Source organism: Cryptomeria japonica, chromosome 9, assembly GCF_030272615.1.
Source record: "Cryptomeria japonica chromosome 9, Sugi_1.0, whole genome shotgun sequence".
Taxonomy (NCBI): domain Eukaryota; kingdom Viridiplantae; phylum Streptophyta; class Pinopsida; order Cupressales; family Cupressaceae; genus Cryptomeria; species Cryptomeria japonica.
Window position 1 is genome coordinate 144,236,625 of NC_081413.1, and position 144,179 is coordinate 144,380,803.

The following is a 144,179-nucleotide window of genomic DNA, read 5'->3' on the forward strand; positions in this document are numbered from 1 at the left end:
ACTCCCATCTCAAAGTTAAGGGCAAGGATTAATGGGAAAAAGTCAAGCATTATTTAGCTGCTTCTTGTAGTTCCTGTGGTTTGACTTGAGATCAAGTGGTTATATTTTGCTACAAAATGATTGTAGTTTCCTTGTGAATAAGTAATTGGTTGTTGATTTGTTACAAATGTGTGGTTGTTGGTTTGTTACAGATGTGTGGTCTATTGTTGGTCATTTTGTTAAGGGTTTTGAAGTCCCTTTGAAACCTATTTTGCCTTTAATAAAAAAAAACAAAGAAGAGGCCTAAAAAACTGTTGGCTTAATATATTCATCACTTGTTGTCATTGATGAAATAGTCTCACACACACATATGATTACATTGACTACCGGTGTAACTTCATTGGTTTACATTGACAACCGGTATTTTTTTAGGTTCACCTCTAACCGGTACTCTGTATCAACGGGTATGTGCATAAGAGATAACCTATGGTTACATTAAGTCGGCATCAAAATAAAGATGAAGATGAATATGGAGATCAAGCAAGAGATTCTAGGACAACGATTCACATGTTTTGTTCCAACCGGTATTGACTGTTCTAACCGGTATCTGTTTTTGTGATGAGTTACCAGCACCGTTTTCTTGGCAATTATTTTTGTGATGAGTTATGTTTACTTGTCTAAATACACTGCACCTAGGAAATTGTGTCTTGATTTCCTATGGCCGACATAAAATTTGTATGTCTATTTAAAGACATCTTAGTGAATCATTTGAAACTGATAATTGATATAGAAGAGGAGATTATGTGAATACTGATATGCATAAAGAGTGAAAGCTTTTGTTGAAGAGCGATAAGTGTTAAGATGAAGAGCAATGTTGAATGTACTTTGAATGATCTGATCAAGCAAGTATTGTGCTACTCAAAACAGATCAAACCATTCTTGTTGTTTTCTAATCATTACAACAAAATCAAATCCCCTAACCGGGTAAACTCTAACAAGCTTCATTGTACAAATCCTCTAACAAGGTGATCCATTAGTTTGGATTCTCAAATCCTCTAGCGAGGTTACTCCTAACAAGGTAGTACTCTTAACAGGGTATAAGCTTCTAATCAAGTTTGGGATCTCTAACAAGATTCACTCCTAGCAGAGCACTTTGTAAGACCTTAACCACTCAGTTATCTATTACTACAAATAGTTAACTTGTGAATTCCATCTCACCGTGGTTTTTACCTATTTGGAGTTTCCACGTATAAACACTTGTGTTATGGTGGATGTTCTACTTTATGTGGATGTTGTTATTTCATTTTGGATAGCATGCATTTTGTTTAAATGCTTGGTTAAGTTCATCTACCGGTTAGCGTTTGAAGTTGTGATTGTTTTGGTTAGTGTTTGAAGTTGTGATTTAGGAGTTACTCTAACATCATTTGGTGCATTACCACACCTTCATTTTCAATTATCTTCTCTCCCCTTTTCATTAGTGAATGTTTTGAGTAAGATAGTATTAGACTAAACATCTAAAAGCATGTTTCAAATAGAGAACCAACTCTTCATCTTTAGGTTTGGAATCAAATTGGAAGGCCCCACACCTTGAAGTCATCCAAATGCTATCTCTGAACTGTTGAACTAGGTTCAACAAGGGTGCAGGTTCATGTGATAACACTTACCATAACCATAACCTAGGATTAGATTTGAAGCATAATAGCATTGTGTTAAAGGTAAGCTTGACAAATACTATTCTGTATTTAATCTACAGTTAATTAATTGGTGCTATTTGCTGAAGAATTATTCACATAAAAAAAAACCATTGGTTAAAAAAGGTCTCCAGATAATAATTTAGCTTGATTGATATTGACAAATATATTCAACTTTTACATAAATTAGATTAGTGTTCTTGTTATTAATATCATAAATGAGAAATCTCAAATTTTTAACATGTAATCTCTTAATAGTTTTGTGAAGACGTCGCATAGAGATTTATCTTATATTAAATACACTAAGTTAAAGAAGTATAAATGGTATATTATATGCCAAATCCCTCTTTTTTACACAATATCACATCTTCACCATAACTAGGAAAGTAAACAAACATTACAAGACTGTAATAGCATATAAATCACTCCTTGCCAAGTTTGTCTTATATCTTATACTTGGGTAGAGTAGCAGTTTTAACACCAATCAATTTGAAATTTCTAAAAAAACACAGCTCTACCTTTTCAAATCAAAACGCTATGATATATTGCTAATTAATATGCAGAAAAAGAGATGCTCAAGCCCAATAGTTAAAAAAACCCGCTAAAAATACAATATTCAAAATTTAGCACATGTTTCCATCCATGACGGACAAAAACAAAAAAAAAAAAAAAAACATTTTAACATATCAAATGAGCAGCTACGACTGTGCCCTCAAAAATAAACTTTCCAGCCTGCATTTTCTGTCACTAATCTTCATCCATTGGAACTTCTGGAACATCCCATCTATCTTCTTCGATTGTTTTATTGATAACAGAAACTGCAGATAGTAATGTTAGTCAAGGAACACTAAAAATAATTTTTAAAAATCAAAGAAAATAAAAGTGCACTAAATAAGGTCAAACACAAAATGCACAAAAATTATACATTTTATCAACATAAATTATATGTTAGCAACAATCCACCCCACGAAGTACAGCAAAATGAATTTGAATGCCAGGAGGACTACCTACAATACAACCATCTAAGAAACAGTTGAACGCAACACTGGCAATGACAAATCATGGCATGAGTTCAGGGAGTTACCATAGTGACTAGTATAGTAATTCAATTAAATGTAAGAGACGTGATGCAAGCATTAAGCTCTGAAGCTTCACCAGTTCAAAATATAAACAAATACATAAAAATTGACTGGAAACAGACTCGTCAAAGATATTAGGCTTGTAACGTAGTAATAGCGTCTCCTCGTTGGGGAATGATCCATTAATATTACTTATCAATGAAGAGCTGCAGCACAAGAGCACATGAGTCTACGATCGACTCATAGTAATTGAACAACATATACACCAAAGGAATTTATATTCAGATCAGGCATAATACGACAGACTGATATTATATCAGATCTGCCTTCATCAGCACTTTCCTCCTCACAATCAATTGTGGTATATATATACATGTTGCTTATGCATAATGGATAATGCTTTTGTGTATGATTATATGATAGAATATAAGATATGCCTAATTGTTTGAAACCCACCTTGTAGGAAGGGCTCTGGGTGTAAGAGGTGGGTGACAACAGGGCTACGTATGTAGGCCATCCTATCATTGACCATAGTGGCTCCTAGGACAAGAGGGCACTTTCATAGAAGAGCTAAGGAACCCCCTTACGACCTCCGCCCAACTTCGCAAGATAGGCACTTGTCTTTATGAAGATGAGACATTGATGGGGAAAGCCAGTACAAGCCGCTAAGCAAGCGAAGAGCGCTCTGGCAGACATCCACTCTTGGGCTTAGTGTAGAAATGGCTTCGGACGGACCTATCATGTCTCTTCCTCAAAAACCTAATATGCACATATAATAATATTATGGATAGTAGTTGAATGCAATGTGATCTTGTCTAACCCTTGTAATTAAATATACAAATATTTTATATGTTTCTTATGTTATGATTGCAAGATTCAAATTCAGAATCACATTATTTAAAGAGATATTTTACTTGGTAAGATGTAACCCTAACCCTAATTTGTTGTAATTACAATTCTAGGGCAAATTAGGAAGGGGACATTACACCAAATCACCATCAAATGCTCATCCAAAAATTACCACAGGTACTCAGAAGTCTGCTCCAGAAAACTGGGTGTAAGGAAAGCACGGGAGCAATTCACATGAATGATGAAAATCACTTCCCTTGACCATGAACCTGATACGACCTCCGCCAGATTGGTTTGGAAGGCTTAGACGCCTCAGTAAGAGATGATCATGCAGATCAAAAAGGCAGATTTGCCTCTTCTAACTCCTACATGCCAAAACCCCAAAATGGGCACTACCTTCCTAGGGGCAATTTCACTTGTACAATAAAATAAGCATCAAACAAAGCAAATGGCATATTGAACTGTATCCCCCAGCTGCTAAGAGTCAAAGGAATCAATCCCCATAAGCAGAAAATGACTCTTTCTTGACATATGTGCCAAAAGGTGATTCTCTGTGTACCTGATATAGTATGGTCAGCACTGGGAAAGTCTCCAAAACCTTGCCAAAACTCGAACAGCACTCCAAAAAGAAACTAAAGACACCAAAAACTGAAAACCCACATCAGAAAACTTCATATATCTTCATATTCAACAAATCCTTATCACCAGACTTCGAGCAAACACTTAAAACTCTATCTTAAAATCAACAACCAGCTAGGGTGGCTCTTGCATCACCGAAACCAAATCAACTCTAGAGGGCTTTCATCCTCAACAATCTTTGAAAGAACTCTCCAGGTTCATTTCAACAGCATCTCATTATGTGTGCACAAGCAAAATGAAAGAATGAGAGCCCAAACTCCAATTTATAGAGTTTGGGAGGAAAATTAGGGTATTCAAATTTAAAATATTTTATTTCCCTCAAAAGACCCCCATAATATCTTTTGAAAACATCTTATGTCGCCCCAGATTTAATTGTGAGTTTTTTGGAAAAATCTTGTAATTTATTTGCAAAAACCTGATGCTTTTTTCTCTCTTATTTTATACAGTTCTCAACAATTTTTAATTTCCTGATTTTTTTGCCAATTATTTGAAGAAGCACCTTATCTTTTCATTTGCCAAGTCAATCCCTGGAAAGGTTTTTGCTACATAGGAATGTAAATAGAAAATACCTCAGAGACATTTATAAATAAGCTTGAGCTTGTGCAGAGAGATCATCATAAATATTGATGTATGTTGTTGTAAAATTCGCATGCATGAATACTTGGACCTTTTCTCAATTCAAATACCATGGTTTTCCTGAGACACGGCAAACCTTATGAGTTTTGCCACACATTTCACAATGTAGGCAATACTAAAAATGACATTCTGCAACATTTTATATTTACCATACAAGCAGACTTACGTGTATGTCATTTGAAGAATTTGATACAAAGGTTAGTGTTATGGGATAGCAGAAAACTGGTCAAGTCACAAATATCAAAGAGATAAAAGTTTCACTCAGGCTTGTCCATGGAGACACAGATCATGAAATGCCTGAACCAGGGCATAGTTTATAAGTTCTTTGATATGGAAGTATTGATAATAGAGTTTGATTAATGTTCAGTTGGATGTATATTATTTTGATTCTATGGTAGGCCGTGGTTTCAGTGTGACTGAAACTCGGAGCATGTGGATTGAAGCCATCTTTAAATTAACTTGATCTTTTTGTAGATAATCAACACAAATGCTTAGGATTTGATGGACTAACGCACAATGTCAAGCAAAAGATAGCGATTATATAGAATCTGTTAAGTATTCTGTCTTATAGATTAAATGAGCCATTTGATTCAAAGATATTCATCAGTATTACTGTGCATAATGAACAAAAAAATTTAAATCAGATGTAACTTGAAAGAAGTTGAGATATTTTAGTCCCTCTGTAATTGCAAATCCTAGAGCATCTAATGATTTGCTGGATATCAAGTGCCACTGTTCTAACAGATTTTTAATTAAATCATAGAAATACCATTAAGCAAGAGAGATTCTAGGGGTTATACGGATTACTTTATATTTAATAAGGAAAGAAAGAGAGAATATTAATAATGACATAAATAACGCATTGCTAGCAGACTATTAGATCATGTAAAAGGATATCAGTTGACATGAGATTGCCTTCTTTCTCCCCTCGATTTCGACTGTTCCTCAATTCCCTCAGAATTTCAGGTGTCACCTGAACAGAAACGATTGTCAATATCAAAATTTATTTCATTCTCAGAGGCCATGTCATGCCTGAATCTGTTCAGCCATTCAAGAAAACCAGTGTACTTACTAAATAATGCTTCTGATGCCGAACCAAGCGCTCCAAGGAATCTTTTTGCTCCTTTGTCAACTCATTCTTATATCTGGAGTATTTTAGCAAATTTAGATTCAATCACCCAGAATTTAAGTTAATCTAGCTTTTGCATTTATGAAGCAAAATGATAAACAATAAACAAAGATGCCAAATTTAGTTTGATTTAATCAAGATAGCAATATTCACTAGTCACCAAGAATGACCAATGGGATTGACGGAAGTGCAATACTCCAAGATTAAATAACAATGTGTGCCTATTGAATCTCTAGTAGAGAGATATAAAGTGACATTGAAAAAAACTTTAAAAAAGAGGTAACCAAAAATGTTAAGGAGACAAAAAATTAACACAACATACCTTAAAGATGCTACTGACATAAATGTTAACTAATCAATCTTCAAAATGTCTTTTGGTTGTATACCCGTTTATGGCTCAAGCTATCCACCATTTGGACTTAAGAGGCAAGAAGCCCCAGAATTGGCAGTATGGGATGAACTCGTCTGAACCTATTCCTTTTATGCTGCCACATGTCGGATAAACAAGGCACTCAAGACTGAAAATCCATAAATAGGCGGCAATATCTCCCATGAATTTCATAGTAGATGGGACAACTGCAAATGGATTGTCTTTTAATTTTCAAACTCAAGCTCTAGAAAACAAAGTAAAATGTGCTTTCATCTGTTAAAATAATATTAATATCTTCTATAATGGTCATCTTCTATTCTTAGTGGTCATCTTAGTTGTCGACTTATTTAGCTTTTTAGCTTTTTAGTCGACTTATTTGGCTTTTTTAGTGCATTAAGTGAAACTATTGCTTCTTTATTAAAGACGCATAGTTAGCTTTATATTATTTAGCTTTTTAAGCTTTATTTAATATTTTAAGCTTTTTTTAGCTTTTTAGTTTTCACTTAAACAACTTGCTCTTAATTTAGAACGTTGTCTTGTAATTTCTATATATACGGTTGTATATCGTTGAATAGATTATCCGATTATTTTGAGCAATAGTTTTTCATGGTATCAGAGCGGGATGGGCTTTTTCAAAGTTTGGTGAATTTTTTAATAAAAAATTCGTAGCCTCTACCTGGAATTTATTTCCAGAAATTGTTAAGAAGTTTTAGAGATTAATTTTCGGCAACATAGGGTTTCTGGAAAATTCGTAAAGATGTTACCCGAAATTTATGCTTTTGTGCATCCTTGTCTGTTGTTTTTGCTGGGTTGTCTTTTGAAAAATTGCAGGTTCATGGTTTCAGTTCGACACAACTAGGGCACACATTTTTTTGGGTCTGAAAAGTGATGAATTTTGTTCCTTCCAATCACGTCTTTGGCCTTTCACGTGATTTCTGCAATTTTCGCGGACTTGTGTTTTCGCGTCATGTTTTTCCCGTCTGTGTCGCGATTTTCGTTGGGGTTTTTCTGTCATTTTTCCACCTGTCGTGACTTTTTATTGGGTGCAGTGTTCATGCACAGCGCGATTTTTGCCGGTATTTTCATTGGATTTCTGATGGAAGTTTTTCAGTGCCTTTTTCTCTGTATTTTGCGATTTTCGACACTGAGGAAGTTGTTTGCACGCGTGTTTTGGCAATTTTTGCGGTTTTCCTACGCTATTTGTGTCCACAATTTTTGGCAGTGAGGGTTTTCATGGGTTATGGCATGATTTTTGACCACGCATTTTTTCATGTTTTCCATGGAGAGGCACATGAGAGGGTTTTTTGCAGGGCGCTGAAGGTTTTGTGCCAAATCACGAATTTTCCTGTCTTGGTTCCACCATTTATGTTGCCTCTTGAATTTTTGCCGATTTGGATTATTATTTTCTGATTTTTTTTTCAGAATTTTTTTGGGGTTTTATTAATTTTTTCTAATTAATTTTTGGGTTTAAACCTTTAAATTCGTGCATTGGGATTTGTGCCTCGAATTCCACTCCAGATTCTTTGTGCAGCTGCTTCTATTCTGATTTTTAATAAGATTCTTTTGTCTCGTGCCTTCACTAGGTTGACCTCATTCAACCTCGGTTTCCGTGATGGCGTCTTTGACCAACATGATGTTGGAACACAGTCAAGTTGATTTAAGCCAGACCTCCTACAGGTCCCAAGGTTTTCATGATTTTTTCCTGAAAAATTGTTCGTTCTAGTTTTCTGATTTTTTTGGCCATAAAAATCATGGGAGGGTTTTAATAATTTTTCCTTAAAAATTATCTTTTGTAATCCGCAAAGCTTGTGTGGGATTTCTAGGATTTCACAATTTTTTCTTCAAAAATTGTTTGCTGGTTTTTACGATTTTTTCCTCGAAAATCATCTGTAATACGCGAAGTTCGTGTGGAATTTGTGATTCATGAAGTTCTCTGGTTTTGATCGATTTTTCTCCTAAGAAATTGTGCTTTGTTGCAGTCAATTTTGGGTCGCACTGTCAAGGCGAACATCTGCAACCATGGTATCTTGCAGTCTGTTTAGGAGTTGTTGGAGCAAACAGTGCTTGGTACTCTTCTGCAAAAGGGTTTGCTGATTTTTTCCTCAAAATCATGGCTTCAGGCTTCAGTAATTCGCGGGTGCCAGATCTCTAATTGACGTGTGAGGACTACATTAGCTTGGATGGCTTTTGGTACTCTTGGTCATTTGCATTCTACAAATCCTGGGAGGGTCTTCGTAGCAACAGAGTGTTTTTTGCATCTGTGATTATAACACCTGCAGTGTCTTCTATAGGGTATTGAGTACGATGACCATTAGGGAGGGTGATAAAATAATACTAATATCTTCTATAATGGTCATCTTCTATTCTTAGTGGTTATCTTAGTTGTCGACTTATTTAGCTTTGTTAGTGCGTTAAGTGAAACTATTGCTTCTTTATTAAAGACGAATAGTTAGCTTTATATTATTTAGCTTTTTAAGCTTTATTTAATATTTCAAGCTTTTTTTAGCTTTTTAGTTTCACTTAAACGACTTGTTCTAATTTTAGAACGTCGTCTTGTAATCTCTATATATACGGTTGTATATCGTTCAATAGATTATCCGATTATTTTGAGCAATAATTTTTCATCGTCATCATGTCATGAAATACGTTTCTGAAGAAGAATCCCAAAATTGTGCTAAACAGACTCTTGGGTAGCCACATAGCATCTTGTGAGAGCACTATGAAACCCGGATTTGACCATCTTAAAAGCACATGTTAAATTGGAAGTAGAGGATAATGTGATGTCCCAGCCTAAATGTTGGGGTGGTGCGGATTCCCATTGGGCATGTACCCAGGGTTGGGACCCACCCACGATCGGGCAGCCATGTGTCCATGAGGGGGCTGGCCTGCGCTGGCACTTTGGTGGGATAGAAACCCCACTCTTAACGCCACTGGGCACCATTCACCACCAGTCCGGGCTTTTGGCATAGTGGTGGCCTTGCTTGACTGTGGTATCCCTTGACTAATTTGACCTCAAGTTGCTGATTAAAGGCTCAAGGAATATTGTCAAACACTTTGCCAACAATCTGGTCTTGATGTTGATTGTTTGTTTTTTGGTTTTGAATGTGATTTGATATGCTGATATAACTTGAAAATATATTTGAGATGACCGGAAATAGATTGCAGATACTAAATGAACTTGAAGTGCAAGCATATGATTGAGAATGATAATGCATATGCAGCTACAGCACTAAGGCAATTCTACAAACATTTACCATGCATCCTAAGGACTACAATATTCATCTACAGCAAAGGGACATTATTACAAACACTTGGCATGCATATTCAAGACTGAAATCTTCGTCAACAGCAATGGGTAATTTGTCAAACAATTAAAATGCAACCTTTAATCTATTGATTATCTCTTTAAAGCCTTTACAATACCAAAGCATACCCAAAATTTAGAAGATAACAAGATTACCAAAATTCTGGAAATGAAACAGCAGAGTTGATGACTGATAATCCATTTGATCTGCTATACTTATTAATGTCTCTACCTGAATAATATAGCACAAGAAGACTCCCACGTGCCAATGTTGAAGCAAGCACAAACTAGCATTAAATGTATTCAATAAATATTTATCTTCAAACTTCTGATCTGCCAAGAATAAACTTCAAAACCCCTTGTGAAACAATTGATATTTCCTCCAATAAAGCTCGAATGTGACCTCCCTGTGAAGCCACCAGCACAATCGAAGAGAGGCTACGTTCTCCAAGATTGAATTTACAGTGAAACCCTAGGTTTCTTCTTCAAAGCCAAAGCTTCTCCAAAAAAGACAAATGTTGAATGATTCAAGAATAATGAATAAAATGAAATCCAAATCCCCTTTTATAATGTTTAATTTGCATTTGTCTTCATCTCCTTTAATTTACTTTAATTTCATTTCTTTTTTCCCTCATTTTGGTGCACAACATTAAAATATAAAGTATATTTTATCAAACACTTATATCTCCCCTTTAAATAACACTTTATCACTTATTATAAAGTATACTTTTAAAACATTTAAATCTCTCTTTTAAATTAAGTCCACTTAATTTATCAATGATATGCACTTAATAATTAAAGTATAACTTTAATAATAATTATAACATTATAACTCCATTAATCATTATTTCTCAATTCCAACTGAACCTGGGACTTAACCATTGTATCCACTGTGCATCCAACTGCCTTACTAAAAATAGTAAGGGCCCCTCTCTAACATCCACTGACTTACTATAAATAGTAAGTCCCTCAAAACGGAACCAGAAACCTCTGAATAGCCTAGCCTTAGACTATATCAACCATCTGGTGAGGAAAACACTGCCATCTATCACTTGAAAAGCTCCATAACACCCAAACTAGACCCTCCAATCCACCATACTAGCCTGCGAGGGTCAAATGATAGGCTAATCCTTTGAACTCTGATGCTCATGACAATGGGGACATTACAGATAAGCTTTGGTGTTAACAGCTCTCTGAAATCTATTTACATTGCCTTCACATAAGCTGATCTTATTTCGATCTGAGATTGGAAAACAACCTTGCATGTAGCAAAATGAAGATTGGCTTATTACCATTTGGTGCTTGTGGTACAGAAGCTTTATAGAAGAAGCATGCCATGAAAAGATAGAGCATGCAATTGGTGTGAAGAATATGTACTTTGTTGATATTATGTGAATATACAACAGTTTATAGAAGTGTTGGCAGAAACGCATGTTCCAGTGATTAGGTAGTGAGTAATGTGAACACCTAATTTGCCTAAGCACTCTAGAGTACAGCAAAACTAGTCTAAAACATGTGATATAGGCTTGATAATTGACAAACTACTAGAATAATGCCAGAAGACTAGTTTATATAATGTAGAATGATGTGTATTTAAATAATAAGTTGTCAACTAAGCTGTCTACAATTGTTGATGAGTTTCATGCATATATTATGTGATTCGCATTTTGCCAGAAGTTTACCATGTGTCAGATCCATATGGTGCTAGTTGGCTAACATGAACATGTGGAGGATATGTGGCTAGATGTCAGATGTGTATAAAGCCAAACATGTTTGTGCTACCCATGTGTAGATCTGCACAAGATGAAGATATCGCAAGAGTTGGCACTGTCAGCAAAGCTCAATTGCAGATACCTAATGCACTGAGTGACTAAGTATGCACACAACCATTTTTGCTCTGTCTTGCGCTATCTTGTGCAGAGCTGTTTTGAATCAATGCATGTGTAGATGTGTGTGGAGCCATTCAGATTGATGAATGTGCAGATATGCACAAAGTAATTTGACCAAGAGAATCTCCATGTGCAATTAACCTTGGCATGAACATGTGTGGTTAACCTTGGCATGATGTGTGTGTGCAAAGGGCATATTGCAGCATGAGGTCATATGGCAGTCATAATGAACCATTACGTAGTTGTGTCTAGATCACTTTGCCCTTTTCTGCAGATCACCAATCTCCATAGCCTCTCTAGTGCAAATGAAGAACTTAGATGATTTAGATATAGAAAACTCTTTGTTATGTTGAGCCATTGTACAATGATCCTCAGACCCTTCACACTTTCTTGCTGAACAGTTACAGCACAAGAAGTGAGAAAAACCCATGGATGCCAACACAAGAAGTGAATGTGTCGTGACCTTTCTTGGAGAGCTATGTCCTTGTTACACTGCAACGAATTGGGGGCCCAACACAGTCAAGTTTGGTGGTGCACATGCCTACTAATGCTTGCATGATATATAATTACCATTTGTAATCATATCTTCAAATTCCTCAGTTAGGTAAACAAACAAGTTTAAGCACTTGGCCAGGGATAGAACTACAAAAGTTGTGTGTGTTTCTGGAGTCAATCAAGACCATGATTTATTAATCAATAATATACTGTTGAATTTCAAATTTTGAAGTCATTGAATATCTATTATTGCCACAACTAGGATACTAGGTTGATCATTATCACCACCTTTTGGCTTTCAGTTGCTTTCATTATCACAAACTGTATAATTTCTTTCAGGTTAAAGGATTTTAAAAGTCCTTTTCCTTTGTTACCTCCTATTTTACTTAACTAATCTTACAGAAATGTGGGGGTTTATATCTGGTTCAATCCTGTTTAGGTTCTCTTTTCATAACATTTTATGGACAAAACCATAGAGCTTTATTTTGTTCACATTTTTTATGTTCCAATCTTCATGCTGTTGTAATTGTCTATAGTTGAATTAAAGGGTTTCTTCTCAAATTTCTAGTTTTTTATCTCCCTATGTAGGATTGAATTAAAAGTTCCAATAATATATCATACCACTAGCTGATAACACTTCCCATTTTGATGTATATTTATCTAAGTGACAAAATATTGGTCAGTTTACTAAAATAGTGAGTTTCAAGTGGCTAAAATATTTTAGAAATTCACTAAAATATCCATGCGAGTTTGTATAAATTCTCTTGTATTTTCACGCCACCATATAAACCATTTGAATGTTGTTCCTTCCAAATATAGGGCAGATTTTTTTCTCTCTTCGTCAGTTTTAACAAGATTTCACATTAGAAGAGTACATTAATAATCGCTGCACCAATCAACAGCTTCATCTAGGTTGGCACCACAGAAGCTTGTAAGGTCAATTTTGACATTCGTTTTACACATATATAACCATCAATGTTCATAATCAACTATGAATTTTATCCATTTTATCATCAAAATTTAGTGGTTGGGCACAAACATGACTTTGTGAGGACTTCTTGATTGCTTTTGGTCAATATTATTTGTCTGCACCAATTGTCTCCTCATCATTTGTACGTTATTTAGCAACTCCTCCATCCCTATGACTTTGATTTCTATACTAACCCCACACCCCATATTTGTGTTTATATTCTCAACATTGGTATTTGTTGTCCTTAACTCATTGGAAAAGATATGGCTATTACTTATTTTGATGTATTACACTAATATATATGGTCTGAATGTCCTTTTGCACCTGCCCAACTATGCTTTGAAGCCAAGTTACCACTGATGTGCATAAGGGGCTCGGATCAAGTTTCTTCCACATCCAGTCTGGGAACAATTAGACCAACTTTTTCAAAGAAATTAGTTTATATTCTCAACATTGGTATTTATGTCATTAATTCTTTAGAGAAAGTATGATTATTACTTATTTTGATGTATTACACTAATATCTATCTCATATGTCTGAATGTCCTTTTACACCATCCCAACTATGTTTTGAAGCCAAGTTACCACTTATGCGCATAAGGGCCTTGGATCAGGTTCGTTCCACACCTAGTCTGGGAACAACTAGGCCAACTTTTTCAAAGAAATTAGTTGAGCCATTAAAGGAAATGAAAGAATCGACCTTCTATTAACCCTGACAAAACTCTCATATGCCAAAATTCTTGGCTCTACTTTATAACTTGTTTTATTTTAAATATATGGAAATCACATAACCCTCTTACGAATATTGTTGTTTCCTTCAAAGTATGTCTAATTAGGTCAAGATAGTATTCTTCCTGTGTTTTTTATCATATGAGGACCAACGTACACTTTTTCCTCAACTCTATCCCAGCTCATAATTATTCTATGAGGTCAAGCATATAACGCCTCAATAGAAGAGATGCCTACTGCACTTAGATGAACATCATTATAATTTATAAGCAAATTGTATAAAGGCAACCACTCCTACAAGTAACTTTATTCTTCTATGGCATACATGTAATAATATCTTCTAAACCCACACATTTAAACCTCTCAACTGGTTCAATACTCTTAAGATGATAAGACAAACTGAAGTCCAGTTGTATCCCAGAGCACAGCATAAAAGCATTTTCAATACTAAAGTTGAATGGAAAACATATACAACATTGACTACAAAGAATATACAAAATGGAATTCACCTTGCTATAAAGGTTATCAAATTTTATTCAAATGCCATGTGATGTAAACACACAAATAAAGAAAATACAAAAAAAATTGTTTTTAATTCTTGGAAAATATACTATAAAAGGAAGAAAGAAAAATACCTTTGGACAAATGATAAAAGGGATTGGTGCCATATCACGGGCATGGCACGTGTTTCATCCAAAAATTTATTGAAATGATTGACAAGAGCATCGAGCACTCGATATGGTAGAGCATATTTTTTATCCAAAAGAAGTTTTATGAAGTAACTGCCAATATCAACCAAAATATTATTAATATTGAATCACAAAGAAGTTATATCTAATCCGAGGCAGTGCTACTGCTCACAAAAAAAAAGCACAAACAACTAAATGAGTTGTTTTTGTTTAGCATTTACAGTTATACCATGTCTTCTAAGTTTTTATTTATCAAGTGCATTTATTAATTTAAACATATAGCCCCTTCTTTAATTAGCATGCATACTGCTCAAGATATAAATCATAAATGACAACTGCATCATTATATTATGTATTCATTTCATAGATGAGAAAAATAAGTATGTGCCTTGCAATTTCATCAAAATGGAGGAAACTTTTTTAAAATGTCAACAATAAATATAATCATATGGTTGATATTAAGCATTTATAGCATGTCTTACAACTTTTATTTAGCGAATGCATTACTTAAACATACAGCCACATCTTCTATGAAGCATATAAATATTGCTCAAAGCCTCAAACTATTAATCCTACACAACAACTTCATAATTAAATTGTGCATTTGTACCATAGATGAGGACAATAACAATTTGAGATAAACTAGCAGTATATGCATCTCAAATTCATCAAAAAGTAAGGCTTTTTTATTAAGTGAAGGTTCAAGATAAAAATAATCATATGTGTAAAAGTATTGTAATTTCCAATTGAATGGGCAAGTTATATGCAGGGTGGTGACTTTTTATTTTATATTATGACTATGACACTAATATTGTTATCTGTCTTTTACTGCAGGTAAGGAGGATGAACATGTATCGATTTCAATGTCATCTCCTTTAATTTGAATGAAGTATAAGTAGTAAGATGGCCACGATCAAGTGGCGCCTTGATCGGACATGTCTTTTAGACATGTCCGACCAAGATGTCACTTGGTCGTGACTCCTACAACCATCAACCGATTCATAACTAACTGATGCTATAAACATATCCGATAATGAATCGGTATCATTGTTTAATGGTAACAGTGCTTATAAACATACCCAATAATGAATCGGTATCATTTGTTAATTGTAACAGATCTATAACATACCCGATAATGAATCGGTATCAAAGCATATGATAATGGATTAATATAATGTAAACAATAATAATAGCTGTTAGCATTATATGCAATCGGGTTAATACCCCGATAGCATTTAGATTGACGCTTAACATAGTTAAGCAGGTCGTCAATCTAATGTATCATTATCCAATATCAATATCATAATTATGACCAATGTTATAGTCTGATAAACATAAAGCATGAATGAGTAAACTAATAACAGAATATAGGAGATTAATGAGTTAGGAGAGTCTTATCTTGTAGAAGCTACTAATGCATTAACACTCCCTCTTAGCTTTTGGAAGATAAAGTAACCTGAATCACATTTCTTTTTGAAAAATGTCAGTCTCCAAGAATATATATCATCTATACATATGATATGAAGTACCATCAGAACATAGGATACAAATATAAAACATTACTCTAAGTATGTGACATAGAGTATCACCCAACCACGTGATATAAAAGATTCATCATTTTATTATGACAAGATATCACCTAAACACATGATATCAGTATTGCCTAAACATGCAATACTGAGGATAAACATATGAGGATGGTTAAATTCTCATCTTATCCAGGTTGTGATATGTGCACAAACATTTTATTCAAATGTTTTATCACAACACCATCATGGCACATCCATGACATACCAAAGATCCAACATGATAACTAGTTTGAGAATCATAAGATCGTCACCTTGTGATGTCTGCATACAAGAGTTCATAATCTGAGAGATCGTCACCTCTTAGATATGAACACAGGGGGTAAAAACCCAGAATGTCTCAACATGACAAAAGAAGTTTACATTTTCAACATCTTATTTACAAAGCAAATTACCTTTCTATCATACCTAAACCCTTTCTGAAGTGATCAACCTTCACTCTGGAAAGTGGTTTGGTCAGAATATCTACAGTCTGCTCTCCTGTACTAACAATTTCTAATTTGATCACATTTTTGTCTACCATGTCTCGTACATAATGGTATGGGATCTCAATATGTTTGGATCTATCATGGAACACTGGATTCATTGAAAGCTTTATGCAACTTTGATTGTCGCAATGGATGATAGTAGGTTTCATCGGATTACCAAACAATCCCACAAGCAACTTTCTAAGCCATACTGCTTCTCAGGCAGCCATGGAGGCTGCAATATATTCGGCCTCGGTGGAACTTTGCGCTACAGAAGACTGCTTTCTGCTGATCCAGGATATCATGGCTGATCCTAAACTGAAGCAGCACCCAGAGGTGCTTTTCCAGTCAGTCACACTTTCAGCCCAATCTGAATCTATGAATCAGTGTAGATTAAGATCAATTTTCTCATACTTGAGACCAAGATTTAAAGTGCCTTGTAAATATCTCATAATGTGTTTTACTGCTACCAGGTGTATCTCCTTTGGCTCACACATAAACTAACTCAAGGCATTCACTACATAGCAGATATCCGGTCTTGTATTTACCAGATACATAAGAGGTCCAATCATTTGCCTATATAGAGTGGGGTCAGTAGAAGGTGATTCAGTTGCTACTTCTTTAAGTTTATGAAGATTGGTTTTCATTGGAGCGGTCATAGGTCTGCAGTTTAGCATTCCAAATCTCTTCAGGATGTCTAATGTATACTTGCCTTGGTTTAGAACAATGTTATCAGAATTCTACCATACTTCCAATCCTAGGAAATAATGAAGGAATCCCAAGTCCTTCATATCAAATTCTTTGGATAGCTCTTTCTTGCATTGATCTATAAGGTGATCTTCTCCTGTGATTAATAAGTCATCAACATATAAAATCATTATTAGCATATCACCTTTATTCTGTTTGTAGTAGAGATTAGGATCTGCATCATTTTTAGAGAAGCCTAGTTTTGATAGATATGTGTCAATTCTTTCATACCAGGCCTTGGGAGCCTGTTTGAGCCCATATAGAGCTTTCTTAAGTTTGCACACATGAGATTCTGCATGATGGATCTCAAACCCTTCAGGTCGCTCTAGGTATACTTCTTCAGATATCTCTCCATTAAGAAAAGTTGTCTTTACATCCATTTGATGTACCTTCCATCCCTTTGTTGTTGCAATGGCTAGTACAGTCCTTACTGAGGTATATCTGGCTACAGGAGCAAATGTTTCTTCATAGTCTATTCCTTCCTTTTGAGAAAATCCTCTGGCCACAAATCTTGTCTTATACTTTTCAATGCTGCCATCTACTGCATGTTTGATCTTGAAAAGCCATTTAGAAGAAACAACAGATTTCTTAGTTGGCCTAGGAACAATTTCCCATACATCATTTTTCATTATGGATTGATACTCTTCAGACATAACATCCTTCCATACTTGATGTTTAAGGGCATCTGTTACATTGTCAGGTTCGTTTTTAGATAGATCATTCATAAGAGCAACATAGCTAGTAAATTTATTAGGTCTTTTGCTTTCTCTGAAGGTTCCAGAAGGAGCAGCAAACCTCTGAGCTTCTTCTACTGTTTTGGTGGCCCATAGTGGTCTTTTCTTGAGATTTCTAGGTGAGTGTTCATTTTCATTTTCAGTTTCATCTAGATTCTCCCTCTGAAACTCAGGGGCAGGATTTTCATCTAAGTTAAAGGTAGGTGCATAGATTTCAGGTTCTATGAAGTTCTGAGCTCTTTTGAAAGCCAGGTCCTCTTCAAAGATTACATCCCTACTTAGTTCAATATTCCTTTGACCAGGTACATAGATTCTGTAGGCTTTGGAGGTTTCACTATATCCTACAAGCAATCCTCTTTTTCCAGAAGGTTCTAGTTTTAATCTCTTTTCTTTAGGTATATGGATATAGACAGGACATCCAAATATCCTAAGGGGGCTAATATCAGGCTTAGTCTTAGTGAATACTTCCTCAGGAGTTTTGTCCTCAAGATGGGAGTGAGAGCATCTGTTCTGTATATATACAGCGTTGTTGGATGCTTCAGCCCAGAGACTTGTGTTAAGGTTTTGATCTAGGATCATGGCCTTGGCAGCTTCAACTGTAGTCCTATTTTTTCTTTCTGCTACCCCATTTTGTTGGGGGTTATAAGGTATAGTGAACTCCCTCTTAATCCCATTATCTCTACAAAATTCTTTAAATGAATCTGATGTGTATTCTCCCCCATTGTCGGTTCTTAGGGTTTTAACTTTGTTTCCTAAGTGCTTTTCAATTAGTGATTTAAATTCTTTAAACCTAGAGAGGATCTCTTCTGATTCTTTACTTTTCAGAAAGTAGATCCAAGTCTTCCTAGAGTAGTCATCAACAAATATTACATAATACAAGAATCCTCCTAGAGAGGATACGAACATAGGTCCGCATACATCAGAATGAACTAATTCTAGAATTTTACTAGTTTTCCTAGTACTATTTTGGAATGCACCTTTGGTATTTTTACCTAGGGCACATCCTTTGCATGCTCCTCAATGATCTTGCTTTAACTTGGGTAGACCTGTGACAAGGTTTCCCATTGAAGATAAAGCCCTAAAATTCAGATGGCCTAATCTTCTATGCCAAACTTCATTTGCATTAGTGGCTTCGTGGATTAGGGCTAGATTGGGTTCCGTGCACAGCTCATACAGATAGCCCCGTCTCTGTCCAATGGTCTTTGCCTTCTTGATGGAGGAGTTCTTTGGCCAAGCCAATACTTTGTTGTCCATGAATGTTACTCTATATCCGTTATCTTCCAATGCCGATATAGAGACTAGATTTCTTTTGATGTCGGGGACATATAGTACTCCTTCAAGCTGCAAGATTATGCTTGTCTTCAATTTGATGGTGTAGGTTCCTACTCCTCTGACTGGATGTGTGGAGTCATCTCCGATGGTTACGTCCTCATCACTCTCCTCTGTCATGGAATCCAGTACTTCTCTAAACCCAGTGATGTGCCTGGATGAACCTCTATCAATCACCCATGAGTTGATTTTGTTAGAAGCTTGACTTGTGAGTGCCGAGTAGAATACGTATTTCTCGGAGTCATCTTCCCCTATAGTCTTTCTCGCTTTGACAAATGTGGCATGTTTCTTGGTTCTTTCCGAGCATTTTGCAACAAAGTGTCCGAACTGATCACACCTGTAACATTGAATGTGAGATAAGTCCTTTGAAGTATTCTTGTCTTGACGACCTTTTCTCTTTCTAAACTACCTTTTCATTTCCCTCAATCCATACTGTTTTGTCAGGTTCATTTTCAGGTTGATCATTTTTAGTTTGGACGAACGAATCCACTTTGTTCTCCTTTAGGATCATTGAATTCTGAATTTCCAAGCTGAAAAATCATCGCCACCTCCAAGTTTGTCTTCGAATCTGATAGCACTGGCCATTTGAAGAAATGTGATGTACTATAAACTTGTTCTTAAATTTGTTTCACGAAATTAAATAGCCTCAAGTTCGATCAACTTGGCTCTGATACCATGTAAAAGTATTGTAATTTCCAATTGAATGGACAAGTTATATGCAGGGTGGTGTCTTTTTATTTTATATTATGACTATGACACTAATATTGTTATATGTCTTTTACTGCAGGTAAGGAGGATGAACATGTATCGATTTCAATGTCATCTCCTTTAATTTGAATGAAGTATAAGTAGTAAGATGGCCACGATCAAGTGGCACCTTGATCGGACATGTCTTTTAGACATGTCCGACCAAGATGTCACTTGGTCGTGACTCCTACAACCATCAACCGATTCATAACTAACTGATGCTATAAACATATCCGATAATGAATCAGTATCATTGTTTAATAGTAACAGTGCTTATAAACATACCCGATAATGAATCAGTATCATTTGTTAATTGTAACAGATCTTTAACATACCCGATAATGAATCGGTATCAAAGCATATGATAATGGATTAATATAACATAAACAATAATAATAGCTGTTAGCATTATATGCTATCGGGTTAATACCCCGATAGCATTTAGATTGACGCTTAACATAGTTAAGCAGGTCGTCAATCTAATCTATCATTATCCAATATCAATATCATAATTATGACCAATGTTATAGTCTGATAAACATAAAGCGTGAATGAGTAAACTAATAACACAATAGAGGAGATTAATGAGTTAGGAGAGTCTTATCTTGCAGAAGCTACTAATGCATTAACAATATGGTCTCAATCCAAAAACACAATAGGGGATATGTCATTCATTTAGCCATAGATTATGAGAACTTGTTGATGCAACGCCATTACTTCCAAAAGGTGGACACCTTTAAAGGGAATGTAACCAAGACAGCAAATAATCAAAACGAAGAGTATTCAAGACCCTAACTTATTAAGAAGAGGATTACTTCAGCACGTCAAGACATATTTTAGGTGGTAATAAATGGTATGAGGATTCCCTATCTCACAAGTTGTTCATTAGTTCCATAAAATTGCATATACATATACATGTCCAACCTAAAGATGACACAACAAAAGATTGAAATGGTGCGACAATGTTCCAGAGGATTAGAAAATAGGAAATTAAGAATGGTGATAAATTGTGCTAGCTCATCAATCAGTACTTCCCTCACTCTTTTCCCCAATACAGGATCTTATCTGTTGATTTTCCCAGGTTTTATTGGGATGTATTTTAATGTATATATCTGATTCAATCTGATACTTGCATTCTTGGAATTCTATGTGTTCTCAAATTGAATAACATTATACTATATATATTCCTTTGGAGAGGCATGTCCTTGAACGGACATGTCTCTTCTTTAATTATCATAATTTAATCAATATTATAATGTTTCATCAATCAATTATTAATTTAGAATAATATAATAGATTAATATTGAATATTAAATTTTATATGATTAATAATAATATAATAATATAACATAATAATATATTATTATTAATCAACATATATTATATGTATTCTAAATGATCATTCGACTGAAGCTACAAACATTAACACTCCCTCTTAGCTAGGGAGGATGATCAGACATAATGTGTAGTGATCTCCCATGTCAACACTTATGGCCCTCACCATAGCTACACAAAACATAATTAACACTCCCTCTTAGCTAGGGAAGATAAAATCAATGCAAATGCATTATGTCTAGATTAATTATGGAATAGAGAAAATATTATCTCACTATGATATCAAGAAATATGGTATAAACAAGAATATCAAGGCACATGATATTCACCATAACTCAAAAATATCATCTCATGATATTGGGAATATTTGCATCAACCATATGATGCTCATCACAGGGGACCATAGTCTCAAGGTGTGAATTTGCCTCCGTCAGCGATTCTATTCACAAGATCTTGCGTGGATTGCCTCTGTCGGCAATTCTATCCATAAGCTCTTGTGTGGATTACCTCAATTGGTGATTCTATCCATGAGCTCTCACGTGAATTGCCTCACTCGGCGATTCCATCCACAAGCTCTTACGTGGATTGCCTCAGTTGGCGATTCTATCCATGAGCTCTCACGTGGATTGCCTCAGTCGGCGATTCTATCTACAAGCTCTCATGTGGATTGCCTCAGTCGGCGATTCTATCCATGAGCTCTCATGTGGATTGCCTCAGTCGGCGATTCTATCCACAAGCTCTTATCAGTTTGCCTCTGTAGATGCGAAGACCAAGCAATTATATCTTCTACGTTCACCACATGTATCATATGTAATTTTATTCAACAAGGGTGGTGGATATATATCATTTGTCTTCATTGGATCGTGCCTCCACAGGGGGTCGCGATCCTATGTGGAACCAAGTGGTTCCACATAGGGTCGTGACCCCTGTGTGGAGCCACGATCCTTCTACACCGGCGAGATTACTTAAACCAAACATAACAATAACAAACTAGTATGTTAGTTTAATACTAAATTAAATCGCAAGTATAAAATCGAATTTTCTAGGCGCTAAAACAGATTACGATTTTAGAGTTACGACTGAGACTAAATTTAACACTCCCTCTTAGTCTTAGGAGTATAGACCTAAAACTTAATTTAGCTCAACACTAATCTCATGATAATTACATCACCTAGGTGTGAAGAATCAGCCTGCAATTCTAAGGATATACTCACTTTGATATCCATGTTTTAAGTATTAGCCTGTGATACTAAGGATATACTCACTTTGATATCCCTGTTATAAGTATCAGCCTGTGATACTAAGGATATACTCACTTTGATATCCCTGTTACAGTATGTGCACTGACATTAATCCACTTACATAATGTCTACTATAACTTATCATATTACTAATATTCAAATTGTCTGATTTTCAGTTTATATGATCTTCCAAACATTTATAAGATCGTCACCTTACAATGTTAAAATACAAGTGTTCATTAACTAAAGAATCATCATCCTTTAGGAATGAACACAGGGAAAGGATACATAATTCATATACTCAAGTATATGACCAAGAAGTTTACATAATTTTAGACATCAATTACATTTTAACCATACCAAGAGACCTCCTGAAGTGATCAATTTTCACTCTTACTAGGGGTTTGGTGAGAATGTCAGCTGTATGATCTCCTGTATTGACATATTCCAATCTTCTAACCTTTCTCTCTGTCATGTCTCTTACATAGTGATATGGAATCTCAATGTGCTTGGATCTATCATGGAAAACTGGATTCACTGAAATTTTAATGCAGCTCTGATTGTCACAATGAATGATAGTAGGCTTCAGACTTTCACCAAACAGTCCTACTATCAATTTCCTCAACCATACGGCTTCCTTAGCTGCCATGGATGTAACTATATATTCAGCTTCTGTGGAGCTCTAAGCTACGGATGATTGTTTTCTGCAGATCCAAGATACCATAGCTGATCCCAAGCTGAAACAGCATCCTCAAGTGCTCTTCCTGTCTATCACACTTCCAACCCAGTCTGAATCAGAGTATCCATGTAGGTTCAATGCAGTGTGTTCATAATGCAGTCCATAGTCCAAGGTACCTTGAAGATATCTCAATATATGCCTTACTGCAACCAAATGTATTTCTTTGGGTTCAACCATGTGTTGGCTGAGTGCATTTACTGCATAGCATATATCAGGTCTGGTATTGACTAGGTACATTAATGATCCAATAATCTGTCTGCATAATGTTGGATCTGCAAATTTGGAATCTACTATAGCTTCTTTTAGTTTATGTAGGTTTGTTTCCATAGGAGATGACATTGGCTTACAATTCATCATTCGAAATCTCTTCAGAATGTCAATGGTGTATTTACCTTGATTTAGATAAATACCATCTGGTTTTTGCCATACTTCTAATCCAAGGAAATAATGGAGTAGACCTAAATCCTTCATCTCAAACTCTGAAGCTAGTTCTTGTTTGCATTTTGCAATGAGATGATCTTCACCTGTAATTAATAAGTCATCTACATATAATATGAGTATCAACATTTCACCTTTGATTATTTTGAAATACAGATTTGGATCAACAATGTTCTTAGAGAAACCTATCTCTAATAAGTAACTGTCAATTCTTTCGTACCATGCTCTGGGAGCTTGTTTTAATCCATACAGTGCTTTCTCTAACTTGCATACATGTGTTTTAGCATTATTTATCTCATAAGTGTTTCACCTTCAATAGTGAAAATCCCTCTCAATCACTATGATCGAAATTGTCACAAGTTGACTGAACCATCTTCTCCCTCTGAAGCTCAAGTTCTTGTATCAACCTCTTGTCCTCTTTTGAAATGTCACTCCCTCTACATATGGTCTCAATCATCAATTTGTTTATAAGCATCAATTTATTTCTCCCTTTAATTCAATTTTATTGTGCTTTCGTCCTTAAGTTTAAAACATTTCCTTTCATAAGGTGAGCCCATATAAGAAATATCACGCATGAATCATCTCTCATCATAATTCCCTTTGAATGATGTAGAACATTTTCATAATTTTGATCAACACTTTCATTATGATCTGCCACACACAGTCGTTAATAACTTTTTCAATTTACCAAATTTATCCAATCTCTTCGGTGAGATGTTAGAAAAGCTAATTACAAACATTTCCTCCAAGTTATAGCTAGATCCAACGGTTAAAACAAAAGTTACGACATTTTTCCCAAAACTGCTAACCCTAGGTAGGGTTTCAAGTGACCTGCACTAAAGTTGTCATATCTTGCACAAAACTAAATCAAATTTGATGGGATAAACATATTTGAAAACTAGAAACACAGATCTTTCCATCCATATATTATAGTCCTCATTTTGAGGCCAACCAAGGGCCGTACAATGGCATATTTCAGACTGAAAATTCTAAAAAAACTGAATTCTCCAACCCTCTCCAACCTCAAATTAAACTTCACGGGCCTAAGGTCTGATACCATGTTGATTTTCCCAGGTTTTATTGGATGTATTTTAATGTATATATCTGATTCAATCTGATACTTGCATTCTTAGAATTCTATGTGTTCTCAAATTGAATAACATTATACTATATATATTCCTTTGGAGAGGCATGTCCTTGAACTGACATGTCTCTCCTTTAATTATAATAATTTAATCAATATTATAATGTTTCATCAATCAATTATTAATTTAGAATAATATAATAGATTAATATTGAATATTAAATTTTATATGATTAATAATAATATAATAATATAACATAATAATATATTATTATTAATCAACATATATTATATGTATTCTAAATGATCATTCGACTGAAGCTACAAACATTAACATTATCATTCACGTGATCTGTGTTACATGTTAGGAATAATTTCTGATTCTAAATTAACATTTTTGAGAACTGAACCAAATAGAGAGCTAAGAGGAAAAAAATAATATGAATTATGTAGGTCAAGGAATCCAACAAGTTGGGATTTGATTCCATTAAATGCACGTGTATGTCTAAATAATTTACCCAGTTAACATTTTGTGAAAATTTAAGAAAGATGTGCTATATATTATCTGTTCATACTAATAGCATCAAACTTGCAGGAACAAATAACACCAAATACACATGAAGCCACTATTTACTACACAAAACCTCTTCCAAGTTTACCTGTTTGTGCCACAGTACTCCATTTCTGCTATCTTCATCAATCCAGCACTGCAATATAAATATCAAAAGAAATCTTTAAGATAGCAGATAACATACTAATAATAGTACATTGTGCAGGACCACCACCTAATACAAAAGAATGAAGATCCTGACAAAAACTACAGTTTTGGAATTCACCTAGAATGAAGTGAAGGAATTGAGACCTTCTGAATGACACTTCCAATGATAAATGCTTCCCGCAGATTGCAAGTGCGTGACTGAAAATTAGAAAAAATATCCCAACTAAGATCCAAATACCATTTATTGAAATCAATCATATAGCATGTCATTGACTAATAAATATAAGAAAACAGATAGTAACAAAAAATGCCTAATTAACATGCTAAACTCTGAAAATTAAGGCCCAATATTTCATATTTTAAAAATCTCATTCAGCAAGAATAACAATACTAGGAATTCCCATTTTTCTTCTTCTCAATCAATCATGGGGCCACACCTATTAAAATTATTATGTAATATTTTTATAATGGTCATCTTAGTCATTTAGTTAGTATTTAGAAACTTTCTTTTATGTCTTTCATCTTTAGTTAGTTTTAGGAAGTTTCCTTTCTGCCTTTTGTGTTTCTATACTTGATCGTTTCTGTTATAGAAAGATTTTCTTGTAATCTCTATATAAGGAACCTCCATCTCCTTTGTAATTAATATAATGAATTATCATTTCATGCTATTGGAGTGGGGAAAGGTTTTTTTAATGAATTTTTTTAAAAAAATCATGGTGGGTTTTCTGATATTTTTCCAAAAAAATCATGATGGGTTTTTCGTTTTTTGCGCAATTTTTTTAATACAAAAATCGTGGATTTTCTCCAAATGTTTGAATTCATGAGTTTTTACCATTTTCCCACAAAACGAAGGTTTTGCCGATTTTTTCACAAAAACGTGTGTGATCTCAGCATCACATCAAACTTTTTGCCACCAATCATGAGCTGTTCCTGCTAAATGGAGCATAGTGAACTTAATAGCATTTTCTTCAGTCATAGGACTAAGTGATAGGTAGTGTTGATGTGCGTTTTGTGACCACACCCAGCACAGAATAAAGTTTTCCAACGGTCACTTTACCCTCTCTTCATCAAAATCTGATTATATGCTAAGATTGCGATAAGTTCAAACAACTGACTCCAAGGTTCCAATCATGCAATGAAAGTGAACTCAGTTGGCTCGATGTGAAATGCTAGTAATCCAAAGGGACTTACACACACTTAAAGAAGATTTTGCAATTTTGAATTTTCAAGGATATTCTCAAATGATTTGGCTATGAAGAGTTTAGAGAGCTATTCTGATCTAAGAACATAGGAGACAATGATTGCTTAAGTGAAATCAACCACACTTTGTTTTGCCAACTTCATACGACTACGCACAGGCGGTGCAATCTTCAAAGGTTGTGCAAGAGATTTTCATAACAACAATGAACACCATCAAAGAACAGTTTGCCCTCTCGGGTGAATAACTTAAGACATAAAGAACATAACGCAGAATAATGTCGTAACTAGCAAACAAAGTATATCGGATTTTCTATTCATCCATAAGTGTGTTTTACAAGTTACATTCCGAAGTATAAAAGGGTACCGAGGGGGTGCGAGCGCCAACCGTCGCACCACGACTTCCACCCCTCGGTTGCCAACTAACCAAAACAATTACACATAATTAACTAATGTTATTCCCGTGTACAATAATGCCGCCAACATCATCCCCCCCAAAAAGAAAAGTCGTCTCCAGGCGACTTACAAAAATGGAGATAATGCAACCTATACAATATATCTGAAAGACTAGGGAGGGGGCTGAGAAAGCGTCCCTGAAGCAGAAGTGTGAGATGTCGATGTCTGGTCCGCCAAGCGGGCGCGGAGCTCATACACCTGCTGAGTGCATGCACCTGATGAGTGCATGCAGCCACATCCCGTTCTGCCACTAGTACCTTCTCTAAAGCTGTCTTCACCATGTGTGCTGCTTCCAGCAACTCCTTCTCTTTTGTATCCACTGCCTCCGTCGCGCAGACCAAACGAGTCTGCTCGGCTGCCAGACGAGTCTCTACCTCGGCCTTCGCTGCCCGGGTCTCAATCGTCTCTGTGCGGGCCATCTCTACCTGTGCCAACAACTACACCCTCTCGGCTGCCCATGAGGCCTGCTGACTGGCCACCTCTCTCTCCAACGCTACTCGGGCAGCCTCCTTGACTGCAGACTCCTGTTGTGTACGCCTCAATGTATAATAGGCATCCCGGTAGACCTGCTCGATCTCGCGGACAATTGCCGTCACCCGACTCTCCACAACGGGTTGACGCAGTCTCCAAGCCTGGAGCATCTCCTCTGTCTCTGCAGTCGGCCACCCCTGAGACTCAAAGCAGGTAGCAAAGGCTGTCGGGCAGCCCACCCGCATAAACTGTAGGACCTGCTCCAGCTCCACCACCACCTGCTGCAATGCTTGCGTCTAGGCGGCGGCCACCACCCGCCTACCCCTCGTCACCATATCAGCCATGTCAGCGAGATAGGTCTCAACATCCTGTTATTCCAGTGTACAATAATGCCGCCAACAAGAACAATGTTCATCCGATGATCAAATGGCTCAGACTAACCTTACACTGCAAATAAAAATCATCTATTTGCAAAAGGTATGAGCAAAAGATTTCACTATAAACAATATCATCAATCCCATTCATCTAAATGCTTAAAATAAATCTACTTTAAGTGAGGAAAGCAAATCCATGCAAGCTAAGAAATAACACAAGTGTACACCATCAGAGAACAATGTATCACATACTATCACTTCATTAGCTTATCGCAACAATTTCAAACAATCTCTCCCTCTACAAATGAAAGGGGTCACCCCCTTATATAGGCCTCCAACCTTGATTACATGCAAACCCTCATTAGGGCTTGACCCAAAAGATTCCACACACATGTAGCAACAAGGTGGGAATAAACATTAATAACCCATCATGCCCTTTATAAATTTATTACATTCCTGCCAAAAATGGCATCCACAGTGCATTAAATGCACCATTATCTACCAAGCTCGCCCAATGTGAAATAAATGCTCCAACATGAAAGAATCACCCAAAATGTCATAAATGTTCCATCATGCAAAAGTTGCCCATAATGTTATAAATCCTCCACCATCTCAACATGCGTTGACTCGGTCGCCACTTGGTCAAATATTCCAACCATGAATACGCCACTATGTCATGTAGTCAAAAGATTCTCGTCCAAAATGGACAACCACAATCTTGCTCATTAATGGCATATGCAATGAATCTGGCAATGATGGCCTCCAACTCTTCTACAGAGACACTTGGCACGTTCTCCATCTTGAATTCCTGCAAGGAAATTTCTTCTTCGCACTTGGAGAATAGCTTCTCCCAACTTGCTGCCATTTCCTAAGGTTTCCGAATTGTACTGGAGAACAAGGAAACATTTTCCAGATGTGCCTTGGAATATGATTCCACAAAGAAATATTTGTGTAATTGGTCCCTCAAGAAATCCACTGTCAACTCCACCCTGATCAACCTTCTAGCAAATAATGTGTCAACTGTGTTGAGGACTTCCTCCTGTACCATCCTAATTGAGTCCTTCAAAGACATAGATTCCATGTTGAATCTTTCAAAAGATTCCTTTCTAGTGCAAACGACATAAAACCATTGCGAGAAGTCATAAATTTCGTTCTCTTGGACAACCTTCCCCTCAATCAATGTTTTCCTAGGAACTTTCATTAATGCTCTGAGTCATAGGATCATCAAGTCTTGGTAAATGTGCACATCCTCCCATGAACAATCTACAACTTCCAAATGTTCAGGATTGCAAAAATTTTAGAGTGAAGGCAAGCCAAGTCCTCAATGAACTCTCCAGTTGAAGCGAAAACACTTTCCACCCACTCCTTAGAGCATTGAGCTCTCTTCCTTATTTCTGGAAGAGAGGGAAGTACAAAGAATGGATCTTATTCCCTGAGTGGATGCTTGAAACTCCGCATATATTCACACAGGGCCTTATTTTCACCCTTCAGCCTCTTAATCTTTTCTTTCATCTTTTCCACTTATTCTTTCATTGCCAAGGAAGATTCATCAAAATTTTCCACCACCTGCGTCATGGAAGCACACCCCAAATTGACTTCTCTAATCGCATATTTATCGAGCGCGATCTCTCATCTATCTTTGTCCACTATAGGTTCAACCAAATGTAATGTTCTAGATCCAAACTCGTCCCTTGTAATCTTTGAGAACTTCCTGGCTGCCTTCTTCTCTACTAGTTTATCCATTCTGCTCAGAAGTTTCTCCAATTCCTGTGCGAGATCCATTTCGTCCTCTGGTTCTCTTTTCATCCTTTATTTTAGCCAATCTGGAGCAGCTGTTTTGTTTGATCCTGAACTTCCATGAGTACTTGCTCCTACGAAACTTCATGTCTTTGAGAATTGTTTCGATGAAACCATCCTGGTCTTGCTCTTTTGGATTGGGAGGAAGTTCTTGCCTTCGAACTACCAGCTGAACGGGTTTGTGAGAAGCACTGAAGCTGAGCACATCTTGCGCTTGAATATTATCAAGAACATCATCTTGAGGCAAATTCCCTGGAACTTCTTGTGCGAACATCTCCACTTCTCGCACACCGGAGGAACTAGTTGGTGATTGTGCCTCTTCCGCCCTTGCCCTTTTTTGTTATGGCTCTTCCGGTTGGACTTTCGGCTGGCCTTCTTTCCTCTTCCTTATTCACGACTTCTTTGGAGCATTCTTTCCTCTACTTTGTTTGGCTCCTCCTTGTCGCATTTCTCTTTCCTTGGCTTGGGCTTGTGATGACCCCGATGTGTCTTCATTATGGGAATCCATATTTCCCATTAATTGGTAGCTTAGGCGAACATTTCCTTCCTTCAGCGTCCTGATGTGTCAATCAATCCACTGCCTAGTGTATTTTTAAATTGGTCTAGCCAAGACATCCAAATCATCACCAATTTGGAGTCTGGATAGGCCTATCCTTCAACTTTTCAAATTCTAGTTGAACCACATCCAAATCTTCCTTCTCCTAATCTGGCACCTGAATAATTTCACCAATTCCAATCATGTCAAGGGGCAATCTGGAAAACATTCTTTCTTAATCTCAAGATCATCCTTGGCATTAGCCCAAAAGTCTTACAAGTGAAATTTGTGCCTGAACTTCATTCCAATGACCATCCTAATTTTGTTATATGGATCAAAGTACAATCTGGTCATATGGAACGTCAAGTGATAAAATGACACCTCTTCAATGGACTTTTCAGCCACCGACAATCTCAGACACATTTCCACAATCGCCTAGGACAATAGGGACTCAATAGACAGCTTCCTCTTCTTCTGAATCTTGTCGTAGGTGGTCAACTGCTTGGTGAGCTCCAGCAATACCATTTTGTCTGTTGGATACCTTAATAGTTGTGTAGCTGAAAGGAAAACCCTTGGATCCAAATGTAAGTAAACTTTGGAAATTGAATGTACCAAGCTCCAAATTTCTATATCAGCATTCTGGTTTATGGCGACAATCTCATGTGGAGTTCACCTTGCAATAATTTGGTTAACTACATCGTGAAAGTATCATTTACCAGCTTGAAAGAATCAGTGTTGTACAGGTGCAATTGGGGATAGCATTCGTGGACTTTCAACTACCCCAGTCCACATCCCATGGGCCCTTTTCTTGGCAAGCCGTTGAAGTTACCCATCCTTGCCAGCAAATAAATCACATACAAAGCTCATGTAAAAGGATTGGGTTTGCTTCTGCTTCAAATACTTCAATTGTTCATTCAAGTAGTAGCTGATCAATCTTGCCCAATCTACCATCCTGTTGGCATTCATAACTTCGCCGATGAAGAAGAACATCCAGGTTTCAAATGTGAAGGCATGTGGACATCTCATAATCCTATTCAACATCATCATGAGGTCGGCATATTCTTACTTGAAGTCAAAACTCGTGATCTGCTTGAGCATTTTTGCAATATGAGGATTTGACTTCACCATCTAGGTTTTGTTAATAATCCCAACACATTTTTCAGCACCAACTTCATATATTGTTGCTGCCCTATCCTTGGTTTTGTATGTCATAGAATGATACGCCAGAATTCCAAATGTCTCACCAATTGCTTCGGCGGTCAGGTTGGCTAGAAGCTTGTCGTCTGATGTTAAAATTGCCCTTCTTTCGGGATTATAATGTTTTGCACATTCTAAGATCAGTTCTGGGCATTGGACGGCTCAAGGGAAACCACCGGTTGAGACATTTCTGCTCTTCAGAAATTTGACAGCAGTGGGTGATGGAGCACGTCCAACTATTCCAAAAATATTGTTCCGGAAAGCTCCCAATTGGAAAGTTCCCAAGTTGGTATCGCTGATTTCCTTCCACTTAGAAATAATCTTGGATTCTGGAAGGAATCCTTTCATCTCGTTCTTAATCTACGCCTACCGGGAAGTGTTTGCAGCCTTGCTAGATTCCGCCATTACTACAAAACAAAATAAATTTTACATTAAAATCATTGTAGGGAATTAAATAAAATGATGGAGAAGAAATTCCAGCATGTAAATTCCCAATGTGGAATAAAATAGAACCTCTGCAAACAAGAACTTCTTAGAAATAAATAAATTCTTCAAATCTAATTTTTCTCCACCTCTCTCCGACTTCAAATTTCTCCAAAAACCTACGTGAGAAATGAATTTTGATTCATCGTTTAAATAGAATTTCCCCACCAAGTTGCTAAATTGGCGAGAAGTTAAACTTAGCAGCTACATTCAAAATGCATCATACTTTCCTTAATAACTTGCCATGCAAACGGGTCCTGTCATTAAGGTTGAGTTTGAAAATGAAAATTTCCATAATGTCTCAAGTTACGTGTCATAAATGCGGAATATTCCCTTTGCATGTCGCCAACTCACTGATTGTGAAAATCTTTCCATTTTGACTTCAAAAGGAGATTTTAAAAGATTTTCTTTTCCACCTAGAATTTTGACAACTTTATCCACTTGGAAAGAAATCTTGTTCATCTGGATTTTTGGAGAGAGAAAATTCCTAGAGATAAAATTTTATCCTGGAAGAATTTTTTCATGTTTTTGAATTTGCCTTGTCCCGAAGGAGATTTTTTTATCAATGTCACTTTTCCTACTTTTTAGGAATTTTTCACTTTTAAGCTCTGGACTTTCATTAGAGAAAATTCTCTCTTAGCCAATTTTTCCTTGCCTTGAAATTTCTTCACCAACGATGATGTATGCAGATCTGAAGTTGCTGCTTCTAATGTGAATATATATACTTGCGACGGAATAAAGACTACTGCTCCAGATATATCAATTGATGTATGCAGCTTCTGGGTGCCTTTCCCAATATATGTCTTGCTCCTTATGCAACCGATGGGGTGCCTTAATGACAAACTGCTCTTAAAGAGCAAATCCAGATGGATATAGAAAAGAGGTATATCTCCTTCGATGTCTGCTTGGATTTGTTTGAACCTGCCTTTAAACCTTGAAAACCAAAAGGTTTGCATCCCTTGAGTTTGATGAGTCAAGTCTCTTCTTGATCGATCTCCTCATGACCATTAGTTTATTTAAATCAATTGTCTTATGGTTTATGTAATCGCTGATACTACAAATCACTATCGTTTTTTATTATTAATGATACGATTAAAGGGTGTTGATTATGTAAGTCGTGGTCTTAACAATTGCTGACTAATCACTTGATTAGTCTCTTCTCCTTAGATTGATCTTTATCATTAACCGATGCTTGTTATCATATCCTATGTACAGATTATATCATCCTTGATAAAAGGAATCTCTATTTATTATTGGTCTTACTTATCATTGATGTAATTGCTCTTTCTTATCCTCTGTCGATTGTTACTTTCAGATACTGTCAGATTACATGACTGGTGATGATGCCAATAATTGGTCTTCATTACACTTGATGATGGTCTCTATAGATGTTATCCAACTTAATCGATCTTCTAGACCTTGTTCATCATTATTTTCTCATAAATCTTACTGCCCGAGTACTAATCAATGGAATTGTATTCATGAGCCTTCACATATGTATGATGATTGATGCGCACTATTCAACAGCCGCTTCCCATTGCTGCTTTATGAAGATGTTTAATACTAGAAAATCATGAAGTCTTATTAATAAGACGATTTTCTGAGCATGGATTTCCCTTTTCATTCTTCTTTCCAGATGGGGGTATGACAAAAAGGGAGAAGAATTCATTTGAAAGATTGAAGAAAATACCAAAGTCGTGTTGAAATAATAGCTAGTTCGGATCAAATCTAAGTATTACTTGTACTGGGTTGGACCCAAACGCATTATGTAACTTGTAATTTGGTTTGGCCCGATAATGGGCGATGTAACTTGTGAATAGGGCTAACCCTATAATGACTAATGTAACTTGTAAATGAGTCCAACCCTATAATGGGCATTGTAACTTGTATATGGAAATAGGGCAGACCCTATCACATGTAACTCGGAATTTATATTGGTCCGACCCTATAGTTGTAACTTGTAATTTAACTCTATGTTTTGGCGCCAAGTTGAAAGGGCCGACCTGAGTTGTCTAGGTGAATTGGACACATATATATTTGAAGTCTTTTGCAAGTATCAAATGCATCTGTTCAACAATCAGTGACTACTATCTTGTAATCAGCAAATTGGTTCCTCTGCATCAGCGACTTCATTCAAGATTGAAGACTGCATTATCTAGGGCAACAAATGCATGTATAGGGGTAGCGAACTTCTCCTTGAGGCTGCGATTGATCAGCTTCATTGATCAGCAAACCTGGAGCAGCATTCTTGGTTAGCAAATTCTTTCTGCAAGTAGTGATCTTATACCTTCAACAAGTGACCTGATCCAAGGACAGCGAACTCTCTCTCAGGGATAGCGAATGTGTCTTTTGATGCAATAAATCATCTTCATGTCTAGCGAATCACCATAGCAATCTGTCCTCCTGCCAAGCGAAGGATCTGCACTTCTCTGTCTGATCAGCAATCACCTACAGCAGGAATCCTTCAGATAAGTCTGAGTGTTGTTCATCTCACTGTGTGCTGTAATTCAGATTATTATCTGTTGATTATATTGCTTCAAGTGTGTAGCAAAGTTGTAAGACTTCTACCGATTTTGACATAATACAAACTGAGAATTTGTTGCTGGGTTTTTCACCTCCAAGAGGGAGGTTTTCCCAAGGTACCCTTGTGCTTTCTGTGTTCTTTGTGTTGATTTTTTGTCATTGCTATCTAAATTTAACAGTTTGATCCTAAAATTAACATGGTATCAGAGCAGGTTCCTTCTATAAAGCCTAACAGCTTGAAGGTAGATCTTGTATTACTTCTTTTGCAGGACTAGGGCTAGCATGAATCAGCAACAAATCTGGACAATATACCTCTTGGAAAATTGAGGGCATCGATGGGATGATAGCAAGAATAAGATTTCAGTTGTAGGGTCCACTTGGTTTGGAGATTTGCATCTGATTGCCTTATTGTTATTGGTGTCTTATCTAGTGCACAAAGTTCTCTTGCTTGTTAACTACTTCATCTGAAGGTGCTTTCATATGTCGGTTTGTGCACTTGTTTTCAGATCTTAGTATTGCATAACTTTCTTCCTAGGGTTTGTAACAATCACCCTAGTTCGAGCTTTGTTCTTGTTCTAATCCAGTTTGAAGTATTGAAGTTAGTTATGTCGTACTCTCTATTTTGAGTATGTTTATCTCTCAGCCTATTTGATGTGGTTTGCTATGAATATGTAATGATCCAAATTGATGCATTGATCTAAATACATCCTTGGCACTTAAGACTTCAGCATGTGTATTCAGATATAAATCTAGGAGTATTATGATGGATATATCAGCAAGCACTAATAGGAAGATGAATAAATTTATAGGAGATTCAGAGACATGGAACCTTAGTCATTGGTGTGGTAGGCATGTAAAGGTAAGATGTCTTAGTCATCCTATTTAGTATCTATGCCCAATGATGACCTTACTATCTTCATATTATGATCTGATCCTTAATGATAATTGTTGCATAGTTTTGATGCACCATATTCTATCTAAGTATTGAAATGCTCAATAGTCTTGCGGATCTGGAATTATATACTCTTATGGTGTGTCTCTTGATTTGCATCAAATCTTTTTATGGGCTGTATTTTCTGTTCTCTGAGTGTTTTATGTTTGGATAAGGTTGTCATGTAGGGTTGTGACTGTGCAACTCTTGGTTCTCATCAGCTCTTCGTAAAGCTCTCATGATCCTTGTTATACTTTTATTATAACCTTGCTCTGCTCCTCTTGTGTAGAGGATTCCCTTTAGCTCTAATGCATTTTTGTCATGGCTTTCACCATCCTCACACAATATTCATTGTGATATTATCTCTTCAATTTGAGCATACTGCCTATTACATTCTTTGAAGTAAGTATTCTCTTGATGATGAAACCTAAGATGAATGAGGTATCTAACTTATTGAAGTTGGCTTTTGAGCATACACTTGTGCTCAACTACAATGTGTATCTTTTTGAGTGGTTGATACTCATATCTGATTTTACGCATTAGCTGGAAAGACAATTTGGCTTATATACCTTGCTTATGGATTTTGTAAAATGTTTTCTGAAGTCATACACTTACCTTAGTTTTCTGATATAGCTAACTCTCTGTTATTCAACTATGGAAAACAATTTTAGAATGTTGTATAGCTTTACACTATCGTTGAAGTTGATTATAGATTTTGGAATGTCAAAACTGCTGTGACAGATTTCTCTGTGATCAGCACTGAGTTTCCAATCGTAGCCCTTGATCCCTAATGAGTATGTGATTCTTATTAAATATATATTTGAATGGCTGAATGGTTGCACCCTTTTGTTTGGTGATGGATACAACCTTTCCTTGATCACACCTTTCTCTTTACTCTTTAGACAAATCGTCCCTCTTGATTAATGTGCTGACTAACAATTAATATTTTAACATTCACATCGCTGCTGTTAATTATCGAACTTAGTAATCGCTATTCATTAATAGGCATCCCCTTGTAAATTACTTGTTCAATCTGTAATGGTCATTGCTGCATATATCAGTAATCTATTTAATTGTTGCAAAGGCAGACAGATCTAATGCAGACATGTCTGCCACTACTAATACCTATTTAATAATGACACAATTAATCCAACTTACCATTCAAACAGTTGATTTAAAAGAAATATTAAATGCTACTGTTGTCAATTGGTATATACATTATCACCTCAGGATGTGTATGGTTTTGTTTTATTAATCTAGTTTATTAATACAAAATTGGGGGCATGACAATATATAACAGATAGTGTGATATGAATATAATGCATTATCAAATAATTCAGTTAACTATTAATGAGAATGTATGATTAATATGGAGAAGATTCCTTCAAAGCTTCATCCAATTTGTTGTCCCTTTATGGAGAGGAGATATGGGCATATAACGAAAGCAAGTAGCCAGATTCCATTCGGGTTAAGTTAGGAGGCCGAATGACGGATGTACTTCCGTGCCCCTGAACTTGATGTATAGGCTTAAGGTGCCTTGTATGATCTCCCGTGGGCTTCATAGCGTGGATGGGTCATTGGGTTAAGCTTGAAGGGAATCCACATGCACATTATGTAAACTACAATGATGATTAAGATAATGTTCCTAACCCTAGTAGGAAAGATTGATCTTATATCGAACACGGTTAAGGGGCCTCAATCGGAATCTAATAGGTAAAGTTATACCTCTAGCCATCTTACATATCTTATTTGAAAGGAATTTGTGATTTTAGGGCATTTACAAAAGGGGATATTACACTTCAAGTGCATACAAAAAGGCAAAATAATTGGAATAAGTACACTTATATATGCATGTGCAAGTTTGTGTGTAGTTATCTATTAATTTATAATTACTGTACATATATACATGCATTACATAAATTAATGCATACTAAATAATACAAATACTGAAATACATATACTGAATATGTACATATGTCTGTATATGCATATATAAATGTATGTAGTATGTACCTATGAAAATCATGTGTGCATATGCACCTATTAAAAACATTTACACAGACGAACAATCTCACTTTTATGTAGGCGCATGTGTATTATAAATGTCTACCCACAAGCACGCATAAAGCCAAACTGCACAAATACATGGTAAATATGTAATACTTAACTTTAATTAATAAAAAAACTAGTTAGTAATATACCAGGCACGTCAACAAAAGGATAGAAGTGATAGGAAACAAGGATATACATATGAGTCAAAAAGCATGTACCACAGGTCATGTCTCTTGATAGCGTCTCTCAAAGGCTAACTCTATTAATTTGATTCATGACACACCCTCCAATGTTCAAAAAGCTTTTACCTTGACATATAATTAGAATACAATAAAAAAAAGTATTTTCTAGCCTTCCATGATAGAGATGCATAGAATCTGTATCAATCCATCCTAGATGAATCTTAGAAGGCTTCAAATAGCATCATATATTAACACCCATATTGAAACAATTGGTAGTTTTTGACATCTGAATAGAATCATCTATTGATAGTCAGGAGGCCAAGATGGCTTAATCTAAGGTTCTATTAGACTTGCTGACTAATACACTTAATCTTTGCCACAGTTCGATTATGGGACGAGGTGACCAGTGCTTGTTCTCACAGTTGCACTTTAAAAAAAAGGATCAAAACCAACGAAGCCAACATATTGGAGGAATTTACTTTTAGAAGTGGCCAAATACCAATGGAATCCAACCTCCAATAGGCTTATAGATTAAATTAAATTTTGATGAAGCTACTAAGAATAACCCTAGTCTTTTAGGTGGGAGAGCTCTCCTTGGAAATGACAAAATAGAAGTGCTACCCTCTGTGCTTAATTCACAAAAAATTAAAACTAACAATCTCACAAAAGCTGAAGGGATAGTGATTGGGCTTTAACTAGGAGTTTAAACTCAAGTTTGCAATCTCATTATGAAAGGGCATTCAAAACCTATTACTAATGGTTTGAAAGGCAGATATATTACTCATTGGAGACCCTAAAATTTTCTCTCGAAGGCTAAGTTTCTTCTTCAATGTTTGAAAGCCTTTTGTCTTTTATGATCAAGAAAGGAAGAAAACAATGCCTGTAATTGATTGGCTAAACTTAATCCTAAGGAAGGTTTCCATTCCTTTATCTCTAGACAGAAGTAATATCATTAAGGAATCAGCTTTCAGTGATTTTAATAAAATCACTAACATTATTGGAAAGGAGGCTTCTTGTCCCTTTTAGCTCCTTTACTTTGGTTTCTAAAATTTCAATTCTAGATTTTCATTGAATCTGAGCTATATTTCCATTTCATCCCCACCTATTCTCATGCCTTTTGCCCTTAGCAAAATGTGGCTCTTTCTATTTATGCCCCTCCTTCCCTTTTTTCTCTACCCTTGCATGGCATTTTCATCCTTATCCTTCTTGTTAGTGGGTTTCTCTTTCACTTGGTCTGTGCCTTTCTATGATGGGAGCTTTGAATGCCTTTTCCATCTTATCAATAGTGTTTTTGGCAGTCTCTATTAATCTTCTCCCTGCAGCACTAGTTATATATTTGTGTGATGCGCACTAAGGGTGGATATCCTCATGTTTTCCTATCTTTTATTCACCACAACAAGACTCATACCTTGTTTCCATGGCTTCCTTTTGTATGGCTCATGGGTTTATTCTTTTGTTTCTCTAGACAACTCTCAATAAGGTTAGCAAAGACCTTTGGAGGATCTTCAACCATTTGGCACCCCCTTTTCTACTTATTTTGCTCGCTCAAGCTATGTTTTTTCTCTCCCACACTTTTCTTGCAATCTTTGATGATCTTCATGAGATGTCACATAACACCAATGTGTGGTAGCTATGAAGGCTTCTCCCTCATCCATTTTGCTGATCACTATATCTTGGGCCAATGCACTATCTCCAAGCTCTACTTAGTGTCATAACCTCACTACTAATGGTGGATGCACTATCACCAAGTGCCATGAACAGCCTTCTCTCTCTCTTCATTTGGTTGATGATGATCATGAACCCTCATGACAATCTAGTTCGAAAGCAAAATGCAAAATACTTTTCTCAAATCCTTCAAGAAGTAAACATCCTCATGCTTCCAAGGAACCGATCATGGTCTCAACAGAAGCTCACACTAATGTTTCTCAGCTGGCCTGCACAACATGGTGATAAATTTCTTCTAAGAAACCAGCAATGAAAGAATAAGCTTTCAAGAACTATATTCATCAATCTAGGACCTCTGGGGCAATAATAACAGTCACCTTTTTCAAACTCTAATGGATGCAAACTGCAAGACGCTTGCACTAATGTCTCTCGGCTGGCCTACACAACATGGGGATAAATTTCTCCCAAGAATCTACCATTGAATGAGTTTTCAAGAACTAAATTCATCAATCTAGGACCTCTTGGAAAATAATAACAGCCACCTTGTAATGTTCCCTACTAGGCTGAGACATGTTTTAACCATAATCAATCTATTTCAATGTACTTATGACTCAAACTAAATATATTAGTTGACATTTCCACCTTAACATGAATCCAATCAGCAATATTCCATAATTCAATCAATTAATTTATTAATAAGTAATTTGTTCATCCCTTATATATCCATAATAAGTTTATAGATCCAAGCCCTTACCTATCTTGGGACCATGCCCTCAAGGTTTATGGGTCGCTGATCCCTACTGTGTCTTGGGACTCATCCTATTAATTGGATTTAGACCGCCCCTCTTTGGAAAATCTCAATTCTCAACTTCTTGAATACTGACAGCAGTAGCGAGGATCATATACAAGCATATTCTTCTTACTGTTTATTATCTTATGAGCTCTTTCTGATTTACAATCTAATATTTTTTTCTTGTCTGATTAAAGCCCTATATATATATAATGGGTCGCTGATCCCAACCGTGTCTTGGGACTCATCCTATTAATTGGATTTAGACCGCCCCTCTTTGGAAAATCTCAATTCCCAACTTTTTGAATACTGACAGCAGTAGCGAGGATTATATACAAACATATTCTTCTTACTGTTTATTATCTTATGAGCTCTTTCTGATTTACAATCTAATATTTTTTTCTTGTCTGATTAAAGCCCTGTATATATATATATATTATGGGTTGCTGATCCCTACCGTGTCTTGGGACCCTACAACTCATTTCACTGGTGGTCATGAAAAAACTCTTTTTTTTATTATAAAAAGAATACTCTAAACATGTTGTGAACATTGTATGCTTTATGAGGTTTTTCAAAACTCTATGCTAGGAAAGATTATTACATGCCATCAAGAATATATTAATATGGTTTCAAACCAAAGACAACTATCTCACAAACAATTTTGGTCATACCTGACAAAGAGGCATGAGAATGCCTTTGAAGAAGGCTGGTGGCTTGTACAATGATTTTTTCAAGGCTTGGTACAATGCAAAATGAAGTCGTTTAGTTTTATTAATGTCTTCCCTGACACGTGGAAGTAAGACAAGGTTACAGAACCGCTGGGCCATCTTTGCATTTAGATTTGACACAAAAATTCGGGTTGCTTGGTACACTGCATTTGCTGACCATTTCTCCGGCTCTGTGATATATAGTACCTCCTCCCAAAGGGAGAGTGATGGTACAACCTTGAATGCCTTTGGAATCTTACCAGTAGTGTAGCGGCTCAGCAATTTACCCACTCTGTCAGATTATAAAAAATTATATATATCATTGTTGATCAAATAGTAATTGAATAAAGGAACAAGATACATGTGGAAAATTTCATGTCTAAAGAGATAATGTCCAAAGAACACAAACATGTTATACTTTGGTCAGAGGCAAAAGGAAGAGTACCCTTTATAGACATCAATGATTCTATTATCCAGAGGTGGAATTGGCCGTTCTTCTGAATGGTAGCAACAACAAAAAAATCAATAAATAAGTAACAGAAAGTCTTCCTACACCCTAATCAACATTTATTACAGTAAGCAAGAATGCAAAGGTTGAATGTTAAGCAACCCTATTTATTCAAATGCAAATTCAAAGATTATTTTCAAGCATGGTCATAATATAGCCACATTTCTTATTATTTTCAAATAAAAACACTTTTGAACTACAAATGCGTATCGCATAATAAAATATCCAACTTACAAAATATCTCCAAGAATTAGAAAATACAATCAACACCAACCATTATTTTCAAAAGCCTCAACCTTTTCTATTCTCAAAATTGAATTCGCCTTCTATTTGCACCTCTAACGCCCATTTTTTTCTGTCTGTGAAACTTTTTGAATGCCCCCTATCTGATGATAGAATCTTGACCATACAAGCCCTGTTTGAACTTCCCACTAATTTCAGTCATTTTCTCTGACCCCATAAATCTTATAGCTCCTATGCTAAGTTATATTTTTCAAAAAAAAATTAGTTCAATAATTGCTTTGGAACTTGAGTAAATAATTTTCTATGCTATTTTATAATAATTTTCTATAAGTGTCCCAAAAGCATTGCTGAAAACTTTAGCAATTCTAAATTTCATAAACCTCAGTTCTTAAAAACTAATAAATATAACTATGTATTCAAACTACTAAAAGCTAAATCAGCTCACCACCTGAGAAAGTTTCTTTTATTGTATTTGATGATTTGCCAGATAAGTTAAACAAAATAAGATCTCAGGTCAGGATACCATCAAATCAAAATCAGGGATGAGAATGTTCCAAAATTGCCTTCAAAACACATAAAGGTCCTTATAGATTTTTGGTTATGCCCTTCGTCTGATCTGACCAATGCTCATACATTTCAAACGCTTAAGAATTCTATATTGAATCCATTTTTGTATACATTTGCAACTTTGAATTGATGTTCTTTGATGATATGCTCATCTACAACAAAATGTGGAAAGATGATCTCATCATGTTGATCAACTTCTACAACTTCCCAACTAGCATCAACTTCACATTAATCCTTCCAAGTATGCTTTATGAGTTCAAGAAGTCAAGTACCTTGGTCACATTCTCTTGCATTAAGAAGGGGAGATGGTGTAATAGGCTGCCCTTTTAGCTATGTTTCCCTTGTCACGCTTGCTGAAGATATTTCATCAAACAGTTGGCAGACTGTCATTAAAAGACTGATTTTTTCCCTTCTTGTAATATGAATGTGGTTTAGTTGTTCCCTGTTGCGTTTGAGGTTTTCTTCTTGAAGTATTCATGACATTTCAAGATGCACACATATAGCAGCAAATACACATAACTAATTTCAATGCAATGGCACATGTCTATTCTAGAACATTAATATTAAATTTGTTTCCAACTATCACAAACTGAACAACACAACTCCAAATGAGTATTCAATAGTCCACTTACAAAATTCAATTAAAACCTGTCATGATACCACTGTGATGGGAAATTCTGAAGTTTAAGGTTATGTGAACCTGTACATTCGCTGGAGACTCAACCAGTCAGCTCTATACCCCATCATGTCCCAGCTTCACACTAACTGCCCAACTATCACTTCACCTGAGATCCTAACACCACTGCTTGTAGCTGCAAACCACACCACATGACACAAAAATGGGCAATTAACTCAGTCAAGTCATTTTCTGTCTGTAGTTAGCAGCAGCTTATCCACAATAGACCTGTGTTTTTGCTTATTGGCAGACCACACCTCCATTTCAGCTCTCTGCTGGACCATGCACTAGTACCACTCATTCCTGCGCTGTGTAGAATGACCAAACTCACAAGGAAGCTGCGATTATTCACTGCAACTACCTCCACTAAGGCTGCAATATGCTACACTAAACACAATATGAGCAACGTGCATCATATCCAGTGTTGAAAATGAATAAAATACCTGCTATGAACTTCGATTTCTTCTCAGCTGGGACTCTCAGAAATTCTGAAAATGCAATGCCCTTCTATCCATCCAAAACCAATTTGATTTTTAAAAAATAACTCCCCAAACCTGGTCTTTCACAGGCAAGAGAAGCGCCACACGTGAGGGATTTCATCCCCAAATGCCAAGACTCCTGAAAATTCTCCAGAAATCACCAATTTCAAAATATCACCATTTCCAAGATAACTCCTTCAGCATTAAATGCTCTTATTTATGACTTCCTTTGGGCACACTTTCCAAGACACCACAAATGTGGGATAAACTACGTTACCCGGGGACGCATCCCCGGATTTTTTTCCAAGCGTCCCCATCCCGGGGACAGGTGACTCCTAGGGGACGTCCCCATAAATTCTGCATATAGACAGTGAATTTTGACAATGAATTCTATAAGCAATTTGACTTTGACTCTCAATTTAACACAAATTTGCCATAAGAACTCTGCTAGTTCTTATATGTTAAGGTTCTATAATGTATATGTGCATGTTTTATCCATGTTTCGTATGAATATTTTAATTTTCCCTATTTTTATATAGCCATCCCCTAGCCGCCCCCAAAATTGGCAAAAAAAATCACCATCCCGGAAATGCATACCCCCATCCCCTATCGTCCCCGTCCCAGAAACTTAGGGTAACATAGGGGATAAATGAATGATATAATAAAATATTATTATCCCCTTATGTTCCACAAAGAAAGGGTACTTTTAATTTTTCCCCTTTAACATTAGCCTCAACATTAAATAAATCACTAAAGTTAAATATTTAAATTTAACTTTAGGAACTTTCGATTTTTTGCCCAATTAATTAATGGCCCATTAAATTTGCAATCCAAGTGAAGAATTAAATGCAACAAACTAGTGACAACCAAAATTGCTTCAAAAAATACCAATCACTGAGCCATAACTAACTTACTATAAATAGTAAGTATCTGGAAACCCCGTCAAAACACCTCCGATTGGCCTGAAACTGAAATTGCTTAGGCCAAGTCCTTCACCGATCCTTGTAAAGTCTTGGTTAGCCCTCGGGACCAATGCAAGATGGGCTAACGACATATCATCTCATAACTGCTAAAAAGGGGACATTATAGTCCGCCCCCCTTGAAATTGCTTGTCCTCAAGCAATCTCAACTTTGGATGTTGCAAAACATGCTCGCCCTTCCAAGTAGCATCCTCTATCGACAAGTTCATCTATTTCACCAAATACTTCATGATGACCGTCTCCTAAGGTACGCTCCCTAGTATCAAGAATGGCCTCACGAACCAGGATAAGCTTCCCCTCATCATTAAGAGGAGGTAACTTTGTTGAAGGTGCCACATTATGACCCAATGCCTTTTTAAGGCGAGATACATGAAACACATTATGTACCTTACTGTCTGTCGTCAACTCAAGCTCATAAGCCACCTCACCAACCTTCATAATAACTCTGAAAGGCCCATAATAGCGTGACTTCAACTTCTCTGCACCACTCCTTTTGAGAGTGGACTGTCGGTAAGGTTGCAACATAAGGTAAACCATGTCACCTACCTCAAAAGATCTCTCCACTTTGCGCTGGTCTGCATATTGTTTTTGTTGGTTCTGAGCCTTTTGCATGTTTTCCTTCAAGGACCTCATATTATCTTGACTCTCCTATAAGAGATCCTTAGCCTTGGGTACTCTGCTATCACCAAACAACAAATCCAAGAAGCTCGGAGCGTCGTAACCATAGAGAGCCATAAAGGGTGACATCTAGATAGACATATGATAAGTGGTGTTATAAAAGTACTCTCCTAAATGCAACCACTTCACCCATGCCTTATACTCACCTGCAATATAATTTCGGAGGTATCCTTCCACCCACTTATTCACAATCTCTGACTGCCCATCAATCTGCAGGTGATACCTAGTGCTCAATGTAAGCTTTGTCCCACACAACCTGAAGAGCTCCTGCCAAAAGTTGCTCATGAACCTGTGGATGAAATAGCAAAGAAATGCACAAACTTGGTCAACTGGTCCACCACAACATAAATGCAATCCCTGCTTTGGACCTTAGGTAGGCCCATGATAAAATTCATCGACACACTATCCCACTTCATCTCAGGAATGGGTAGAGGTTGCAATAATCCACCTGGGAAAGAGTGCTCATACTTATTTTGCTGACACACAAGCCACTCTCTCACATATTGTAATACCTCTGTCTAGAGCCCCTTCCAAGTAAAGCGCTCTCTCACCTACCTGTAAGTTTTGAAATAACCTGGGTGTCCTGCTAACGGTGAGTCATGGAAAGCTCTCAAGATCTTCTGCTTCATTGCAGATCCTAGTACTAAGAAGATCCTCTCCTTGTAAATGATCAAGTTATTTACCACTATGTATCTGTCATCCTGGATAGTGCCATCAATAATCCCAATAGCCCACTTGTCCTTCGCATACTCTACCAAAATCAACTCCCCTCCAATCATCCTACAACACTCCCAAAGCACACAAGTGAGATCTCTTGGATAAAGCATCAGCAACTATGTTTTTCTTGCCCTTGACAAAAACTATATCAAAATCATAAGCCAGCAGTTTGCTGACCCACTTTTGTTGCCTATCATTAAGATCCTTCTACCAAGGAAATGCCTCAAACTATTGTGATCTGTCTTGACTGTAAACTTGCTCCCAACCAAGTACTGTCTGAATTTAGCCAAGGCGTGCATTATCGCTAACATTTCCTTGTCAAAAATGTTGTAAATCCTCTCAATCCCCCTCAACTTCCTGCTCTCAAATGCAATGGGGTGTCCATCCTGCATCAAAACCACACCTATGCCTTCACCTGAGGCATCACAACGCAACTCAAAAGGTCTGCTAAAATCACTAATAGCCAAAACTGGGCAAGTGCTCATCAATTCCTTAAACTTGTCGAAATACTATTGAGCTCTATCTAACCACTCCAATGCATCCTTCTGAGTCAAATCTGTAAGGGGAGCAGCAGTCTGAGAAAAAACCCTCACAAAACAGCAATAGAATCCACACAAACCAAGGAATCCCTTCAGTTGAGAAATATTCTTCGATGACAGCCAATCCATAACAACCCTGATCTTATATGGATCTACACAAACACCCTCAGCACTGATGATGTGCCCCAAATACAACAACTCTGTCATCCCAAAAGCACATTTAGACATCTTCGCATACAAGGATTCACGGTCAAGTATACTTAACACAATGTCTATGTGTTTCAAATTCTCCTCCCAAGTTTTACTGTAAATCAATATGTCATCGAGAAATATCAGTAAAAATCTCCTCAACTGATCTTTGAATATCTTTTTCATACAGGACTGGAAGGTAGCTGGTGCATTAGTCAAACCAAAGGGCATGACTAAGAACTCGAAGTGTCTGAAATGACACCTGAAAGTTATCTACTCCATATCATCCTCTCTGACCTGACTCTGATGGTAGCCGGATCTCAAGTCTATCTTGGAGAAATAACAAGTGCCATGAGATGACTTCATCAATACGGGGTATCGGATATCTATTCTTCATCGTTTTCTTGTTCAACTCCCTGTAATCAATGCACATCCTAAAAGTTTGGTCCTTTTTAACCAACACAACTGAGGACGCAAACGGACTCTTACTAGACCTGATGTGCCCCAATCTCAAGAAGCTCTCTAATAGCCTTCTCAATCTCATCCTTATACCTTTTCGGATGCCTGTAGGATGTGATAATAACAGGTTTGGCCCCCTCCTCTAATTCTATCACATTGTGTCAAATCCCTTGTCAAGAGGTCTACCTGGTGCAATATCACCAAACACTTTGGAGTGTTTGATCAACAATGCCTGAACCTGTGAAGGAATCTCCTGCTTCCGCTGTCTAGTAACCTTTGGCATCACCAAAATCTTTGTGGTCCACTACACCTGGTCATGATGAATCAACCTCTCCATCCACCTAAGTGATACCACCCTAAGTCCACCACCTGATAAACCACGAAGTACCACTTTCATGCCTTGATGCTCAAATTTTATTTCTACCTTCTCCAGATTAAATGTAAACTCCACTAGAGAAGCCATCCAAGTCATGCCTAGTATGACATCATAATCTCCCATGTCAACCACATAGAAATCATCAACCAACTCATAATCACCAATCCTCATATGCAAGTTGGTAATTTTCTGTGTGCATAAAATTTTGTGTCCACTAGCAACCATGACTCTAAACCCATCATGCTCCTTTGTCTATAAACAATGCTTCGCCACAACTTGAGCATCAATGAAGTTATGAGTAGCGCTAGTATCAATCAAAAATATCACTTGCTGCCCTTGTATCACACCACGCACCTTAAAGGTAATTGCCTTCTGAGTACCTGTCAAGCGTGCTATCACCCTGTCATCATTGTCATTCCTTCGAGCTGCTGATTTATCATCATTGTCCCCAGAATCTCAAGAATTTCCTAAACTATCTGAAGTATCCTCTGCTGAAAAATACTCAATCTGCTTGGCCTTGGCTTTAAGAGGACACTTATGAGAAATTTCCCATGGCTCCCTACAATGAAAACACGGTTTTTTCCTCCTAAGCTCATTCAGCTAGTCATTGTCCAATTTCTTAGCACCCTCACATGGCTGATGTGTGTCTTTTTGAGTTGGTTTCTTATCTTTGTCTTTCCTGAAATGAGAGTCCTTAGACTAGAATTTACTTTTATAAGATGAAGGTGCCAAGTCTCTAGCCTTTTTAATGGCCTCCTGTAATGTCAAAGAATCATGTCCCTTGACCCAGCCACGTAATGGATCAGAAAGACCATCCATGAATAAAACAACAAGCCTCCTCTCTAAGATATCAATCACAAGCACTGCAATCCTCTGAAATCTGCAATATAAGCATCTACTGATCCCCATTGTCTAAGTTGCGCTAGCTCCTTGAAATGCAACTCAGGGTCCTTCGTGTCAAACCTCTCAATCAATCATTTTGTAAACTCAACATAGGAATTAATTTGTCCATGTCCCATAGTCACCATGCCATGGTGCCACCACTCATGTGCATCTCCATCAAGGTGTATAGCGGCATATTTAATGGCTTCTTCTTCAGGCATAGGATTAACCTGAAGGTAAGTGTCCACCTTTTGAACCCAAGCTCGTGCTGAAGTTTTTCCGGAAGCGTCAAAATATGGTAGTGACAACTTCCCTACTTTCTTCCTTACGTCGTGGTTTTGGTTCCTATCTCTTGCACGAGGCATATGTCTCATTCTCACATCAATGTAGTCACATAGAAATATAGCTGCTTAAAAGTCTTGTCCTCCACTCTCCCAGTCTCTCCTAAACTAATCTTGTAGATCTATAATCAGTGGCTCAACAACTGGCTGTCCTGGAACTCTAGGTTGGAAAGTGGGCAAGAGGGGCCTAGAACTCACTATCCTAGTGGGTTGTGCTACATGACCAAAATTATCACCCATTTGTCCTCCATTTCCCCTATTTCCGTTATGCTCACCATTGTTGCCTCCATTATTTCCCACATTGTTGCCACCGTTTTGCCCATTATTCCTCCTTGTTGATTGTTACTAGCATTATGTCCACCACCTAAGTTATTCACATCAATACCCATCTATCGTGCTATCATCTGTGCCAACAAGTCCTACCGCTGACTCAGTTGTTGTGCTCTTTGTTTTGCTACTGTTGCCCTTGTACCACATGTCTAATAGCTGTCGAAACCTTTCCTCACCCGAATCTCTTCTCTCACCCATATTTTCCGTTGAGAATGGATCACTTGCTTGTTCAAATACAGGCAGATCGTTGGGGTAAGTGACAATGGGAATGGAATCTCCCTGTTGTGAAGAAGAACCTCAGTTAATACCCAAAATACCTGACACAGTTTGTCCTTCTGGAATTAATGGTTGGTTGCCACTCTTTTCTTAGTTCACGCTGATAATATCTTCTCTCTGTCACTCATTAACCCTCACAGGTTGGCAGGTCTTAAAGCTCTGATACCACTGTAATAGGCTGCCCTTTTAGCCATGTTTACCTTGTCAAGCTTGCTGAAGGTATTTCATCAAACAGTTGGCGGACTGTCATTAAAAGACTGATTTTTTCCCTTCTTGTAATATGACTGTGGTTTAGTTGTTCCCTGATGCGTTAGAGGTTTTCTACTTGAAGTATTCATGACATTTCAAAATGCACACATATAGCAGCAAATACACACAGCTAATTTCAATGTAATTTCAATGCAATGGAACATGTCAATTCTAGAACATTAATATTAAATTTGTTTCCAACTACCACAAACTGAATAACACAACTCCAAATGAGTATTCAATAGTCCACTTACAAAATTCAATTAAAACCTGTCATGATACCACTGTGATGGGAAATTCTGAAGTTTGAGGTTATGTAAACCTGTACATTCGCTGGAGATTCAACCAGTCAGCTCTATACTCCATTATGTCCCAACTTCACACTAACCGCCCAATTATCACTTCACCTGAGATCCTAACGCCACTGCTTGCAGCTGCAAACCACACGACGTGACACAAAAATGGGTGATTAACTCAGTCAAGTCGTTTTTGTCTGTAGTTAGTGGCAGCTTATCCACAATAGACCTGCGTTTTTGCTTGTTGGCAGACCACACCTCCATTAAAGCTCTCTGCTGGACCACGCACTAGTACCATTGATTCCTGCGCTGTGTAGAAGGACCAAACTCACAAGGAAGTTGCGATTATTCACTGCGACTACCTCTAGTAAGGCTGCAATATGCTACGCTAAACACAATATGAGCAATGTGCATCATATCCAGTGTTGAAAATGAATAAAATACCAGCTATGAACTTTGATTTCTTCTCAGCTGGGACTCTAAGAAATTCTGAAAATGCAGTGCCCTTCTATCCATCCAAAACCAATTTGATTTTTAAAAAAATAACTCCCCAAACCTGGTCTTTCACAGGCAAGAGAAGTGCCACACTTGAGGGATTTCGTCCCCAAATGCCAAGACTCCTGAAAATTCTCTAGAAATCACCAATTTCAAAATATCACCATTTCCAAAATAACTCCTTCAGCATTAAATGCTCTTATTTATGACTTCCTTTGGGCAAACTTTCGAAGATACCACAAATGTGGGATAAATGAATGATATAATAAAATATTATTATTCCTTTATGTCTCCACAAAGAAAGGGTACTTTTAATTTTTCCCCTTTAACATTAGCCTCAACATTAAATAAATCACTAAAGTTAAATATTTAAATTTAACTTTAGGAACTTTTGATTTTTTGCCCAATTAATTAATGGCCCATTAAATTTGCAATCCAGGTGAAGAATTAAATGCACCAAAATAGTGACAACCAAAATTGCTTCAAAAAATACCAGTCACTGAGCCATAATTGACTTACTATAAATAGTAAGTATTTGGAAACCCCGTCAAAACACCTCCGATTGGCCTGAAACTAAAATGGCCTAGGCCAAATCCTTCACCAATCACTGTAAAGTCCTGTTTAGCTCTCGGGACCAAGGCAAGATGGGCTAACAACATATCATCTCATTACTGCTAAAAAGGGGACATTACAGATGGATCCTAAAAAAATCAACGCAATGATATAACAAAAAGTGCCAAAACCCCTCAAGAACCTAAGGAGTTCTTAGGACTTACAAGATGTTACCACATGTTTGTCAATAACTATGGTCACAGCAGTTCCACTAACAACATTTTAAAATGGGTTGTGCATTTCATTGAAATAAGGAAGCAACGAAAGTTTTTTGGAAGATTGGTGAAGCTATGTGTAGCATTCCAGTTTTAACTTACTACAAATATCATCAAAAACCTTCACTCCATAGATCATAACTCTAGGCATGGCTTTTGTGCAGTTTCAATGCAGTAATGCAAACCCATGACCTTCAATGAGAAGGAAATTTTGTTAATTCTACATGTGGTCAACAAAGTGTCTGCTTACTTGATGGGAATACACTTCAAAGTAAAAATGAATCTAACAAACTAAAATGCCTCTTGTAACAACTATAATTGAATGTGTAATAGAGATAAGTCACTAAGATGTTGGGATATGATTTTGAGGTCATCTGCAAGAAAGAAAACACGAATGTAGGTGGTTAATGCACTTTGTAACAAAGAAGAAGACTCAAAAGTGTTTCTTTACACCATTTCAAATCTACTAGCATACTGGGTGGAAAAGGCGAGATTAAAATGCCAGTTGCATTAGGATACAAGTCTCATTCAACGATTACAGAAATATCCTAGCGCATAAGATAAATTTGAGAGGAAGGATGATTCGGTGGTACAAAGGGTATGTTATATCTTTGCAAGAACTTGATCCTCAAGATTAATGTTCTTCCAGGGGAGCTTCATGCAGAGTGGGCGTGATTCCTCATTTATTGCCAAGCCCACTACTTGGCGCCACCTTGGTCATTTTTGGTCAAAACCCTAATTAGGGTTTTGCATGAAGAGATCTTAGCCCTTGATTTCAATGTAATCTTGGTCATCCCTTTTCATTTTTGGGGCCCACAAAAGGGGTTTGCTCGTTCATTTGTAGAAGAGGGAGAATTTGTATGAGATTGTTACTATAAGCTATCAGGATAATAAGAAGTAACTCATTGGTTTTGGTGATTACTTGTGTATTTTGAAAGTTTGCATAGTTTCTCTTCCTCAAGTAGTTAGATTTGTTTTCAAGCAATTAGATAAATGAAATAGATATTATTGTTTCATGGTGAAATCATTTGCTCATACATTTTGCAAATATATGATTTCTACTTTCAGCATAAGGTTGGACTGAGCCTTTTAATGTGTGTGTTTAACTTCGATCATTGAATGTGCATCATTCTTTGATGGTGTTCATTGTTGGTATGAAAATCTTTAGCACAACCCTTGAAGATTGCACCTTCTTTGCATAGTTGTTTAAGTTGGCGAAAAAAAGTGTTGTCGATTTCACTTGAGCAATTGTCGTCTTTCAAGTTCTTTAGATTTAGATTAGAACCTCTCAATCCCTTCACACATTTACTTTCTGCATATTTCATTGAGTAAACATTTCAAAAACCACTTATTGTCACTAAAGCATTCACCATATTTCCTTGAAATTCAAATTTGTTCAAGTCTTCTTAAAGAATTGTTCCACTTTATGTAAAGTCCCCCTTGGATTACCAACATACATCAAGCCAAACGAGCTCATATCCATCACAAAGTCGTAAGTTCGCAATAGGAACCTTGGAATCACTTGTATGATCTTCCGCAATCTTAGCATACACGGGATTTTGCTCAAGAGAGGATAGTGTCCTTTGGAAACTTTATTCTGTGTTGGTGTGGTCATAAAACACCCTTCAACATGTCCCCTACTAGGAGGCTGCCAACTTCCCAATAATCAACATCCATTACTTAATATTATCATGCCTTAAATTAATTTATTAAACTAGATAACAATATTTATTCATATTACAATTGATAGTGGCTATATTCAAGCCCCAATTCTTATTTCCTTTCTAATCCTCAACCCTAGATGGGGATTTACTTGTCCAGGGCACAATGACACCATGTCCATAATTGGGCCCAGGTTTCAGGAACATCCGTCCAAACCACCATTGGGGCTCACCTAGTTTGGGATGGATTTACTCCGCCTCTCCCTAACAACAACACGCCTCTCCTTATGGAGGGGGTGACAAGCGGGGCGCGGCAATAGAAATGATTAAGTAATTGTAACTTCTAATGTATTATGAATGTATATGAAATTAAGTATGATTGTCATACATATTGCAGTCTATAATAATATTACTATTAAATTCTGCATAAGAACATTATCAGGCTTCATATATTACGCATACATACTAAGCACATATGTTGATGCCGTAGCTAGGTTGGATCCCTTCTAGGGCCGACCTAGCACATTTGAATGACTAACTGGCCCTTGGCCTTAGTCATGTCCTATATTTGCAATAATCATATGAAGGTTGTAACATGTTAGAGCTGACCCATTTGGGGTCATTTGTAACGTGTGGAACCTATTTAGTTTTGGCGCCAACCTCAAGGGATTAAATTGAAATTAATTATGTTCTCCTTGCTAGACGACTTAGGTGAATTAGGATGCTAGAGTCACATATATATGCAAAGTCAATCTCATTGTAATGACAATACAATCAGCAAACTTATTCTATATACAGCGATTACATTCCTATTCAGCATTCACGAGCAAATTACTTCAGTGATCAGCAAATCATCTCCTAAGTTAGCGAAGCACATTCCTAAGTCAACGAAGCACATTCAGAGGTTAGCGAATCATATATAAAGGACAGCGAACTGTTCTTGCTGGCAGCGAACAACATCCTAAGGCAGCGATCTATCATTGAATGAAGAGCGAACTTCATCTCAAAGTCGGCAACCCTACTTGTGACAGCGAATATCACATGTATTGCAGATAAGTTCATCTTTGTATATTTGCCCTAGGTTGAAGACTACAGTGCATAGCTTGCTGATTACTTCAAGTGTTGAAGTTCATTGTAAAGATACTTCTAATTATTGCATAATAAGATCTGAAATCTATAGCTGGGTTTTTCACCTCCAAGAGGGAGGTTTTCCCAAGGTATTTTTGATGTTCTCTGTGCACATTGATTTGTTTTCTGTTATTGCTATCTAAATTGCTACAGTTTGATCCTAAATCTAACATGGTATCAGAGCTAAGGTTGTCTCAGTTGTGATCAGACCTTGTAGCAGCGCCCCTACTTCACATTCTTCACACCATTTCCAGCATTCAAGATGGTGTATGGTCTGAAAGTTGAGACAGATTTGAAGGAGCATCGAATTTCACCTCATGGAAATTCAAAATCCTTGTCACCCTAAGAGAAAATGATCTTTTGGAGTTCGTGCAAGGAAAGGAGCAATCTGAACCTAAAGATCAAGAAGAGAAGCTTCAATTCAAGAAGGATGTAGTTAAAGCCAAGAAGATCCTTATTGACTCCGTGAAAAGATCATCTTGTTCCCATCATCTCCAAGATGTCTACTGCCAGAGACATGTTCAAGACATTGGAGGGGATGTATGAAATCAACAAACACAAGTAGATCACTTGCATTGCATCAGCAACTTCACCAAGTCAAGATGGCAAAGAGAGATTCAGTCATCACCTACTTCATGAAGATTTCAGAATTGAGAGATCAGCTTAGCGCCATTGGAGATGAAGTTGTGGACAAGGACCTAGTCATGCTTGCATTGAATGGTCTTCCTCACTCATGGGAGCCATTTATTCAAGGCATAAGTGGGAGATCCAAATTTCCCAAGTTTGACCGCCTTCGTGCTGATTGCATCCAAGAGGAATCAAGATTGGCTGCAAGAGGTATCATCAAGAGCTCTCATGGTGAAGACTCTCATGTTCTTGCTACCCAATCCATCAAGAAGAAAGGAGGGAATTGGAAGAAAGACAACCTCAAGAGAAACAGAGATCAAGGGTCAGCATTTGCACCTGATTCTAAGAAGAAGAAGAAGAAAGATCTCTCCCGCATTCAGTGTTTCAGATGTGACAAGTTTGGTCACTATGCAAGAGATTGCCAGTCAAGACCAATGCAACAAGGGATCAACATTAATGAAGTTTCAAATCAGAAGGAAGCGGAAGACAACTCCAATGAATTCCTCTTCATTTCAGCCTTGTCAAGCAACGTTCCCACAGATAGTGATACCTGGTTGATTGACAGTGGAGCTTCTAGACACATCATCGGCTATTGAGAGCATCTTTCAGATTTGGTTGAGAGGGAGTCTAATCTCCAAGTAATCATTGGAGATGATGCACACTACTCTGTGAGAGGGTTCGGTGCTACTTCCCTCAACCTTGATTCGGGAATTTGTCTTCATCTCAGTGATGTCCTGTTTGTGACGAGAATCAGGAGAAACCTTCTCTCCATCTCAGCTTTAGAGGATAAAGGTTACCAAGTCATGTTTTCAGAAGGAAGAGTCCTTGCATGGCCGAAGAAATCCAGCATCAAATCTGCTCGTGTGATTGGGAATCGATATGAAAGCTTGTACAAGCTCTCCTTCATGACTCCTCCAATTCAAGCGAGTTGTGGCATAGAAGACTTGGACATTTTCACTTCCGGGCTCTTTAAACATTAGAGAAGGTGGTTAAAGGTATGCCTAAACTAAGACATGTTCATAATGATACTTGTAAAGGTTGTGCTATGGGTAAAAACACTAAGAGTCCATTTCATAGTAGTGAGAGTAGGTCAAAAGAAATATTAGCTCTTGTGCATTCTGATTTATGTGGTCCTATGTTAGTTGCATCTCCTAGTGGATTCTTGTATTATGTAACCTTCATAGATGACTACTCTAGGAAGACTTGGATTTACTTCTTGAAGTCTAAAGAGTCTGATGAAGTCCTAGGTAGATTCAAAAAGTTTAAGGCCTTAGTAGAAAACTTATCTGGGAAAAGAATCAAAGTATTAAGGTTTGACAATGGAGGTGAATACACCTCGAGTAGCTTTCATGATTTTTGTATTGAGGCAAGGATCAAGAAGGAGTTTTGTGTCCCTTACAACCCACAGCAAAATGGGGTTGCAGAAAGAAAGAACAGATCTATAGTTGAAGCTGCGAAAGGCATGATTCTTGATTAGGATCTTCAAATTTTTCTATGGGCAGAAGCTTCTAGAATAGTTGTATACATTCAGAACAGATGTCCTCATTGGATATTGCAAAATATGACTCCAGAAGAAGCCTTTTCAGGGATCAAGCCTGATATCAGTCACTTGAGGATCTTTGGATGTCCAACATATGTACATGTGCCTAAAGACAAAAGGACCAAGTTGGAACCTTCTGGCAAGAGAGGAATATTTGTGGGCTACAGCGAATCTTCCAAGGCCTACAAAATCTACATTCCAGGTCAGAGGTACATTGAGGTCAGCAGAGATGTTACATTTGAGGAAGATGTTGCATTCAAGAAATCCAAGGGTTCGTGCGTGGAGATAGAAGATGAAGCTCATCCTCAAGACACGGCTATTGATCATGATCCTGAGATTCAGAGGGAGCCTTCAGAGCCTGAGGTGCACGATGATCCAGTTGAGCCTATGGATCCTACTGATGGGCCTAGAGATATTGTTGTAACTCGGAAGAGACCTCTTTGGGCAAGGAACACTATGCAGGAGGTAGAACAGTTCGCGGCTCCTAGAGGTACATTCCGAGATAAGAGACCTCAGAAATTCTCTTGTTATGTTGCTTCCATGTGTAATCTCATTGAGACTAAGCCTACCAGTGTTGAGAAAGCCGCAAATCAGCAAGAATGAAAAGATGCCATGGGCGAAGAATATCAATCCATCCTTAAGAATGATGTTTGGGATATTGTGCCGAGACCTATGGGCAAGTCAATTGTATCTTCCAAGTGGCTATTCAAGATCAAGCATGCAGCCGATGGAAGCATTGAGAAATACAAGGCTAGATGCGTGGCTCGTGGTTTCTCTCAGAAAGAAGGGATAGATTATGAAGAAACATTTGCTCTAGTTGCTCGATATACTACAATCAGGACCATTATTGCCATTGCAGCAGCTAAGGGATGGAAGCTACATCAGATGGATGTGATTGAGGAAGAGGTCTACATTGAGCAGCCGGAGGGTTTCATGATTCATGGGAAAGAGTCTCATGTATGAAAGCTGAAGAAAGCTTTATATGGTCTTAAGCAGGCTCCTCGTGCATGATATGAGAGGATTGATAGATACTTAACAGATTTGGGCTTCTGCAAGAATGATGCTGATCCGAACCTCTACTTCGAGGTATTTAATGGTGAAATGTTGATCCTGGTATTATATGTTGATGACCTATTTGTTAAAGAGGAGGATCATCTCATTCACAGGTGCAAGGAGGAGTTGACTATAGAATTTCAGATGATGGACTTAGGAATCATGCACTTCTTTCTAGGGTTAGAAGTATGGCAGAGGCCTAATGAGATTATCCTAAGTCAAGGTAAATACACCATTGATATCTTAAAGAGGTTTGGAATGTTAGATTGCAAGTCCATGCCTACTCTGATGGAAAATAATTTGAAGAAATTGAGGGAAGTTGTAGCTAGTTCAAATCTTGTGGATCCTACTATGTATAGGCAGTTGATTGGATCCTTGATGTATCTAGTTAACACTAGACCAGATATTTGCTATGTTGTGAGTGCACTTAGTCAATTCATGTGTGAACTGAGACAGATACATCTAGTTGCAGCCAAGCATATCTTGAGATACTTGCGTGGCACAGTTAGCTATGGATTGAAGTACTCCTCCAACACAGTTCTGAACTTGGAAGGTTATTCAGATTCTGATTAGGCAAGAAGTGTCACTGATCGCAAGAGCACTTCTGGAGTTTGTTTCAGCTTGGGATCCGCCATGATTTCCTAGTGTAGCAGGAAATAGTCTTTAGTGGCATTGAGTACTACAGAAGCAGAATACATTGCAGCATGTGTGGCAACTCGCGAAGCAGTGTGGCTTCGGAAGCTCCTTGCAAGATTGTTCGGACAATCGTTGGAGCCTACTATCATTCATTGTGATAACCAAAGCTGTGTGAAGCTTTCGGTTAATCCAATGTTCCATGACAGATCAAAACATGTTGAGATTCAGTACCACTATATCAGGGATATGGTACAGAGGAATGTTGTTTAGCTAAGATACATTTGCACTGAAGAGCGGACGGCTGACATTCTCACCAAGCCCCTTGCCACAGTGAATTTTGCGCATTTTCGAGTCAAACTTGGAGTCGTGGAGAATGAAGCCCTTTTTGAGAGGGAGTCTCAGCATCAATGATACATTGAGATGTATCTTCCACCCTCTACGAGTAGGCATGGTGGTGATGCACTCTTCTCTAGGAGAAGTTTGACGTGAAAGCCCTCCTCCACCCTCTGCAAGTAGGCATGGTGGATCCACCCTCTGCGAGTAGGGATCGTGGATGTCATGATTTAGCACTTGTTCTTATTCACCCTCTGGGAGTATGTAATGTCCCTTTTAGTAAATTCCTTGGAATTAGGGACCATCGACTTACTAATCAATTGCAAGAGACTTCTTTCCAATCAAAGACTCTAAAAATCCTTAATAATGAAACTTATATTGGGGAGAATTGATACCACTTAGTATAAAAATGATATATTATGATCTGCTATATAGTTATATCCCGACCTGCAGTTATGGGGTTAACTTTGCTCTTCTTGATATGACAATATAAATTGTGCTGTAATCTTTCTCCCCAATCGCTTATAGCAATGATGATAGGATTGCTGTTTCTGATTATACTTTGGAAGTATGCAATAGTTATGGTGCTGTTTCTGATTATTGTCTTTAAATGTATGTGATTGAGTTTCCCAAAAAGGTGGCTGCTCAAATGAGTGATCCAAATATGGATGTATATATAAATAAACAATATCAAATGATGCTGCTCCAAAGTCTGCTTAATCTCTGTCATGAAGTATTAAAAAATATTCATATGCATCTGATATAAACTTTTCATATACTGCACTCTTACATCTCAAAGATCTTCCTTTTACTCCATACTCTACACTCATACTTTTTATCCCAGAATTATTTATTCAGCATTGTACTCCACATACTCTAAGAATCATTTATTTTCTGTTATTAGAATCCCAGCCTTTTGTTCTGAATTATTTCTCCACAATCTACACGTACTCTTCTTTTTAATCAGCCCTTCATATTATTTACAGATCTTTTCATTTACTGATTCTGTATTATTTTCTTCATACCCTTCCAAAAAAACCCATAAAACTTACTTTCAAACGTGAATATATACACTCACGTATTTGTCCCTTTACAAAGAGACACACTCATTGATCTTACGTGTAAGGGTCATAGCTTTTCATTAGTTGCTGAACCGATTTATTAGTTTACGAGTTCAAAAACTCTTATTATTATTAATTGCTAATTTCACCATTTCATATTATATATGGGTCCACCACTTTGAATATTTGTTTGACCACTGTTTAGACTCATAAAGCTTCAAACATTCCCTTGAACTCCTTCGATGATACTATGATTAATAGTATTACAATCGTAGCTAGAATATGACTATCGGTCATAACCAATTAGATAGAGATTGCACCTCTATACTGAATGGTTGCACCTCTTACTTGGGAAAAGACGTGTCCTTCCCTTAATCATATCTTTTCATTACTTACACAAATTGGCTATGTATCTTTCCATGAGCAATTGTTAATCATACAAATTGCACCTTTACTCCTAACCGTTGCCTTTGCATTATTAAGCGTAATTATTAATCATTCATTGGGTAACTAATCGATAGATTAGTAAATCGGGTTTTTACTTCACGATTAATATAATCATCTATTCATGTCTAATTAATCCCTCTATTATCGATAATGAATGTTGGTTTGGCATAACGATGATATCAATTTGGATTACCTTCATATATGATTGATGCATATAGCTCCCCTTGCTTGGTGGAATCATGAATATCCTCTACGATGTGTATGTTTCTGTGTGGCTTCAATATTATGATCTATGAGTATTGTTAGTGTAATGCCCCCTATTAGGAGGCTGACTTATTCTTTATTATTAATTAATTAATAAATATTAATTAATTACTAATAATATCAAACAAACTTTAATAAATATTAATAAATTAATAATAGTATCAAACAAACATATAAATCAGAGACTAAATACACATTAGCTTTTGAATTAAGATTCATTGGTAGAAATTGAACAGCTATCCATAATCTGATCAAAATTTGTATTGTATTTTAATATTGGTTCTATTTATGGTATCGTATTAATCTGATATTATTTATAATGTATTTTGACAATTTATGTTATATTTTATATTTATTAAATAGCACGTTATATGATAAGTGTAATATATTCAATATATCTATTTTATGTTTTAATAGTATTTTATGGTAAAATTTCTTTAATAGTTAATATAATATTAATAATTGAAATATGAACGTTACATTAAAATAAAACAATAATAATAAATAATAGTCATAACAAATAATAAACATTAATAATCATATATTAGAGGAAAATCGTGAAGTCTCATAAATGAGACGATTTTTTTAATATTATTAAATGTTAATTAATAAACGTTTTAATTATCGTATTTATTTAATCCAATGTCCAAAGAGGGGTTATGACAGAGTAGCTATGGTGAACGTCATGTTGAGATGACGACATCACGATTGTGTGATGGGCACTTGTGTTCATTTGTTTGTCCATCCATGGGTGTAGCCATGATGGATCCACCCTCTGGGAGTAGCCATGGTGGTTGTCACTATGTGACTCAAATCTTGAGAAGGTCTCCTCCCTAGCTAAGAGACAGTGTTAATGTTGTAGCTAGGTTGGATCCCATCTAGGGTCGACCTAGCACGTTTGAATGACTAATTGGCCCTTGGCCTTAGTCATGTCCTATATTTGCAGTAATCATATGAAGGCTGTAACATGTTAGAGCTGACCCATTTGGGGTCATTTGTAACGTATGGAACCTATTTAGTTTTGGTGCCAACTTCAAGGGATTAAATTGAAATTAATTATGTTCTCCTTGCTAGCCGACTTACGTGAATTAGGATGCTAGAGTCACATATGTATGCAAAGTCAATCTCATTGTAATGACAATCAGCGAACTTATTCTATATACAGCAATTACATTCCTATTCAGCATTCACCAGCAAATTTACTTCAGTGACAGCGAATCATCTCCTAAGTCAGCGAAGCACATTCCTAAGTCAGCAAAGCATATATAAAGGACAGCAAACTGTTCTTGCTGGCAAACATCATCCTAAGGAAGCAATCTATCATTGAAGGAAGAGCATACTTCATCTTAGAGTCTGCAACCTGTTGATGTGTTTTTTATGCACATGTGAACACAGAATAAAATACCAAGGTATCTTATTGAACAAAGTTATTTGTATGCTGAAGATTTGCCTAAGGATCAATCGAAATAACTCCAAGGTTCTAGTATGTAGGGTCTCTACGTGTGGATAAGCTCTGTTGGTGTGATGTGATTATGCTGGAATCACAAGGGGACTTACGTTTGAATGCTGGAGTGTTTGATTTGCTGGAACTCAAGTCCTATCTACTCACTGGGATAATAAAGAAATAACCAAAAGGTGTAGGGTTTAGAGAGTTTAATCTAAGACCTAGAATGTAAGAAGGTAGATGAACGACCAGGTGGAGTCCTACTGGGTTGGGTCTCACCATCAGGTTGAACAATCCGACACCAACTCAGTGCAATCTTCTAAGGGATGCTTCAAATATGTTCAAATCGTTACACCATCAGACACTGATCACCATTCAAGTTAATGCATGAACAATAGACGCATAACAATTCGAGATTAAGCTCATTCAATGCCAGTTGACCACACAGAGCGCACCTACAATCAGTAAGAGGCTAGTGGTTTGGACCATAGTTGAACTACTCGCAACTCAGCTCGACTCGCCAAGCCCCTAAGAAAAAAACTCGGTGAAAACTAGGGAAAAACTTGGAAAAACTCGGCAACGTAAAAACACGCTTAATTTTAATAAAAAATGCATTTTTTTTGCAAAATTTAATGAGAAGATGCATCCAATGAGTCAATAAATGATAACACAAAAGAAACAAGCTGATTCTAGATATATTTAAATGCAAAGTGTCTACAAAATCGCATCCTCATGAGAAATGCTGATGGCTGGAAGCAAAATAGTAAATAGTTTTTGTAAAACCAAAAGTAAATACAACTTCCTCTTCCACGCTCTAGCTAAAACTAGCTTCAAACTTTCATCATATTTGAAATTTCATCATTCATACTCATAGTTTCAAACTTTCAACTCTAAAATGTATAATACCAGGATTTCTTCAATGCTAATTATGTTGTTATATGGAGCCTAATCAGACTCGAAGGTTAAATTTTCCCTAGTTCCATCAGCGCAGTTTCCCCCTATATTTTTTGACCGGGGTTTGGGGGCAGCGCCCCCAAGTTGGGGTCAAGTGGCATCGTCGAAGGATCCTGAAATTTGACTAAGCCTAGAAAATTGAAGAATCCTCCAAAAACTAGATTTTGCATTATAACTCTTGGAGGTCCGAAACCACTCTCAAACATCTTGACAGTATATATGGAATGTAACTTAAAGTATAAGCACTTATACTTAAATGTTATATTCCATATATGAATCCTAACGGAGAGACCAAATTTTTTCACATGTTTGGGCCTCTTTTTTTAGTCTAGCCGAGTTTTTAAAAGAAACTCGCCGAGTTTTTGCAAAAAACTCGGCAATTACTCGGCGAGTTTTTGCTGCGAGTTAAAGTTAGAAAAACTCGCAGAGCTCAAAAACTCGGCAAGTTTTTGAAACTCGCCGAGTACTCTACGAGTGTGTCATCTATGACTTTGGACTAGGCAAATTCCACGCGAGTGCATTCAGTAACTTCCTTCATTCAATCTAATCATTTACCATCTAAAATGATGATTCAACAAGAAACCATGCATATTGCAAAGAAACAACTGCAATGACCCTCGATTAATAAAGATACCTCGAGTACTTAATTTTGTCAAAGACACAATGACCATTGCCAATTAAAATAATAAAAACATGAATTGTTATTTGTAAATATTAATAAGGATAAATAGTAAGTATTGATATAAATCAAGTAAATAATAAATGATAAAACATTAATCATAAAATATTATAAATAATAAAGAATAATTATTATTATTACAACATAAAAACAATTGTAAGTAAATCATTAATCATAAAACAATTGTAAGTAAATAATAAATAATAATTGGTATTATAAATTAAATCAAGAATAAAACATGATTATTTAAATACTAGTAACTAGTAATAAATAATAGAGAAAATCATCAAAATATAAAAGTAGCGAATAATAAAAAAAAACCATTAACAAATAAAGCCATCATCGAATATTCAAACAAATAGATTAAAAACGCACTTAAAGATCATTTAAAACATAGCAAACTAAAACAAATCGTGACATTCCAAAAGTCACGCCCACTGGTCATGGCCGCCGAAGAAATATATAGCGCATGGCAAAACACGAGAAGAAGGAGAGAAGAGAGGAGGCGCAGAGGTGTGGAGGTGCGATTTCTAGAAGTTGGATAAAAACGTTACCATAAAGCAAAGCCACACGATATAGGCTTAGAGAGTATACTGTGTAGCTCCAGCGTGCAGACAGGGGCGTAAGGAAAGCTTCAACAGTGCGAAAGCCTGCTCATTACCAGCAAACAGTCAAGGAAGGAGGCCCCGGTACGGACGTACCAGGACGAAAGGAATACACAACTTAACCACAGGTAATTTACAATATTAAATGTGAAGAAATCTGGTTACAGAGCTGGGATTGGAATTTAGAGGAGGATTCATGATGAATTCCTTAGAGGCAATATATATATTGTGTAGAGATTGATCATATGCATATGCTAGAGATAGGGAACTTGGATAGGGGTGGGATCCCTGCCAAGTTATGAAAACATATAAGCTGATTACTCAGTAATAGAGATCCCATAGAGACCTTAGGCAGATATTACCTGGGTTGTCTTAACTGAGAAAGAGTTCTCAATAGAGAGTTGGGACAATCCATGGTAAGAATCAACCTAAGTAATGTTTTTATCTTGTAAAATTAGTAACATATCAATAAGTATTTAAATTGTTAAGTATGTAGAATAATACCATTTTGCTACGTGTATTAATGACACACATATTTATTTATATTGTATATTATGGAATACTAACGTTTGTTGCAGGTCTTGAACTTCAAATAGGCAACTTACCCACTAGGGACATTACAGTGGTATCAGAGCATAATCCTGCCATCCTGTGGAGTTTATGTTAGTCTACCAGAGGAAGAAGAAACCCAATATGAACGAATTCGCCAATGAGATGAGATCTTACTTGGAACAAACAAACCACACCCTGATTAAGGAGATGAAAGAATCCAATCAGGCCATCCTGCAAGCTTTGAAATCCATGGGAAACTCAACCAATAAAGGCCATACTACCGATAAAAGAGATACTAGCTCTAATCATTCAGAGAATAATAATGAATGCTCAACGTCCAAGGTGCCCCAACCCCAATTCTTACCTCACAATGAATCATCTCAGGAAGAGGAGGGAATAGAACAACACAGAATTAGCACTGAAGACATTGCCAGAGCATATGCCAATCTAGACCCTCATATCAGGGAAGTGGTATCCTTTAGAGATTTCTGTGAGGACAAGCAAAGGGAAGCACCTCGGAAGCATAAGAATAAAGGACTCCAACACAAAGTAAACAAAGTATCCCTTCCCACTTTTGACGGGTCAGGGAAACTCACAGCCCATGCATGGTTACAAAAACTAAACACCTATTTTTCTCTAAGCCCCATGACAGAAGAGAACGCCCTCCAATTTGCGATTCTCCATCTAGAAGGAGCAGCTCACGAATGGTGGCATAATGGACTTATTTCCCTAGGTCATCAGAGTATTAACTCGTACGGAGAATTCTCTCAAAAATTGACAAGCAGATTTGACGAAAAAGACTCTGAATGGTATTTTCAAGAATTAGTACTCTTCAAACAAACTGGCACAGTGGATGAATTTATTAGCAAATTCCAAGAATTATTTGTTATGATTCCTGACCTATCCCAAAAGCGGCTAACTCATATGTTTATAGAGGGGCTCAAAGACCTGACCAAAAATGTGGTGAAACCATTCGAACCCCAAAATTTAGCCGAGGCTATCAGGAAAGCAAGAAGGATTGAGTCTAACCAATCCAAAGAAAAGACAGAGATCTACCCCTCCAAACCATCCTACCGAAGAGAGGACTCAAGGAAAAACAATTTAGAAAAGCCATGTTATTTATGTATGGAGCCCTAGAGTGGAGGACATAGGTGCCAAAAGAGGGATGAATTAATGAAAAAAAATTTATGTTTCAAATGCAGAGAGCCTTGGGAAAAAGGGCATCAATGTAAGAGAGGCAGAGTAAACCAAATAGAAGAATTTAGCAAGAGGGCTAAAACTGACGAAACAGAGGGATCACTAGCAGTCATCACTCAGAACATGAATAGACCTTTTCGAATTAAAGGAACTCTTAAAGGACAGAAGGTGGTCGCCTTAGTAGACACAGGCGCTTCGCATGATTTCATCAGCCAACACTTGGTGACAAAAAGAAGACTAAAAACCCAAAATTTTCTTGGATTTAAGGTCGCCCTTGCAGATGGATCCATAAATCAATGTACAAAAATAGTCTCTCAAGTAGAAATCACTTTTGGAAAACATACAATCAAAAGAGATTTTTATGTAGCAAACATACAAAATGATGTTATCTTGGGAATGCCATGGATAATTTGTTTGGGGCGGTTCGTTATGGATTGCCCTAATTTAGAGATATGTTTTGAACATGAAGGGAAACAAGTAATCTTAAAAGGCATGCCGGATGGGTGCCCCAAGCTAGTGTCCTGTAATAAAATTGAACAGATCCTTAGACATGATCAAGGTGAATGGGTAGCCCAATGTATGATATTGGGTAAAACTCCTTCAGATGAACAGAGAATCCATATAGACATCCAACCCATCCTTGAAAGATACAAAAAGGTTTTTGGAGACATTCCACCCGGTCTTCCCCCGAAAAGAGGTTTTGAACATTCTATTGAATTGGAAGAAGGAGCAAAACCAGTGATTACCACACCTTATAGACATCCCCACAAGTTTAAAGAGGAAATTGAGAAAACCATTAAGGAGTTATTGGAAATGGGTCACATTCAACCCAGCAGCAGTCCTTTTGCCTCATCAGTGGTGCTAGTCAAAAAGAAAGATGGAACCATGAGGATGTGTATTGATTATAGAGCCTTAAATAAGAAAACCATAAAAAATAGATATCCTATTCCTAGGATCGACGAGCTGATGGATGAGCTACATGGAGCTTGTTATTTTTCCAAGATTGATTTAAGGTCAGGATACCATCAAATCAGAATGAGAGAGGAAGATGTGCATAAAACAGCCTTTAGATGTCATTATGGGCATTTCGAATTTTTAGTGCTTCCATTTGGACTTACGAACGCTCCAGCAACTTTTCAATCTTGTATGAATCACACCTTTAGGCAACAATTAAGAAAGTTTCTTCTCATATTTTTTGACGACATTCTCATTTTCAGCAAAACATGGGAGGAACATCTCAAACACATTGAGGAAGTGCTGAATATACTAGAGACAAAGTCGCTATATGCCAAAATCTCGAAATGTGAGTTTGGCCTCAAAGAAATACTCTACCTAGGGCATAAAATTAATGCAAAAGGGGTGAGTGTGGATGAAGAAAAAATCAAAGCCATCCAGGAGTGGCCCAGACCCAAAACTCTCACACAACTTAGAGGTTTTGTGGGGTTATGTAGTTATTATAGACGATTCGTAAAGGGATTCTCCAAGATAGCAGCCCCCCTCACAGACTTGACCAAAAAGGGAGCTTTTTCATGGGGTGACAGAGCCCAACAAGCCTTTGAACAACTCCAGGAATCCATGAGTTCATGCCCAGTATTGGCCATTCCTGATTTCTCCATACCGTTTGAACTACAGTGTGACGCATCAGGGGAAGGTATAGGGGCTGTTCTTATGCAAAGGAAACACCCGATAGCCTTCGAAAGTCGCAAGCTCACAGAAACAGAGAAACATTATTCCATTTATGATAAAGAAATGTTGGCCATAATGCATGCCTTAGCAAAGTTTCGGCAATACCTGGCATGTGGAAAGTTCCTAGTGAAAACAAATCATAATAGCTTGCGCTTCTTCCTGAGCCAAAGGGACCTAAATGATAGACAACAAAAATGGGTGAGTAGAGTCCAAGCATATGATTTTGATATAGAATATGTCAAAGGGGTGAATAATGGAGCCGCAGACGCCTTATCCCGACGACCTCACGTCAACACTATCACTAAAATTACAAAAGATTGGAAAAAAGATATAATAGCAGAATACGCCAAAGACCCTCTGACCGCCGAGATCATGGAAGGGAAGATGCCTAGTGAAGAATTCAAAGTTTGGGATGGTTTGATCCTCTACAAAGGAAGAGTATATCTAACCCCTCAATCTAAAATAAAAGACACCATTCTGAGGGAGTATCATGATAGCCATCTAGCGGGACACCAAGGGTACTATAAAACATACAAACATATAAGAGAAAAATACTCATGGAAGGGACTAAAGAAGGACGTTTACAAACATGTGCGGGAATGCATGACATGTCAACAGAATAAAACGGAATTATCACATCCGGCAGAACTATTACAACCACTCCCTATCCCAAACCAGAAATGGGACAGTATATCTATGGATTTTATAACAGGATTACCCAAAGTTCAGGGGAAAGACAGCATTTATGTAGTGGTGGACAGACTCTGTTATAACCCCTCTTTGGACATTGGATGATTGTAATTAAATAAATACGATAATTAAAACATTTATTAATTAACATTTAATAATATTGGAAAATCATCTCATTTATGAGACTTCACGATTTTCGTCTAAAGTGAGAGGGTTGTCATAACCCCACATCCGGGCAATGTAATTAATAATAGATTTTGTGATTCTTCATCATAATAATAAATTATCATTTATTATGTAATTAATTGAAAATTAATTTAATAATAAATAATAATAAAATTAAGATACAAAAGAATACAAATAAAAATTAAATATAATTAATACACTTATTTGGTACTGATTCATCATCCATTTATTTAATAATTAAAGATTCATTGAATTAATTAAACTAATAATTAAAGAATGTGTGAATAATTAAAGAAAGTGTTAATAATTAAATATTCATTTGGGCTGAGTGTGTATTAAACCAAATGAAAAGATTAATTAAAGTGAATCCCTTATATACTAAGATGGGAGGACGTGACTCAAGAATAAATCACAACTCTCCCATTGTTCGTGCCTTTCACTCACCATAAAAGGTAAGCTTGCGTGGGAGTCAAAAGGGGATAAAGAAAAGAAAGAGAAGATAAGGAGCACACCACACAAGTTGCCTCAGTCCACGTCCGCACTCTATTGAACCAATAGGGGTGTAAAGCAATCAAAGGGAATTCAGAAAAGACTCCGCCAGGTATGTTTCGTCAACTCTAAAGAATAGAGTTATAGTGACATAACAATAGAACACCGTATCCAATATAAGTGATAATAAACAGTCAAGTAATATTCTGATTTCATCAGACTATTAATCTGTTAATAACCTTCTGAAATACATAGTGCAAATCGGATGGTATTTATTTAATAATAAGGGAATAAAACACATCATAATTTCGTATATAACTATAATGAATTTGCATTCTGTATAACTGGTACAGCAAGCATAAAATACGTATAACTGCAATGTAATCCAGAACTGTCAATAATTCAATAAGATGACAATACTATGGGTATATAGTATATACTTAATACAATCTGTTAAATGAGCAATGGTGTCAAATAACATAGTGAACATCAGAATAAATAATCAATGAATGGTAATACAAATAATGGTATCATTTAATTAATATCTGGTCAAACATGATAAACTGTTAAACCATGAATGGAAGGTTGGCTTAGATGGGATTATAGGGATATACTATGCAGACCTACGTGGAGGAAATCGACTATGGGTTAGATCGTTTGAACATAAGGATCGTCCAGATCAGATCTGAACTGTTATTAATTAACATCTTTATTCTGGTGGTGAGCATGGGAATTTGTTTAATATGTATGCTTATATATATATATATGAAGTTCAATAATGTTCTTCTGCAGAATATGATAATATTAATAATAATAAAATAGTAATATCAGTATAGACTGCAATATAAAGACAGCCAAACTTAGTTACACATACAGTGGCAGACCAGATCTGACGTGCGTCAGATCTGTCTGCCTTTACAACCACTGAATATGGTGATGATTCCCGATTTAAGCAGCAGTATATTAATAACTTATATAATAAGTAATTAGTAGATACATAAATAATTAATTATATAATTTAATTCATTTCTTTATTTATATATATTCAATTCAGTATAAGGAATAATATAAGGATCCTAAATATAGATATTGATAATAATAAATATTAATATAATCATTATAGTTAATATTAATATAATAAAAAGTAATTATTAATTAGTGAATTAATAAGTAATTATTAAATCACCAAAACAAAGTATTTATTAATGGATTGATAATAATAAGTGTTTATTAATTAAAATAAATAAATGCGTAAATGATTTATAAATCAAAAATAGGATTAGTTGCTTAGTATGGTGAGATAGCTAGTACTTGATGGACTAAAGAAAAGGTAGAACATCCTAGGTTGGATTCATAATAAGATAGTTTTGTCTCTTAATCGATTTAGTTAAGTTATAAATATATTGGAAATCAATTAATTACGGTTAAAACTGTCTTGAACCAAGTAGGGGACATTACCGACTCACAAAGTATGCTCATTTTTTCCCTACCTCCTCAGAGTTTAAAGCACAGCAAATAGCAGAACTATTCTTTAGAGGTGTTTTTCGCCTCCACGGGCTTCCCCAGAACATTATAAGTGATAGAGATAGTAAATTCCTCAGCAAGTTCTGGCAAGAACTTTTCAGGTTAACAGGAACAACATTAACACCAAGCACCAGTTATCACCCCCAGACTGACGGGCAGACAGAGATAGTAAATAAATGGATAGAAGGGTACTTAAGGAACTATGTCACAGGCCAACAAACAAGTTGGATTAGATGGTTGCATTTGGGGGAATATTGTTATAATACCACCCACCATTTGTCTATAGGGATGAGTCCGTTCAAAGCACTATACAGTTATGAAGCTCCATTCTTTGGGTGATTGAACACCCAAGATAGCAAAGTACCTAGTTCTCAAGAGTTTATCCAAAAGAATATTGACCTCATGAAGGCACTCAGAGACAATCTACATCATGCCCAAAATCAGCAAAAATTCTATGCAGATAAGAAAAGAGTGGAGAGGTCATTTGAAATAGGGGATCTAGTCTTCTTACGGTTGCAGCCATATAAACAGACATACATCAAAAAGAATGGGACAGAGAAACTCAAACCCCGATTCTATGGACCATACAGTATAACACGAAAGGTAGGAGAAGTGGCCTATGAATTAGAGCTTCCCAAAGATAGCAGAATTCACAATGTGTTTCATGTATCCAGATTAAAAAGAGTTTTGGGACAACAAGTGGTGCCCTATGAAACATTACCCCCACTTGACGATGAGGGACAACTTATCCTAGAACCCGAAGTCATCATGGATACTAGAGAGAAAAAATTGAGGAACCGAACCGTGAAAGAGGTCCTAATCAAATGGAAGGGACTACCCAATGAAGATGCTACGTGGGAAAAGGAAGAAGCTCTTAAAATGCTTGAGGACAAGCAAATTCGGGAGGGAAGGACTGCAATGACCCTCGATTAATAAAGATACCTCGAGTACTTAATTTTGTCAAAGACATAATGACCATTGCCAATTAAAATAATAAAAACATGAATTGTTATTTGTAAATATTAATAAGGATAAATAGTAAGTATTGCTATAAATCAAGTAAATAATAAATGATAAAACATTAATCATAAAATATTATAAATAATAAAGAATAATTATTATTATTACAACATAAAAACAATTGTAAGTAAATCATTAATCATAAAACAATTGTAAGTAAATAATAAATAATAATTGGTATTATAAATTAAATCAAGAATAAAACATGATTATTTAAATACTAGTAACTAGTAATAAATAATAGAGAAAATCATCAAAATATAAAAGTAGCGAATAATAAAAAAACCCATTAACAAATAAAGCCATCATCGAATATTCATACAAATAGATTAAAAACGCACTTAAAGATCGATTAAAACATAGCAAACTAAAACAAATCGTGACATTCCAAAAGTCACGCCCACTGGTCATGGCCGCTGAAGAAATATATAGCACCTGGCAAAACACGAGGAGGAGAGAAGAGAGGAGGCGCAAAGGTGTGGAGGTGCGATTTCCAGAAGTTGGATAAAAACATTGCCATAAAGCAAAGCCACACGATATAGGCTTAGAGAGTATACCATGTAGCTCCAGCGTGCAGACAGGGGCGTAAGGAAAGCTTCAACAGTGCGAAAGCCTGCTCATTACCAGCAAACGGTGAAGGAAGGAGGCCCCGGTACGGACGTCCCAGGACGAAAGGGATACACAACTAAACCACAGGTAATTTAAAATATTAAATGTGAAGAAATCTAGTTACAGAGCTGCGTTAAAACAGTGATTGGAATTTAGAGGGGGATTCATGATGAATTCCTTAGAGGCAATATATATATTGTGTAGAGATTGATCATATGCATATGCTAGAGATAGGGAACTTGGATAGGGGTGGGATCCCTGCCAAGTTATGGAAACATATAAGCTGATTACTCAGTAATAGAGATCCCATAGAGACCTTAGGCAGATATTACCTGGGTTGTCTTAACTGAGAAAGAGTTCTCAATAGAGAGTTGGGACAATCCATGGTAAGAATCAACCTAAGTAATGCTTTTATCTTGTATAATTAGTAACATATCAATAAGTATTTAAATTGTTAAGTATGTAGAATAATACCATTTTGCTACGTGTATTAATGACACACATATTTATTTATATTGTATATTATGGAATACTAACGTTTGTTGCAGGTCTTGAACTTCAAATAGGCAACTTACCCACTAGGGACATTACAACAACACACTTCACCATAACTTCAATGAAAATGGAGTTCATTTACAATCAAGGCAACAATCTCTTGCCTTCTCTTCCTACTTTACTCTAATTTCTATTCTATTCACTATTGATCATTAGCTATTCTAACCTCTATGAACTAACTATTAACCTTTATAAATGAAGAGCCAGAGCTTTATATAGAGATCTCTTTATATTTCAATGGCTCAGATTGATTTAGAATGAATGGCTAGGATTACAAGATGAAAACCCTAATTAGGGTTTGTTACAACAAAACCTTTTAGCCAATGAGAAAATTACATCCAATGCATGAGAACCAATAGGAAACGGGGGTAGGTACGTGTTGTGACCATTTCACACATCGCCCCATCGCAAATGGGGACCCCCTCTTTTTGCTTGTTTTTCGCTTGTTTTTGCTTTCGTTTTTAGGGTTTTGTTAGTCAGTTAGTTGTCTGGATTTAGGGCTAAGCCTTAGGGTTTTAAATTTTGCCTTTTCAAGCCAAAATCCAGTCGTATTGAGAGAGCTTTTGAGCTTCTTTTCTAGAATGCAATTTTTTTGAATGCAATGATTTCGCCAAAATGGTCTAATTTTCAATTGGAATGTTCATGCAGAGCTTAAACTTGTCTAAGGGTTGATCGTCAATGAGAATTTTTGTCTGATTGAATATTTTGACCAAATTTTGACTTTTTTGAAGTTTGATCCTAGGCATTGGAATTGATTTGTTTTCGCCTCGTGAAGTGTTAAAATGTGAAAAATCTTGTTATTTTGGCCTGTAGGAGCAAAATCGCTCCTGTCCCTCAGTGAAGGACGGGAGCTCATTTCCAAATATCTTATTGTCCTTGCAGAGTCCAGACAAATTTTACGTTTGAAGTGATGAAGAACGACAAGATCTTTCCATTGAATATAAATTGAAGATTTTTATGAGCACAGAAATGCCTCCAGGAAGAAAATCGCTCCTGTCCCTCAGTGAAGGACCGGAGCTACAATTCAAATTTCGTTTTGTCCTTGCAAGATTTTAATGACTTAGCAATTTGAGGACGTCCGAAGCAAGATACTTTGCCAAATGAATATAATTTGAGATGCAAAAAACGAAGGAAAATGACCTATATTGACTAAATCGCTCCTGTCCCTCTCCAAGGGACCAGGGCGAGGTACCTTGTAGCTCTCGTCCCTCTCCCAGGGACCAGAGCGATTTCCTTCATTTTGCAAAATCCAGACAAGGGTCAAGGTAAGTTTACGTTCAAAAACGAAGGAGAACATGAGATGAATGCATTGAATATAAATTGAAGATTTTTGGGACGTCCATACCAGTGTTAAATGCCTAGTTCGCTCCTGTTCCTCAGGAAGGGACCAGAGCGATTTTTAATATAATTACCTTTCTTGCAAAGTTACAAACAATGTAAAGGCATGGGCGGATAGAGTGAAGAAGGACGAATCCGTTGGATATAAACTTGGAACCTGGCAAAGTGAGATGAAGGCCACAAAGGGAGGATCGCTCCTGTCCCTCTCCAAGGGACCAGGGCGATGATGATGATAATACTCTCTACGCAAGTTCAAGGTCGTCCCTCCAAGGTTCAAGGCCGATCCAAGTCAAGGCGAAGGGTGGCGAAGACATTTCAAGGCATTTCCATCAAGCGCAAGGTTGTAAAGGTCATCACATGGAAGGATTTGCGCTCTAAGACCCAGATCGCTCCTGTCCCTCTCCAAGGGACCAGAGCGATATCTACATAATGGCGTAGATTTCAAAAGGCAAACAAGTTTCGAGCAACCAAGAAGGTCGAAAGGACGTCATTCCACGCAATGAAGTTGATTGCAAGTTGGTACAAGACAAGAACAAGCACATAATAATGAACTTCGCTCCTGTCCCTCAGGAAGGGACCAGAGCGATATTAGATGTATTGATCAATTCATGCAAAATTCACGTAAGGACAATATATTGCAATGTTCTGGAGGGTCCATGGTATGACAACAAGGTGATAAACAAGAGTTTTGAACGTCCAAACATCGCCAAATGGTGTAAAGGCCCCACATCGCTCCTGTCCTTTGGACAAGGACCAGGGCGATCCTATCAAAAGCGCTCATATTCCTCCAAAATCGAAACAAGGCGAGGTTAAGCGAGACAAGGGACGGCGTTTGGAAAACATCACAATGAAAGATCGAAGGTCAAAAATGCATAGTGAACGTGGAAAAATCAACATCGCTCCTGTCCTTTGGACAAGGACCAAGGCGATACTATCAAAACACTCACGTTCCTTCAAAGATCAAGGCGAAGCGAGGTTAGGAAGCGCGAAGGACATCGTTGGGAAGGCGTTGCAAAGGGGATCGAAGTTTAAAAGTCGCCAAGATCAAGGAGAAATAATGGATCGCTCCTGTCCCTCTCCAAGGGACAAGGGCGATGGTCCCTTTAATACATCCAAACACATAATAAAGGCAAAGGGAAATAAGCGCAAAGGACACGAGCATGGATGTTGTTCGCCTTACAATGATATTTCGAAGGTCAAAGATACAAGGTGAACGTGAAGACATGGAAATCGCTCCTGTCCCTCTCCAAGGGACAAGGGCGATGTTAGACAAAGCACATGATATTCTTTGACAATCACGTTAAGACAAGGACGCACAAGGTTCTAAATGACGTTTGGAAGATGATACAAGGAAAGGATCGCACCAAAATGGGGAATTTCAAGCAAAAAACTTAGGATCGCTCCTGTCCCTCTCCAAGGGACCAGAGCGATGAGGTACGTCCCTTTGTTTTCCAGTTTTGGCGCCAAATTAAAACAATTCGAATTTGCTTTAAATGCTAAATCAATTTAAAAATTAAAAATCCACTTTTATTTGGCATTTAATGTGGCGTTAAACACTTATTAATTATTTTTGCCTTTATTTAAAATCGAAATTCTCAATTAAAAAAACGCAAGGCATTAAATAATTAATTATTTAATTAATAAAAAATCAATTTTAAGCGCTCATTTAAGGAGGTCGGCCTTGTCATTTCATTGCAAATCATTTAAAAAAAAATGGTTTTATTTTTACTAAGTCGGCCTAAGGGGTGAGGGATGCAAGCGCTATATAAGGGGGGTAGAATTATCATTTTCTACATCATTATTTTACCTTCCTTCATGCGAATTGAGAAGAGGCGAATGTAGTGCGAGTTTCATTCATCCAAGGGTGGCGCGCTTAGTTATTAAAAGGTGGTGCGATTTCAAACCAAAGGTGGCGTAGACATTCCCAAGGTGGTGCGAGGCATGCGAAGTGAGTTTGAAGAGGTGCGAATTCCATCCAAGGTGGCGTAAGCAATCAAAAGGTGATGCGAATTTGAAGATCCATCTAAGACCACGCCAAAGGGGAATGTGCTAAGGACTTGGAGATTTATTTGTGCGAATTTGAAGATCCATTTGAGACCACGTCCAAGGCGATAATTGAAGATCACATTCTATCCAGAGGTGGCGAACTCAAATTTGAGGAGATCAAATTGAAGATTATCTTTATACCTCAAATTTTGCCTAGGCAAATTTTGTTTTTGCATTCTAGAGTTAGCTCTCTATCGAGGTATGGCGATTTAATTGTTATTGTTTTATTCATTCATCGTCATATTTCAAATTTTGAAATTTTGATTCTTGAATATCTCTTGGCTCAACCGTTGTATTTTAGGAAATGATAACTTTAGATACTTATCATGAGGTTTCCTAAAATTTATCTCTCTTATCTACGTTATTTATTGCAAAAATCTATTTCTTATAATGAAATGTTGTGTAGGTATGGCGACCCCAAAGGCGGGAGCATCCACCAGTCGCTCGGCTCTCATGAAAGAAGATCAGAAGACCGAAGAAATGGAAACCAAGATCGTGTCCAAGTGGAGCAACGTTGGAGATACCAACTTGGGGAACTTTAGCACGAAGAAGTTCCGAGAGGTCCCTTACATCGGCAAGCCATCACCTGTCGCCCGGAGAATAATAGAGAGTGGCATCATCAAGGCGGCCGGTTTTCCTCCAGCCATTCAGTGCCACGAGTTGATGATCGAGTGTGCCCGTCATTACAATCCACAGTCCAGGACAATTGTGTCCAATGAGGGAAACACTTTGGCGTACCTTTCTGAGGAAGCCATAAGTGAAGCCTTCCATCTTCCAGAGCACAGGGACATGATATACAAGAGCATTGAAGGAGCCAGATCAGTGTACGATGATGATCCAGATGCTTGCCTAAGCATAATCAACAAGAACTGGCTACTCAAGAGTCGTCCCCGTCTGAGCAAAGTACCGAACACACCACACCGGATTGATTTCCAAGAGGAGTACAGAGATTTGATTACCATGCTCAACAGAGTCACAGGAGCGCCTCATGCCTTCTATTTTGAGAAGTGGATGTTTTACTTCATCCAGGTGATTGTTCAAGGAAAGGGTACGATACATTGGGCTAGAATAATTAGCCATTGCTTGAACGTACAGTTGAGAAGACTCAGGGCTACTAAGTCCTTCCACATGAGTTCATACGTCATCTATGCCTTAATCAGGAGCGTCGAGTACGCAGGACTACCTCACAGAGGAGTGATTGGAAGAGGACCCGGCGAGGTCAGAGTTTGTGAATCCTATACCTACTTGCATCATCCACCAGGAAAGAACTATAAGTTAATCAATGATACTTTCACGATGAACATTACAAGGACGTTGCAAGGCGGGATTCATAACAGATTATCTCAGGATGCCCAGGAGTTAATCAAGAGGTACGGTGCTTGGTTCATTCAGTTTCCCAAGTTCACTTACATTAGAGTGTATGGATGTCCTTTACCTCCATACATGTTGCCGAGATACCCGACAGACAGAATTGTGTTACTTGAAGTAACAAGGCAGTTGGCAGCATATGTGAAGGCATTCAGACACAGACATCAGAATGGAGTTCAGGTACCTATTATTTTGGGTAATTCAGTTGAGGTATGTCCCAATGTCTCAGCCATGGATGACGCAGAGAGGGAGTTAGCCTTGTATCCTTTTTCATCTTTTGCTTGGAGGAATAGTTTTGATCCTCATGGACATTTAGAGGAGACGGTCGGTAGAAGATTTAGACATGAGTACCAGATTGAAGATTTTATGATGAATCTCCTAGATGATCTCGAAGTGAAACGAAAGATACATTCTAGATTGCCTTTGGATTTCATCAAGAAATGTAAGATTTACAGAGTGGCCGACCAAGCTCAGGACAACGGCAGGCACATCCAATCTTCATATGATAGAGAAAGCAAAACAATAAGTTTGAATTGGAATGAGCCCGAGGCCGTGGATTTAGATGATTTGATGGCACCAGTCTTGTCTTGTACTCGCAGATGGGTAGACGTTCAACATCAGAAGTTGAGAGAACAGGGCATAGCTATGTCTTTTACTTTGGAAGAAAAGCCAGCCGAAGGTGGAGCCAGTGTTAGTGAAGGCAATCCTAATCCTAGGAATTCAGGTGAAGGTAACCTTCGATGTGCCAGTGAGGGCAATCTCCATTCGAGAGGTTCAAAGAGAAAGGAAAGATCAGAAAAGAAAGAGCCTTCCAAGAGAAAGCAAAGTGCCGGCAAAGATCAAACACCAGGTACTTCTTCCAGACCAGAGGATAGAGCAGTTCGAGTGGAAGAATCCATGGAATCGATGGTACAGAATGACAGACAGGAGGAAGGACAGGCACAGCATGTTTCATCCGATGGATCTCTCCAAGACTATGATTTAGATAATGATAATGAAGTAACATCTCCTCCCAGACAAGAAGAAATAGTACATAAAGAGATTCAAGTTCAAGAGACAAGATCAAATATCCCAGATTGGTTGAAGGAAAGATTGACTAAGGTAATCGTAATTGAGGACGAGGACAGTGCAATTGATTTAGAGAGCCTCGTGGGACGTTCACATATGACAACAGAGAAGAAGAAGGCTACAAAGATGTCCAAGATGATTCGAGATGAGACTGGATCTAGAAAACTGCAGATAGCTACACCGGCAGCAGACAAATATGAGGGTGAGATCCTAGCAGAGGACTATCATATACAGACTATTGAGTTAGGACCATCCACCGCAGAGCAGACTTTAGATGATGCCACCGACACATTTGAGGCATTGAAGGACAAGCTTAGAGAAGAAGTGGAAAAGAATAGAAAGCTTGAGAGAGAGAGAGGTGCATGGAGGACATATTTCAGTCACATCAATGAACCTTTGGGACGTCAGGATCCAGTTAGATCACCATTGCAGGCATTGCCCCTTCAATCAATCAATGAAGCAGAAAGATTCAGGAACCTGGTCCAGCGTACATGTGGTTGGATGGATAGATCTCGCATGGTGGCCATTGAGTTTGTTACAAGGATGTCGAAGATCACCCATCAGGCTATCCAAGTTCTTGAGATAATCCACAGATTGATGGCAACAGTAGCTGCATTTGCCCATACCAAGGACGTTGTCATCCCTGTCTTGAAAGTTATAAGACACACATCCAGGAGAATTTTAGCACAAGAGAAGATCTTGGAAGGTGATTCTCACAGTTTGTTTCAGTGGTCAACCTTACTCCATATAAAGAGTGTTCTCTTTGAGGACATCAGTGTTAGATATGGTCAAGTTGAGGAGGTGATCAATCCAATCCAGGACAGAGTATTTGAGGTACTTCGTACCATTCTTGGCAGAAGGATCGAGGTCGAGACAGATGTGGATTTACAAGAGTTTGAGGATAGAATCACGATCATCTTTCGCAAGGACGCAGATGTTACAGATGAGCAGTATGATCAGATGTATGCCACCATGCTCCTGATTGATAGAACAAAGGAACTTGAACCTACTTGGGACGCAGCTCTTCTAGATGCATTTGATCAGGTCATCCACTTAGAAGAGAGTATCAAGAATCTTCCCGAGATTCCAAGCACAAAAATCGAAGGAATCGTGACAAAATTCATTGCATATGCTAAGAAAGAGAATTGGAAAGGGAATAAGATTCTAGATGAAAGGTTGTTACAGATGACATGACATCTTGTTTTTCATTGGTTGATACCTCCTAGATTTTTGTGCCAAATTTAATATTTGGCTATGTATTTAATATTGTTCAGTAAAAAGGAGGTCATTTGTAACAAACCCTAATTAGGGTTTAGGTGTCATGATCTTGTCCATTGATTTACTTTCAATCTGGACCTTTCATTGTAACTGGGGATGCTATTTATACCCCCTTTTTCATTTCATATAGTCAATAGAAAAATAGTTAGTCAGATAAGAGTGAAATAGAGAGATTAGAGTTGTAAGCAATTTTTATTTTATAGCAAGATTGAGTCTTGAAGAGAGAAATTCAAGCAATTGTTGTATATGATGACTTGGAAATCAATAAAATATTGAAGTTATGGTGTTTTGTTGCAAGTTTCTTGAGTTATCTTCATGGTTGTTGGATGTACTTGAATCACGCTCAATCAAAGTAGTTTGTTAATTTGAAAGACTAAGTGTGAGATTTGATATTTGGTAGGATTCGCAATCCAAACCACTAGCTTCTTGCTGATTGTAGGAACGCCTTGCGTGGTCGACTGGAAAACATTTTGAGTCCTTAACCTTCAAGCATTTTCGCATCTAGGATATGTACCTTCGTAGTAGTGTCCTTGGTCTTTGATGCATTGAATACCATTATATTACCTTAGAAGATCGCACTAATTTCAATTGAGTTGTTACCTTATGGCAAAATTGAAGTTAGTTGAGTCTTGCCAAATCTCATTCATGCTAAGTCATTCATAGGGTTAGGCTAGATTAGACTTCCCTAAACCTTGTCCCTTTTCCTTTTTTTTTTTTTGAAAGTTCCTTTTAGACTAGTAAAATCTTCGAGCCTTTGGAATCCGTAAGACGCCTTGGAGGAAACAGCAAATCACATCATACCACTAAAAAGCTTGTCCACACGTGGAGACCCCACTAAAAGAACCTTGGAGTCCATCTAACTGATCCTTTTGCAGATCTTCAGCAGTTAGAGACTATTTTCTCAAGAGAGGATAAGATGCCTGTCGGTATTTTATTCTGTGTATGATTGTGTACAAAATACACGTCAACAGTACGTCGGAGTTTGTGCCTTCATGCATGAGCCTAGTTCACCGAATCTGGACATGCCGATGTGGACCTTCCTGATTAGAGGAATAGTGACTGAGATGCCACCTTGTCTAGTACTTGCCTTGGTCGATCCTCCATCATCCTTGATGTGCTTGAGGAACGATGTATCTTTCCTTCGCTTCCTTGTGTTTGCCTATGAGATCGTCTTGAAGAGGTCTTCCTTTGACCTTGATGTTGAAATATTCTTCTTGAGATCCTCGTTCCGATCTTCCTCCAACCTGGTCTTTCTGATTTCTTTCTTTTCCTGCTGCAAAACAAACAAATGAACATCAAACACATAATATATAGCTTATACAATCTCTTAATTTGATATAATCTCTGATTTTATGTGATTTGCAGGTCTGATAGGTGCAGGTTTAGGGGAGATTGTCCTTTGCTTGAGCAAATTTGCTCTTGCTATGATGAATTCAGTCCTTCCTTTGTTGAATTTTGCTGTTGTTAGGATGTACTCTGCACCTTAAAGTGACTGATCTCTATAAGACCTGAAATTTGCCTCCTCAATCACCAATCTGTCTAATGAAATCTGCTTTTGAAATTCGCCTTGATGAATTCAGTTGCTCCTCAAATTCGCTCTTGTTGAATTCGGCTTGTGAAGATTGTTGACAAATCTGGAATTTGCTTCTTAACTGCTGAAGGATTTCACTCTTTGAAGAAGAATGTTTGAAATGAATCATGATTAATTTAAGAATCAACCTCCCTTATATAGGCGCCTTTATGGGAGAATGCACTTCTTTGATGAAAGCCGACTTTGTTTGGATGAATAAATCAATTGTATTTCCCTTTAGCTGGCCGACTTCTATTTAAAAATTCGAATTTGCTTTTGCCGCCAAAGTGAGATTAGTTTATTAATGCATCAAATGTTTCTAGGTTGACTTGCACTTAGTCTTCTCTTGATCTTTTCGGTGTTTTACCATAATGCAATTGCCTTTAATAGAATTTTGCCTCGGTACCTTAGAGAGGGACATGAGCGAGCTAGGATATAAGTCAAAATTTCATCAATATTTGATGAAGGCAAGCTTAGTTCTCACGATCTGCATGAAGTTTAGGATGCTTGAACACTTGAAACCACCATGAAGAAGACTTAGAACACACCATCATTAGCATATTACTCATCCTCAATGCATTTCGCTCCTGTACCTTTGGAAGGTACTTGAGCGAACTAAGGGTTGATCTTAGTTTTCTCACTCACATACTCAATTTTCATTATCATTAGAAGGCTCATGCTGCAACAAAGGCTTAAATTACCTTCAAGAAGGCTTGTCTTGATATCTTGGTTAACAAAACACTCTTCTTCAAGAGATTTCGTTCCTGTACCTTTGGAAGGTACATGAGCGAATTTCTTCCTCTTGACTCAATTCACGCTTCATTCCTATTACTTTGCCTTAGACTTGATTTTCCAAATTCTCTTCTCATCGTGCTCAAGTCAATCTGCTCCCAACATTGCTTAAAACAAGATCTTCTTAGTGTTTTAGGTGAGATAGGAGGTCCTTCCAAGAGATTTCGCTTGTGTACCTTAGAGAGGTACGGGACCCTTAGGAAAATTCGAACCTGTACCTTTGGAAGGGTCGGGAGCGAAATTTGCTTGATAGCTCAAGTCCTTAACCTTTTGCCATTCAACTTCATTTCAATGTACTTCAAAGGCATAAAAGAATCATCTCCCCTTCACTCAAGGCCTAAAAGCATGAATTTGATCCAAATGAGAAGGAAGAGGGGAGGTCTAGTAAAATTTGCTCTTGTACCTTTGGAAGGGTCAGGAGAGAAATTGACAATGTTGCTCAAATTCTCCATATTTCATCGTTCAACTTGGTTTGAATTCTCTTTTAAAGGCACGCATAACTCAACTTTCTTTCAATCAAGCCCCGAAGGCGTGAGTTTGGATCCAAGTGAGGAGCAAGAAGGTGTTTTTAAGAAAATTCACTCCTGTACCTTTGGAAGGGTCAGGAGCGAATTTTATGCTTGTGCGCAAATTCTTAACTTCTTCTCCAAATTTCTAAGTTCAAGCTTGTTTAAATTCGTCCCCAAAGGTAAGTTCAATTTGATTCCTCTCCAATCAACTGTTGGCATATGGACACTCCAATGAGACATTGTGTGTGATTGAAGGTTTTGTCATTGATGGCAACCTTGCAATCCTATGGCACCGGCAAAGCATTACTCAGGCAACCTTGCAATCCTATGGCACCGGCAAAGCATTACTCAGGCAACCTTGCAATCCTATGGCATCGGCAAAGCATTACTCAGGCAACCTTGCAATCCTATGACACCGGCAAGACATTATACCGGCAAAGCATTACTCAAACAAAACAGTGCACCGGCATCAACAAAATCAATCTACACCAGCACAGAAGGAAATATGTATACCGGCACAAAGGCCGACAGGATTTTTGATATGTAATATTTTGTTTATCATTGTAAGCCGACTTGGCAAATTGTAAATTGACTCTTGTATATAAAAGAGATCATTGTAGGCATTTGTAGGATATGGATAGGAAGTATAAATAAATTATAAGACAGACCTAATGTGCGAATTGTAGATCAAGGGTATATGTATAGAACAGAGCAAGAACCGGTACTGAATCTGGCATTGAAGATGCTATTGTAAAGCAGTACAGATTATTGGATTTGCATAATCCTCATTGTAAGTCAGTGTGACTTCTTATTGAGCAGTGAGCTCTAGGCAGTTGGCCTTCCTGCATGTGCAGGCCCCTATTGTAAGTAATATTCTCTTATTGGCCAGTAAGTGAATATTGTGGGTCACAAATCCCACCGAGGTTTTTCCCACATCGGGTTTCCTCGTTAAACATCTTGTGTTATGGTGTTCTTTTCATGTGGATGTTTTTGATTCTGTTATTTGCATTAATTCTTGCATACCGATATACTATTACTTTATATTCTGCATATTCAGTTTCAAGAAAATTTCATTACCGGTCAGATACTGATTCACCCCCCCCCTCCCTAACAATTGGTATCAGAGCCTGGTCCTCTATTTTCAGAAGCCTAACAGCTTGAGGAAGCTCTTGACACCGGTAAAGATGGAAAATCTGATGAAGCAACTTGAAGGAGCTCTTACTGACTATGATGCAGAGAAGTTGAAAAATATCAAATTAGAAGATGATTTAAAAGCAGCTCAGGACATTATTCAGGCACTTCAAGAAAATCTTTTTGTTACAAGAAACAAGAGAAGAGAACTTTGTGAAAAATTGCAAAATGAGAATGATGAAAAGGAATCACTAAATGATATGATAAGCAAATTGAAACAAGAGATCATGACAACAAAAATTGAAATGCAGGATATGACTATGAGATTCTGCAAAGAAATTGAGGACAAAAAGAAGAATGAAGAAGAATTGACCAGAAGACTAAGTGATGCAGCAAATGAGAACACAAGACTTAGCTAAGAAAATGACATGTTGAAGACAGATCTGATGCATACTCAAAATGACTCGAATGAACTAATGAGACAAAAAGAGATCTTGGAAAGGGAATTGGAAACTGCAAATCAACACAAAGAAAAATTCAAGAAAAGCTCAGAAGAACTTGGTACCTTATTGAAGAATCAAAAACCCAAAGATGACACTTCTGGAATTGGATTTGAAGTTGGAGAAAGCTCCGGTACTGCAAATACCCAGGATCACAGCAAACCGGTAAGACCTTCTAATACTTACAAATTCAATGGAAAATGCTTTAACTGTAATAAATATGGTCATAGGGCAAATGAATGTAGATCTAGGAATTATCAAAACATCAATCCTCCCACCGGTCAATGCACCAAATGCAACAAAATTGGTCATAACTCTGAAAATTGCAGAATGAATGTAAGATGTTATATTTGTGGAAGATTTGGTCATTTATCAAATAAATGCAGAACACAAATCGGCATAGGTTATGGGAAAGCTATTCAGAAAAATAATGTAACTTGTTATGCATGTAACAAGATTGGTCATATTGCTAACTTCTGTAGAAGTAAAGGTACACCGGTAGATAACAGAAGTACTAGCTTGAAAGGTAAAGAAAAGGTTGAAGAGGTTAAGCAAGAATTTTCAAAGCAATGGATTAGAAAAGGTGATCTAAATATTGGGGTTACTCCTCCACCGGTAGAACCAACAAATACTTCACCGGCAGGACAATATGATGCTCCACCGGCATGACAGAGCAATGCTCCACCGGCAGGATGTTCTTCATCAAATTGAAGAAAATTATCTTGGGGGTTTGGCAATTTAACGACACGTGCTATTATTCCCTTGATTAGAGAAAAGAAGTTGAAAATCCTTCATTACCGGCAAATAAAGTTGAGTTAATACATTGCCAGCAAACAATTAATGTGGTAGGTAGCAAAAAAGACTTTATAAAATAAGGTTTTTGGCTCCATTTCATTTCACCATGAATTCAAACTTTCAGAGAGCGCGAAGATTTCCAAGCTAAGGCATTCCGAGCAAAGAGGCAAAGCACTTCAGCAATCAATCCATCCAAAGGCAGAAAAAGGTATTTATCATCATGGCATCCTCCTCTGCACCTAAATTCATAGCAAACCCTACAGTAGTCGAGGTTATAAAACTACCTAGGCCCGTGTTTCAGCTAGTTCCCGAGGTAGCTAAGAAAGATGACAACACAAGTGCTTTTTCAAAAATTCCAAAGGGTGTTGTTTATGCAGAAGACCCTAGAATGTATATTCATTGCAACATAGAGGAATTAGGTGATGAAGAAATTAAAAACATGTATAAATCTGTTATATGTGACAATGCCGGAAATGTGAAACCTGAACATAAAATTGTTGAAACCCTAGGATTCACTGAAATCCTCTGCATTCCTGAATTTCCCAAGGAAGTGGTTAGGATAGTTCTAAGAAGGGTACATGGCTCACTCTTTTGGCTTGACTCAGTGCATAAAATTACAAAGGTAGCTGTGAAAGCAGTGACAGGGTTACCCTCCACCGATACCAGACTCGACAAAACCAAGAAGGTCTCCAATGACTTGGTAACAAACTTAACTGGTGCAACATCCGACAAGAGATCATTGAGGGTTAATGATGTGACCGATACAAATGTTAGATTTGTTAGCATGATTCTAGGTTACAAAGCAACTCATGCAAATAGGCTTAACTCTGTTTCCAGTTTATGCATAAAGAGTGCTTATGACATGGTTAAGGACAATGTGAAAATTGATATCTGTGAATGGTTAAAAGATGAGTTAATTGACAATTTGGCAAAAATCAAGAAGGATAAGAAAGGAACCTTTAGATTTGGAAATTTACTTGTATGCTTAATGCTACATATCAAAGTTCCCAGACTCAGACTCGACTCGGACTCGGCAAGGCCGACTCGACTCGTGACTCGGCTATGACTCGGCAACGACTCTGCAATGACTCGGCAAAATTAAAAAAACCTTGAAATTAAGAGATTTCTAACAATTTAAAACTTGTTTCATGCACCCATTATTGAATAAAGCCCAATTATAATGTGTGCTAGCTTGTTATGCCATGAAAGGCATGCTGGTAGAGTATCTACTTGTTTGGGGCTTCTGTTTAGTATTTTCTTTGGCCAAATTGAAATTTTGGGAGCACCAACATGAGACATCATGAACATCTTCACTTGGAAACTGTAAGGAATGCTTGTGTATGGTAGCATTAAATAGTGTGCTTTTTGAACTTAGGTTTTACCTTGGGACTATAGTTGACCTTGGTCTTTCTTGGACCTCTTAGTTTTTAGGCTATATATATGTTGGATGGAAGGGGGAATTGTGAGGCCAGAAGGGTTTGAAATATGCTCCTCAGAGACATGTTCCTTGCCAAAAATAACCTTGTGCCCCATGGGGAGATTTTTTGGGATGTGGGGATAGGTAGGAAATATCCCCAACTCACCCCCTTTTTTCAAAATTTTAAGAAACATCCCTGTTGTGAGGTACTCACACATCGCCCCATTGCAAATGAAGACCCCCACTTTTTGCTTTCTAGGGTTAGCTCTTTTAGTTTTGTTGTTGGTCGTTTTAGTGTCTTAGCCTTTGCATTAAAGGGATTGAGTTTCTCAAAGGCCATCAAATCAAGTGGATCTCCTCAAGGTGGAGTGAAGGAGGTTAGGTCAGTTGAGTGATTAGGGGTTATTTAGATCATTCCTAGGGTTTTTGTGTACTATCTGGTCATGCTTCAAGTTGCTAAATCAAACCTTGGTTGAATGCATAGTGTCCTCCTAGGTCCCATCCCTTACATCATGGTCAGAGTGAACTCGCCTTAAAAGTCTGGAATGTCATCCTGATCCTGAAATGGCCTGAAATTTGACTAAGTCTGGAAATTTGAAGGATCCTCCAAAAACTAGATTTTGCATTATAACTCATGGAGGTCCGAAACCACTCTCAAACATCCTGACAATATATATGGAATATAACTTAAAGTATAGGAAAGAGAAAAGACATAAGGAAATGTCACTTATACTTAAATGTTATATTCCATATATGAATCCTGACGAAGATACTAACTTGTCAAACAAGTCAAAACATTGACCTATGGTGGCCGAGTTTTGGAGCTTGGACTCGGCGAGTTTTGCCATAACTCGCCTGACTCGCGAGTCAGGCGAGTTATGGTCAAAACTCGCCGAGTCCGAGTCCGAGTCTCGAGTCAGCAAAACTCGCCGAGCTTGGCTCCACTCGCCAACTCGGCGAACTTGCCTGACTCGCGGCGAGTTTGGGAACTCTACTACATATAACCAAACAGGCTCCCGGTATAGGCTACAAGGATTTTGGATTCGACATACCGTTAGGAAAACAATTGTCTGACTTATTCAACAACATGGGTGAAAACAGAGAAAAGAATATCAATGAGTATTTTCAAGCACTAAAAGTCAGAATGAATAAAAGAATCAGACTATCACAGGGAATTGTCGACAAATACAAGGATGATATATGTTTTGTAATCAAAAAAGATGAGATTTGGATGGAAGCAGTCATCCCAAGAACAATCTGGGTTACAGAGATGGGGTATGAAACAGATGACCACATAGTGGAAACTTATGCCAAAGCACTTCTGGAAGCCCCCAATGAACCAAAGGAAGAAGTATTTGGTAGTGCTGAGACCATCGAAAGTCAAATTCAATCTAAAAAGAGAGTAAAGAAAGTTGAGGCATTTGTGAGGAAAGGAACCAGGCAAGCAAAAGCCATAAAAGAAGATGTATTAAAGAAAACCGGCATAACAGAAGAAGAGTTGGCAGCCCAACAGCCTGAAACTCATCTATCACCGGTAGATACCTCCTCAGAAGGAGATATGCCAGCAACTTTCAAAAGAGTTGTTAGGAAAAGAGACCCCTCACCGGTATCCACTCCTTCACCTAGAAGGACAAGACAGAAGCAACAAGTTGTGAGGTCTTCAGTCAAGAAAGCCACACCTAAGAAAAAGCTGACCCCCAAAAAGAAGAAGAAGACAAACACTGACTTGGCCCCTTTTGACATATTACTGAATGAGATCACAAAGGAAGGTAAATTGAAAAAGATAGGGAAAATCTATGACACCCTATCAGATGATGAGAAAGGAAAAGTCGAGGAGAGTGTTATATTACACATGGACATGTATAAAAAGTTTTTGATGCAAGTCCTAAATGAAATTCCTGATGAATTATATAAAAGACTTGAGGCCAGAAGGCAAGGAATAGTTGACTTGGATAAGAAAATTAAAATAGAAAAATTACTTGCAGTATACCCGGTCAACTCACCTAAGGAAATTGATGATTTGATAGCTCAGGGCAACCGGACAGTTTTTTCCACTGCACACCGGCAAATATCACTAATGGCAGGTAGAGTTACTGAAGTTTCAAAGGAAACAGAAGATGGTTGGGATACATTCTTGGTTGAAAAAGAAAAACAAGAAGAATATAGGAATCCCAAGCCCATTCTGGTATATCAAAAGGACAAAGGGAAAGGTAAAGTTGGTGGACCACCAAGTATCAAGATTAGAGACAACTTACCCCCACCTCCTTTAAATACTCCACCGGTAAAAACAACAAATGCAAAAGATCAACCGGCAGCTGAGAGCATGGACACAGAGGATAATAATCCTAATCCTGAAGTCCTATATACTGTGAATATTGATACTCAGAAAATCAACATAGTGGTAGATAAGGATACCATAGATAAATCTGATAACAAAGAGCAACCGGCAACAGGAAACAAAGAGCAACCGGCAGTAGATTCAGAGAAAAAGATGGAATCTGGAACACAATCAGAGAAATCAACAGAGCTAAAGGCTCCAGAACAGATGCCACCGGTAAGAAATGATGCAGGAAAAACTGTGTTTAAAGAGATGGAGACACAAACAGACCTACCAGAGGTCAATACCAGCATGGTCACTTCCACCGGCACTCAGTTTATTGGGTCACCATCAAATGTAACAAAGGTATTGCTCGAATCTATCAAGAAAATAACTGATTATAGCTCACAAGCATATAAAGCGATAGATGATTCAATTCCAGTTTTGAAATCAATAGCTCCCAATTGTAATATAGCCAACAAAGATTCTTTAGGCCAGTTGGATACACTTTGTAAATATATTTCTGGAAATTTTGAGCAAACAAAGGTAGAAACTGTAAAGGAAAGTGTAGAAAAAGAGAAACAGAAATTCTTTGAGGAAGGAATAAAGAAGTGTAACAGGGAATTTGACACACTACCGGAACTGTGCAATTTATTGAAAGAGTACAAAACTCTATACAAAGACACCTATAAGATAAACTTTTTGACCACGGAGGTAGACAAAAAGATGAGCAAGGTACAGGAAGAGATCAATAAACTTGCTGATAATTTTGTTAACTCACCCAATACATTATCAGTTTTTGAGGAAAATATAACAAATTTTGAGGAAGAATTGCTCAAATTAGAAAGAGAGAAAGAAAAAATAATAAACAAGGCAAAATTCTTGAGATCTAAACTAAGTCCAAGATTGGACTATTTAGCATTTCTGCGAAAGGAAATCTCAGAGGCACTAACACAGGGTAGCAAAACACCGGCAGAGCACTTGCAGCATCTCACCGGTACAGTATACAGAACTGAGATAGCAATAAAGGAGAGCAAGAAGTTTATGGATGGCATAAACTTAATTTTGGGAGATATTCTTCAGATAATAACCACCCAACTACAAGGTTGAGGTTATGAATTTGTACAACTACAAAATCCACTAACCTTTGTCATTGATGCCAAAGGGGGAGCAGTAGATGAGAAAATTCAAAACACAGGGATCACATGCTCAAGGGGAGCTCTCACATTTTTGGTAACATTTTTGGTCTACACATTTTTGGATATCTTTTTGAAATTTCTCATGAGTGTTGCCATCAATGCCAAAGGGGGAGGTTGTTGGCATATGGACACTCCAATGAGACATTGTGTGTGATTGAAGGTTTTGTCATTGATGGCAACCTTGCAATCCTCTGGCACCGGCAAAGCATTACTCAGGCAACCTTGCAATCCTATGGCACCGGCAAAGCATTACTCAGGCAACGTTGCAATCCTATGACACCGGCAAGACATTATACCGGCAAAGCATTACTCAAACAAAACAGTGCACCGACATCAACAAAATCAATCTACACCGGCACCAGAAGATGTACACCGGCACAGAAGGAAATATGTATACCGGCACAGAGGCCGACAGGATTTTTGATATGTAATATTTTGTTTATCATTGTAAGCCGACTTGGCAAATTGTAAAATGACTCTTGTATATAAAAGAGATCATTGTAGGCATTTGTAGGATATGGATAGGAAGTATAAATAAATTATAAGACAGACCTAATGTGCGAATTGTAGATCAAGGGTATATGTATAGAACAGAGCAAGAACCGGTACTGAATCTGGCATTAAAGATGCTATTGTAAAGCAGTACAGATTATTGGATTTGCATAATCCTCATTGTAAGTCAGTGTGACTTCTTATTGAGCAGTGAGCTCTAGGCAGTTGGCCTTCCTGCATGTGCAGGCCCCTATTGTAAGTAATATTCTCTTATTGGCCAGTAAGTGAATATTGTGGGTCACAAATCCCACCAAGGTTTTTCCCACACCGGGTTTCCTCGTTAAACATCTTGTGTTATGGTGTTCTTTTCATGTGGATGTTTTTGATTCTGTTATTTGCATTAATTCTTGCATACCGGTATACTATTACTTTATATTTTGCATATTCAGTTTCAAGAAAATTTCATTACCGGTCAAATACTGATTCACCCCCCCCCTCTCAGTATCTGTGGGAACCCTAACATCAACACTCTAAAGTGAGATTTCCATCCAAATTAGAAGCACAAAGAGAGCCTAAGAAGAATTCGCTCCTGTACCTTTAAGGGTCAAGAGCAAATTTGATGCTCTAGCTCAAATTCTCATCTCTTTCTTCAAATCTTCACGTCTAAACCTCATGACCTTGCTCCTCAAAGGGAAATGAATGGAATTCGCATCAAACAAAGCCTTAAAGTGAAGTCTTCGATCCAAATAGGAGGGCAAAGGGAGCCTAAAGAGAATTCACTCCTGTACCCTTGGAAGGGACATGAGCGAAATTTGATAATCTAGCCCAGGGTCTCCAATTTTCTCCAATTTTACACACTCAAGTCTAAGGAAAACCGGTGATTTTGTCCTCATTTGCACAAGCAATTGTGCTTAATGAAATTGTCCTAGATTGTGTTGAATTCACTTCTTCCTTGTAAAGTTCAAATTTCCTTTTCCCATAAATCTGTCACTTTCAGATTGAAGAAATCCAACCTGAATCTAATATGGACCACGTCTATAGAAATACCCCCAATCTGCTCTTCTTTATTCAAATTAAGATCCTTCTGCCTCAACCTTGAATTAAGCACAAAATTAGGCTTCAAACAAGTTGCTTTTGCTTCATCTCAAGCAGAAATTGACCTCAAATCAGGTCTGATTGTAAAATTAGTGTTGGATGATAATGATGGCTTGCATCTAATTAGATCTGCTCCTTTTGAATCCTGCTTCCTGAATTCATTTAGGTCTGATCTGCTCTGATTTGCCCGAGTCTTTTATTTTTTCACCTGAAAGTAAAAAAAGACAATTTCAATTAAGAAGAATCAAACAAAACTTAACAACATTATTAGCTTTATCAATCTGGAAATGAATCGTCTCTCGGTACTACTGTCTTGAAATCTAATATTCTTCACCTTCCATCAGATTGGACTCTGAAAGATGACACTTGGTGAAATTCACATCAACATGATTGAGATTACCTTCAAAATAAGTCTGATTCACCTTTCCCCCATGCTGGAAGTTAACTACCTTTATTTCTGCCTTGTTCAAATTGAGAATTTTATGCTCTTCTGCTGTAGATAATATTCCGGCCTGCCCTGCTCTTCTTATGATTTGATTTTGAATTTAAATCCCCCCCAATGTTTTGTTTATGTGACACATCTTCCACTTCAGAGGCCAGCTTGTTTATATCCTAAGTGCCACACCTTACATTGTGTTTCATCGTGGCAACATTGTGTTTCATCGTGGCATGTGTTGGGAATATTAGGAGCCAAATAAAATGATGAGGTGGCTGCTTTCCTTTTAAACAAATAAAAATTAAAAATGTCTTAAGAACTTTTCCTTCACTTTAGAGTTTGGTGGGGCCCAATCAAGGCTACGGTGGTAAAGGAAGTCAACGGAATTACTATTCCTTAAAACAAGCTTTTAAAATCTCCATTTCAGATTTTGTGGGGCCCAAGCAAAATGTGGCATGGTAATTAAAAACACTTAAAATCCCCAGGCTAAAGCTCGGTGGGTCCCAGCAAGGAAGGTCCTAAAAAATCATATTTGATTCTCCATTTTTGAGTGTGTAGGGCCCAAAAGGATGATATGATACGGTGGAGAGAAATATGAGGGGAGAGTGGTAGGAAATGTTAAGGGTAGCTGCTACGTGGAGAAAGAGGGGGGAATGGGATGTTGGAGGAAAGGGGGACATAAGGGATATAAATGATGGAAGTAGGAGATACGTGGGGGGCAATGAGGTTTAGGATGTGGGAGGTAAAAGGGGTTGGAGTTAGGATATGTTGGGGAATAAAGTGGAGTGGGAGATATAAGGGGGTAATGAAAGGGTAAAGGGGATGTAGGCTATAATGGGAGTTATAAGGGGGAAGGAAAAAAAAAAGGGTTAAGGGGGTAGGGTGGTAGGTTAGGATAGGGATAGGATATGGGTAGGCTAGGATGGGGATAGGTGATAAGGTGGAAAGGTGTGGGTAGGAAGAAGGTAATTAGGAATAAAGATGGGGAATGGGAATAATTAAGTAGGTAAGGAGGTTAGGATGTGGTAGGCTAAGGGGTATAGAGATAGGAGGGTGGAAGATGTAGGTGTGGGCAAAGGTAGGTGTAAATGTAGATGAAGGGTAGTAGATGAGTATACTTGGATGGGGAGAGGGTTAGGTAGGTAAAGGTATAGGTTGAAAGATGGGAGGTAAGGTAAGGGACATGGAAGTGGTATGTTATGTAGAGATGTGAAGGAGGTTAAGGAATGGGGTAGGAAAGGTGGATGGAGGATAGAGGATAGGAAGGTAGGTGAGTTAGAAGGTATGGTAAATGGAAGTGGAGTGTTAGGGGAGGTGGAAATGGAAGGAAATGGAATTGGGAGTGATTGGATTTGGGCACCCACTGATAGGATCGAGAGAAGTGGAAGGGATTATGCCTTGGCTGGGCAAAGGGAATATTAAACCTCACTTCATCTCCAAAAGAGAAAGACTTGGCCAGCTCCTGAGCAACTATGAACAAAAGGTTAATAGCAAAGACTCGACAACAACTAACTAAGCTACGACAACTAACCTAGAAAGCGAAAAAGTGGGGGACCCCATTTGCAATGGGGCGACGTGTGAATACATCACAACACAACCCTACTTGTGACAGTGAATATCATATGTATTGCAGATAAGTTCATCTTTGTATATTTGCCCTAGGTTGAAGACTACAGTGCATAGCTTGCTGATTGCTTCAAGTGTTGAAGCTCATTGTAAAGATACTTCTGATTATTGCATAATAAGATCTGAGATCTATAGCTGGATTTTTCACCTCCAAGAGGGAGGTTTTTCCAGGGTATTTTTGGTGTTCTCTGTGCACATTGATTTGTTTTCTATTATTGCTATCTAAATTGCTAGTCTGATCCTAAATCTAACAACATCCCCATGCATACCACCAAGAACAAGAATGTTACTGCCTGTAGCTTAATAACAGTTATGATCTGATCTGATTGATGGTGATATCACTGGATGCTTTTGATTCCTTTCCTTTATATCTCTCATGTGAGGGAGAGGTCATACCTCTTCATCATGTATGCCCTTTGGCAAGAGACGCACCCTTTCACCATTAGCACCCTTTGAAAGAGTGCAACTCTTCATTATTATTGCTCTTTGAAAGGGACACAACCTTTCACAATCAGATCTCACTTCTTATTTAAATCAGATCTGCAAATCTGATTCCCAAAAAATTATCCCCCCTTCAAATGAGTTCTCTTCTCCCTTTTATACCTCATATTTGGAGGAGTCGCAACTTATCATTTCATGCCTTTTGACCATTCATTAACTTTAATCAAATTTTAATTATATTCCTTCATATTTTAATTTTATTTTTATTTTTATTCTTTTGTATTTTAAATTTTATTGTTATTATGTATTATTAGATTATATTTCAAAGTGGGGACATTACCTTTGTTGACCTCTTGGAGATTATCGAAGTTCACCATATGTCAATACTTTGGACAGGAGCAAGACTTACTCTGAAACTCCAATACATAGTATTATCTCCATCATATATATTATGTACATTATAACACATCAGACAGGAGCACTTCCCTCTCCGAAAGTTCAATGAAACACAATGTAATCCCTCGTGCATAAAGCTTCCACACTAATAGATACCTTGGGACTAAAGTACAGAATATCTTGAAACTCCAATAGGAACCAAGGTGTTGAGGTGTAGGGATGGATAGTCAAGGGTGACAAGGAAGTCGTATCGAAGGGGATGTATGGATGAGGAAATCCAAAAGTCTAAAATGAGGTAAAGGACTTGAATTTTCAATGGGATTTTCAGGCTTCGAGGCTTGAGAATGCCAAGGGAATGGTATCAAGGGATGGGAAATTTTGACAATCTGACAAAGCAACACTTAGGAATACAATTTGCAAGGGCTTAAGTGGGTTGTTGAAATCCATAAGGAAAGTATACAGTTATAGACAACCTTGAAAGTTCAAAACTCCAACAAAACATGAAATGCCAAGGAAAACACCGGGAAGAGCCTAGACTTAGACTTTTATCGATTTTTGCATCTCTTGACACTTAGGAAACCCATTTAGAATGTCTCAAATCAGTTATAAACAATGGGTAGATAAAATAAAATATGAATAAGACACATGAATGGGAAGGGACTAATGCAAAACTCGACATAACAGATTTGAGTCCCAACATGGTCACCCACCTAATTATGCTATAGATATGAGGTAGTAGTTTAGTATTGGATATCATTTTACAAATTCTATCCTTATCGTAAGATTGTTGTATTGTGCAGATATGATCTATTCTATTCTTTCTGAATTATTCCCGCTACTCATTTAATGCAATTAATTGAATTGCAATTTATTACTATTATTCTGCTTTGTCAATATAGTAATTACATTACACGCATATTTGACACTTTTACACAAGAACAAGGTGACATAAAATCATATCAATGTATCCCCAAACATTGTACACATTTGTATATACTATATACCATAAAAAAACATGATGAATCCACCGCCATTTGGCTCTCCAACCCAATACTTCAGAAGAAAAACTAAACAAATAGAATTTATATTGTATGACATAATAATAAATGGATTGCTATAGATGTAACTGTTTATCATGGACAATGATTTGGACATATCCGCACATATAATTAAACAAAAAATCTGCAATGCATGAGGCATTATAATTATCATGTAATCAAGATTCATAAAATGTGACAAATCTCTCCAAAGCCATTTGAAGCATAGACCAAGAAAGTTACCTTGAACACCTTCAGCAAAACTATTGGCAATTAAATTTTCCATACCTGATGAAACTGCAGCATCTTTTTCTCGGATTTTCTCCATGATAAGATCAGCTAAAGTACGCTGAGGACCAGCATTTTCATTCATGAATGCAGCCAGTACCTTCTCATCCTCCTCGGGAACATCCTGCCAGATGCAACTCATTTAGCAGTCCAAAACTACAGTATAATCAAATATTAAGTGCATTTTATAAACATTAAGCAAAAAATGAACAGATCTTCTATCCAATAAACATATTCAGTTTTCCATAATCAATTGAACATCCGTGATGATGGGATCAAAAATATTTGACCAATTTTAGATGGTAAAATTAGAGACATATAATTTTAATACACTTACTTCATATTCTTCATAGTGGCTCTGAGATTCTGAAAACCCATCAAAATCATCAACATCACTATCAGATTCCACCCCTTCTATAGCCAGAGAAAAAGCCTTTTTTGTAGATGCCAAACCAGCCTCTTCATCCCTGCATGCCAGAGGTAAATACTGAAAAACTTATACAAAGAATTTCTTAGTTATAGTCACCTTTGACCCAAAAAATGAAATAAATACCTCTCATTATCAACTTCCTTTTGCTGCTTCCGAGCCTCTCGCAATATTTTATTGCTGATACTTTGTGTCACATACTGTTTTGAAAACAAACAGATAGAATGAAATCCTTTTAATCCACGATGTATTACTTTGACACTGGTAGTAATTGTCACATATTGTAAACCTAAACCTAACTTAAAGCTCAAAGTAATCATAAATCAGTTAACTCTGACAGCAGCGTTGGGGTTAGAATCAGCATGTGTGCAATACACAAAATTTCAAAGAAAACTAGACAAGCATCCATTTGTTGTACCTAGTTATCATCAAGGGAGCATGAAAATTACACGCCTTATTCCAAACAATTGTGTTTCAGGTAATAATATTTTGCAAAATATTTCTGGTCCAGAAGGGGATAAAGACAATATCGCTACTAGGTATCCCTTTGTAAGGAAAGTCTCATACACCAATTTACTGACTCGCCTGGCAGTAATCTAAAACACTACCTGTTACCCATGATTGGTAAGCACTGCAGCTATATGCTTGGTGCTAAAATCAAGCAAATTATTCAATATTCATAAACTTCCAAATTTAGGGACTGCGAATTAAAACCAAGGACCATTATAAGGACCAAAAACCTGTGGACGAAAAAACACTTGCATTTAAAGAAGAATACGAAGGCCTATAGTTATGGATGCCTAAATAACTGAGGCTTTGTCTATCAAAATAAAGTGCCCCATGGACAAGAAAATATTCAATGTGAACTATGCTAGGCATCATTACTTGGCCATGAAAAAAGGCATGAAAGTACAAGCAATTGCAATGCCGTTGTGTCAAATGATGTACATTTGCAGATTATGTTTTCCGTTAGCTGCTGTTTGTGGATATGACCGCACAAATAATTCTGCCAATAACCCTTCATTGCAATACCAATCTCATATTTCATATGACTCATGAAGGCGTTAATGCATGATTGCCACCACATCATGTTTTGTAGACATGATTTTAAGCTACTTTAAAAAAGTTGAAAACATGGATAAACATCACTGGCCCAAAATGGTTATTGAGAAGGATTTCGACTGTAGGAAGAAAACTTGGATGAAGAAAAACAAGAAGTGGATGAACAAAATGGACATTAATTTGCAAGAATGTCCTAACACTAATGAAGAAACAAAGAAGTCTGTGTTAGAAAAATTCAGGACTTCCATGTGGACAAAACAGTTTGGTCGAAAAAAATTGCACTATATCAAAGAGTTCAACTCCACGTGGTAACATGATGAAAAAGCATATTTGAGGGCTGCAATTTAGGTAAAGGCTAAAATTTTAGTTGGACAGTTGAGGACCGATTCGCATCATCTTAGGTGCGAGACGAGCAGATGGATGGTCCCTAAGGAAGATTGGGAAGAACGAACTGGCAATTTCTACAGCAAAGGGTGGTTGAAACTGACCAGCACTTCATCATTAGAGATCACTCATACTCAGTTTGAAAACAATTTGCAGGTGGACAGTCTGAATGAAATATTTGAGGAGGCAAGGCTTCACAAAACAGAAGGTTTCTTGACCAAGATTCATAACAGAAAGCCAACATCAAAAGAAACTTGAAAATATGTTTTTATTGTGTCTCTTGGTCCCTTAGACCACTTGGTCTCATGGACATCATTAAATTCATTCATTCATTCATTCATCCAAGACATACTTTCTCCACTGCCCACTCTAATCACCGCCAATTTTTGGTTTGCCAAGTGTTACATATGCTTGTAACAATTTTGATTATTTTTGCCACCGTTTCACAGCCATTAACTTTTATTAACATCTATTAAAAGATATTGAATTCTAAACCCACATGGCTGCATACATGTCTTTGCATTATTCTTTGTAAAAAAGCTCTATTTTTTGCCAGGGCTATGTTGTTTTTTCTTTTATGCAGGTTGTTATTTTGGAGACTGCTATATGCTGCTATCATACTACAAAATATTCTCTTCTGTTGTATCTTTCAGTGGAGTAATATTATTTAATATTCTGTCGTGTATTGTTGTTTGCTGGGAGGCTGTCCAGTTTTAATTTGTTCTCCTCGTTGTAGTAGTTCAACAATTAAGGGGTAATCTCTTTGATAACTGTGATGTTCCTAGTAGAAGCTGTAGCTCCAATCTTTTTGTACATATCGGCTATCAATATGGAAGGAGGTCATTTTTATAAAAAACCTATAAGTAGCAGCCATTGAGGAGTCAAAAGTGTGAGAATTTTCCTATAGCAACCCAAGATCTAGAGTCCAATTGATAGCACAAACAAGAGAGAAATAATATGTGACAAGAACAAACTGTATTCTCATCAAGATGCAAAATACCCAGCTAACTGAGTTGATTGGCAATTGGATTGGATTACATACAATGTAAATGAGCGTGCTTATAAAGGCGAGGCTATGAGAGCACACAATCATGACATGTGGCTCAATGAGATACAAGGGTAGGTAGGGTTAGGTAGGAAAAATAATAAAATATTCCATAAGAGGTGGATCACCCACCGAAAGTGGAACGTAAGAACATGATAAAACAACAAAAGGTGGAATTTCTCCTACAAGCAACTTCCCTAAGTGTCTCATATCCAAACTACTATGAGATGCATTATTCTAAGTCAGCTTAAGTAAAGTCTAATTATGAGACATAATTTACACCAACAAAAAGACTTAGCCTTCTCTCTTTGAATGAGCTTATGGGTTCTCTTCAAACCCGCAAGCAAAGAATAATTAGGTTTGCAAAATAATAAGTTGCACAAGCCTTTGAAACTAAGATAAGTAACTCAAAGAAAAATAGAAAAGGATCAGAAAAGTCAAAAGTCATCTTACAAGGGTGCCCAGAGGTTTAGAGAAAGAGGGAATAGTAATTTCAATAGAGGAGCCAAAGCAGACAACGTAGAGATTATAATGGAAGAAGAAATTATAATGATAATCAAAGGAGTAATCAAAACTGAAACAAATCACATGCCACTATTACAAAAAAAATGGCCATCATGAACCAGACTGTTAAAAAAGGATTAAGCAATGTGCAAACTTTTATGAAGAAATGGTATTACAAGAAGACAATTTATTTTTTGCATGCAATGCTACAAAGGAAGATTCAAAAAATGTATGGCTTCTTGGCAATGGTTGCAGTAGTCACATGATAGTGAACAAAAATATTCTTGTAAATATGGATGATTTGTTTAAAAGGCAAGTGTAGCTCAGTGATGACAAGGAAGTTGAAGTCGCAAGAAAGGGAACAATTGCAATCAATACAAAACAAGGTCAAAAAAGGTATATTTGTGATATTTTGTATGTACCTAGGTTTACAAATAATTTATTGAGTATAGGACAACTTGTTGAAAAGGGATATTCTCCAATTTCTGAAAATTGTGTCATTTATGACAAAAACAAAAACAATTAGATAGGAGCAAAGATTGGCATACTACAAAATAGAATATTCTTTTTAAAACTTGCAACTCAAGTTCTTAGAACTAAGTTTAAGGACTAGTCTTGGTTGTGGTATACTAGATAGTAACATTTTAATTTTAGAGGACTAAAATTACTCTCTCAAAAGCAAATTGTGAGAGGACTACCACTTATCTCACAAGATGATCAGGTTTGTGAAGGTTGATTAATGGCAAACAACATCAATTCCTTCCTAATAGGAAGAACCTGGAGAGCAAAAGTACCAGTTAGATTGATACATACTAATATTTGTTATCCAATCAAGACCTTCTCTCTAAATAAAAACAATTACTTTCTCATTTATGTGGATGATTTTAGTAGAAATACTTGGGTCTATTTTCTTAAGAAAAAATCAAATGACTTTACCAAATTTCAAAAATTTAAGGCTGGCATGGAGAAACAAATTGGTTATCCAATTAAAATCCTACACTCATATAGAGGGGGAGAATTCACCTCTAATGAATTTCAGGATTTTTGCAAAAAAGAATGGAATTCAATGGCAATTGACTACAAGTTATACTCCTTAGCAAAATGGAGTTGTCAAACACAAAAACCACACCATTGCTGAAATTGCTAGAAGCATGCTAAAGCCAAGGATCTACCAAATACTTTTTGGGCTGAAACTATCGCTACATCTATTTGTTGATTATATGCCCAACAAAAAATGTGAAATAATATGACACTTAGAAGGCATGGTGTGGTAGAAAACCTATTGTAGCACATCTTAAGGTTTTTGGGTGCATTACTTATGCTCACATAGCTAAATGGGAAAGGCAAAAATTTAATGGTAAGAGCGAGAAGTGCATTTTCATTGACTGCAATGAAGAGACAAAGGGTTAGCAGTGTATATTCTAGCGAGTGAGAAGTTAATTGGTAGAAATGTTATCTTTGCCAAAAATGAAGCTTCACAATGGAATGGCCATTTAAATCTAGAAAGAGAAACAACTATAGATTTGGAGCTAGATGTTCCATCTTCTTCTCTTGGTCCAAGCAATAGCAAAAATCCTATTGCATCACCTTCACCGAGCTCACCACCTTCTCCATCTAGTCCTTCAATCTCGAGTCCTTTGAGGAAGGTAAAAATTCTTAAGCAAATTTATGAGAGCACTAGTAGTCTTGATTCAACTATAAATTTTCCTTTGTTATCTCATATTCAAATTGAACCAATACAACTTGAAGATGCAGTAAAGCAAGAACTGTGGATTAAAGCCATAAATGAAGAAATTGTTTACATTGAAAAGAATGAAACATGGAAGGCAGTTGATCTTCCACCAGAAAAAGATATTATTGGGCTAGAATGGACCTACAAAACCAAATATAAAGCAGATGGATCCATTGAAAGGCAACAGTTACCAGGTATCAATAACACTGAAACATACTCTATTGTTGCTAGATTAGACACCATACGAACAATTTTGGCATTAACAACACAATATAAGTGGAAGGTTTATCAATTTAATGTTAAAACTACTTTTTTGAATGGTTACCTAAATGAAGTGTTTGTAGAACAACCACTATGATATGAGATTGTAGGATAAAACCAAAAAACCTATAGGTTGAAAAAGGCACTTTATGGACTCAATTAGGCACCTAGAGCATGGTATAGTAGGATAGATGGCAATTTTCAAAAAAATGGTTTCAAATGAGTGAAAATGAGCCCACTCTATATCTAAAATTCCAAAGTATGGGTGATTTAATCATAATTTGTCTATATGTTGATAATTTGATTTACACAAAAAATTGTAATGAGTAAATGGATGAGTTCAAAAATGCCATGAAGAATAAATTTGAAATGACAAATTTGTGTTTGATGTAATATTTTCTTGGGATAACGATGGCATTGTTATTTCACAAGAGAAATGTGCTAACGGTATGCATGATAAATTCAAAATGAAAAATTTCAAAACCACAAACACACCTTTGAACATGAATAAGAGATTTAATATTAAGTATGATGATTCAGAAAAGGTTAATGTAACATTCATACAAAATTTTAGTTTGTAGTCTTATGTATCTTACAGATACTAGACCAAATATCATGTACGTTGTTAGTTTCTTTTCAAGGTTTACTCATAATCCAAGTAAAGTTCATTTTGGTGGAATGAAAAGGGTTCTAAGGTATGTTCATAGTACAAATAGTTTTAAGATTTTGTATACATCTACAAATGATTTTGGTTTAGTTTAATATACAAATAGTGATTAGGTTGGATCAATTGATGAAAAAAAAAGTAATTCAAGTTTTATGTTTAGTTTGGGTTCAAGTGCCATCTCTGGGTCTTCGAAAAACAAATCATGAATATCTTTGTCGTCAACAAAAGCTGAATATATTGCGACAATTTCAGCATCCTGTCAAGCAATACAGTTGAGGAAAATCATGGCAGATTTAACGCAAAAACAAAATAAACAAACAATTTTATATTCTGATAATAACTCGACTATTACTATGACTAGAAATCATGTCTTCCACAGTCTAACCAAACACATGATATCCGCCATCATTTTGTTAGAAATCTTGTCATTGAAGGACAAGTTGAATTGACGTTTTGCAAAACCAATGTAAAACAGTGCGAGACACGCAATGGATTTCAAAGAATTGATTGATTTACAGAATGAGCAAGACGCTCATAAATAATACAAGAGTATTTACAAGAATAGCAAGTTTCTAATAAGAAATTGCTGAGAAGATCGTAGAAGATCTTACTAAAATAGAATATACACTATTGAGCATTAATACTAAAATTAACATTATTTTAATATTCTAATACCCTCCCTTAATGCTCGATCTATTAATTACACCTATAGAACCCCTGAATTTTACAAATTTATCAGGACCAAGGGGCTTGGTGAAGATGTCTGCTGGCTGCTCCGAGGTAGGAACATACGGCAACTGGATAGATCCGTCTTCAACTAGTTGTCGAATATAGTGACAATGAGTTTCCACATGCTTGGTTCTTTCATGGAAGACTGGATTCTTGGCGAGTTTGAGCACTCCCTGATTATCACAGAACAAGGGAGTTGGACCTGCCTGGGAGACATGCATATCCTCAAGCATGCGTCGAAACCAAACCGCCTCACAAGATGCCTTAACTGCTCCCCGATACTCTGCTTTTGTAGAGGAGAGAGCCACTGCCTGCTGCTTCTTACTAGTCCATGTGACAGCACCAGATCCCAAACTAAACACATACCCTGCTATAGATTTACGGTCATCAACCGAACCTGCCCAGTCAGAATCTGTGTAACCACTGAGTGTAGGATCAGAACTCCGAGTGTACAGAAGTCCATAATCAAGAGTGCCACTCACATAACGCAGCACACGCTTCGCTGCTATCCAATGATCAGCCTTGGGAGCTGTCATGAAGCGTGAAATGTAGCTCACTGCAAACCTGATGTCAGGTCTAGTGGCAGTAAGATAGATGAGGCTGCCCACTAGTTGCCTGAACAGAGATTCATCCACAACTAGTGAAGATGACTGAGCTGAAAGTTTGAGCCCGGGTTCCATAGGAGTAGAGGCAGGTTTGCAATCCTGCATTCTGAACCTGTCCACAAAACTTCTGGCATACTTGGACTGAGAGAGAAAGATACTGTTCTCAGTCTCCCAGACTTCAACTCCTAAGCAGTAATGTAGAAGTCCCAAATATGTCATATCAAAGGTGCGGCACAAATCCTGTTTGATCCCAGTGATCAAATGTGCTGAACTGCCAGTAATGATTAAGTCATCCACATAGACAACCACAAACAGAACATCATTACTAGTATGCTTGATATACAGGTTTGCATCAGATTGACTCCGCTGAAAACCATGATCTGTCAGGTACTTATCAATTTTCATGTACCAAGCCCGAGGAGCTTGTTTCAGTCCATAGAGTGCTTTGACTAGTCTACAAACCTTCTGTTCTTGACCAGCAACCTTGAATCCTGGGGGTTGCGTCATGTAGACTTCTTCCTGTAAGTCACCATTCAAAAAGGCACTCTTGACATCCATCTGATGGACTTTCCAACTGAACTGGGCTGCCAAGGCAAGAACGAGCCGTATGGTACTCATTTTGGCTGTAGGAGCAAAAGTCTCCTCATAGTCAATGCCTTCTTTCTGTGAGAACCCACGAGCAACAAGACGAGCCTTATACTTGTCTAGGGTTCCATCATCTTTGTATTTTACTTTGTACACCCATTTGCAGCTAATGGGCTTCTTCCCTGAAGGAAGATCAGAAAGGGCCCAAGTGTGATTCTTCTGAAGACTCTGGAACTCAGCTTCCATAGCCTGTTCCCACTCAGGTATACCTTTAGCCTCTGAATATGTCTGAGGCTCAAAAACACTGTGTATGTTAGCCATGAGAGCAAAATTGACTGTATGTTGTTGTTTGCTCTTATTACGGGAGGTTCTACCCTCAATGAGCTCAGAATCCCTGAGATCACCAATGGTCTTGGCCCACCATTTAGGCCGGAGAGTAGAAGTGCTAGCATCTGGAGGAGCTGGAAGAGGCTCAGGATCAGGAACAGGAGCAGCAGGAAGAGGATTATTCTCCAGAGGGAACTCAGGTAGTGCATCATCAAAAATGGATTCTGCATCATCCCGCCCATCAGGTGAGCCTAATGGAAGAAGAAAACTGTGAGGTTGATCCTCAAAACACTGCTCAGAAGAAGGGGACTGAAAGAATCCTCTGTCTTCATCAAATACAACATCACGACTAAAGATAAGACGTTTAGTATCTATATCTATCAATCTGTAGGCCTTATGGTGATCACTGTATCCTGTCATCATGAGTTTCTGACTTTTGGAATCCAACTTGGAGCGCTTAGCATCTAGAATCCAAACATAGGCAACAGAGCCAAAAACCTTCAGGTGGCTGATCTTAGGCTTCCGACCAGACCAAACCTCTACTGGAGTCTTCCCCTTAACAGCCTGAGTAGGTGAACGGTTAAGAAGGTAGATAGCAGTAAACACTGCTTCAGCCCAATACTTATTCGGAACACTTCTGTGTTGTAACATTGAACGAGCCATCTCAACAACCGTACCATTGCGACGCTCAACAACACTGTTTTGCTGAGGAGTGTAGGGTGTAGTCAACTGGCGTTTGATGCCATGGGTATCACAAAAGTTGGAGAATGCAGAAGAACAAAATTCCCCCCCGTTATCTGTCCTAAGAGTAATGATGCTACATCCAGACTCTTTTTCAACTAAGGACTTAAACTTCTGAAAGATACTAAATACATCTGATTTATGTTTAAGAAAGTACACCCACATCTTTCTACTAAAATCATCTACAATAAGCAAAAAGTATTTGCAACCAGTAACAGAAGATGTATTCATAGGACCACAAATATCAGCATGAAGTAATTGAAGTACCTTAGATGCGCGCCAAGACTTTCCATGTGGGAATGAAGTCCGATGCTGTTTGTCAGCTTGACAGGCGCCACATACTCCAAGATGCTAAGTCTGAATATCAGGTAACCTTGAAACAAGTCCCTCCCGAGATAGCTGAGAGAGATACTGAATGTTGAGATGTCCATATCTCTGATGCCACAAAGTGCTGAGAGGAGAAATACGAGCTACCAGAGCCACTTCAGGAGAATCACCAGTGTCAAGGAGCCTATATAGGCCATGATCCTCTAGACCAACAGCAACAGTAAGACGAGTCTCCCGATCAATGATGGAACACTTGTGAGCACTGAACACCACATCTAGCTGAGGAGAATTCCTCATAATCTGGCTGACAGAGAGCAGATTAAGTTCCATTCCAGGAACATAGTACACATTCAGAAAAAGGAGAGTCCTGCCACCAGACTGTATCTGAACAGTGCCTCTGCCAACAACTGTATACTCCTCACCTCCGCCAAATACAACGGAATCACTGAAAGGTGAGAAGTCTGTAAACCAGTCACACCGATGAGAAAAGTGACATGATGTACCAGAGTCGATGTACCAAGTAGAAGACCTGGCATGATCTGAAGACCTTTTAGCCATAAAAGCATAAAAGGCAGACTCTTTCTGCTCGGAATGTTCAGCAACATGCGCCTTCTGGTGTGACCCTCCCTACTTCTTTTGTTCAGAAGCAAGCCTCTGACGGCAATCTTTCTTCACATGGCCGTACTTGTGACAGTAATTGCACTGCACATTCTTCTTCTTAGCTCCATCCTGTGTCTGAGAAGAGCCTTTCTGCTGAGAAGACTAAGAGGACTGAAATTTGCCTTTATCCTTGTGAAAGGATTGGGCTGTGAAGGCATTTTCCGAGGAGGCTGATGTAGTACTACTACCAAACTGTTGTTTCCAGTGATCCTGCTGTAGAAGTTTGGTGCACAATTCTAAAAACTTCAGATCAACATTAGTGGAAGTAATATTGAGGGTCTCAATGAAGTGTTCATACGATTTCGGAAGACTTTTCAGAGTGATTACTACCATGTCTTCTTCCTCCATAGTCCGACCAATAGCTTCGAGCTGATCTCGAATGTCCTTAATCCTCGTGAGGTGTTCCTGTAAGGACATACGTTCGTCCATCATAATGGAGAATAGCTGATTCTTTAAAAAGAATGCTCGGCTCTTGTCGGATGTCTCATGCAATTCCTTCAGATGCTTCCAGATGTCGGAAGCTATCTTGCTGGAAGGAATCTGTGGTAACTGATCATCGGTCACTGAGAGTTTGAGAAGCATAACTGCCTCCCGATTGCGTTCATCAAACTTATCTTGATCCGCTCCAGGTGTACCAGGACTGAGCTCTTTTCCCAAAACAAGCTGGTCAAGACGCCTATATTCAAAAATGGTCAACATACGTTGTTTCCAGATGTTGTAATTGTGGCCATTAAAGCGTTTACTGCCTTCTAACATCAGGTTGGTGAGAGAAGCCATTTGCACGTTTCCCAAAAAAAAATCCTGGCTGACCCAGAAAAATCCAAAGACAACCCACAAATTCGTGCGAAAAACCCAGAAGGAATCTGCTGTCAAAATCTGGATCCGCGGGCTCGAAAATCGAGGCACCCAAAAAAAACAGACAACTACCCAGATTGATGTTCGAAAAACCCACCAAGAATCTGCAAGAAAAATTGATTTTCGATAAAAACTGGAAGGTTAACACCTTAATCGAAAATTGCAGAAGGTCGTGGGCGCCATGGATTTTCTCAGGAAAAAAATGGCGTCGCCGAAGATGCAGGTCGCAACGCGTTTGCAGGTCGCGTCGCGTCGCCAAAGGTGCAGGTCGCGACACCGGAGGTGGCGACGCCGAAGTCTGCAGGTCGCGACACCGGAGGTGGCGACGCCAAAGTCTGCAGGTGGCGACGCCGAAGTTTGCAGGTCACACGACGCCAGAGGTTGCGAACAAGTGGAGCACCACTCACGACAACTCTGCAGGTTGCGCGCCAACACAAACACTGCCAAACACAGGTCGCGACGGCTCTGCAGGTCGCACACCAATCCGAACACCGCCAAAAACAGGTCACAAAAAAACAAAACGCGACTGTACAAGGATTTTTAAACACCAAAAAAAATCACAAGAGATAGGCATCTGAAAAAACCTAAACGGATTTTTAAACACCAGAAAAAATTTCGAAAATTTCCGCTAATTGGAAATTAGAATTAAAAAATTTTCGAAAAAATTTCTCCTATAGCTCTGATACCATAAAACAATGCGAGACACGCAATGGATTTCAAAGAATTGATATTAACAGAATGAGCAAGACGCTCATAAATAATACAAGGATATTTACAAGAATAGCAAGTTTCTAATAAGAAACTGCTGAGAAGATCGAAGACGATCTAACTATAATAGAATATACACTATTGAGCATTAATACTAAAAATAACAGTATTTTAATATTCTAATATTGAGTTCTAAACTCTATGTGGCTGCATACAGGCCTTTGTATTATTCTCTATAAAAAGCAGATCTGCTTTCTGGCAGCGCCATGTTGTTTTTTTCTTTTATGCAAGTTGTTTTTATTATGAAGACTTATGTCTGCAGTATCATTCTAGATTGCTAACTACTGCATCTTTCATGCCCTTGCCAAACTAGATTTAGCAGCCCTTAAACAAATCCTAGCCTTTATAAGATCAGATTGTGACCTTTATATCAGTTAAATCTAGGCGATGAAATAAAAAGGATAACAGCAATTTGTAAGAGGCCGACCTCAAAAGGATATCATTATTAGAAAAAGGTTCATTGTAAAAGGGTTGACCTAGGTAAGAAAGAATATCATTATTAAAAGAGTTATTTGTAAAGGGCTGACTTAGGTAAGAAGGAATATCACTGTTAAAAGTGTTCTTTGTAAAGGGCCGACCTAGGGAAGAAGGAATATAATTATCAGCAATTAATTCAAAACAAAAGCAGCGGTTTATGAGGGGATGTATCCCTTGCCACGTGAAGAGGTGTCACTCCCTCTCAAATTAAGATATAAAAGGGGGAGGTCAATTTATTGGAGGAGCATCCATGAATGAATGAATAAATTCAGCAGAAATAAGAAAAAATATCAATCATCATGTGAAATCAGAAAACAGAAAAAGAAATATATGTTCACAATTAAAAGAGAGAAAGGCAGAAAAATATATAAATATATATATGTTATTGTCACTCAGAATTACTGCAGAATTTATTAATTTAGATATTGAAATATTATCCAAATAAGTCATATATATCAGACCAGCATATTTATAAATTAGCTTCAGCCCCAACCTATATTTATTTGTTTCTCCTAGCAAGTGATTTCAAAGAATAAAGAGGTACTTATTATCCCTTATTATAGCAGATTTTTCCTTTAGCAATATATTTTAAATTTATATTAATGTCTTGCAAATAGGAAGGATAACCAGCCTTTCGAGTTCACAAGACCCAAGCACACCATCCCGAGATGGATGTTACGCTCATGAGTCGGGGAGCGTCCATCAAGCATGCCACTCTGAGATGGTTGGAGTCATACTCATGAGCCAAGGTATGTTGAATGCCTTTGTGCTTGAACAACGAGGACAACCTCCAAGGTGGACTAAAGGATAGAGGGGATCTTACTCCTGCCATACTTGAGGGCCAAGGGCATTGAGTGCCCTTGGGCTTGAGAGTCTCATCAAGTATGCCACCCCGAGAAGGAAGAACCGCCATGCTCGTGGACCAAGAGACATTGAGTGCCCCTAGGCTTAAGTCTTATCAAGTACATCACCCCGGGATGGATGGATGGGAGATCTGCCCATGCTCTCGCAATACACTAACAATTGTCCTTGAAATTGTCGTTTGCAAGATATTTCTACTGAATTCCGAATGTGATCGACTATCGGAATATACTTGCTCAAAATGATATTAATGTGGAATTAGATATTAATGATAGATTTATGGAATTAAATGCTATTATTGATAATTAATATTTATTGTATTAATATAAGTTTCTAGTCATTAATGATTGATTGACTATTTCATGCTTCCGATATATATATATATTAATTTGATTACATATACTAATATGTTAACGTTAACTAATGATAAATAAAACCAAAGTTAACTTATCGCGTTTGACCAACGGTTACACCGTTCATGGTATCGGGTGGTAAAGCGATTCTCAAACAAGTTGCACTCCTTCCGATCGGGTAAGTAAACGGTGACTAGTTTATATACTGCGGTGAGAGGTACGTAGGGAAGATATGTGTCTTCCCACATGGGAAGACATATCTCTTCACTACGTAACCCCATATCCACTTATATAGCATGCTTACATTGAGGAGGATGCACACACCGAAATTGATAAGTGTGGTGCATCTTTAAAACACGCTATAGCAGATAAAATACAACTTTCAGATCATATCTCCATCTCTTCTATTTTGATCACAGAATTTTTAAAGAACTTAACATGGTATCAGAGCGAAGTTAAGGAAGATCATATTAAAATTCTGTGACGATCTCATAAACTTTCACCAGGCTCTTACTAAGATCACATTCCCATAATCCTAATGGCAACCGAAGTTAGGTTTAAAGATAGATTAGATGGAGCATCAAATTTTGTATCTTAGAAATTCAGGATCATGCTTGTTTTGAAAGAAAATAAAATTGACTCCCATGTCAAAAGTGAAATTCCTGAACCCTCTGATGATACAGAGAAAATTCAGTGGAGCAAGGGCAGTGAGAAGGCCCTTAAGATAATTGTGGATTCAGTAAGAGACCACATTGTACCAGTTATTTCTAAATATGAGACGGTCTTTCAGATGTTCAAAGCACTAGCTGACATTTATGAAATCAACAACACTAGCAGGGCTCTCACCCTAAAGAATCAACTACACCATATGAAGATGAATAAAGGAGAAACAATTACATCCTATTTCTTGAGGATCACTGAGCTTAGGGATCAACTATCCACTATTGGATATCTAGTAGACAACAAAGAACTTGCTATGATGGCCCTAAATGGACTTCCTACCTCATGGGAATTGTTCATTCAAGGAATCAGTGCTCGTTCTAAATTTCCTAAGTTTGATAGATTGAAAACCGATTGCATTCAAGAGGAATCTCGGCTTGCCACAAGAGGAATAAAACAAAACAATGGTAATGAAGACATTCAAGTTCTAAACTCTAATTCCCACAAGAAAGGAAAGAAGAACCTTAAGAGAAAGAGCGACAACAGCTCAAATGGAAAGAGGTCTTCAAAGAAAAGAGAGACATTTCTAAAGTACAATGTTTCAGATGTGACCAATATGGGCACCATGCAATGAAGTGTCCAGACAGGATCAAACAACAAGCTTCAATGGCAGAAATTAAGAAAGGGAGTAATTCCGAGAAGCTAGTCTTCTACTCAGCCTTCTCTAGTCAAGTCACCTCCAGTTTCAACACATGGGTGATTGACAGCGGAGCATCTCGACACATCATTGGATTTCGTGAGCACCTAGATACACTTGTGGAAAGTTCAAATGAAGAAGTGACAATTGGTGATGACTCAAATTATCCAGTTATGGGAATAGGAACCTGCAATATCAACCTAAAGTCAGGCATATCCCTACAGCTGACTGGAGTTCTATTTGTACCTTGTATAAAGAGAAACCTTGTCTTAGTTTCTGCACTTGAAGATAAGGGTTACAGATTAACCTTTACGGAAGGAAAGGTACTTGCTTGGCCAAAGAACTCCACCATCAAGAAAGCTCACACCATTGGAGCAAAACAAGGGAGCCTCTACAGGCTTTGCACCACTCCACCTCCAGCCTTGATTCATGAGACTCCAGATTCGAATGAACTTTGGCACAGAAGATTAGGGCACCTTCATTTCCATGCCCTACCTAAGATAGAGAAGATGGCGATCGGCTTACCCAAGCTAAGTCAAAAATCTGAAGGAGCCTGCAAAGGGTGTGCCTTGGGAAAGAATACTAAAGGGTCTTTTAATTCTAGCAACAATAAATCCAAAAAAATGTATTAGAATTAGTTCATTCTAATTTATGTGGACCCATGTTTGTACCCTCATTTGGGGGATTTTTATATTATGTAATATTTGTAGATGATTATTCTAGGAAGACCTGGATATATTTTCGGAGGTACAAAGAGTCTGAAGATATCCTTTCTAAATTTAAGGAATTCAAAGCTCTTGCAAAAAATATGACAGGTAAGAAAATCATAACCTTAAGAACAGACAATGGGGGGGAATACACTTCTGATATGTTTAAAGATTATTGTATAAATGTTGGGATTAAGAGGGAGTTAACTGTACCTTATAACCCACAACAAAATGGGGTAGCTAAAAGAAAGAATAGTACTATAGTAGAAGTTGCTAGGGCTATGTTGTTTGACCAAAATATAGAAACCTCATTTTGGGCTGAAGCATCTAGGACAGCTGTGTACATTCAAAATAGATGTCCTCATTCTCTTCTTGACAATAAAACCCCTGAAGAAGCCTTTACTAGCAACAAACCTGACATAAGTCATTTCCGGATCTTTGGGTGTCCAGTCTATATTCACGTCCCCAAAGAAAAGAGGTCAAAGTTAGAACCTTTTGGAAAGAAAGGAGTATTTGTTAGGTACAGTGAAACCTCTAAAGCCTACAGAATATACATACCTGGTCAAAGACAAATTGAACTAAGCAGAGATGTCATCTTTGGGGAAGACATGCATTCAGGAGGTCCAAAAGCTCTAATGAATTAGAACACCAAGATCCTCCTACAAGCTTGGATGAGGATTCCACCCCTGAGATTTAGAGGGAGACCCCTGAAGATGCTGAGCATGAAGTTCAAGGCTTACCTTTTGAAGAAAATTATCCCGAAACTAGGAAGAGACCACTTTGGGCTAAAAAGATGCTTCGAGAAGCTGAAAATTATGCTGCTCCAAAGGGGACCTTCAGAGAAAGTAAGAGACCTAACCTATTTTCCAGTTATACTGCCTTGATGAGTGAGATCATTGATGCAGAACCTTCCTGTGTTGGAGATGCGCTCAAGCATCAAGTTTGGAAAGATGCTATGTCAGAAGAGTATCAATCAATTCTGAAAAATGATGTCTGGGATATTGTGCCTAGGCCTAAAGGCAAATCCATGGTATCTTCTAAATGGCTCTTCAAAATCAAACATGCAGCAGATGGCAGCATTGAGAAGCACAAACCAAGGTTTGTTGCCAGAGGTTTCTCATAGAAAAAAGGTATTGACTATGAAGAGACATTTGCTCCTATTGCCAGATACACTTCTATCCGAGCAGTTTTGGCTATTGCAGCATCTAAAGGATGGAAAGTCCATCAAATGGATGTCAAGACTGCTTTTCTGAATGGTAAGATTGAAGAAGAATTTTATTTGGAGCAACCTGAAGGTTTTGTGATTAATAAGGCTGAATCACATGTCTGCAGATTAAAGAAAGCTCTTTATGGACTGAAACAGGCCCCCAGAGCATGGTATGAAAGAATTGATCACTATCTCTTGGAATTAGGGTTTTTCAAGAATGAAGCAGATCCAAATCTCTACTACAAGATAATCAATGGTGAATTATTAATTCTTATTCTTTATGTTGATGATCTACTAATCACAGGAGAGGATAATTGTATTTCTCGATGTAAGAAATAATTAGCCTCTGAGTTTGATATGAAAGATTTAGGAATTCTTCACTACTTCCTTGGATTGGAAGTTTGGCAGCAGGCAGATGTTATAATCCTTAATCAAGGAAAATACACCATTGATATACTCAAGAGATTTAGAATGTTGGATTGTAGATCCATGACCACACCTATGGAGACAAATCTGCACAAGCTAAAGGAAACAGCTGCAGAATCAGAGTTTGCAGATCCTACACTCTACAGACAGATTATTGGATCTCTAATGTATTTGGTAAACACAAGACCTGATATATGTTATGCCGTAAATGCACTAAATCAGTTCATGTGTGAACCCAGGGAAATACATCCTGTTGCTCCAAAGCATATTCTGAGATATCTTCGAGGAACTATTGGTTTTGGTTTGAAATATAAACATGTAGAACTTGACCTACATGGATTCACTGATTCTGATTGGGCTGGAAGCATAGTTGTCAGGAAAAGCACATCAGGATGTTGCTTCAGTTTAGGATCAAGAATGACCTCATGGATATGTAGAAAACAGTCTTCAGTTGCTCAGAGTTCTATAGAAGTTAAATACATTGCAGCCTCCATGGGAGCAAGAGAAGCTGTATGGCTCCGGAAATTGCTTGTAGGACTGTTTGCTCAGCCCTTAAATCCTACTGTCATCTACTGTGACAATTAGAGTTGCATCAAGCTTTCAATGAATCCAGTATTTCATGGCAGGTCTAAACACATTGAGATTCCTTATCACTATGTTTGAGATATGGTAGAAAGGAATGTGATCCGACTGAATTATATTAGTACAGGTGATCAGATTGCAGACATTCTTACCAAGCCTCTCTCCAGGATCAAGATTGAACACTTTAGAGATAAACTTGGTATGGTTGAAAATGTTATTTAATTTTGAGATAGAGTCTCATTTATTCTGATATACTAATATATTTAAAGATGTTTAGTGTGTAAACTCTTTTATTTGTCATGTGTGTGACTCCATGACTGCATGGGCCTTCTGTGAACATTATTGAAGGGTGACGACTTTTCAATAATGAACACTTGTTTCAAATTGATATTGTAAGGTGACGATTTTACAATTATCAATTTAACTATCTTGATGGATATCATGTGACTTGATATCTGTGGACATGTCATGATAGTATATATATCTCTGAGACATTATGGTAGATATATGTTGGTTGATATCATTAAATAAACCATAATTATGATAGAGATCTTCATGGTGAATATTATGAACATAATATTCGTGGACATGCCATGAAATCATTATCGGTATGGTAGGCATCATGTGACTTGATGCCAGTGCACATACCTTACTTGATAACTATGAGTTATGGTGAGTATCATGAGACTTGATATTCATTGTTGAACCATGTCTCTGAATATCACTATGGTGTGATATCTCCTCTCTTCACAATCAATGGATGAATTGTGATGTTTTCTCTAACATGAAATGTGTCCTCCCTAGTTAAGAGGGAGTGTTAATTTTGTAACGTCGGTCGTACTATTGCATGCTTTTGATATATATATATATATATATATATATATATATATATTAATTTGATTACATATACTAATATGTTAACGTTAACTAATGATTAATAAAATCAAAGTTAACTTATCGCATTTGACCAACGGTTACACCGTTCATGGTATCGGGTGGTAAAGCGATTCTCAAACAAGTCGCACTCCTTCCGATCGGGTAAGTAAACGGTGACTAGTTTATATACTGTGGTGAGAGGTACGTAGGGAAGAGATGTGTCTTCCCACGTGGGAAGACATATCTCTTCACTACGTTCCCCAACATCCACTTATATAGCATGCTTACATTGAGGAGGATGCACACACCGAAATTGATAAGTGTGGTGCATCTTTAAAACATGCTATAGCAGATAAAATACAACTTTCAGATCATATCTCCATCTCTTCTATTTTGATCACATAATTTTGAAAGAACTTAACATAAACCAGAAATAATTCCAATAAGGGACTTTAGGGTTGGCAATTTCATTACAAGTTGATGTTACTGAGGATAATGCATTTCATATCTTGAGTTGGATTTGTTGTTTCAGGGCTAAATTCGGGTAACTCCCAAAAGGGGACATTACAGCAACATTTTACAAAAAAATTCTGTTCTCTTGTATCTTTCAGTGGAGTTATATTATTTAATATTCTGCTGTGTATTGATGTTTGCTAAGAGGCTGTCCAGTTTTATTTTATTAAAGTAATATATTCATATTTAGCATTTAATGGTCATCTAGTTAGTTTCAGAAACTTTCCTTTCTGACTTTCATTCATGATCATTTCTTTTTTAGAAACATTGTTTGTATTCTTTATTTAAAGAGTTTTCATCTCCTTTGTAAATAATGAATTACAATTTCATGGTACTAGAGCAGAGGTTGTTCAAAGAATGTTTTGGCAATTTTTTTGCAATAAAAATTTGTGGCTTCTACCTAGAAATTTCATAGAATTTTAAAAAGGTTTTTTGTTCGATTTTGTGCTTTTAAAAAAATTGTGTATTCTTTGTGAAATCAAAGATTGTGATGGTCTGAAAAAAATCGCGGATTTCTTTGAATCGCACGGATTTATTGTATCAATTGTGGTTTTTACAAATGAAAATCAAAAGCTTTACTCTGTCAAAATTCGTGTGGGTTTATTTCGAAATTGCTGCTGCATTTCTCAAAAGGGTTTGTGAAGTTGCGTGCCTTTGTTTCCAGCCAATCGCGAGGGTTTTTTGCTAGCGATCTGAACGTATTTTCTGCTTGCAATGGCTCTCCCTTTTCCATGTGACCTAGCGATTTGGACGTGGGTTTTTTTGTATCCTACAATGGGTTTTTGAACTTACAAAATGAACGACCTCCAGTGTTTTTTTGAGAGGTTTTTTGTGGGTTTTCTGAAGTGGTCAACATCTTTTTGGTTTTTGACCATTTTTTCAAAAAAATCATGGGTTTAGCAACTCCACCCAAGGTTCGCGTGTGATGGGTCTTGCAGAACTTTTATTCAAAATTGTGATTCTCTACACGCCTAGGGTTTTGGTGTGGCACAATTTTTTAAGTTTTCTCAACAATTTCTATACATCCAAATTTCATTAAAACGTGGGTTTCAAGTATTACAACTAGGGTTATTGTTTTTTTCTTCAAATTCAAGTTTTTGATGATTTTTAATAAAATCATAGGTCCTACACCTAGGGTTTCAGACTTGGGTTTGCATCATTTTTTTCAAAAAAAATTCTCAATAAAAATCGAAGTGTTTTTCAATTTTTTTCCTAAAAAATCAGTCCCCAAGATTTGTGCCTACAGGGTTTAACTGATTTTTGACCGATAAAAATCAAAGTTTGTTGCTGCTATTATTTTTTACTTTGTTTTTCGAAATATTGGAAAATAGGAAGGATGGCATATGCGTTTATGGCCAAAAGACCAATAGATCATGTCAAATCATCTGATCAATACATTGATTTTGGAGCTTCACGCCATATCACACATAGAAGAGATTGATTCATAGAGTACAAGGCTTGCTCTAGTTCTATGATCTTTGGAGGAGGTGAAGAGTATACAATTGTCAACAAGGGCAACGTTCAGATTATATGTGGTGGGAGTAATGTCTACTATGTTCCGAGCATGGAGCTCAATCTGTTGTCTGTAAGTCAGAGTATGCAACACTTTCTGAAGTTGGATGTCATCTTCAGTGCACACAAGTGCAACATTGTTGATAAAGAGTCCAAGAAGACAATTGTTGTTGGCCTCAAAGATCATGGATTATATAGAGTAGTTGACACCAATAATTCTCCGAAGCATGCAATGGCTACAAAGAGTTCATACACCAGTTCTCTTTGACATCAATGGTATGGGCATCTCAACCTATCCTATCTCTCTCAGTTGGCTTGAGAGAATCTAGTAGACAGTTTACCTAAGATTCAATCACAATCACATGGTATATGTGGAGCTTGCCAGACAGGGAAGCAACATCGCACTCCTTTCTCAAACAAAGACGCTTGGAGAGCATCCAAGATCTTGCAGTTGTTTCATGCGGATGTTTGTGGACCAATGAGTACCACATCAATCACTGGTGTCAAGTATTTACTTTTGTTTGTAGATGATTTCAATAGAAAAATGTGGGTGTTTTTCCTAAAGGAAAAATCAGATGTGCTTAACGAATTCCAAAAGTTAAAAGCATTAGTTGAAAAAGAGTCAAGATGTCAAATCCTAACTCTTAGATCAAATATTGGGGGCAATTCTTATGTTCAAATTAATTCACCAACTTCTATACTAAGAACAGCATTAAGAGTCAGCATACTGCACCCTATACCTCTCAACAGAATGGTGTTGTTGAGCAGAGAAACTGTACAATCACGAAGATGACCCGATCTATGTTGGAGCATAGAAATGTTCCTAAGAAGTTTTGGGTTGAGGCAGTGTATACTACAGTGTAACTTCTGAATTGATGACCCAAAGGAAGCATGGTCTAGGAGGAAATCAAAAATCAGCCACCTAAAGGTTTTTGGTTTGACATGATATGTTTGGATTCTAGATGCCAAGCGGACCAAACTGGATTCCAAAAGCCAGAAGTTGAATTTTATAGGCTACGGTGACAACCAAAAGGCCTATCGACTGATAGATGTGGACACTGATCATCTCACATTCAGTAGAGATGTTGTGTTTGATGAAGGTGGACCTTCCAGCTCTGAGCAGCCTCTAAAAGCTAAGGATTAGGGTGTTAGGCTTCAATTGGCTTCACCTAAAGGGAGGGATTCTAATGACTCTACACTTGTGGAATCTCTTAGGCATGATACAGATTTCCCTCAAGATAACCAAGATTTGCATCTAGATGACTTCATTCCAAGCAGCCCAAGTCATCATGATCATCCTAATTTGGAAGAAAACGGTTCTACTCTTCATCCTAGGTGTTGGGAGAAGCTCATCAATGATGTTCAAGACAATGAACTTGTCAAGGGTAGATTATCTAGAGGCAGGAGCAGAAAGAATACTGTGAACTTTGCTCTTATGGCAAACCTTCAAAATGTTTATGAACCTCATGATTATTCAGAGGCAAGAGGTAAACCTAAATGGGAGAAGGCTATGGAAGTTGAACATCATAGTCTTTTGAAAAAAAAAACAAGCGTTTTGTCAAATCTTCCACCAGGGAAGAAACCCATTGGCTGCAAATGGGTCTACAAAGTGAACAACAAAGTTGATGGAACTCTAGATAAATACAAAGCTTGATTGGTGGCTAAAGGGTTCTCGCAGAGAGAGGGCATTAAATATGAGGATACCTTTGCTCCTACAGCAAAGATGAGCACCATCCGGCTCATTGCAGCATAGTTTGACAGGAAGGTCCATCAAATGGACATCAAGAGTGCCTTCCTCAATGGTGATTTAAAGGAAGAGATCTACATGATGCAACCTCAAGGTTGTAGGCAAAGAGCACAAGGTATGCAGACTAGTGAAGACTCTTTATGGCCTAAAATAGGCTCCCAAAGCATGGTACATCAAGATTGACAGATATTTGGATGCATAGGGCTTTCAAAGAAATCCTTCAAATCCCAACTTATATGTCAAGAGCATTTGTGTTGATATCATTACTATCATCTATGTGGATGATATCATCATTATTGGTAGTGGGGCACATTTGCTTGAACAAATGAAACTAAATTTGTGTCAAGCATTTGATATGACCGATTTGGGTCTTTTGTATTAGTCTCGGTGTAGAGGTTGGGTAGACAAGTGGCAGCATTTTCATCTCTCAATTGAAGTATGCCAAGAGTCTATTGGACAAGTTCAGGATGAAAGAGAGCAAAGTCTGATCTACACCTATGGAGAAAGGGTTGAAACTATCAACCAAATCACATTCACCAGTGGCGAATGAGTCAATGTTCAGGTAATAGTTGGCAGCCTCATTTATCTTACAACCACTAGACCTGATCTAAGTTATGTTGTGAGCTACATATCTCGCTTCATGACTATCCATAAGGCAGAACATTGGGTTGTAGCGAAACATATACTAAGATATGTGAAAGGGACACCTGACTTTAGCATTTTGTACAACAAAAACAAAGATCCTCGACAAATTGGGTTTACAAATTCAAATTGGGCAAGTTTTGTTGATGACAGAAAGTCTATTTCTGGGCATATCTTTAGTCTTGGCATGGGTGCAATCACATGGACCAATAAGAAGCAGTAGGCAGTGGCTCTTTCCTTGACCGGAGCTAAGTATCTAGGACCAATTAAAGCAAAATGTGCGGCAATATGCCTTCGGGGGATGCTTTCTGACATGAAAATGTCTCAAGCAGGGCCTTCATGCTTGTTCCTGTGACAATCAAAGGGTGTTAAAGCTTGCCAAGAATCCAATCTTCCATAAGCAAACAAAGCATGTAGAGCTTCATTGTCACTTCATCCAACAGCTTGTTGAAGATAGATCTATGGTGTTGCAACATGTTCCAACTGAGTATTAGACCAAAGACATCCTAACCAAGTCTTTGGGCCCAAACAAGTTTGTAAAATTTAAAGAGGCAACTTGGTGTAGTTAGTAGAATGACCATTAAAGGAGGGTATTAAAGTAATGTTTTCATATTTAACATGTAATGGTCATATGGTTAGTTTTAGAAACTTTCCCTTCTGTCTTTCGTTCACAATCATTTCCTTTTTTAGAAACATCGTTTGTATTCAATATTTAAGGAGGTTTCATCTACTTTGTAATAACGAATTACATTTCATATTTTGTCCTTTTTGTTGTAGCAGAAGTTCAATGATGAAGAGGTAATCTATTTGATAGTGAATATTCCTAGTAAAAGCTGTAGCTCCAATCTTTTTGCAGGTATTAGCTACCAGTTTTGAAAGGAGGACATGTTTTATTTAAAAACCTGTATGTATTAAAATTTTATAAATGAACGTGACGAGACGTTCAATGATGAAGAGGTAATCTATTTTGATAGTGAATATTCCTAGTAAAAGTTGTAGCTCCAATCTTTTTGCAGGTATTAGCTACCAGTTTTGAAAGGAGGACATGTTTCATTTAAATACCTGTATGTATTAAAATTTTATAAATGAACGTGACGAGACTGCTGCAGCTAATTTAATTATCTCTGGATATGTTTGTCTATTGAACTCTTTTAGATTATGCGATGGGTTTATCCTGGTAAAATTATTAAAACAAATTGTTTTCTGCAATTGATTTTCATTTCCAAAACCAACCACTCATGCGTATACTAACATATGTGGCACCATGAGAATTGAAAAAAGGGAGGGTCATATCAGATCAAATGTATGATAATGCAAACATATGACAATACCTCTTCATTTTCCTGTTGCTTGTGAACTTTGCTACGACGTTGCTTGCGAGGCTTATCAAAATGTTCATCCATTTCCTGTCCAAGTGTAAACAAGTGCTTTGCTGAACCATCCGAATTCTTTCTCTTCTTCTTATTTGAAGACGAAACATTTTCTGGAACCATTTTGTTGTGGCCTTCTCGATACACAAGACAATAACTTCAGAATAATATTCCCCCAATTTTCCAAATTCTATTGAAAATTTTCGAAATCCGGTGAAACTAAAAAAGCCCTAAAAGCAATTAAACAGCAATTTTAAAACGGCCATGCGAATTTTGAATGCTGCAATTCGAACAAAGGGGAGTTTCGTGTGAAGTGATCGTAGAGGGCCAGGTGGGCATGGAAAATGTAGCTGGAAAGAATACTAATTGACGCCTCTGTTTGCATAAAATTTCTGCAGATAATGCTACGCCGCCAAGGGTTAAGCTTCTTTCGCAATTTCTGCACTCTGTTGCCAAGATTTGGACGGTGCAGCTTCAGGTACCTATATACTTCGAAGAGTCTCGTTTATTCAACAGTATCACCTTGCAGTTTGTTTAGGGTTTCATTTCCTCTTGGTCGTGGGTATAGGCAAGAATACTAATGCATCTATTGAATTAAAAAAGTTAATAACAATTTATAATTTATAATTTATGTTTATTTAGTAATTTAAAAAATATATATATTATTTATTTATTTTGTGAGTGAATAAAAAAATCATTTTTTAAATGTTATCATGTTTTATATAGCTTGATAAAAATTTAATTATATTAATGATATAAATTATTTAAATATTAATTCAAAGTTCAAAGTTCAAATTTCAATGTTATCATTGTTTTAATATTTGATTAAATGATATTGAGCATTCTTATAATAGGTCATTTGTGTTTTGTGGTGGTAGAATAAGCTAATATAAAAATTAATTGTATCTTCAATAAAAAAATTATATTAAATTATATTGTTGATTTTAATATTATTATTTTTTATGATACCTTGAATGCGCTTAATTATATGTTTCCAAAAATTGATTAACACTTATTAAAATAATATGTTAGTATATAATATCATATTATCGCTTTGATGTAAAAAAATGACCAACAAAAATTTGCGTTGTCTTGATCAATGATTTGTAATTACTACAATAGTGTACTATTCATACAATCCAATAACCATTAACATTTGCAAGTATAATTTCAATTAGAACGAAATAGAATGTGGTCAAGCACATTGTTAATTCAAAAATCGCATTGTCTTCACTATAATTTGGAGTATTAAGTTCGCAATTGAACATGTTCTAACAACTTTATTGTCCTCGACAAAAATAATGAATATTTGAGTGAGATGGTGGTCAAATCATTTTTCTGCCAAAATGGAAAAATGCATGTTTGGCTTTTTACTTGGGTAGAATAAAGTCAAAATCGCAAAATGCATGTTTAACTTTTTATTAAGTATGGCAAAAAGTATATTTTGTAAAATAGGTTTTTTAAAGATAAAAATGGACATTATTTAAAACGTTGTTTTGTGGAGGTATTTATCAAAAAAATAATATATATTATTGAATATTATATTACATTGTATATATTACATTGTATTATATGCTATAAAAATATATAACAATAGAAACCAAAATTGATTAGGGGGAAGGAGAGAGATTTACAAAATTTTGTCGCAAACAAGATTGATGCTTCATTGATGTAATTGGCATTGTTGGAGGGATTGGTGTCCTGTAGAATCCAAACACTTGTAAGGTGGAAGAAGTGAACTCAAGAAAAAATTGGGCTCAATATGAGGTTTCATGTAGGAATTCCGATGTTGGCTTTCATTTATTCAATATTTATGGACCAACCAGAACATAAGAGAAAAAGGCACTCTAGCAAGAATTAAGGGTTGTAATTAAAAATTATAATAATGGTTGATTCATTGTTGGTGGAGATTTCAATTCTATCCTTGATCTCAAGGAGAAAAGTGGAGGACTAAACAAAATTAACAAGGTAATGATGGACTTCAGAAGCTTTGTGGAAGACATTAAAGCACTAGATTGCATCCCAAAAAATGGTATCTACACCTGGACAAATAGGAGGACAAGATTCACCAACATTTCTGAAAGGCTTGATCGCTTCTTCGTGAACTCTGTCTGGTTACAAGAAGACATTCCTTTTTCCTCTTCAATTCTGCCTGTATCAATATTTGATCACTTCCTGGTTCAAATAGAGTTTGGTCAATCCCCAAAACTATGCAGTGGATACTTTAAATTTGAAAGCATGTGATGGAGAGAGAAAACATTAGTGGAAAATATTAAATATTGGTGGATTGAAAGTAATGTTTTTAAGGGAACAATGAGTTTTTATTTTGTATAGAAACTACACTTCATTAAAAATAAGTTGCATGTGTAGAATAAAGAAGTGTTTGGGAACATTTTTACTAAAAAAGAGGAGGTGGAGAACAAACTGGTGGTTCTCAATGAGAAGGTGATCAAAGATGGGATGTTCAATGAGGATCATTTAAAAGAAAAAAATATCAAGGCAAGATTGTTAGAGCTCTTAGGAAGAGAAGAGGTGTTCTAGAGAGATAAAGCCAGAGAGAAATGAATAAAGGAAGGAGATGCCACTACAAAATTCTTCCATGCATCGTTCAGGGCTCGTTGGGTGGCAAACAAAATTGGTGAAATCATGGATGATAATGGTATATGTATTAAAGACAAGAACAGGATTGGCAAAATCATGATCTATTTTTTCTAGTTGTTATTGGGATTTGTCAAAATGATGGTAGATGGTAATAGCAAGGTCTTGAATGCAATTCCTAAACTTGTCATGGTAGAAGATAATTCAATGTTGATGAAGCCATTCACCATACAGGAGATTAAGATTGCCACTTTCCAGCTCCAACCCTAAGAAAATGTCTGGACCAAATGGTTTTCCTACTAAGTTCTACCAAAAATGTTGGGAATTTATGGGGGCAAATATCTAGTGGAAGACATTAGGAAAAGCAATTGTTTTGTCAAAGAGATAAGAAATGCGGTAATTTCATTAATCCCTAAAAAAGAGTGATTGCAAAACTATGAACAACTTCTGCCCAATATCGCTTTGTAATATGATCTATAAAATAGTATCCAAAGCACTAGCCAACAAATTGAAGAAAATCATGGGGAGGTTGATTTCAGAAGAACAAAATGGATTCACACTAGGAAGGGGCATAGTTGATAGCATCATTCTTGCTTCAAATACCATACATTCTATTTATGCTCAAAGATTAAGAAGTACGGTGGTTAAACTTGATATAAGTAAGGCCTATGATAAGGTCAGATGTGAAATTTTGTTCTTAGTATTAGAAAGGTTTGGTTTTGACTGCAATTGGACAAGTATTATCAAAGCTTGCATACCCTATGTTAGCTTCTCAATATTAGCAAATGGTTCTTTATTTGGTTTCTTTAAGGCAACAAATGGCATTCGCCAAGGAGATCCATTATATTTGTTTCTCTATGTAATTATGGTTGAGTCTCTAGGAAGATATATCATCAATTTAAGAACTCAAAGGATTTGGAAAGGAACTTCAGTCAACTTAGAATTGGAACCTATTACTCAATCCCAATTCACAGACAACATAATCTTATTCGAGGAAGCTTCTTGCAGAGAGTTGGAAGTTATAAGGGATACTTTATTGGGATATGTTGAAACATCAGTGTTGATGAGTGTTTTTGACACCCCCACCAACAGTCAGGTAGCTAGTGTGAAGACTCACCACCTCTCCTGAAAAGTAACAAGTTTGGAAAAACTCACTACTCCAAGGTCTCTATAGTCGGATCTCAACGGTGATGGGCAGCCCAATGGTTGGTGTGGTTATACTTGTAAAGGGGCCTGTTGGTTAGAACTAAATCTCGTTGGTTATGGATAACTGCACTTCCTTTCTTTTTGTATTTTTATGGTTTAAGATTCTTTGGGAAATAAAATGCGAAGCGTAAAGGGAAACAAGAAAATAACAATAAAGACCAATATAATAAAAACTTAATGAACTACTCAATTAGTTCCCTACAATCCAAGCAATTATCAAATATTATCCAAGTTAGCATTCAACAACGGACCTCCAGACAACCTGCAAAATCATCAATTTCACAAATCTATGGAAATAAAATCATCAACAATATGGCCTATCACAATGATTCTCATACACCACTAACGTACGCAATATGATTCATAAAGTGATAGACAAAAAGATTAAACCACGTTGCTAACTCCAAATAATAGACGTTACCATATTACACACAACAATTTGGTAGAATATGAACGTAGATCAGGCAATCTACAAGCTGCTTTTCATATTAATCTCAATGAATGTATAACAAAAATAACTCAAACTTCTTAATCAATCTGCAAAATATTTTAAAATCTCTAAGTAGGTCACAAATCATCAATTTGGGACCTACTTAGAGATTTTAGAATATTTTGCAGATTGATTAAGAAGTTTGAGTTATTTTTGTTATACATGCATTGAGATTAATATGAAAAGTAGCTTGTAGATTGCCTGATCTACAATCATATTCTACCAAATTGTTCTGTGTAATCTGGTAACGTCTATTATTTGGAGTTAGCAATGTGGTGTAACCTTTTTGTCTATCACTTTATGAATCATATTGCATACGTCAATGGTGTATGAGAATCATTGTGATAGGCCATATTGTTGATGATTTTATTTCCATAGATTTGTGAAATTGATAATTTTGCAGGTTTTCTGGAGGTCCGTTGTTGAATGCTAACTTGGATAATATTTGATAATTGCTTGGATTGCAGGGAACTAATTGAGTAGTTCATTAAGTTGTCATTATATTGGTCTTTATTGTTATTTTCTTGTTTCCCTTTATGCTTCGCATTTTATTTCCCAGAGAATCTTAAACCATAAAAATACAAAAAGAAAGGAAGTGCAGTTATCCATAACCGACGAGATTTAGTTCTAACCAGCAGGCCCCTTTACAAGTATAACCACATCAACCATTGGGTTTCCCATCATCATCGAGACCCGACTATAGAGACCTTGGAGTAGTGAGTTTTTCCGAACTCATTACTTTTCAGGAGGGGTGGTGAGTGTTCACACTAGCTACCTGATTGTTGGTGGGGGTATCAAAAACACTCGTCAACAGAAACTGGCGTGAGAAGGAGGGCCTGAACTAATCCCCTTGTTGATTAACTGCATATGGTACTCCCAGGAGACGGATTGATGCCCTTTACCCAACCTAACCTCAACAATGAGCAAGACGACATTCTTACCCAACTATACGACTTTGCTTGGGTCAGTACGAGAAATTATAACGATTGGCTACAAGCACGACAAAGTCTTGGACGACGAGAGACAAAAGGCTATATGTATAGAAGCAGAGGCACAAAGACAACTTAATCCTCAGGTGAACCCACAAGAAAATCCACAACCACCTCCTCAACTAGAAAATTGAGGTACTAAGCTAGATCGTATATCATCCTTCTCTCCTGAGAGATTCCACCGAGTCCTTAAGAGTGGTTCTTCAACATCTGACTTAGTAGAATTAGGACCTACCACTAGGAGGAAGAAGAAGAAAGCTAAGAAACAACCCTCAACATCCTCACCAGTACAGTCATCCATACTCAACATAGGAGATCAACTGATTCCTAGTCCCCAGCATATCATTGCACCTTTTGTGACTCAACGTCCACCGTCACCACCTTCAATGGCCTACTTCAACCAAGACACCACACCACTAGGAACCATACCAAGGGGTATACATGACCTACCTAGAAACCCAAATAAATTTTGCAGCAAATTTTAGTATTTAGGGGGACAAACGACTGATGAACATATTGAAGCATTTAAAGATGTGGTTGTTCCTAATCATATTGAACACCAAGATGTAGTATGTAGAATCTTCCCATATTCACTTAGGGAGAATGAATACAATTGGTACTTAACCTTACCTGCAAATTCCATCACAGGTTGGGACCTCTTGGAGAAGGCCTTCATTGATCAATTCCAAGTGTACGTAGACCCCGGGACACTATACCACCAGTTCGCTTCTCTTAAGAAATCACCAAATGAGCCATTAACGACTTTTAATACTAGCTTCCAAAGGGCATTCAAGAGACTACAAGCCCCTTACCAGGTAGCACCTAACGTAGCCATCGACTCATATCTAAGAGCTATTGACCCTTGGACTGCTATGTTTATTAAGAAGAGTGTTCCTCAAGATCAAAGGGACACCTTGGCGAAAGTCTTCACATTAGCAATAAGCATGAATCATGAGCTGAATCAAACCCCGGGAGGTATCAGTTATAATTTACCTATAGGGGTGAATCAAGGAAACTACAATCAACTCCTAGGTGTACCCTCGTCTTTACCTGTAGGTGCCCCAACGATGAACCCCATGCCAATCTATGCACCCCAACCTCAGGTGAATCAACATTTTTTTGCTCAAGCGTCGACTTGGCAAAATGGTACCAATACCACCCCCGCTCAAACACAATATGCTGGTCAAGCGCAAGTCGGAAATCAACAATTTGACAATATTAATTCAGTGAACCAACCTCCAACTACGGCACCTGAGAATCAAGGATCCCATATATCCACTGAAGTAGAAGCCTTAAAGAAAATGATCTCACAGGTTACCTCAGACTTGAGCCAGCTAAAGATGAATCCTCTAGGAGGGTATAATCAATCCCAACCATATAATAATCTGCGGAACTACAGTAACCAGAACCAAAATCAAAGGTACAACAACAAACCTTATAATAGGCAGTGGAATACGGGTCCGAATAACGGTGGGGTGAACCATGATCACCCCGATGTACGAGATAACCAAAACCACACACAAAGTGTTAACCTTGTCATTATGAATCTGCTAACAAATTGGTGCAGGTTGCATGACACAACTACGAATTTTGAGGTTAATTGTGCTCAATTCAAGAAAATCATAAGAATTGCTCAAGCTGACTCTCATCCCAAAGATTATTCTAATGATGAACCTAATAAGGTTAATACTGCCATGTTGGTCGATACTTTCCTGTGTAGAGAATTTCAGGCTGAAGCTGAAGGTGAACCATGTGTCTATGATGCTTGAGCCTTTCAGACTAGGAACAATTACAATCTTAGGAGTCAAGGCAAAGCCCCATTAACAGAACCACCTCCCCTGACGGGTGGGTTCGTACCTCCAGACGCTAATGCAAGCAACAATCCTCATCCTCCTCGAGCTTTCCAAGGAACACGCCCTAGACAAGCTCAAGGGCAAGATTATGTTATGAAAGGATCATTTGACGTTACTAAGGAGATGGAAAGGACTGCCACCACTATGTCCTTAATGGAAGTATTGAGATATTGCCCTGAACAGAAGAGGGCTCTCCTTAGAAAGTTGGAATTATTAGAATCACAAAGTAATGAGGTTAAGATGGCAGACTTTAACGAAGTCAACGCCAACGTCAGTAGTGATGCAATAGAAAATCCACCATTTTTACTGAGTTTGAAGATTTGTGGGAAGAATTTACATAATTGTTTTGTAGATTCAAGAGCTTCAGGAAATGTAATGCCCTACTCTATATGTCAGCAGCTCAGACTTCAACCAATACGTGAAAATAGTAAGGTGGTGCAACTAGACAAAATAGAGGTTAATGTCATCGGAGAATTGAAAGATGTATACATCCAATTAGGTGTTGATCCCCGAATATCTCGTTATATTGACATTCAAGTGGTGGATATTCCAGAAGTATATGGGATGCTCCTTAGTAGGGATTTGTCCAAGATGTTGGGAGGATATTTCTCAACATGTTTCACGTACTTATGGCTTCCATGGAAAGGAGTAAGCAACCAGATCCGAATTGATAGCGAGCCTAAATTGAAGAAATTAGTCACGGATTATGGTGCTCTCAATGAAGTGGTGTTTGCTGAAGTAAGCCCAAGAGTTTACAGGGTCAATGAGATTCTTACTTTCTCTGCACCAGCTCCTCTTGAACTATTTCAAGAAGACAAGACTGCATATAGAAGGCGGGTCAAAGAGTTCGCTACAACAGTACAACAAGGAATGTGTTTATTGGGAGACACTATGAAGATACAAGAGTTGTTGCTTCCGAAATGGTGTCAGATACATCATGAGGAGCACTCAGAAGTTTCATGTATCCCATGTCAGAATGAGATTACGAAGTTGATGAGTCTGGTTCCATACGAAGAAGATGATCATATCATCAATATGGAGGAAGTTCAAGGTCTAACTTGTGAAGGATTAGAGCCCCAAACAATTGACCCCGTAGACAAGACTACCTTACCTAAAGAATACAACCAGGAGATTCTTGTAGTTGAGATTGTTAAAAACGAAGAGGAAGATATTCCTCTTGAGCCAAAGAAAGAAGAAACACAATCTAAACTTCAACCTCGACCGGAATAGGTTGTTCCTAACACTACTGAAGTGTTTATGCAACCAGAATTTGAACAACCTCAATTATCACAAGGTATCGAGCTTGAGAAGCAACAATCCCCTCCAGATGCTAACCTGATCATTGACCCAAAGGTGAAAAATGTGAAGAGACTAAAAGATGAAATATGGTTTTTAAAGTTTGATGGGTCAAGATCCAAGCAAGGTAGTGGAGCCGACGTAGAGTTAACCAACCCAAAAGGGAAAACCCTTTTAGCTTCTTACCGACTCTGATTCTGTTGTACTAATAACATGATGGAGTACGAGGCCTTAATTAGAGGATTACTTTTTGCTCATAAAAAGGGGGCAAAGTGTTTGAAAGTGTAAGGAGATTCTGATTCAGTGGTTAAACAAGTGTGAAGCCAATATGCATGCCACGATAAAAGGTTAGCAATGTATCAGAATAGAGTGTGGGATTTGATTGAGGATTTTGATGCTTTCGATATTCAACTGGTATCTAGGAAAGTCAACGGAATACCTGATGTGTTGGTCGTAGCTGCCAGTACATTAGAACCAGTAAGCCAATCACCTTTAAAGAAGTTCTCGGTGGAATTAATCTCTATACCCATTGTACTTGATAATATCAAATACTTCCAAGTCTTTCGGGATGATGCCCACATTCTAGCCTTTCTTGCCAATTCAGGGGCTTTTGAAGATCAAATTATTGATGAGGAAGACAAATCGTATGATCTTAATATCAAAGGTAATGTTGATATTTTGGATTTACCAACTAACGTTATTCCTAAAGGGATGGTCACCTTAGAGAGACTTTTTGATTCAGACCCTAGAGTAAAGGAGAAACTAACGAGGGATTCAAATGTTGGGAAGTATGAGCCCCATAATATTGGTCCAGAAGGACAAGAGAGGATTGTCTATATTGGGAAGATTTGCACTCAAAATGAAAGACAAAAACTGATACAGATCTTGAAAGAGTTCGTCGATGTAATAGCATGGGGGTATGAAGATTTAAAGACATTCGATACAACGATTGTCGCCCATGTGATTCCCCTAAAACCTAACATAAAGTCGTTCTGGCAAAAACAACGTCCGGTCAATGCACTAATAGAACCCTTGATTTTCAAGGAAGTACAAAAGTTACTTTCCACTAAGATTATTTTTCCGGTACGACATTCTACTTGGGTTGCTAATTTGGTACCAGTGCAGAAAAAGAATGGAGAAATACGGCTTTGCGTGGACTTTCGCAATCTCAACAAAGCCTCTAAGAAGGATAATTACCTGCTCCCTTCTTTGGATGAAGTATTACAAATAGTAAATGGTTTGCAAATGATGTCATTTTTAGATGGTTATTCAGGATATAACCAAGTATTGGTGAACTATGAGGATCGTATGAAGACAACATTTACGATGAAGTGGGGAACATATGCGTACAAAAGAATGCCATTCGGGTTAATTAATGCTAGGGCAACCTTCCAATGAGCAATGGATACAACTTTCAAGGAACTAATTGGAAAATGCATTATTATCTATATGGACGATTTGACGATATTTTCCAAGGTTAGAGAAGACCACCTAGACCACCTCCAAAAGGTATTGGAGAGATGTCGAAGATATGGGATTTCCCTTAACCCCAAGAAATGTGTGTTTGGAGTGGCTGAAGGAAAGCTACTTGGCCACGTAATCTCTAAGAGGGGGATATCTATAGACCCAAATCGGGTAGAAGCATTATTGAAGTTACAAATGCCCAACAATAAAAAGGAGATGAGATCTTTCTTTGGGAAGATCAATTTTGTTAGAAAGTTTATTACTGGGTTTGTAGAAATAGTCAAGCCATTGGATGAAATGATGAAGAAGGATGCTAAGGTCAAATGGACAACTGAAGCAAAAGAGGCTTTCACCCAAATCAAGAAATCCATCGCCGAAGCTCCTATACTAACTAGCCCTGATTACACACTGTCATTTTACATATATTCTTTTGCTTCACTACACTCAGGAGTGGTTGTTTTGACACAGAGGCAAGCAGGGGACAAGAAGCCTATTGCATTTATGAGCTCTCCTTTCAAAAGTGTTGAGGTTAGATATTCTGCTCTTGAAAAACAGGCCTTTGCATTGGTAAGAGCAGTCAAGAAGTTTAGGCATTACATCCTGAGGAGTAAAATTTATGCGATTGTCACTGACCAAGCAGTGAAGTCACTACTCATGCAGTCTGAATTGGGAGAACGTCGAGGGAAATGGATGGAAATATTGCAAGAATTTGACTTAGAGATGCATCCAATGAAGTTGGTCCGAGGCCAAGGATTCTCTCAGGCCATAGTGACCGACATCCCTCAAATCCAGTGCCAACAGTATACATTGAAGTCATTCACTCAGGACCCCTGGTACATAGATTTGGTATTTATATTGTTGAATAATAGGTGTCTTGAGGGGTTGACAACCACGCAAAGACCAGCATTAAGGCTCAAAAGTGCCAATTATATGATCAAGGATTCGACACTCTATAAAAAAAATTATGAAGGTATCTACCTTCGGTGCCTTGATCATTAAGAAGCCCATAATATGATTGAGGAATTTCACGGGAAATATGGTACAGGTCATGGGTCAACAGATACCACTGCACATCAAATCTTGAAGGCTGGATATTATTGGCCTAGCATATTTAAGGATACTCATGAGCATGTTCGTCATTGTCATATGTGCCAAACTGCATCCTCTAGAGAAAGAAATCTCGCTATGCCTCTCCAACTAGTGTTCGAGGTAAGACCTTTTGCTCAATGGGCATTGGATTTCGTAGGTGTTATTAATCCTAACTCATCTGCAGGACATAAGTTTATTCTTACGGCAACAGATTATTGTACTCGGTGGACAGAAGCCATTGCATGTCGAAATGCTACTGCTGAGGTGGTCTTGAAATTTATTGAAGAGCATATAGTCACCAGGTTTGGTATGTCGTTCACTCTGGTATGTGACAATGGTCCTGCTTTTACTTCTGCACAGTTGATGCAATGGTCATACGAATATAAAGTGATATTAAAATTTTCATCCAACTATTACCCACAAGGTAATGGATTAGCTGAATCCACAAACAAGAACATCCTAGATGTCATCAAAAAGCTACTTGAGAAAAAACCCAGGGATTGGCATAATCAATTGAGATACGCCTTATGGGCTTATTGAACCAGAGTAAAAGCCGCCTTGGGAACATCTCCATATTACCTTGTCTATGGCCAGACCCCTATTTTTCCAATCAACTTACAAATGTCGGTCCTCCAATTAATGAAAGAACTTGACATTGAGGATCAGGTAGAGGTTCACCTCTTAAATTTATTAAGACTTGATGAAAAAAGGATTAATACGCTACAACACTTTGCCAAGCACAAGCCGTTGTTAAGTGATGGTTTGATAAAAGGGCCAAGGTGAAAGCTTTTCGAATCTCTGACCTAGTCCTATTATGGGACAAGGCCAGGGAGAAGAAAGGTGATCATCACAAGTTTGAAAGGTTGTGGTTAGGTCCTTACCAAATAGCTAAAATTTTAGGTGAGAACACTTTTAGGTTAAGCTCTTTGACTGGAGAACTGGTACCATTGCCCGTCAATGGTCAATTCCTCAAGCATTACTTCGATTAAATCCTCAATGAAGCTTGACTTGTTGTATATAGTAGTTAGTTGTTTTCTTTTTGTTGTGCTTCATGTTTTTGGGCCTTGTTGTGTGTTTCCCCTTTTTGTTTTTGTTTGTTTGTTCGTTTTGTTTGTTGAGTCGGCATATGCATATTTTGTTCTCAAAGATTCTAAAAGTAAGGTATCCTTTGCATAACATCTTCCCAAATTCTGAGAGACTTCGATTCTCTATTATTTACGACTTCATTATCATTTGGTTAATTTTGAAACTTTTGTCTATACTTGTTCAAAGTGATATATAATCATTTAAATATGATTTGAGTTTTGACTTTCAATTGGAAAAGGCTAGCTTGATAAACTCAGCACTAACATCACATTAAGGTACATCGGATTGTTTTGTAAGATATCGGATAAACTGGTTCTCAATTAAAAAATCCAAAGTCAAGGCGTTTCATGTTATCCACCGTGGTTCCCAACCCAGTTATCGAACTTCAATTTTTGAAAGTTACTTAAAAGGTTATTGAAGAAAGAAGTCATTCTTTATATACTATAATGTGTTCAAAAAAACAAAGAGAGAGAGAGAGAGAGAGAGAGAGAGAGAGAGAGAGAGAGAGAGAGAGAGAGAGAGAGAGGAAATGATCCTCTTAAGCAACTCAAATGGGTGTTTCAAGTAACCTCCACCAGGGCTATGGACGCCTGGCTGGCAGTGGAGCACTGTTTGACGCGAACCAAAGGTATCTCTGTCGGGGCTATAGACACCCGATTGGCAGCAGAGCTATGCCCAGGATGACCTTGCACAAAACACAGTTAATGACTTCATCTATGTAGCTTGCGCCTAGTTTCCTCTAATTATCTGCACTATTGAAATGATGGAGTAACAAATCATACGCACACACTTAAGAGTTAATCATGTCTATTTCTCTTCTTGGTTGTTTGTTCATTGCTTCACTCATCTTTTACTCTTATACATCCTTTTGAATGATAATAGCCTTAGGTGTCGGGTTAACCAGAGATTCTGAAGTTCTAAATTGCCTATAGTCATTTTTCCCATATAGTCGCCACTTGTTATGCCTAGCATATCTATTTCCCCATTAGTCTCCTTGCATCGAAATTTGGGTCCCCTTTTTTTTCTCTTTTTCTTTCCTTTTGGTTTTTACCTCGGAACTCCAGAGTCTGGGAGTCCTGAGGTCCCTTTTGGTTTTGACCTTGTAACTCCGGAGTCCCAGAGTCCTGAGGTCCCTTTTGGTTTTGACCTCGGAACTCTGGAGTCCCGAGGTCCCTTTTGGTTTTGACCTCAGAAATCCAGAGTCCCGGAGTCCCTTTTGGTTTTGACCTCGGAACTCCAAAGTCCCAGAGTCCCGAGGTAGGGGCCTCTTTTTTTTTTCTTGCTTCGGAACCCCGAACCCCCGGAGTTCCGGGGTAGGTGTTCCTTTTTGTCGATCTCAGAACCTCGGGACCCCGGAGTCCCGAGGTCGTGTTTAAGGCCTTCGTATGGACTGACTTGGGGGAGCTATAAATAGAGATGATGGAATTTTAAATTTCATTTGTGCATCCACAACTCCTCCTCCCTAGCTCCAATTCGCGAACCTCCGGACCTCCAAATTTTCCTTGGCGTTTTCGGGCATCTTGTTTCACCAAGTTGGTGAATTTTCTTGCCCTTGTTGTTGGTTTTTAGTTTAGTTTTTCTCCTCGTCTTGTTGTTGGTTTTTGTTTGTTTTTCTTTGCGCTTCGTTTGTTTTCGCGTGCCCTAGTTTTTTTCTACCTAGAACCCTGGAGTTCCAGGTAGTTCATTTTTATGCCCCTGAAACCTCGAACCCCCAGAGTTTCGGGTAGCTCTCAACCCGGAACCCCAGAACTTCCACTTAGGAATAAGCTCGGAACCCCAGACCCCCAGAGTTCCAGGATTCCTTTTACACCCAACATAATCCCAGAACCTCGGAGCCCCGGAGTTTCGGGCCTTCTTCACTTATGCCTATCCCGGGACCCCAAAGTCCCGAGGTAAATCAACTTTTATGCTCGTTATAAAAAACTAAGGATTTGCTTTCTGCTTGCAGGTTCGAGTGGTTAGATGGACTCATCCTCTAGCAAAAGAGGCAAAGAAATTGATAGACTCCCAGCCACCATGAAATACCATTATCAAGGACAGGTCTATGTTTCAAAGCTAGAGGATCAAATCAAATGGGTCACGGATACTGAAATCGGCCATATAGAAATTAAAGATATCAAGTCTCAATTGGACAAACCTAGTCTGGAGGCCCTCCACCGAAGAATCAAGGGGTTCGGCCTAGTTGAAGCTACTGTCTTCCCACAGTCATTACAGGCACCAGAGTTCATAATGACCATTGCTCCATTTTATAACTTAGAAACTAGAAAGTGCACAAATGCACAAGGAAATATAGTCATAGACTTGTCTCCAGATATGCTTGGGTTCGTCTTTGGAATCCCAACCAAGGAGGAAGTATTTTCGTTAACCAAAGAAGAGGCCTTAAAGGCATGGAGTGACAAGATATCAGCTAGTAAGAGGCACATGAATATAAACTAGTTAGAAGAAGAAAGAAAGACAAGACTCAAGGCAATGGAGATCCTAAGGGCGGACTTCAAAGAGCCTCAAAGAGACTTAATCATCATGCTTAGCAGGGCCTTTGGCAAGCCATATTGCAGGCATTTTCATCCCTGGATGTTCCAATTCATGAGCACTATTTTAATAGGAAAACAATATTTTGATTGGCCACAGATCCTCTCTGACAATATCTGCAAGCAGATGAAAGAAGTTCAACATACTCAAAAGTTATTTTTCACGTCATATGTCATCTGGGTAGCCGCTAGAGCTGGAAAGTTTCCAAGGCTACAAGTAGAAGGTCAATTGGGAGAAGAGGAAGGATAGAAGAAGATATGGGAGTATTATACTCAGCTCACTCTAGCCAATGCAAAGACTCATTTTAAAAGAGTTAATGATGCCTTCGTCTTCCCAATAATAATCAAGTTGGCAGGAGATGCAGGATATCGGATTAGCCCGGAGGCCATGGCTATCATCCGAGAGTGGGCATGTTGGTTTATCCAAAACCCACGCTCTACTTACATCAGGGTTAGCGGATTCACAGGAAACCCAATGTTGTTGCCCCGATACTGCAATGATAGGATAATTTTGCTAGAATATGTGAGGTAGCTTGTGGGCCTCCAGTCACTTTTGTCATCAAAACACAAAGCATGTATCGATTTCTCAGTATCTATTGGATACTTTGCATGTTCCAAAATACAAGTGGTGAAGTTAGCAGAACAAGAGCTTCAGGATTTGAACCTGAAAGAGTATGATCATGCTAGGGAGTTCTATGATCCCTACGGGAAACTTAAACAAGCTATGCCTAAGGCATATGAGGGGCACATGCCCAGCTTGGAGGACTTTTGGGCCAACCTTCAAGACAGTTTCAAGGTTAAGGGAAAGAACTACAATAGGTTATCTATGCCACAGATAAGAGATTTCAGAATCGAGACTAACCTCCCCAAAGACCTTAGGGATGATGGCGACTTACTTGATCCAGCTTATAGGGAATCAGGGATAGATAAAAGGCCCCTCTCCCCAATAAAATGGTCTGCAAGTGAAGACACAAATATGGAGAAGGTCTCCCAAGTGGTCATCAATAAAACAAAGCAATGGTTATGCCAAAGGGTAAGGCCCAGCATCTCAAAGGCAAAACAGAAGGAATCCACTTCAGGGGTACCTCAGTCAAGGGGCCATAAGGAGTAAGCTCGAAAGACAAGGTCAACCTCGAGGCAAAACACGTCCATCGATCCAGGTGAAGAATACAAACCTCAAGAAAGCACTGAGGACTTACTGAAGAAACTCCAAGAAAAGATGAGGGAGCCTGAATTATTAAAGAAGGCTACAGACCTGGGAGTGACCGATGGATTGGGAGTGGTACCACTTGCCAAACTTCTCCCATTGAGGATGGCTATTAGGAACACTGAAGGAGAGGATACCCAAGAACAAGAAGAAAATATAGAAGCTACTGAGGAGATACCCGCTCAGCCACCTTCAACAAATGTCACAAATGCTCCAGGAACCATTGCCCCTACACCACCACTAGTCAATATATCCATAGGGCATCCCGGAGTGCAAGGCTTCAGATCTACCACTGAAGGAATGAAAGTTAGAAACATCGAGTTTGATTCGGATCAGGAGGAAGAGGATCTTGAGCAACAACGACTGCTAGAAGGTGAACAAGAAGGGGATGAGGCAAAAGACACATTGAATGAAAGACTGATTCTAACCCCTCAAGATCAAGAGGACATTCTTAAGGATATGGCAGTCGGGCAAGGGGAAATAGAGGTAGGTGACGAAGAAATGGCATTTAATGAGGAGGTTAGTGGCAAACTAGGAGAGTTACACAAGAAACAAGCTCTCCAAACCAATTTAGCTCGTCAAGTTATACCACCTCAAGACCCCAGGCAAATGGAAGTAGAGGAGCAGGCAGAGGTTCATGTTATAACTGCGGATATAGTGTCACATCAAGGTGACAAGGATGAAGATATATCGCAATGGCTAGAATTTACCTTTGGGAAGAAAATGAGAAAATTAGAGCTCCCTAAGGTCACTCTGCAACAAGTAATCACCTAGGAGCCACCAAAGGCTAAGAAGCTAAAAATTGTTCATCACCTATCGAAAACTAGTTCCGGTGAAGTGATTGTAGATGTGGAAGTTCCATCTCAGGCCGAGGGACAAGCTTCTCCCAGATACCAAATATCACAGATAAATTTGGGCAAACAAACCAAGTGGGGGGAGTTAGATACTTTGGAGTTAGCCACGAGCGTCGTTAGAGGATGTGTAGAGAAGGAGCATACTTCCAACGTGGAACTCAAAGCACAACTAGGACAATATAAGCAGCTACTAATTGAAATGAGCAAACCCCTGGACTCGTGCAGAACTGATGACTTGTCTTCTACCTCATCGCTGCCAGAAGAAGAAGTAAAAGCGTTAATAGAGGTGAGGCGGGTGGCAACTGCAACCAAGTCATGGGCCCAATTAAATACGGCCAAAATAAAATTATTTTTGCAAGATACTATGGGGATGTATAGTAAGGCGATACAGGTAGGCGGAGCTTTGGCTTCCTATTCCACACAATGAGAACGAAAGTCGAACATTTTCACCAAACAATTCCAAGTTTTGAAGAAGATATTGCGGCTAGGGGAAGAGACGGTGATAAAGGAGGACCTCTTAGGGGGTGACAGCTATAAAAACTTGCAGTCTTTTGTATGCATCTTGGAGCTAAATATTGAAATGTTTCAGAAATATATCAAGGATATGACTGAGATTCGAGACCCTCTCCTTAGAGAAATTTTGTCATACGAGAATTTTGTAAAGAATATGCTAGGACCTTTTGGCCTCATATTAGCTGATACATGAATAATGGACCAGCAAAAAGTTTTGAATCAGTGGGATGCATATGAGGCACAACACCTAGGACCCGTGACCCAGTTTGATGTCACCCTTATGGACAGGTACACGTATCTGATTACTCAGTGTCAAGACGTGGCACACACAGTGAAGGAGTTAGAGGAGGGGAGAATGCATGTGGATGAAGTTTTGAAGAAGTATAAATTTAGAGTTAAGAATGTAGCAGATCCTCCGGTTCAAGCAGTTGCATGTATAGTTGATAATAATAGAGCTTTTATCAAGAAATAAAGGATAAGCACACAATTGCTAAAAATGGCAAAGCTTTTTTTTATAAATCCTTAAATCTTGTATTTTTTTAACTGCGGCTCCTACTCGAGGTCCAATTTTGAGAGAAATTCTACACGATTATGAAAACATGGCTCACCTAGCAGGATTTTTGTAGTGCTCATGCAGTCCCCGTTTCACAGTTGTTAAGTGGAGTGTCAAGGCAGAAACTTGCAAGTTAACTGCGATTCCTAGTTTTAGTTCTTAATTTAGAATAGAGTTATTTCCTAGATAGTAGGGTAAAGAACAACTATAAATTGAGAAGTTGGATTCATTTGTAAGGGTCCCAAATTGATGATTTGTGGCCTACTTAGAGATTTTAGAATATTTTGCAGATTGATTAAGAAGTTTGAGTTATTTTTGTTATACATTCATTGAGATTAATATGAAAAGTAGCTTGTAGATCCTAATCTACATTCATATTCTACCAAATTGTTCTGTGTAATCTGGTAACGTCTACTATTTGGAGTTAGCAACATGGTTTAATCTTTTTGTCTATCACTTTATGAATCATATTGCGTACGTCAGTGGTGTATGAGAATCATTGTGATAGGCCATATTGTTGATGATTTTATTTCCATAGATTTGTGAAATTGATGATTTTGCAGGTTTTCTGGAGGTCCGTTGTTGAATGCTAACTTGGATAATATTTGATAATTGCTCTTGGATTGCAGGGAACTAATTGAGTAGTTCATTAAGTTGTCATTATATTGGTCTTTATTATTATTTTATTGTTTCCCTTTACGCTTCGCATTTTATTTCCCAGAGAATCTTAAACCATAAAAATACAAAAAGAAAGGAAGTGCAGTTATCCATAACCAGCGAGATTTAGTTCTAACCAGCAAGCCCCTTTACAGGTATAACCACATCAACCATTGGGTTGCCCATCACCGTCGAGACCCGACTATAAAGACCTTGGAGTAGTGATTTTTTCCAAACTTGTTACTTTTCAGGAGAGGTGGTGAGTGTTCACACTAGCTACCTGACTGTTGGCGGGGGTGCAAAAACACTCGTCAACACTTAGGTCAAATCGTCAACAAGGAGAAATTAGTTGTTCTCCTTTTCAATACTAAGAAAGTTATTAAAAAATGTATCTCCAATATCCTAGAATTCACAGTTACAAGTATGACAACCAAATATTTGGGGGTTCTATTATTTTTTGGAAACACGAAATCAGAATATTGGGAGGAAATCATCAACAAGTGTAACTTGAAGACTGCAATTTGGAAAAATACATGGCTTTCCTAAGTTGGAAGGATATTGATGATTAAATCAGTTCTAGTTGCACTCCCTATTTATGCGATGTCGTGTTCTAAGTTGCCATTGAGGGTAGTTTCCTCTTTGGAAAGTTTTATGAAAGAAAAATTATGGGAGGGTGCAAAGGAAATATAGTGAATACCTTGGATTCATTAGGTTGTTGCTTGCCTTTCTAAGCAATATGGTGGAGTTGAGTTGAGACATATGGAGACTCAAAACTTGACACTTGGGGTTAAGCTAATATGGAAATTATATAAATAACCTGAGAAGCACTAGTGTATGAGGAAAAAATACTTAGATTGTGAGGAGCTAGCAAGAATTCTAACTATGGAAAACCCCTCGAGTGGTTTGACTGTGGAAATTTATATGGGAAAGCAAATTTATCATTACTGAGCATTTAACATGGAGGATTGGGAATGGGAAGAATGCCAAATTTTGGCTAGATTTATGGGACTAGGAAGAGGCTTTAATTAATGCTTTTACTAATAAGGATTGGGTGGTGGAGGTTATTAGAGTCAATGGAGAATATGTCTATGATTATATTGACCAAGTGGGGGAAATAGTCATTTGAGAAAGTGGAAGTCGTTTTCATTGTTGGTAATCTCGAAATGGGTAAGGCCAATTTTGTCAGAAATTCTTAGCAATAGGGGGATTGTCCTTACCAATAAAGAAGAAAAAGTGATCTGATATGCAACCAAATCAGGAGAATATTCATCTCAATTAGGATATGAAATGTAGAGGAAACAACTAGAAAACAGTGATTGGCCTGCTTGACTATGTTGGTAGAAAAGTGTATATCCAAGGGCAGCTACCCTTTTATGGATTATAATGCATGGAAAGTTTCATGAGTGAAAGACTAAAGAAATATGGCATCATAGGGCCAAGTGCATGTGCACTATGTCTCTCGAATGAAGAGTCAATCAACCATATTTTCCTCCATTGCTCTTATGCTTCACAATATTGGGACTAGTTGTTGTCATCCTTGGGGTAGTCGACTGCCTATAATAATACTCTATTAAGTTTTTTGAAAGGATGGCCTTCTCTTCGTAAAAAATATTTATTGAGATATATTTGTATGGTGGCCCCTTCCATCACCCTCTAGCAAATATGGAAGGAAAGAAACATGCATATTTTCAATAATGACTCTCTTCTAGTTCAAAAGATAAATAATAAAATTGAGAATGATGAATTCCAATGTTTTGGATAGAAAAGTGAGGTATCTTAAGAAATGGGATGAAGATATTCAAAAAACTTGGACGGGTCTCAGAATCCCAATGGGGATTTCTATAGGAAGTAATATGAAACGTCCTGAGGTGCGATGAGCTCATCCTCCACAAGGTAAATGGAAACTCAATTTTGATGGAGTTTCCAAAGGTAATTCGGGAGAAGTTGGGATCAGATGCATAATTCAAGATAGTGATGGCAAAGGTGTTTAGGCACTCTATCGTTCGTTAGGGAAAGCAACAAACAACAAGGTTGAGTTGCAAGCCTTGGCCATGAGGTTACAACTATGTATTAATAAGGGGATTTTGAATCTAGAAATAGAATGAGATTCATAGATCACCATAAATAGGGCAAACAAAGGATTTTCCCAAATAGTTGGAAATTGAGCAGGTGGATATCCTTTATTAAAAAATGTTTGCACTAAATTTAAGGATTATAGTATTTCCCATATCTACCGAGAGGCAAACATGGTGGTTGATTTTTTGGCTAATTTGGGAGTGGTGGCTATAGGGAAAGAAGTTATTTCATATAACTTTGTGGAATGGCCAGAGTTAGAGAAAATCATGGCACAAGACAAAAAGTCCCCAATCAATAAGAATAAGTTTGGTATTGGATAGTTTTTTCTCTCTCGCTCACACCCCATAAAACGAGGAATAAAAAATTTAGTATCCTTGGCATAAGAATAGGGATCTTCTAAGTCTTGACAACATAATGTTCAAAAAATCTTGTTTCCGTAGATTGAGTATTCACTGTCAGATTCAGTTTTCTCCAATGTTTAGGAAATCCACATATATATGTGGCTAGATGAAGTGGGCCTTCTTTTTGTTGGAATTGAGAAAGATTGCCTTGAATATTGGCTCAAGATTGGTCGAATTAGTAAGGATATTGAGGAAGGTAAGATAAATGATGGCGGTAGGAATGTCCAAGTGGTCTACGATTAGGTCATTTGGAAGGAAGAATTGATAAGTTTAGAACACATACCCTATGAATATGACTAAGAGTGAATTGAGAGAAGATCCCTTTGGGAAATGGAAACAAATCCTAAAGTCTAATTTGAAGGATTTCCTTGGAATTTATTTTTTTGGCTAAAGACGCACCTCAAGGCTTCAAAAGCTGGATGGTTTTTTGACTTCCTGCTATACAGAGATGGTAGAGAATTTTGGAGTGCAGTGTATTTGCTCCAAGATGAATAATATGATGGAGACCCCATAGGAACAAATAGCCCAACTTTTCAGCAAAAGGAACGAGGAGGAGAATTTGATGGTGATAAAATCTTAGGTCCAAATTTCTGGGTGAATGGACATGTCCATGATGGCGCCATATATAGGAGTTTGTTTGTTCCCATCGTACAAATCTTGGGGTATGCTCTAAATGCATACAAGATTGTCCATCAAAGTATTTGTGAAGTAAATGCAATGGGAGTTAAAACTACTTTGGAATCATTAGAGACTATGCCTCAGTCAAAGATAATGTTGGGTTTCTTTGATCTCAACACCGAAGGTAGAAAGACCAAAATGGCCAAAGCATTGAAATTGTTCAAGGTTAGGATTGGTCAAGAATATAGCATGGAGGAATTTGAGGTCCATATCAGTGAGAACAATGACCTGTTTCCTGTAGAAATTGTTGAGAGACTAAAATTATTGGGGAGGGGGGGGGAATTGGTTACATATACTATTAACCCCCTTTATCTATGTAATCTTTATTTTTTGGTTTAATATAATGGGAGTTTCTCCCTCTTGGCAATACTTATCTAACAAAAAATAAATAAAAAATAATATATAATAATAATTTAATATTATATTATAATACATTATGACATATTATATAATAATATTATATGAATCTAAGGGGTAAAGAATGGAAAGCTCGCGCAATCAGAGTAGGTCAAATATGTTGAACACTATTGAATGCTGAGAGGGGGGAGGGTGAATTAGCATATATTAAAACTTGATCAAATTAACACATTTATTCCATTAGATCTTCACAATTGTAATCATCATACATGCATGAAAGTAAATGACAGAAACAACAAATGCATCCACATAAGAAGACCAAGATTTTTTATGTGGAAAACCCAAAATAGGAAAAACTATGGTGAGAATTACACTCACAATATATTTATGAATATTGTTTATAGAATTTAGGCCATATGCCAGGGAGCTCATTGCTCCAGACTTGCAAACTAAGGCGTATGACCTTAGGGAAAGATACAAAAGGCTTGCACAGCTGAAGAGCACTTCTCCAAGGCAAGATGTAAAATAATTGTTCTGATATAATAAAATAAGAGATTGAACTGTAAGGGGATATCATCTACCAAAATGTGAATAACAATTTACAACTTGATACTCATCCGATCCAACTTTTATTTTTGCACTATACCACAGCCAGACCTCTATATTAGCTTTGCATACTACCTTGAGCTCGCATCAATATCAGTCATGCATTATATCCATATTACATTCCCATCCATTTATTATAACTCAATTAATATGTCCTTTATATATCAACCAAATCATCAATAACCTCTATCAAGTTGGCCTATCAAAATGTATCGTGTGTATGCATTATTGACCCAAAAAAAATCTATACAACACATGCAAAGGGAAAGGAAACATGCAAGGGTTCACACCATGTCATCACACCTTCCAAATATCTCATAAAAGGTTTCGTACACATCTATTTAGACCAAAAACACATAAGTTGATTCATACCAATTTGTTTTACTCAACCTTTCAATTCAGACCAAAAAATAGAACTCATGAACCATCATGGAATAAACATGAAGTGATAGGGATCAATAATCATCGATCCATAATATCTTATAGTTCTAGCAAGATGAGGAAAGTAATGCATTCCTTCATAATATCTCGAAATAGTGTTATCCCTTAACATAGACATAGAATAGCTCTTGCAACAAGAACATTTGTCCACTTGAAGAAATAAAATGATTAGTCTTTCATAATCATTCCTCTAAAATATATACATCCATCTAATTTGTATCTGGTACAATCACCAACCACCAGACCATGATACAGATTACCAAAGCAGCCACTAGAAGTAGTTGTACAATTTCTAGACCAAACAAAAGGCTATTCCTCCTCTAGAAACACACCATACCAACTATATTTGCCATCCATAATACCTCTAGATAGATTCAATATATTTGTGCAATCATCTGCACTCATTCTAGCATATCCGCATAATCCTGGAAGCACCTTATTACATAATTATATATGTTTATCATACAACCATATACCTCTACATCAAATCACTACCAAAACAATATCTTGACAACCAATCACCAGCAAGATAAACACCAAAATACTTCACTTAACCAAATCACTTCCCATATCACTTCTGAACCAACATCTAAACTCAACTAATATATAAAAAATCAACTAGATTACTACCAGACCATATAGTTTGCTTGACCAAATCACTACTCATATCACTTCTGGACCAACATTCGAACCACCAACAAGTTCAACATCAATGACAACATAAACTCAAATGTGCAACAATCTCCTCCTTTGTCATTTATGACAACACTTGCACAAATACAAAATACTTTTCCCCCTTTGACATCAAAGATAATGGGTGATCATGTTCACCACATTATCTATATACATCTGTAACTCCCCCTACCAATAACAATCACCCAAAAAGTTCAAAAATAGAAAAGATCGACTTGAATATATATATTTATATACACCTTTAAAATTAGATCATCCAATACCTATACATGAAACTACCAATCTCTATGCTTTATTACCAGGCTGAATATCCTTGAATTGTTTCCTTAATTCCACAAGAGAAGAATCCCATGAATGAATAGTAGCATGAATAATTTTGCTAGGACACTCACACTCAAGACACAAATCTATTGCAACATCAAAAATGTAATTATGCACACTTCGGTCAACCTTTTCAACATCTGCAAGCAACTTAATGAAATAATACATCCACAACTTCACTATTTCTTTAAGATCACAAAACTGTCTCTTGTACTCATCTCTTTGTCCTTGTTGTAAAAATAACTGAGAATGAAGTTCTCAAATCCTAGATCATACAACACCACTACCATCTTTATAGATATCAAAAGAATGGGCCAACTCATTGAGTCTATCTCCATCCTTAAACTTCTTAGTAACAGTTGGCCACCTCAAATAGTAGTGGTATAATCATGCAACATAATCAATATAACAACACATATTCATCCAAAGGAACATGAATGTAATAGTAAATATCCTCTTTATGAATAACTTTGGCAGGAATAAGAGTAAAAGCCCCAACAGGGTCTTCCATCATAGCAATAAACAGACAAAACACAAGTGAAGGCTCATCATGAATACTGATAATCTTAGTATTAGCTATTGAAAAATTTATAATCTCGAAAATACCTTCAATTAATTGTAGCAACATCTTCGCTCCTTTTTTGAATTTACCAACTCCTCAGTTGCAATTGCACAAAATGAATTCAAGAAAACAATAGATATGTCACTTAGGGTTTCCAAAAAGCTCCTCAAAAAGTTGATACATTGTGCACCCAA

General features: G+C 37.5%; 1 protein-coding gene across 1 annotated transcript; it reads right to left on the minus strand.

The window, feature by feature from the left end:
* Positions 1–2,055: 2,055 nt before the first annotated feature.
* LOC131059365 (bystin) lies at positions 2,056–120,046 on the minus strand. Its single transcript, XM_057992593.2, has 12 exons — positions 119,429–120,046; positions 95,712–95,785; positions 95,496–95,625; positions 95,159–95,282; positions 41,418–41,469; positions 40,937–41,264; positions 25,731–25,810; positions 25,554–25,601; positions 14,394–14,540; positions 5,946–6,018; positions 5,771–5,846; positions 2,056–2,497 (listed from the first exon to the last, which is right to left on the minus strand). Exons 1-12 carry the CDS (start codon positions 119,588–119,590, stop codon positions 2,418–2,420), a joined length of 1,374 nt encoding a protein of 457 aa, XP_057848576.2. The 5' UTR covers positions 119,591–120,046; the 3' UTR covers positions 2,056–2,417.
* Positions 120,047–144,179: the final 24,133 nt, after the last annotated feature.

Excerpts from the sequence above, each read along its gene's own strand:
- LOC131059365 (XM_057992593.2), bottom strand. The coding sequence starts at position 119,590 with ATGGTTCCAGAAAATGTTTCGTCTTCAAATAAGAAGAAGAGAAAGAAT. Across the intron at positions 95,626-95,711 it reads AAGGAAGTTGATAATGAGAG|GGATGAAGAGGCTGGTTTGG; the intron begins GTATTTATTTCA and ends TCTGGCATGCAG. Across the intron at positions 5,847-5,945 it reads GGCATCAGAAGCATTATTTA|GTGACACCTGAAATTCTGAG; the intron begins GTAAGTACACTG and ends GTTTCTGTTCAG.